General features: G+C 43.4%; 4 protein-coding genes across 8 annotated transcripts; 2 read left to right on the forward strand and 2 right to left on the reverse strand.

The window, feature by feature from the left end:
• The first annotated feature begins 55,753 nt into the window (after window positions 1-55,753).
• Window positions 55,754-62,690, forward strand: POP5 (POP5 homolog, ribonuclease P/MRP subunit). 2 transcript variants are annotated; one of them, XM_058158035.1, is made up of 6 exons: window positions 55,763-55,905; window positions 57,470-57,612; window positions 57,754-57,896; window positions 58,316-58,465; window positions 59,878-59,961; window positions 61,808-62,690. In XM_058158035.1, the coding sequence occupies exons 2-6, from the start codon at window positions 57,527-57,529 to the stop codon at window positions 61,906-61,908; spliced, it is 564 nt and encodes a 187-aa protein (XP_058014018.1). In that variant the 5' UTR covers window positions 55,763-55,905; window positions 57,470-57,526; the 3' UTR covers window positions 61,909-62,690. The 2 variants fall into 2 exon arrangements, with proteins under 2 accessions (XP_058014019.1, XP_058014018.1); XM_058158036.1 differs by lacking the exon at window positions 57,470-57,612 and having other exon boundaries at window positions 55,754-55,905.
• Window positions 62,691-64,058: 1,368 nt separating this feature from the next.
• RNF10 (ring finger protein 10) lies at window positions 64,059-89,736 on the reverse strand. 4 transcript variants are annotated; one of them, XM_058158028.1, is made up of 17 exons: window positions 89,604-89,736; window positions 83,694-83,899; window positions 81,396-81,595; window positions 80,673-80,763; window positions 77,542-77,726; window positions 77,302-77,438; window positions 75,284-75,444; window positions 72,150-72,269; window positions 71,029-71,281; window positions 70,748-70,881; window positions 70,420-70,537; window positions 69,536-69,637; window positions 68,711-68,848; window positions 68,051-68,148; window positions 67,743-67,803; window positions 67,120-67,281; window positions 64,059-65,639 (listed from the first exon to the last, which is right to left on the reverse strand). In XM_058158028.1, the coding sequence occupies exons 1-17, from the start codon at window positions 89,725-89,727 to the stop codon at window positions 65,566-65,568; spliced, it is 2,364 nt and encodes a 787-aa protein (XP_058014011.1). In that variant the 5' UTR covers window positions 89,728-89,736; the 3' UTR covers window positions 64,059-65,565. The 4 variants fall into 4 exon arrangements, with proteins under 4 accessions (XP_058014011.1, XP_058014010.1, XP_058014009.1 ...); XM_058158027.1 differs by having other exon boundaries at window positions 67,120-67,305; XM_058158026.1 differs by having other exon boundaries at window positions 67,120-67,314.
• A 9,721-nt stretch (window positions 89,737-99,457) lies between these two features.
• On the forward strand, window positions 99,458-108,884 carry COQ5 (coenzyme Q5, methyltransferase). The gene is made up of 7 exons (XM_058158384.1): window positions 99,458-99,652; window positions 103,538-103,687; window positions 104,094-104,318; window positions 105,966-106,072; window positions 106,522-106,610; window positions 108,264-108,375; window positions 108,475-108,884. The coding sequence occupies exons 1-7, from the start codon at window positions 99,502-99,504 to the stop codon at window positions 108,574-108,576; spliced, it is 936 nt and encodes a 311-aa protein (XP_058014367.1). The 5' UTR covers window positions 99,458-99,501; the 3' UTR covers window positions 108,577-108,884.
• Window positions 108,885-109,961: 1,077 nt separating this feature from the next.
• DYNLL1 (dynein light chain LC8-type 1) lies at window positions 109,962-116,158 on the reverse strand. The gene is made up of 3 exons (XM_058158385.1): window positions 116,026-116,158; window positions 113,204-113,341; window positions 109,962-111,846 (listed from the first exon to the last, which is right to left on the reverse strand). The coding sequence occupies exons 2-3, from the start codon at window positions 113,333-113,335 to the stop codon at window positions 111,709-111,711; spliced, it is 270 nt and encodes an 89-aa protein (XP_058014368.1). The 5' UTR covers window positions 113,336-113,341; window positions 116,026-116,158; the 3' UTR covers window positions 109,962-111,708.
• Window positions 116,159-121,267: the final 5,109 nt, after the last annotated feature.

Genomic DNA, 121,267 nt, shown 5'->3' on the forward strand with positions numbered 1-121,267 from the left:
TAAGATATGCAAGAAAACCTTCTGATCTACAAATGAAAGTGGCTGGCAGATGGTGGAGTTTTTGATTTTTTAGAAAAAGTACTCTTTTTAAACAACTTTTGGATGGTTTTGAACTTTTTTTATCCTGGATTCTTGAGAGACTGCTCTGGTGCCCTTTCTTCCTCCCTCTTATCTGTATTTTTTTTTTAAATGAAGGTACCTGGCTAGAATCTTGCAGGGCAAATATTATCCAAAGGACCTACTGCCCTTGCAATTTTCATCCTCCACCCCAATAAATAAATAAATAAATAAATAAATAAATAAATAAATAAATAAATAAATCAGTTCAACGAGTTGTGGAAGATCTGCCAAAATAAAAATAAGCTGTTTCAATAAATCCTCTTGATAATTTGTAGTTGATTCTTTTATCAGATTGAGTCTTACATTGATTTGAATTGAATCTTAGAATTTCTTAGTTTCTTCAAATCTTCTAACTCAGCCCCAAATTGAATTGTGGCTGATGCACACCTGACTCAGAAGTGGTTGAAGATATCTGCTCTCATGACGGTTTGCCACCATGAGAGCAGAATTCCCTTAAATCTGAAAAAAAGGGAAATGCCTCATAATGAAAACCAAATAGCTACCAGTCCCTGAAACTGTCAATCACTACAAATATCATGTTCTGCTGAAGTAAAAGAAAAAGATAAAAATAGTTTTTCTCCTCTGTCTGTTACTTTGTGTGGGTTGGGAAAAGAGTTGATCTGTACCCGAGAAGATTTTATATTCTCAATTTTTCACATGTCCTCTTTGACCAATCCATATGTTGCTTTATAACTTGAATCTCTCCATGAAATCTTGAGGACGTGGAAGTAAAAGTTAAGCAGAAGTCACCCCTGTCACTCAGTAGTATTACTAAGCAATCCTTTGTGTCCAAATGAGTAGTGTGTGTGTGTGTGTGTAAGCTTCAACGGGTGTAATCACCTAGGAAAACAAAGACATAATGGGTCCAATCTGGGTCTGTCACTGGGACCAGAGGTTTTATCTTCTGAGCTTTCGGATTCATGCTGGAACTTCAGGGAATTTCTCCTTAGCAGAATGTGTGCTGTTCTATGTGTGGTATTTATAGTGCCTGTTCTTTGTGGCTTTTTAGATGTTGATTGGGGTGTGTTGGTGGCTGGCTGTCATTTGCCCAGCCTTCGCCTTCTAAGTACTTGATTGGCTGGTGGTAAATTAGCACTCCTATTGATTTGCAAGGCACCTGTTTCCCAGGCTTCAATCACTTCCCTGGCTATTTTTGTGCCTGCTCGTTCAACAATCTTCGTAGCTGCAAAATTGAATGTGCACAGATACCTTGTGACAAATAATTGTGGGTACCCATTCTGCTTGAATTATTACCAGCTCTCCAGCTCTTTGGCTTGTTGGGTACTACAGTGGGTTCTCACCCTGCCATATAGTGTTCTGATGCAACTCTTTTTGGGTGACAGTGGATGGTTGCGGTTGAAATTCAGAATCTGTGGAATGTTGGTGGCCTTGCAATAAACTGTGGTTTCTAGGCCTTCCATCCTTTTGTCTGTTGACAAGTACATCTCAAAATGCTAATTGCCTCGCTGTTTCTTCCTCCACTGTGAACTGCATGTCGGGGAAGATGGAGCTCAGCATGGTATGAAAGTCTTTAAGTGCATTTCTCTTGATGATGACAAATGTGTCACCCATGAAGTGGCACCAGAACTTAGGTGTGTACTTCTGTAGTTCTGAAAGCTCAGAAGACAAAACCTCTGGTCCCGGTGACCGACCCAGATTGGATCCTGCAACATCATCCTGGGGGCTTTTATATCCGCCTTCATTCATGAAAGACATGAAGGAAGTTCTAAAGCTTTTCCCATTTAGCCTCTGGAATTGACTCTCCCTTGAATTATGTTGACTCTCACCATGGATAGTGGCATATAAATCTATTAAATAAATGTCGAGCTCAGTTGCTGAAGTTTAAAAAGACCCTTCAAAGACTTCTTTTTGTAGGAGCTCTATGAAGCCAGAATGTTCTTTGTTATTGCGCTAGAACAGCATCATGTCACCGTTGTGCTGTTACTATAACTATGTTTTATGCTGATAAAGTATTTTCCTACTTTGCCTGTATTATGCTTGTTATGTATTTAAACTTTAGGAGGGAAGTTTGGGCGGGAACAAGCACGTTGCTGATTGGCTGATGCCTCAGCCAAAATAGTATTTAAAGAGGGGTTTTTGCTGTTGGTCTTTTGCTGGGTCACAATAAACTAATGAGCTGTTGTCACTTGTGTGGTCTCCTGCCTCGTCTTTGCCCAAACTTAACATTGGCGACGAGGGTGGGATACTGAGGCAGCGAGACCAGGAAAAGAGCTGAAGGAGTACGGATTCGCAAAACCCAGCCAGTATCAGAAGCGGTTACATAGCCATGTCCAGCTATACACCACCAGCGCCATTTAACCCTGCCAAGGAGAAATGGGGGTCGTACATGGCTCGTTTCGAGTGTTTCCTCGAAGCAAATGAACTACAGGGAGTCTCGGACAATCGGAAGCGTGCTTACTTCCTGAGTCACTGCGGACCAGAGGTTTTCAATACCGCCGAGTCGCTGTCGGAACCAACGCCGGTACAGTCGGTACCATGGCAAACGCTGCAGACAACACTGAAGGCACACTACGCTCCGGTGCCGTCGAAGTTTGTTCAGCGTTTCGAGCTAAGACAGCGAGTTCAGCGAGAGGGCGAATCGATAAGCGTGTACATGGCCGCATTAAGGAAAGCCGCAAACCACTGTGAGTACCGGGATTTGGATGACTCCCTACTGGAACAACTCATTTGCAGGGTCCAGGACATTCGTTTACAGAGGAGGTTGCTGTCCAAAAGCAACCTAACTCTGGCCCTGGCCCTGGACGAGGCAAGGGCACACGAGATGTCCACCAAAGCGGCGGAAACCCTACAGAAACCGAACACATCGAACACCGGCACGAAAGCAACGCCAGTCCACAGCGAAGTCGTCGAGGCCGAATCCGAGGAAGGGGAAGAAGAAGAGGTCTTCCATACCGGGCGGGCAGAGAGAGGCGACCGGGACGAGTGCGTGAGCTGCGGAGGCCAACACCAACGACAAAATTGCAGATTCAAGGACGCAATTTGCCGGCGGTGCGAAAAGAAAGGGCACATCGCACAGGCCTGTCGAGCCCCTCAACCGTCCCGCCTAAAATTCAAACCGGCCAATCAGCAGAGCGCTGGACCGACGAAACGGCCAGGGATTGGCTCTTCCAAAAGAGGCGCGAAATTGAACCAAACAACTGTACGAGTGGGTCACGCATCAACGCGAATCGAAAAGAAGATATTCACACAAACGCACATCGAAGGAGTGCCGTGTAAAATGGAGGTGGACACCGGATCGTCGATCACGATCATGTCCTGGGACACCGTCGCGAGGAACCTGCCAGAGGTCACCCAAAAGCTGAGAGTGCAAGACTACCAGGGAAACCGGATCCCTGTTCGAGGAGTCACGTCCGTCAAAGTGAGATACGGAAATTTTAAGAAAACTCTACCGATCACCATCGTAGATGGAAACCTTCCAAGCTTGCTAGGCCTGGACTGGTTCAGAGCCCTGGGGATGGAAGTGACCGGGGTTCACAGAAACGGAGTCAACCTAAAGGATGAACTGCTGAAAGAGTTCGAGGACGTCTTCCAGGACTGCCTGGGCAAGTACGTGGGGACCCCTATTTCGTTTAACTTAGACCCCCAGGTGGCTCCCATTAGGTTAAAGGCTAGGAGGGTCCCCTTTGCCCTTAAGCCCAAGATTGACCGGGAGTTAGGCAAACTAGTATACCAGGGAATACTAGTCCCTGTCGACCATGCCAAATGGGAGACACCAATTGTAACTCCAGTCAAGCCGGACAGATCAGTCCGGATTTGCGCTGACTACAAGGCAACGCTTAACAAAGCATTGCAAAAGAGCGCATACCCCGTTCCCGTAGTGCAACATCTGTTACACTCATTGGGACAAGGGCAGGTCTTCACCAAACTCGATTTGGCCCAAGCCTACCAACAATTGCCCGTAGATAATGACACAGCCGAGGCGCAAACGATTGTAATGCATCGAGGCACATTCAAATGCACTCGACTCCAGTTTGGAGTCAGCGTAGCCCCAGGGTTGTTCCAAAATCTAATGGAACGTCTGTTACAAGGGATACTGGGGGTCGTGCCATATTTTGACGACGTATTAGTTTCAGCAGAGAACCTAGATGAGTTAGGGGCCAAACTACGGAAAGTTTTGGGCATTTTCAGGTCTGCTGGACTTAAGGTCAAGCTCAACAAATGCCAGATAGGAGTTGAATCCGTAGAATTCTTGGGTTACCAAATAGACAGAGAAGGAATCCACCCCACGGAGAGCAAAGTGCGAGCCATCAGGAAGGCTCCAGCTCCCAAAAATAAGGCTGAGTTACAGGCATTTTTGGGGCTTGTGAATTTCTACGCGGTCTTCTTGCGAAATAAGGCAACAGTAGCAGAGCCGCTGCACAAGCTATTAGCAAAAAAGACTGTTTGGTCGTGGGGCAAGACTGAGGCTAAGGCATTCGAGGGTGTTAAGAACCTATTGTCCAGTGATAGCCTGCTAATCCAATACAATGGGACATTGCCACTAGTGCTAGTCTGCGATGCGTCACCCTACGGGGTAGGGGCTGTCCTCAGCCATAGGTTACCGAACGGCTCGGAAGCCCCCATCGCATATTTTTCCCGTACAGCAGAAAGAAACTACAGCCAGCTAGATAGAGAGGCCCTGGCCATAGTTTCGGGAGTTAAAAATTTTTACGAATACCTATTTGGGCGACAATTCGAAATAGTAACAGACCACAGACCACTATTGGGACTTCTGGCGGGGGACCGCCCAACTCCGGTTGCATTATCACCCAGAATGACCCGTTGGACTATCTTCCTGGCAGCGTACTCGTACAAATTGTCCCATCGTCCAGGAAAGAACTTAGGACACGCAGACGCTTTGAGTAGATGCCCCTTACCAGAGACAATCGAAGACCCGACCCCAGGGACACCCATCCTACTAATTGACTCTCTAGACTCCGGCCCGGTCACTTCTAAGGAAGTGACTAGGGCATCATACAGAGACGTTATTATAAGGACTGTAATCGGTTGGGTACAAAGGGGATGGCCCAATACACCGGGAGATCGCTTCAAGGACTTTACAAAAAAACGATCGGAGCTGTCGGTTCAAGGGGGTTGTCTGTTATGGGGGGATAGAGTGGTTTTCCAGAGAAACTGCGAGAAAATGTGTTGGAACTGTTACATGAGGGGCACCCGGGAATTGTCAGGATGAAAAGCCTGGCGAGGAGTTATGTGTGGTGGCCACAAATGGATAAAGATATTAGCGATAGGGTAGGAAAATGCCAGGCCTGCCAAGAGTCAAGGCCACTACCCCCAACAGCCCCCATAAGAGAGTGGGAGAAACCCCAGGGTCCTTGATCCAGGATCCACATAGATTTTGCTGGGCCATTCCATGGGCAAACCTTTTTAATCGTGGTAGACGCGTTTTCAAAGTGGTTAGAAATTCTGCTCATGAAATCCACAACAGCCAAAGCTGTAATTACAACGTTGCGGCACCTTTTCGTAACACACGGGTTGCCGGACACCCTGGTGTCCGACAACGGCCCGCAATTCACGGCTACCCAATTCGAAGGGTACTTAGCAGAAGAGGGCATCCGACATGTCCTCTCGGCGCCTTTCCACCCAGCGACGAACGGACTTGCAGAACGATTCGTTCGGAGTGCCAAGGAAGCGCTATCTAGAATCACCCCCGGTGATTGGCAAGCCAAAATCGATACCTTTCTAGCGGTACAACACAGGACCCCCTGTGTAGCCACAGGGCGCAGCCCATCCGAACTATTAATGGGTCGGAAACTAAGGTGTCCCTTAGATCGATTAAACCCAACATATTCCCCTGACAGGTACCAAGGCATCCACGAAAAAACCAGGGAAATGACAAGGGGTGATTTAGTGTGGGCACATAACTATAGTGAAGGCCCAGCATGGCTTAAAGGAACAATCACTGGAGTAACTGGCCCAAAATCATATATAGTGGACCTGGGGGATGGCAGAGTATGGAGGCGCCACATAGATCAACTATGTAGAAGGGTACAAAACAAACCAGAAACCGCGCAAACAGACCCTGACTACCCAATATTTGAACCAACAGCTAACTTAAACCCGCGGCGATCGGAGGACTTATCTGAGCTCGCAGAAGTCCAGCGACGCCAACCGGTTCCTCCTGAAGACTGCAGGGACGACTCTGCAAATAATCCAGGGCCGGAGGGCCCAGAGGAGGAGCTGGGAGGAACAAAAAGTCCCTCCGACCAGCTCGACTCACTCCCAGAGAATGAATTGCGCAGGTCAGAAAGAGTTAGGAGATGCCCTGTCTACCTGCGTGACTATGTGGAAAAATAACATGCAAATCCCATGCAAAGAAGTGGCTCAATGTGTTCTGGGAGGGGAAGAGTGTTATGTATTTAAACTTTAGGAGGGAAGTTTGGGCGGGAACAAGCACGTTGCTGATTGGCTGATGCCTCAGCCAAAATAGTATTTAAAGAGGGGTTTTTGCTGTTGGTCTTTTGCTGGGTCACAATAAACTAAAGAGCTGTTGTCACTTGTGTGGTCTCCTGCCTCGTCATTGCCCAAACTTAACAATGCTATTAATTACAAGCACACGTGAAATGATACTACTATTACTGCAATCACAGCAAAGCTCTCAGGAATCATCATCATCAGCAGCAGCAGCAGCCACAATCTCTCCTTCTCAGAGAGAGACGGCGGCAGGGAACGATCTTGGGAGACAGGGGGAAGAGCCACAGGCAGGACAATGGTCAGATAAGAGGCAGCTGAGCCCACAGAAGGAACCAGGGTGTGGCTCAGAAGGGATAGTTTCTGGGGCTGAAAAGGCGACGAGGGAAAGATGCACTTTTTATTTATTTTATTTTATTTATTTATTTATTTTGTCATAACAATATACATAAGCATCACACAAAAAAAGATTATATAGTATATAAACATACATATGAAGAAATATGAGGAGGTATAAGCATAGATATATATATAAGGAAAAAAAGAAGAAAAACAATAGGACAGGAACGGTAGGCACACTGGTGCTCTTATGCACGCCCCTTATGGTCCTCTTAGGAATGGGGTGAGGTCAATAGTAGAAAGTTTTTGGTTAAAGCTTTGGGGATTTTGGGAAGAGACCACAGAGTCAGGTAAAGTGTTCCAAGCACTGATGATTCTGTTACAGAAGTCATATTTTCTGCAATCTAGATTAAAGCGATTAACATTAAGTTTAAATCTATTGGTTGCTCTTGTATTACCTGCTTGTATAGTAGGTGAAGATCACATCAAATACCTGTACAATTAGCATAGGGACCCCCCAAGGCTGTGTGCTCTCCCCACTTCTCTCTGTATACCAATGACTGCATCTCCAATGATCCATCTGTTAAGCTATTGAAGTTTGCAGATGACACAACAGTGATTGGTCTCATTCGAGACAATGACGAATCCGCATATAGACGAGAGGTCGAACGACTAGCCTTGTGGTGCAACCAAAACAATCTGGAACTGAACACACTCAAAACCGTAGAAATGGTGGTAGACTTTAGGAGAAACCCTTCCATACTTCCACCTCTCACAATACTTGACAACACAGTATCAACAGTAGAAACCTTCAAATTTCTAGGTTCTATCATATCGCAAGATCTAAAATGGACAGCTAACATCAAAAACATCATTAAAAAAGGACAACAAAGAATGTTCTTTCTGCGCCAACTCAGTAAGCTCAAACTGCCCAAGGAGCTGCTGATTCAGTTCTACAGAGGAATTATTGAGTCTGTCATTTGCACCTCTATAACTTTCTGGTTCGGTTCTGCTATCCAACAAGAAATTACAGACTTCAGAGGATAATTAGAACTGCAGAAAAAATAATTGCTACCAACCTGCCTTCCATTGAGGACCTGTATACTGCACGAATCAAGAAGAGGGCCGTGAAAATATTTACAGACCTCTCGCATCCTGGACATAAACTGTTTCAACTACTACCCTCAAAACGACGCTATAGAGCACTGCACACCAGAACAACTAGACACAAGAACAGTTTTTTCCCGAAGGCCATCACTCTGCTAAACAAATAATTCCATCAACACTGTCAAACTATTTACTGAATCTGCACTACTATTAATCTTCTCATAGTTCCCATCACCAATCTCTTTCCACTTATGACTGTATGACTATAACTTGTTGCTGGCAATCCTTATGATTTATATTGATATATTGACCATCAATTGTGTTGTAAATGTTGTACCTTGATGAACGTATCTTTTCTTTTATGTACACTGAGAGCATATGCACCAAGACAAATTCCTTGTGTGTCCAATCACACTTGGCCAATAAAAATTCTATTCTATTCTATTCTATTCTATTCTATTCTATTCTATTCTATTCTATTCTATTCTATTCTATTCTATTCTATTATTGCAATTAAAGCTGAAGTAGTCTTTAACAGGAAGGACGTTACAATAGATGATTCTATGAGTTAAACTTAGGTCTTGTCGAAGGCGACGGAGTTCTAAGTTTTCTAAGCCTAGGATTTCAAGTCTGGTGGGATAAGGAAATCCTGCTTTCTAGTGAATCTAAATCACGCAGCACAGCTGTTCCCCCCTCGCTGTTTCCAAGACTCCTTTGGTACGCAGTGCACATGTGCATGTGCACAGCGTGCATTTGATGTGCAGTGTGTATGTGCACATGTACAGTGTGCGCTTGGCATACACTGCACATGCACGCAGGCAGTGAGGGCTTGGCGCGCACCACGCATACACGGGCAGCAAACCAGTGGCAAACCAGGGAGGATTTCACCACTGCAACAAACTTATTTTTGTAATTTTTATTTCTTTGTGGTAAATATAAATTTAGCACAAAAATAGTTTGCCTGTGAAGGCTATCTAGGTAGACCAGGTTGCTCTGACAAAAAAAAAACACTTTCAAATTTGCAAGGTTTTTCTAACACAATTTTTACACTAAAGATAGAGCTACTCTTTCCTGACTGGACTAAAAGGCTGACAGGTATTTTCCCAGGAATAATTTGACAAAAGCGTCAAGATAGTGATGGAATTTCCACTTATTTTTTGGTTCATTGTTCCTTGCCATCATGCCGGTTTGGATCCTCTGCTTCTCCCCCTTGACCCTTCCTCGCTTGTCTGTTCTCCCCGTCAGTAAAAACAGAAACTCCAAGATAAAGCTGTGTCAATCAAGGTTTGGGATGAGATCTGGGGAGAAAGCGAGGAAGTGTGGCTGCCAGATGATCCAGGGGTCACAAGGGATAACTGGAGTCAAAAGGTCACTGGGAGATTTCCCCCAACTTGGAGGAAGGACATCGCTGTTTATGGAAGTGCTGCTTGGAACTTCCGTTTCTAATTCCGCTTCTAATTATTCCTGGGAAAAGTATTCTTTCTTCAGCTCTCAGCTATGAGCTCATGAGAGAGCCTGGTGGATACCAGGTCTTGTTTTTAAACCCTGAAATAGGGTTATGTTATTAGCAAGGAAGGAAGGAGTGATGTGGTGGCCTAGAGGTGGAGCTCTCCCCTCACAATCAGGAGGCTGTGGGTTCGATCCTAGGTAGAGGCAGATATTTCTGTCTCTGGGCACAATGAGAATATATCTGCTGAACAAAACTCTGCATTGGTGACAGGAAGGGCATCCGGCCATCAAAAAAACCACTCTGCTAGCTCCATTCAGTTGCCCAGACTCCACCCCACAAGGGATTATGGGGTCGTTAAAAGAAGATGATGATTAGCAAGGAAGCAAGAAGCTGGCTGGAATGAGATGTCACAGCTTTGCTGGTTGGGGAATTCTGGGAGCTGAAGTCCACCCATCTTAAAGCTGCTGCGGTTGAAAAACAGTATTCCCTAGATGAATGCAGACGGTCTGGCTTCTGTCATTTTGCAGCAAGGACATTTCCGTTTTGGATTTCCCTCTTCTCCTGGATTTGGAGTTAGTGGATTGAGGAGGCAGGAGGCAGGAATTGGGGCTCCTAGCTTATAGTACTAGCACTTAGACTTCTATGCCGCTTCACAGTGCTCTACAGCCCTCTCTGAGCGCTTTACAGAGTCAGCCTCTTGCCCCCCCAAACAATCTGGGTCCTCATTTTACCCACCTTGGAAGGATGGCAGGCCGAGTCAACCTTGAGCCTGGTGAGATTTGAACTGCCAAATTGCAGTCAGCTGGCAGTCAGCAGAAGTAGCCTGCAGTACTGCACTCTAACCACTGCGCCACCACGGCTCATAGGTGTGTGAACTTGGACCAGTGCCCACAGCAAACTACCATGATGCCCAAATGTCATCTGGCATATCCTGCATACCAATCCAGGGACATCCTGACATGTACAGCAGGTAGGTAAGACACAGCATTTGTGGGAGGTTGTTGTGCTCCTTTCACAACCCAGCCCACCCCGCGGACACCCATGTCCCATTCTCAAGTGAGCTGGAGCCGGAGCTTCCCCGTCTCTCCAAACCCGCATGAGCTGCTGGACCCGAGTGACGGCATTAATGGCTGTTTGCAGTAATTCAGTCACTTTTCTGAATTGCTGTACTTTTCCTGCCAGTGTTTTGGCATCTCAGCGCCTCGCTCCGCCTGTGCCAGCGTATGAGTGAAAGCAAACAGCAGGGAAATGCCAGTTGCTGTGGCTGTGAACACTTGGAGGAAAATCCCCCTGGTAGGCAAGGCATAACACAGGCTCTCTTTGGCTGTACACAGTCTTGGCTTGTCCTGTAGGACGAGCAGGAATTTGCCTAATGTTTACCTAGTGCTATAACCCCCCTCCAGCTTGGGGGCCTGGTGGTTTATTAGCCTATAAAAAAAGTAATTAGAGGCTTTTGGAAGTTATGAATTAATTTTAGCCACTGTTATTAATTGTACCTTTGCCTGCTAGAAGTAACATTTCTGTTTGCAAGAGCTAGAGGGGTCAATCGAAGCAGTCCATAGGCTGACTACCAAGTCTCCTCTGTAGGCTCTCTGTTGCTTTGCTGGGAGCTTCTGCATGGGAGACAAATTCCTTGGCCAATAAAGCTGTTCTGTTCTGGATGAGACTGGATGAGCCGGGGAGAGGAGTCAAGCGGGGAAGTAGTCTGGAATAGTTACCTAGGCACAAAAGGGCCAGGTCTGACCCTGCTTGAATGCCATTGAACTGGGTACAAACTGCCACTCTGGGAAGATTGCTGTGAAGTTGGCATTGAGCAACAAAATAGTTAATTTGAACTCTTCATGTGTAGGTCTGGTTGCTTATGCCTGACAGTTTGGAAACTTATATTCTTTCTCAAATAACTGAAGCTTTACTCTACAGGGGGTTTTCAAGAATGCTTTGTCCCCATGCTCCCCAGCCATCCATCAGGTTGTTTGGGGGTGATGGGCATTCTAGTGTACCTCTCTCTCTCTCTGTGTGTGTGTCTGTTTGTTCTTTTTTTGTCTGAATGGACTAAGTCTATCTTTGGCTCTGTTACCTGAGTCTCACAGGCTCATTCAGTGAGGATGACCTTTAGACTCACCTTTTATTGTTTCCTCCTGCCCTGTCCTCTTGGCCAACATCCAATCTGATTTTCACTTGGCGATGCTAGAATATTCTTTAATAAGGAGCAAAGAAAGAGCGGAGAGAAAGCGGTGCAGCTTATGCCGTGTCCTCATTGCTTATTAATGCTCTTGGAAAAGACTTTGCATTATGGGAATTATGCACAGAGAGGCTCAGTGGCACTTATCTCAATTTGTATGCAAGGAACTTTGATGCAGAAGGATTTGTGTGTCCTGCCAGACACAGGAGTTGCTACCAAGCGACAAGACAGCTCTGCACCCTTGAAACACCCCGGACAAATGTCCAGGGTTTTTTTTTGGGGGGGAGGGTGGATGTAATTAGTCACGAGAGTCTTTTGGAGAACAAAAAGTGCATGGCAAAATTGCTTCAGCCACTTAGGAAATGTGATAATCCTGCCCAAATCAAAAACCACAAAAGAATTTGATTGTCATTAAGAAGAGACATTATGAGTCACAGGAAAATAAAAACAAGTTGTATCCAACTGAACAGAGGATTCCACTGGAGTGTTAGTCCAATAAAACAGGGAGACGTTTGTGTCCAGATTAACAACATTTAGACCTACCGTACTATAACAGAAAAGAATAACAGAATAACAGAATAGCAGAGTTAGAAGGGTTCTTGGAGGTCTTCTAGTCCAACCTCCTGCTCAAGCAGGAGACCCTATATCATTTCAGACAAGTGACTGTCCAGTTTCTTCTTAAAAACGTCCAGTGATGGTTTCTCCATTATTTTGGATAGAGGGGAGATGTCACTGCTTCTTCTTATATCACCTAGTCCTGCTTTGTTTAAGCCCATTTGATTAATTCACAAAGGCCTGAGTTTGAAAAGGTGCTTCAGATTTGGGGAGAGTCCAGTGGTGGGATTCAGCCAGTTCGCACCACTTCGGGAGAACCGGTTGTTAACTTTCTGAGCAGTTTGGCAAACTGGTCATTGGAAGAAATCATTAGGGCAGAGAACCGGTTGTTAAATTACTTGAACCCCACCACTGGGAGAGTCCCCTTACCCTACCTGTTGGCAGCTTCTTAAACTGCCCCCCCCCACATATATTCAGATTGACAGATTGACAGAGTTGGAAGGGATCTTATAGGTCATCTAGTCCAACCCCTCCCCCACCGCTCAAGCAGGAGACCCTACACCATTTCTGACAGATGAAGGTCTCTTCTTCAAAGCCTCCAGTGATGAAGCTCCCACAACTTCTGAAGGCAACTTCTGCTCCATCAGTTGATTGTTCTCACTATCAGAAAATTCCTCCTTATTTCCAGGCTGAATCTCTCCTGGGTCAATTTCCATCCATTATTCCTTGTCTGGCCTTGCACCGTAGCAACAGGCTCAGGCGAACTGCCCCTTCACTGCCTCCTCTATGTGTTTTTAGGATCACACACAATCACCACCTATGCAAGACAAAAATATGTGGTTCTTCTGCTGACAGACACAGCCCAGCCCAAATGTGAAGTGCCCAAACACCATGATTGCAAAGAATTTTGGCAGCATTATCTCAAAATGGGCAACCATATGCAAGATTGAATAAGAGGGCAAAGTGATACAGATCAAAGCAGAAAAAAATTCAATGCACTTCTAGGTTGCATTAACAAGATCACATGAAGTGTTAGTACCATTTTATAATGGTAAGACATATGGAATACTGTATGCAGTTTTGATCACCATGATACAAAAATGATGTTGAGACCTTAGAAAGAGTGCAGAGAAGAGCAATGAAGATAATAAGGGGTCTGGGGGCTAAAACATATGAAGAATGGTTGCAGGAATTGGGTATGTCTAGTCCAATGAAAAGGAGCACTGGGGTGACTTGATAGCAGTATTTCAATATCTAAGGGGCTCCCACAAAGAGGAGGGGGGGTCAACCTATTCTGCAAAGCACCTGAAAGCAAAACAAGAAGCAATGGATGGAAACTAATCAAGGAAAGCTCCCACCTAGAATTAAGGAGAACTTTCCTGAGAGTGAGAAATCTCAATCTTATACTTTTCGGAGTATAAGACCCACTTTCCCCCCACCCCTAAAAGAGGATGGAAATGTTGGTGAGTCTTATACACTGAATGCAACCATTTTTGGCCTCCTGAAACCCTGCCCCATACACCCCATTTTTGCCAAAAAGAGACCCATTTTCCCCAAAAATTCTCTCGCCTACCCTGTTCAACATCTATATGAAGCCGCTGGGTGAGGTCATCAGTGGTTTCGGGGTGAGTTATCATCTGTACACTGATGATACTCAGCTGTACTTCTCCACCCCGGACCACCCCAACGAAGCTGTTGAAGTGCTATCCCGGTGCCTGGAAGCCGTATGGGTCTGGATGGGGAGAAACAGACTCAAGCTCAATCCCTCCAAGACGGAGTGGCTGTGGATGCCGGCACCCCGGTACAGTCAGCTGCTCCCGCAGCTGACTGTTGTGGGAGAGTTAGTGGCCCCAAAGGAGGTGGTTCGCAACTTGGGCGTCCTCCTGGATGGTCGGCTGTCCTTTGATGAACATCTGGCGGCTGTCACCAGGAGGGCCTTTTACCAAGTCCGCTTGGTCCGCCAGTTGCGTCCCTTTCTTGACCGGGATGCCTTATGCAGTCACTCACGCTCTGGTTATGTCTCGGCTGGATTATTGCAATGCTCTCTACATGGGGCTGCCCTTGAGGTGCACCCGGAGGCTGCAGTTAGTCCAGAATGCAGCTGCGCGAGTGGTAATGGGAGCTGCTCGTGGCTCCCATGTAACACCACTGCTCCGTAGTCTGCACTGGCTTCCTGTAGTCTTTCGGGTGCGCTTCAAGATCCTGGTTACCACCTTTAAAGCGCTCCATGGCTTAGGACCCAGGTACTTACGAGACCACCTGCTGTTACCTTATGCCTCCCATCGACCCGTACGCTCCCACAGAGAGGGCCTTCTCAGGGTGCCGTCCGCCAAACAATGTCGGCTGGCGGCCCCCAGGAGTAGGGCCTTCTCTGTGGGAGCACCGGCGCTCTGGGACGAACTCCCCCCTGGCTTACGTCAAGTGCCTGATCTTCGGACCTTTCGTCGTGAGCTAAAAACATATTTATTCATTCAAGCAGGACTGGCATAAATAGTGGATTTTAAATTGGGGTTTTAGTAATATTTTAAAATTTTAAATCTTTTAATTACCGGCCATTTAGTAATAGTTTATTTTAATCTCTTTTAATTGTATATACTCTGTATTTTATTTCGGCTGTACACCGCCCTGAGTCCTTCGGGAGAAGGTCGGTATAAAAATTTAATAAAATAAATAAATAAATAAATAAATAAATAAATAAATAAATAAATAAAAATGGGGCCAGCAGAGGGTTTGGGAGGCCTGCAGAGTGCTTCTGAGGGCTGGGGAGGGCATTAGGGGCGTGCATAAGTGCACCTGCGTGCCTACCGTCCCTGTCCTAATATTCCTTTTTACTTACTCTTTTCATGTATCCAAATTATATTTATACTTTTACCTGCTATCTTATATATGATTGACAAAATAAATAATTTAAATAAATAAGTAAATAAAAATGCGATGCACGGAGCGTTTGGGAGGCCAAAAACGGGCCCATTTTTCACAAAAATGGTCCAATTTTTGCAAAAAATCTTGTTTTTGCAAAAACAAAAACAGGATGCGCAGAAGGTTTAGAAGGCCTGCAGAGTGCTCCTGGGGGCTGGGAAGGGCAAAAACTTTTTTTTCTTGTTTACTTCTTCGAAATCTTGGTGCATCTTAAATTCCGGTGCATTTTATAGTCTGAAAAATATGGTAATCAATGGAACAGTTTGCCTCAGTAAGTTGTGGGGCTCCATCCCTGGAGGTTTTTAAGAAGAGATTGGACAACAATTTGTCTGAAATGGTATAGGGTTCCCTGCTTCAGTAACAGGTGGACTAGAAGACCTCCTATGTCTCTTCCAATTTTGTACCGTGGTGACCAAAACTGGAACCAGAATTCCAAGTGTGGCCTTACCAAGGCCTTATAAAGTGGTATTAACACTACAAGGAGGGGTGAAATGTAAAATTCATTACTACCAGTTATGTGGGCGTGGCTTGGGGGGGTAATGTGACTGGGTGGGTATGACCAACTTTTTTTTTTAAACTTTTAAAAGCATTTTTTCTACAACCTCTTCGGCCAAAGAGGTTGTAAAAAAAATGCTTTTAAAAGCCTGTGATGATCAGGCAATTCAGCTGGGATCACCAGAGGAAAAAGTGCTTTTAAAGGGTTCTGACGATCCCAGCTGCCTGATCGCCAGAACCTTTTAAAAGCATTTTTTCTACAACTTCTACAACATTTTTCGGAAGAAAAAATGCTTTTAAAAGTAAACAAAAAACAAAAAACACAACCTGTCGTGTCCCACTCCTCTGCTGACGGCCGGGTCAGGGAAATCCGAATCAGGCTTGCCTCTGCAGCTCTGCCCAAAGTCCTAGCAAAGTCCTCAGAGCAGGCAGGAGACCAGTAAGTGACTTCAGCAAGATAAGTTCGACTTTGCCTGACTCAGAGACTGCCAGAAAGCAGATCCTTTATATAGGCCATGGGGTGTGGCTCCATGACTCAGCACTCATTAAGGCCTGCCCCTCCCTTCCTTCTGTTGCCTCCGCCTATCCAATCTTCTGATGCGAGGGTCACTCCAATCAGCTGTTGGTAATAAACCCTCCTCAGGCTCACATGCTGTGGAGGAGGGGGAGGGGTCTAGCTGCTCCGTTTGCCTGGGCATGGAGTCAGGGCTGGGGCCGGGAGGTGCTCCTTCTTCTGCAGTTTGTCTGGGCATGGAGCCAGGACTGGGGCCGGGAGGCATACATTCCTCCGTGTTCGGGAGCAGATAAGAAGGCCCCGGCTGCTCTGAGGGCGGGCAAGACACAACACTACCTCTGAGTATGGCTCAGCTGGGCTGGGGGGCGGGTGGCAGGGATTTTTGCTACCGGTTCTCTGAACCACCCACCGCCATCGCTACCGGATCGGGCAATCTGGTCTGAACCGGGAGCATTTCACCCCTGACTTCAAGTGATCTTGATTCTCTCTCTCTGTTAATGCAACCTGGGATTGTGTTGGCTTTTTGGGCAGCTGCAACACCCGGCTGGCTCCAATTTAAGTGATTGTCCACTAGGACTCTAAGGTCCCTCTCTCAGTTACTACTGTTGAGCCAGGTACCACCTATTCTATACCTGCGCATTTGGCTTTTCTTGCCTTAACCTTTTCTTGTCTCATCTCAAAATAGAAGAACGAGACTTCCTCATAGAGAAAAGGGGAAGGAACAAGCGTGAAGTGTGAAGAGAGATCGGAAGAGCCTGATAGAAGTGGGATGTTGGAGTGGAGAATGGTGATGTGGAGACATGTTTTCCCTTCTCTTTTAATCCTTCAAAAGGTACAAACATCCCATTTGTCCCAAAGGTGCTTCCCCCCCACCCAAAGGCATCTGGACTTTCTTCTTGTTGTTTTTCTTTAAAAATGTTTCACACCTCATCCGAAAAAGAGGAAGCAGCTTCTTGGATGAGAAGCAAAATCCAGGACACACATGACCTGGATGATGGAGAATCTCCACAGACAAACACTCTGCTTGTGTAAAGAGTTGTAAACTATAATTCCTCAAAGAACTCTTGGGCAGAGTGTGGTGATGATGGACTTGGCTTAAAAGGCCAGACCCCACCATAATGGAAAAGAACTGTGGGATTCCTGACTCCATGGAAATCCTTCTTCAGAAGCAATGTGCCACTGAAGGCCAGTTGGGGTAAGGCAGCAAGAGGGGCTGGGGGGGGGCATTTATGGGAAAAAGGAGGCTGGCTTAGATGCACCCTTCACCTGCTACTTTCTCTCGGAGTTTTATTTTGCCCCAAATTTCCTGGTTTGCCTAGCAACCCAGAGGAAGCAGATGGCTGGTTCCGTCAGAATTACTGCAAAGTAAGGAGCTGTCAGGATTCTGAGCCAGGCCAAACCGGGGGCTGCTGGCTGAAATCTCCTCTTATAGAGGGACCTGTTGTCCCAGCAAAGGACAGCATGTGACTGATGTCTTCAGGGCCGAAATCTTTCAGAAGCTTTCACTCCCTGTCAAGTGTTGTCATGTTATTCTTCAAGAGCCCGTGGCTATTTCAGTAGTCTAATGCACTTAAGAGAGCGGGTTTGGTGCAGTGGTTAAAGGCCTCTGACTATTAGAAGCTGGGAGATGGGGAGCGCCAGTCCCGCTGGAGGCACGAGGCCAGCCGGGTGACTTGGGGCCAAGTCCTTCTCTCGCAGGCCCAAGGAAGAGGCCAGGGCAGCCCTCTCCCAAAAAAGGCCTCCTAGAAAACTACGAATCAAGACTGACTCAAAGACACCTCATAGCATCCCCACATCTGGCTGATGAGAAACAAAATCTGAAGGAGCCTTTTCAGAAGCTGAGATTTAGTGGGGTGTCGATGCCAAAGACGGCAGATCGAGAGATTCCCCGGAAAAGAAAGGATCTCCCTTTCCTGGATGGGATGAATCAGAGGGCAGAGAAAGAGAGCCATCTGTCTGAGACACTTTGATTGGGAGCTCTCCTCTCTGCATGGACAGCCTATCATAAATAAGCAACTTACTGAAGATGTATCAAGAAAACTGTTTTACAATCTGTCTGATATTAGCATATATTATATAGATACAAAATGGAAATATGCCACCTGGAGTTGCAGTTTTTATGTGCAGCCACATAAATCCATTAATAATATGGAGGGTTTTTAAGGAGATATTGGATAACCCTTTGTCTGAAGTGGCGTAGGGTTTCCTTCCTAAGCAGGGGGTTGGACTAGAAGACCTTCAAGGTCCCTTCCAACTCTGTTATTCTGCTCTGCTCTGCTCTAATGAAATAATGTTAAAAATGAAAGAAATGAGATGGAACATGCATTCAAGAGGCAGAGAAGCAACCCAGCCAATATCACCATGGTTGTCTCACCGCCCAGCCAGCCGGCAGCACCAGGAAAACCTTGGGATATACGAAAAGGGGAAGTAGAACTGAGCCTAGAAGGGGAATCCTCCAGGCAACTGCTGATCTGTAAACTAGTACCAGGAAATTGGGAAAAAAAACACCCACATCCCAGGCATGGTCAAAAAAGTCAAAATGGCACCCAGGATGGTGCTGTCAAAGATCTGTCTTTGCAACACACATTGAAAATGGCAGAGCATTAGTCACACAGGGGCACCTGCCATCTTGATTTTTTTGAGACATCCCTGCCGGCATCAAACCGATTCCATATTTCACCAACAGAAGCAATATGAACAATGAAGTCAAGCTCAAAAGTATTAAAAACATAAGAGTGCTACTAATTCCACTCTATAAAGCCTTAGTAAGGCCACACCTAGAATACTCCATCCAGTTTTGGTCACCACACTATAAAAAAGATGTTGAGACTCTAGAAAAAGTGCAGAGAAGAACGATCAAGATGATGAGGGTACTGGAGGCAAAAACATACAATGAACAGTTGCAGGAACTGGTGAAGAGAGGACCAGGGGAGACAGGATAGCAGCCTTCCAATATTTGAGGGGCTGCCACAGAGAGGAGGAAGGGGGTCAACCTGTTTTCCAAGGCACCCGAAGGCCAGACAAGGAATAATGGATGGAAACTGAACAAGGAGAGATTCAACCTGGAAATAAGGAGGAATTTTCTGACAGTGAGAACAATCAACCAGTGGAACAGAAGTTGCCTTCAGTGGTTGTGGGAGCTTCATCACTTGAGGCTTTCAAAAAGAAACTGGACTGCCATTTGTCAGAAATGGTGTAGAGTCTCCTGCTTGGGCAGGGGGTTGGACTAGATGACCTACAAGGTCCCTTCCAACTCAGTTAATCTGTTAAAAAAGAGTCATCTGTCATGGTTCCAACTAATGAACCCCAGGAAATCAGAACTCTGAGGCTAAGATCTTCCCCAAAGACTTCTTTATTGGATACATCATATAGAATAGAATAGAATAGCATAGCATAGCATAGCATAGCATAGCATAGCATAGCATAGCATAGCATAGCATAGCATAGCATAGCATAGCATAGAATAGATTAGAATAGAATAGAATAGAATAAAATTTATTGGCCAAGTGTGATTGGACACACAAGGAATTTGTCTTTGGTGCATACACTCTCAGTGTACATAAAAGAAAAGAAAAGATACCTTCATCAAGGTACAACATTTACCACACAAATGATGGTCATAGGGTACAAATTTAACACTTAATGATACAACACTTAATGATAATCATAGCGTACAAATAAGCAATCAGGAACTATCAATAACAATATAAATCATAAGGATTACCAACAACAAAGTTACAGTCATACAGTCATAAGTGGGAGGAGATGGGTGATAGGAACGATGAGAAGATTAATAGTGCAGATTTAGTAAATAGTTTGACAGTGTTGAGGGAATTATTTGTTTAGCAGTGTGATGGCACAATATCGGCACAATCAAATGCAAAACCAACTCTAAATGTTTCCCATGGTTTCAGTATAATTAAAATAGGCAATAATTCCCTCCCCAAAAGTTGGCCAATTGGGTTAATTGGTCGGCTCTCCAGGCACTCCTCCCCATCTCTATCTGCCACCTGTAGAGATGACCTTGGTTCCCACAAGAAAGTTGTGTGTTTTGTCTAGCAACACATTTCATCCTTCTTCCCCCTCCCCCCTCTCTGTGGCAACTGAGGAATAGAAAAATGGCTTCTGCCAGGTTCGATTTGAAGTTGACATCACCTGTAAGTGAACTTAGATGTTTTAGATGTTTTAGGTTTTATATGTTGTTTGGTTTTAATTATAGTGGGTTTTATTCTTTCAGTGATATTTTAACTTGGGCCAAATTGAATCAGTTTTTTAAGTCGTATTTTATTCTGTATTTATTCTGTTTGCTATTTTTACCTGGCTGTAAGTCCTGAGTCCTTCGGGAGAAGAGCGGTATAAAAATTTGATTAATAAATAAATAAATAAACTTAGTAGAATAGGGAGGAAGAAAATGGGGGTGATACTCTCTCAAAGGCCATCCATGATTTCAGTTCAGTCAGCCATGAAGGCTAAGCACGAGAAAAGACAACAGGACAGAGGCAAGACAAACCTGTAGCCCCACCAGTTCCCACCTCAGAGGGCTCTGGAGGACTGCACAAATTCAGGTCTCTAACGTTTGTGCCTTTTCCCAAGACAAAATGGTGGCTGTGTGTGTGTGTGTGTGTGTGTGTGATCCAAGCTCTCCCATTTTTCATGTGCAACCTGGATCTTCAATTGCACTATTATAGCTACCTGACATTTTTGACCACACCCTGACAATATCAAGGTTCCAGAAATACCTCTTCTGCGTAAAAGAAACTCAGAGACATTTCTTTTCCAGAGTTCTTTACTAGCATGAGGAGACTGGCACACGATGAGTGCAATTCCAAAACTGAAGTTCCGGATTCTTTTCCCAGTTATACAAACCCCAAGAGTCCCACCCCCCTGACCCCTTTGATGGTCACATGGTCCCACGTTCTTCCAGTTCATTCGAATATCTTCTTGCCACTCTTCCTGCAGACGTTAACACCATCCGACCTTGACCGCTTGAAGAATGTTACCATACCCCTCAACCCCCCCTCCTCCCCTCAGGGGAAAAATGTGGCAGCGTCTGGAACCCTAAAGTCTAATATGGTTTCCAGGCCTGACAGGCGTCCCCCCTTGGAAAAGAAGCTATATCCTAGGAAAGAAAACAAAGAGTCGATAAAGAAGAGTGTCAGTGGTCCACAATTCCCTTCTACCCCCCCCTCCCCTCTCCAAGAGGTTTCTTAGGTTTGTCAGGGAAAGTGTCGTGAAATTGTTTAATTAAATTGTCAGCATTTACTTTCCAACTTTTGACCCAAGTAGATTCCGATAATGGGTATCCCTTCCAGTGGATTAAGTATTGTAATTGACCTCTGTAGAGTCTAGAGTCAAGAATTTTCTTGATTTCATAGTGGGTTTCACCTTGGATTATCAAGGGGGGTGGGGGAGCGGTAGGGTGAGGTCTCAGATCAGACTGTCTAGCAGGTTTTAATAAGCTGGTATGGAATACCGGGTGTATTTTCCCCAACATGCGAGGGAGTTTGAGTTGGACGGTAACGGGATTAATAATTTTTACAATGGGGAAAGGACCCAAAAATTTTGGACCGAATTTTCTGCTGGGTATCCTTAATCTTAGATACTTAATAGACAAAAAGACTTTATCTCCAATGCGAAAAGGGGGTTGAAGGGAACGGTGTTTGTCAGCTTGGGTTTTGTAATTCCGAGCTGTCACAGCTAAGGCCTTTTTTGTGTTTTCCCAACCTTTCTTCAACGAATTCATCCAGTCTGTTAGGGAAACCGAAGTGGGGGGTATTGGGTCTAAGGGTCCGAAAGTCCATATAATTTTCTTGAATCCATCCTCCCATTTGATTGTGGGTTCCCATTTGTCCAACCAAGCTAAACCCAGGATGATGGATTCTGACATTTTGGGAATTACTATGAATCTTATAAGTTCATGATGGGCACCAATTTCTAAGCGAACCAGTTGTGTGATTTGGGTTGCTGGAACGCCACCAATCAAGGTTCCATCTACTTGGTGGAATTTAATTGGGTGTTTCAAGGGAAATGTTTTTATACGGAGTTGGGCGACTGTGGAGGTTGAAATTAGGCATCTGGTGCATCCTGTGTCCACAATAGCGTCTAAAACTTTTTTGGCCCCTCCCTCTGGAATTATTAAGTTTACTTTGATGGCAAAAGGAGGAATAGGTGCACTCACCATTGGGTCATTTTCTGCTTGGTTTGAGTCGTTGGGAGGCGAATCAGATGACGGAAGGTCAGGAGGGAGGTCTATGGCTTGTCTCGCAAAGCAACTGGTATTAGGATTCTTTCGAGGGGGGTTGCGTGGTCGGGTAGCAGTTGGTGGCCGATACTGTGGGAGGGGCGTTGGGGCTAGGCAAACTGACGCCCGATGTCCTAGTTTTCCACAACGGTAGCATTTGATTATTGTTGAAGGTTGAAAGGTGGAGGGTGTGGTTGGTCTTGAGAGAGAGGATCTTGTAGGTGGTCGTTGTGGAGTTGTAGTTGGTGATTGGCTTTGGAGGGGGTTGAATTCTCTGTCCAGAGCGATGGACACGTTGTACCAGGCATTAAGTTGTTCTGGGATTCCTCTGGTGGAGCAGGCCTTTCTGATGTTTTGATCAATAGCGTCTTTGAAGTAGTGGAGAATAATTTGTTCTGGCCAATGTCTAAGATTGCCAGCAACTCTTCTGAAATCCCATACAAATTGTTTTAGCGGCTTGTTACCTTGTTTCATTGTTTTTAAGGAGGTTTCACATTCTGCAATTAGGTCATCATCTTGAAACCGGTTTTGACAGTGCCATAAATCTGTGAACATTGTTTAGTTCTGGTGCATGTTCATTGTATAGCTGAGCTATCCACTATGAGGCTAGCCCTACATTCATACCATCCGAGATGGCGTTGATTAGGCTTCTTTCTGATGGGTATTGATGTCTATATTGTTCAACGTAAGCCTCAATTCTGCTGAGAAAGTAAGCCAGGTGGTGTGGATTCCCATCAAAGGTTGGTTTGAAAGGGGGAGGGGTTGGGGGAGGGGGTGCAGGGGGGTTTAGCTGGCCTGCTTGCGGCTGAAGAGGGATTTGCGAGGGCGGGGCCGTTGCTGTTGTGGCTGGTTGTTGAGCTGTAAAGGGGGGTGGAATTCCCCCTGGCTGCTGAGAAGGAAGTCCTTGAAATGCTTCAGCTGATGAAACAAACATCGGCGTGGGGCCCACAGGAAAGAAAGGTGCTGAACTGGCTGGTTGCCATTGGTATTGGATCCACCTTTGTCCAGGATAAAACGCCCAGCCAGGAGGAATAGAAGCTGCTGGAGGCAGCGTGGGCCTCTGTTGGCGGGAAAGGTCGATTGGAGGGGGGAGTTGCGATTCCCCCCAAGCTCCTGGTGCTGCCTGAACTCCCTGCCGTCCGAAAGAGGGAAGGGAGGTCTTTCTGCGTTCATCGGAACGGCTTCGAGCTTCAGTAATTTCTCTCTCTCTGGTGGGAGGGAAGGTGAATTTAGGCTGAGCTAAAGGCTCTCGAGGTAGGTGGGCTGAGCTTATGCGGGGCCTCACTTCCAGACGCTCAAAAGTTTCAGGGAGGTCTAATAGGGACTGGGATTTCAGGGGGTTTCTCAGGTCCCAATCCAGTGACTCTCCCGATTCTCCAGGTTTTACTGTCCTCCAGTGAGGTTGAGAAGAGGGAGGGGGTTCTCCATTCCGCCCCGGGGAAATGTTTTCTCCCGACTGGCAGCTTACCCATGAATCAGAGTCCTTGGGCCGTGCTCCAAGCTGACAAGCAGGCTCTACCACTTTGGGGCTTTGAGTCCTCTCCTCCGATGGGAAATAGGTGACTTCAACTAAATCGTCAGATTCATGTTTCGGTGCTCCTTCTACGCTTTCAACTTGCTGCTCTTCCATCTTCACTGAGTCTTTGCACCGCTGTGGAGGTTGCGGAGACTGGGGCCCAGCACCCCTCTAACGGGCCCCCTCTGAGAGGAGGAGAGGGTACCGTTAGCAAAAGAAAGTTAAGAGTTTTGGAATAATGTCAAGATTCCAGAAATACCTCTTCTGCGTAAAAGAAACTCAGAGACATTTCTTTTCCAGAGTTCTTTACTAGCATGAGGAGACTGGCACACGATGAGTGCAATTCCAAAACTGAAGTTCCGGATTCTTTTCCCAGTTATACAAACCCCAAGAGTCCCACCCCCCCTGACCCCTTTGATGGTCACATGGTCCCACGTTCTTCCAGTTCATTCGAATATCTTATTGCCACTCTTCCTGCAGACGTTAACACCATCCGACCTTGACCGCTTGAAGAATGTTACCATACCCCTCAACCCCCCCCCCCTCCTCCCCTCAGGGGAAAAATGTGGCAGCGTCTGGAACCCTAAAGTCTAATATGATTTCCAGGCCTGACAGACACTGTTTTTCAGGGACTTTCTGTTGCGGGTGGTGTGTAAGAGCTATTTTTTTTTTAATTCAAAAAGTTTTACAGAAAATTCCCCTTTCCCTCCCTCCTCCCTCCTCCACAATCCCCTCCCCCGACTTCCCGGAACGAGCACAAGGTATAGTTAAAAATAAAACAAACATATGCTAAAAAATTTTCGTCCCAACTTAATTATACCCTTACAATCATCAATTCCTAACTTCCCCCGAAATCAATCAAAAATAATACATCATAATCATTCAAAGGCAGTCTGATAACTCTTAGTCTGATATCTACATTGAATATAGTCAATCCATTTTTTTCCATTCCTTTAAGTATCTTTCTTGCGTATTGTCTTTCAAAAAGGCTGATATCTTCGCCATATCAGCCAAATTGGCAACTTTCAATATCCATTCTTCTATTGTAGGTACTTCTTTTTTCTTCCAGTACTGTCCTATTAGTAATCTTGCTGCTGTTATTAGATTTAAAATCAATTTAGTCTCAATTACTGTACAGTCTGTAATAATTCCCAACAGAAAAAATTGCGGCAGGAACTTTATCTTCTTTTTCAAAACATTTTGTAAAATCCATCAAATTTTTATCCAAAAGGCCTTTATATCCTTACAAGTCCACCAAATAAGAAAATATGTAGCATCATCACAATTGCATCTCCAACATTTTGCTTGCATATCTGGATACATACACGATAATTTCTTAGGATCTAAATGCCATCTATAAAACATTTTATAAAAATTTTCCCTCAAATTCTGTGCCTGCGTGAATTTAACATTTCTAACCCAAATTTTTTCCCAAATTTCCAATAATATTGGCTCCTGAAAATTTTGTGCCCACTTTATCATACAGTCCTTTACCAGGTCCCTTTCAGAATCTATTTCAAGTAACACATTATACAATCTCTTTATATGCTCCTGAGACTGATTTCTAATTTGCTTTATCAAATTTCCCTCGTTCTGCTCTATACCAATTTTCTGATCTTCCTTCCATCTAGCACGTAGTTGCTCATATTGAAACCAAGTATAATTTTTCCCTTCTTCTTTTAGTACGTGCAAAGATTTTAATTGCAAATTACCTCTTTCAGTATACAAAAGATCTTTATATGCAATCATTTCCTGATTCTGTTCTATATTTATATTCTCTATTGTATGTCTAGGACTTGCCCACATAGGAACCTTATAATTTAGTTTATAAGAGTATTTTTTCCAAACACGTAGAAGAGCAGTTCTTAACACCTGATTTTTAAAGGCCTTATCCATTTTTTTGTCATAAATTATATATGCATGCCATCCATATAGCAAGTCATAACCTTCTATATTCAAAATTCTTTCCTCCGTTAAATTAAACCAATCACTTATTGCAGAGAGACCAGCTGCTTCATAGTATAATTTAAAATTGGGCATTTTTAAACCTCCCCTTTCCCGGGAATCTTGAATTATTTTCATTTTAACCCTAGCTTTTTTACCTTCCCATATAAATTTGTTAATTCCCTTCTGCCATTCCTCAAGATTCTTATCTTTCTTAATTATTGGTATCATTTGAAAGAGGAATAAAAATCTAGGTAAAACATTCATTTTAATAGCAGCTATTCTCCCCAGCAAAGATAATTGCAATTTTTTCCAAACAATTTTATTTATTTATTTATTTATTTATTTCGATTTTTATACCGCCCTTCTCCCGGAGGACTCAGGGCGGTGTACAGCCAAGTAAAAATTCAATATATAAACATTAAAAAGAAGTTAAAAAGAAATATTATAATGTGGCCAAAATTTTAAAACCATATAAAATCTTAAAACATAAATACCCCAATAAAATTTCAATCCAGTCCCGCTTGAATAAATAGGTGCATTTTCAGCTCACGCCGAAAGGTCCGAAGATCAGGCAATTGACGTAAACCGGGGGGAAGTTCATTCCAGAGCGTAGGAGCTCCAACAGAGAAGGCCCTTCCCCTGGGGGCCGCCAGCCGACATTGCTTGGCGGACGGCACCCTGAGAAGGCCCTCTCTGTGTGTCTGGTCGATGGGAGGCACAAGGTAACAGCAGGCGGTCCCGTAAGTACCGGGTCCTAAGCCATGGAGCGCTTTAAAGGTGGTAACCAAAATCTTGAAGCGCACCGAAGACCACAGGAAGCCAGTGCAAGCTGCGAGGATTGGTGTTACATGGGAGCAACGAGTTGCCCCTACTATTACCCGCGCAGCTGCATTCTGGACTAGCTGCAGCCTCCGGGTGCACTTCAAGGGCAGCCCCATGTAGAGAGCATTGCAATAGTCCAAGCTGGACTATCAACTCCTTCTGAACTCTTTGCCATAAAATCTCATAGTTATTCTTATACAATTTCACATTTGACGATGTAATATAGACCCCTAAGTATTTAACCTTCTTTACAATTTCAAATCCTGTTATTTCCTCTAGTTTTTCTTTCTGTTGTCTGGCCATATTTTTTATTATCACTTTTGTCTTTTTCTGATTTACCTTAAACCCTGAAACCTTCCCATATTGATCAATTATTTCCAACAAAGATTTACTAGAATTTATAGGGTTTGTTAAAGTAATCACCAGGTCATCTGCAAAAGCTCTCAGCTTATATTCATGTTGTCTAACTTTAATTCCCTCTATCTCCTTTACTTCTCGTATTTTATCCAATAATGGTTCTAGAGTTAAAATAAACAATAATGGTGATAAAGGACATCCCTGTCTTGTTCCTTTCGCAATCTTAAAAGGTTCTGTTAAGCTACCATTAATTATAATCTGTGCTGTTTGCTCTCCATAAATTGCCCTAATTATTCTTGTAAAACCATCTCCAAATTGCATCTTTTCTATTAATTTAAATAAAAAATCCCAATGCAATCGATCAAAAGCCTTCTCTGCATCAAGAAAAATAAATGCTGCTGGAATAAAATTTTTCTTTTCTAAGTACTCCAGTAAATTAACAATCTGCCTAACATTATTCCTCATCTGTCTCCTTTTATAAATCCAGATTGATCATTATGAATTCTTCGCTGCAAAATCAACATTAATCTATTAGCTATTATTTTAACAAAAATCTTATAATCATTATTTAAAAGTGATATTGTTTCTCTTTTGGTATCAATGAAATAAAAGAGGTTCTCCATGAGAGGGGAATTCCCCCTCCTAATTGTATCTGATTAAATAATTCCTTAAGTGGACCTAACATCTCATCCTGTAAATTCCTATAATAACTAACTGTAAGCCCATCCATACCAGGAGTTTTCCCCATTTTTAATTGTTTAATTACCAAAATAATTTCTTCAGAGGTTATAGGCCGATTCAGTTCATCCTTTTGTTCTAAAGTTAAATTTTTAACCTTATATTCCTTCAAATAATTATCAATATCCCTGTTCAATATATTATCTTTAAGATATAAATTTGTATAATATTCTAAAAAAGCTTTTTTAATTTTATCCTGTTGATATCTCTCTTTGCCTTTATATTCTATTTTTTCTATGGTACATTGTTTTTGTCTTTTCCTTAAGGTATAAGCTAACCACCTACCAGGTCTATTTGCATTACAAAAAGTATTATGTTTGGCATATTGTATATTTGTTGCCACCTGATCAGCCATTATCATATTAAATTGACTCTGTAATAACTTTATTGCATCTTTAAGTTTTTGATCATGCGGGTTATGTATTAATAATTGTTTCTTATAAATTTCCTCTTCTAGATACCTACGCTGTCTTTGTTGCTTATTTCTCTGTCTGTTATTAATATATATTAATACACCTCTCATAAAAGCTTTACTGGCTTCCCAAACCATTTCTATCGATGTTTCGTTATTCAAATTATAATCAAAAAATTCTTTCATCTGCTTTTTACATTGATTTACATTATCCTGATATCTAAACAAATTTTCATTTAATCTCTAAGTTCTTCTACCTTCTTTTCCATATTGCAATTCCATCCAAACAGGACTATGATCAGACAAACATCTCGGAAATGTTTGGGGCCGCGGTGTGGCTCAGGCTGTAAGATAGCCTGTTATTAAACACAGCTGCCTGCAATTACTGCAGGCTCGACTCCCACCAGGCCCAAGGTTGACTCAGCCTTCCATCCTTTATAAGGTAGGTAAAATGAGGACCCAGATTGTTGGGGGAGCAATAAGTTGACTTTGTATATAAATATACAAATAGGATGAGACTATTGCCTTACACAATGTAAGCCACCATGAGTCTTCGGAGAAGGGCGGGATATAAATGTAAATAATAATAATAAATAATAAAAAATATCTTAGTTTTCTCCACCCTAAAAAGCAAATCATTAGAAATTAAAATAAAATCAATACGTAAGAAGGATTGATGCCTATCAGAGAAAAAAGTATAGTCTCTTTCCTCCAAATTCCGCAGTCTCCATACATCTCTCAACTCAAAATCATCTAACATGTCAAAAAAGGATTTAGGCAGCTTTGCATGTGCAGGTATCTTCTTAGAAAAAATTCTCTTGTCCTTTCGTGTATCTATTACTACATTCCAATCTCCCAATATAATACACAATTTATAATCCCTTAGAATCAATTTATCATACAACATTCTATAAAAATTTTCTTGTTGCTGATTGGGTGCATATATACCAAACAAAAGGGTCTTTTTTGTTTCTATTGTAAGTTCAATAGCAATATATCTTCCGTGAATATCTGCCTCTATTAACTTGGCTGGTATATCTTTTCTCAAATAAACCACTATGCCATGTTTTTTGTCCAAAGCTGAGGCAACAAAATGTTTACCTAACTTTGAGTTTATTAAGTACTTTTGATCTGATGTGAGTTTAATATGCATTTCTTGTAAACAAATCACATCATTTCTAAATTGTTTCAAATAATGAAATATTTTTCTTCTCTTCTGAGCTGAATTCAAACCATTGACATTCCAGGTCAAGATTTTATTTGCCATTACTGGCCTGCTGAAGCTTTTGAGCAATCAGCTGAAGATCATCCTCCCGTATCTTCGGCCGTGCTCCTCCCACCGCTTCTGTAGGAGAATCCTGAACTTTACTTTGAGTTTGTTGCTCCTTTTCTTTATGCTTAAGGGCTCCCCTCGTCAGTCTTTGTTCTTGTGGTTGTTCCTCAGATGGTAACATCACTGGGATCACCTCAGCTTCCACACCCATTTGAGTCTCTTGAATTCTTTTTTCTATTATTTCTATTTCAAGTTTCAGCACGGTAGAAAGAAAATCTTTGGCCTTAAGCACTGTATCAATATGATATCTCCTTCCTTGATAATACACTGTCAAACCAACTGGAACCTCCCATCTAAATTGAATCTGGTATTTCTTAAGTTCTTGTGTAAAAAATGTAAAGTCCTTTCTATCCCTTAACATCTTGGGAGGAATCTCTTTCAAAACCTTCAGCTCCTGTTCTCCTATTTTCAAATTTTTCTGAAATGCAACTTGCAAAATTTGATTTCTCACTGTTCTTTTCAAAAAATAAACCACAATGTCTCTAGGAAATTTCTTCTGCCTAGCAATCCAGGAATTAACTCTATAAATTTTGTCAATTTGATAAGCAACCTCTTGTGGATCAAGTTCAATAAGTTCAGCCAGAGCTTCTGATAAAAATTTTTTTAGATCTTCCCCTTTCTCCTCATGCAAGCCCCTAATTCTCAGAGCTCCTTCCATCATTTTATACTGCATCACCACCACTTAATCTTCATTTTTGTCCAATTTAATTTGCATTCCTCCCATTCTATTTTCTATTTGCTGATTTGACTGAGCAATTTCTTGCACCTTCTCCTCCACCACCTCCAGTCTTTTTGCCAAACCTTGGAAAGCCATCAAAATATCTTCTCTTATTTTTTTATTATTCTCTTTTATTTCTTCTCTTATTTTCTCATTATTATCCATCATCTCCTTAAACCTTTCTTCAAACACTTTCCCTTGCTCTTTAATCAAATCTTCTAACACTGGTTCAGAACCCCTTCTACCTCCAGTCTTAGGTGGTTTAGTAGCCATTTCAGTTTTTAAAATTCACAAAATATAAGTCTAGAAACTGCTCTTTTCCCCTTTAAGTATAGGAGAGCTCACTTCATTAGAATCCACACATAACGTTTCTTAGCTTCTTAGTTACACAGCCTGTTTACAATCCATTCTTCACTTTCACTTCCTTTCAGGCGCCATCTTAAACAGTCAGTTAAAACAAAGAAAAAAAGTTTCTCTTTTTAAAAGGGTAGAAGTCAGGAAATCAAAAATACTTGCAATCCAGTAGTTGTTCACTCGTGCTTATTCCGTCTGCTTATAGAAATCCACAAAGATAAGACAATTAGCAGAGATGGACACTTTCTTCTTTTCCTGCTTTTGCAGGAGTGCACTGAAAGTCGGAGCTTGGCAGGGTTATTTATGGGACTCGACCCTCAGGGCTCTGCTTAATAAGCCCCTGAGGAGTCTACCACTCCTCCGCAGCTCTTATCTCTCCCTTTCATCCATGTTTGAGTGGCTGCCAAAATGAAGAGGGGGGGCGTCACCCTATTCTCCAAAGCACCTGAAGGCAGGACCTGAAGCAATGGATGGAAACTAATTAAGGAGAGAAGCAATTTTCCTAATGGTGAAAATAATCAACCAGGCTTGCCTTCAGAAGTTGTGAGTGACCCATCACTGGAGGCTTTCAAAAAGAGACTTGACAGCCATTTGTCTGAAATGGTATATAGAGTGTCCTGCTTGTGCAGGGGGTTGGACTAGATGACCTCTGGGGTCACTTCCAACTCTGTTTTCCTATTTCTATGTTCCCCCTAAGGCTGCACGTGCCCTGCTGAATGTCCACCTGTGAAAGAGGGATAATCTAAGGCAGTGTTTTCCACCTCAGCAACTGTCAGATATGTGGACTTCTACTCCCAGAATTCCCCAGCTGCCTTCCTCTCTCTCTTTACTGTAAAATTATATATACTATCTTGAGTTCTGAAAGTACATCCCTCCCCCCCTCACCTTTACGGCCCAAGAAACAAGGGAGGGTATCTTGTGTGATGTTTGCCCCACCCTCATTCCTTCTGAGAGCTGAGCTGCCTCTTATCTGGCCAGTGTCTGGTCTGCAGCTCTTCCTCCTGTTTCCCAAAGTCACCCGCACAGATCATTATGTCAGCTTTGTGACCTTAAGTCCTGAAGATTGGATCCCTGCAGACCCAGCTGGAGAAATGCTTGAGGGGAAGAGCTTTCTGGGCCTGAAGCCCTTTTCCTATGAGGTTGGGAGACAACCTTCAGATTCCTAAAAACCTTAATTAACTGCCTGATTGACTGGCATTGTCTCTCCAATATATTTCATCCATTGGCAATTTTAAAGGTTTTTAATGGCACTAATTACCATTTTCCATGCTTATGAAAGATACATTGTCTGCACAAATGGCCTGTTGTGGCTGCCATCTTGACTGTTTTTGTCCATCCTCGCAGACACCCCTGGACATTAACAGATTAATAGAGTTTGAAGGGACCTTGTAGGTCATCTAGTCCAATCCCGCACCCAAGCAGGAGACCCTACAACATTTCTGACAGATGGCAGTCCAATCTCCTCTTGAAAGCTTCCAGTGATGAAGCTCCCACAACTTCTGAAGGCAACTTCTGTTCCATTGGTTGATTGTTCTCACTGTCAGAAAATTTCTCCTTATTTCTAGGTTGAATCTCTCCTTGGTCACTTTCCATCCATTATACCTTGTCTGGTCTTTGGGTTCTATGGAGAATAGCTTGACCCCCAACTCCTCTCTGTAGCAGCCCCTCAAATACTGGAAGACTGCTATCATGTCTCCCCTGGTCCTTCTCTTCCCTAGACTAGGACATCTTGATTGGATATTATGCCTTAACTATTAATACTACTAATAATTGGAAAGCATGGGCTACCTTTAAACATTTTCTCTATGATGACGTTGTTTAGCCCAGAATCAGGGCAGATGTCAGAAAAATGCCTCCCAGGGTATTGTCTGAGCATAGCACCAACAAAAGCTGAAATTCCCAAATGACTTTCGCAGAAGATTCACTAAAAATCTCTGCACTAAAAATTATTTCACGGCAGCTGGGACGGCTTGCAGAATTGACCCTTATAAATGGGGATGGCAAAGGCTCTTTCAAAAGAAAACTCCCAAGAATGGTGGTTGGGCATAAACAGAGGAGTCCCTCCCCCTCAGATGGTCCTGAATTATTTTGGTTTAATGAGCAAATGGTTTTGGAAAGACATTAGCTGCTTGTGTAACTCTTGGCAAAACGCTGCTCCTCAGCTGTGTGTTCCAGAGGGAGCTTTGGAGGGGGTTCAGCTTGTACAAGTTGCCTTCTCCGTGCTCTGAGCTCCAGGCCATTGTGCCAAAAATGCTCATTTCTGTTTCAGTGACTTTGTAAAATGAAGGAAAGGGAGGTCGGGGTGGGGGGGTGAGCCGAGAACAGAAAGCCCCAGGCAGGAGCAGCCAAAGATTCAAATGGCTGTTTTAATTTTAGCCAGATTGTTTTGTACATTCAGCGGAGGAGGTTATTTTAGGATGAAAATATGCTTTTCATAGGCAAGTGCAACAGAAGGATGCTTGGCTGCCTTGTCATATCACCAGCTTTATGTAAGCCTGAATGCTGCCCTTCTAACAGGCCCCACCTGAGTGTTCAGGTGGGGAGAAAGCGAGTTAGCTGCCTCTTCTGCCAGCTGGATGCCACCATCTCCAGTACCCTGTCCTACAGGCCTTGGGGGCAGGGGTGACCTCTGGGCTGTGGTCAGAAAAGAACGTGGTGGCCATTTCTTATGTGCTTTTCACGCTGGATGAAATCCAGGATATGCCTGGAGTGGCAATTCCTCTAACAAAATGTGTGAATGGAAAATATATTCTAGGATTTCTCGAAAGCAAAAGTAATATTTTCTATTGATACTCACCAGCATTCTAGAGCATGGCTGGCTGGGGAATTCTGGGAGTTGAAGTCCAGACATGTCTGAAAGTTGCCAAGTCTGGGAATCCCTACTCTAGGAAGGGAGACCAAACGCTGAATTAAAAGGAAGATGTCCAATTTCCACCCCAGGCCCCACCCCCTTCATATTCATTTTTATAGTTAAAATGGATCTCAAGATTGTCATTATTAATTGTGCACCCTGGTTAAAGGGATGTGGTGGCTCAGTGGCTAAGATACTGAGCTTGTCAATCGAAAGGTCGGCAGTTCAGCGGTTCGAATCCCTATCGGCGCTTAACGTGGTGAGTTCCCATTACTTGTCCCAGCTTCTGCCAACTTAGCAGTTTGAAAGCACATAAAAAATGCAGGTAGAATAATAGGAACCACCTTTGGTGGGAAGGTAACAGCGTTCCGTGCGCCTTTGGCGTTGAGTCATGCCGGCCACATGACCACGGAGACCTCTTCTGACAGCGCTGGCTCTTTGGCTTTGAAACGGAGATAAGCACCGCCCCTTAGAGTTGGGAACGACTAGCATATATGTGGGAAGGGGAACCTTTATCTTTACCTTACCCTGGTTAACCTGAGAGCAGACTTTGTCTTCCCAAAGCAATGGGGATATTTGCTGGATATTTTGCAATGTGGGCTATAGACTGACTAAAAAAAAATGCCATTTAAAAAAAACAAAAACCTGAAAGCTGGGAAGTTGTGAGAGGCAGCCAAGGTCTCCCAGCATTTCAGCCCACTGGTTATAATTGAGGCTGCGCAACAGTGAGCAAAATCCGAAGGGACGGGTAGCTTCAAAGGAATTGTGTTGATCACTGAATGTACAATCAGACAGCAAACAGTTCTGCTTGTGTGAAGCTGTGCATGCTTTGAAAATGAGTTTGAAAAGATGCTTCAGTGCACATCCAAATACAACTGGTTGCAGGGGGAGGGCGAAATATTTCTGCGAAGTTACGGATGCTGTGCTTATATTCTGGCTTGTGATAAAGGAGAACTTTTGTAGCTCAGGGTTGAACTGAGGGGTCGTTGGTTGTTTTCTTATAGGTGTTTCCTTAGCCAGAGTAGGTAACATTATCAGTGCTAGAGTAGCACTGATGATATTACCTAGTTTGGGTAATGAAATTTCTGCAAGAAAACAACCAAGCTCAGACAGCATCAAGGACCCTTCATTCTGGCTTGTTCCAAAGCACCTCCTGCAAAGAGAAATCTGAAGAATAGTTCAAGACAGGGGTCTCCAACCTTGGTCCCTTTAAGACTTGTGGACTTCAACTTGAAATCCTGGGTTTAGAAAATTTAGAACTCCGCATGACCTGAGTTTAACTCATAGAATCATCAGTTACAATGTCCTTCCTGTCGAAGACTACTTCAGCTTCAATCGCAACAATACACGAGCACACAATAGATTTAAACTTAATGTGAACCACTCCAATCTTGATTGTAGAAAATATGACTGCAGTAACAGAGTTGTTAATGCCTGGAATGCACTACCTGACTCTGTGGTCTCTTCCCAAAACCCCCAAAGCTTTAACCAAAGACTATCTACTATTGACCTCTCCCCATTCCTAAGAGGTCTGTAAGGGGCGTGCATAAGAGCACAGGTGTGCCGACCGTTCCTGTCCTAATGTTCCCTTTGATTGTATCCAGTTCGTATGGTTATTTCATGCTTATGCTTATATATATGCTTATATAGCGTATAATTATTTTATGCTTATGTTTATATATACTGTTGTGACAAATAAATAAATAAAAAATAAAAAAAATAATTCCCAGAGTTCCTCAGCCAGTTTTGCTGTCTGAGGGACTCTGGGAGTTGAAGTCTTAGGGCCAGGGTACTTACGGGACTGCCTGCTGTTACCCTATGCCTCCCACCGACCCGTATGCTCACACAGAGAGGGACTTCTCAGGGTGCCGTCTGCCAAGCAATGTCGGCTGGCGGTCCCCAGGGGAAGGTCCTTCTCTGTGGGGGCGCCTACCCTCTGGAACGAACTTCCCCCTGGACTGCGTCAACTGCCTGACCTTCAGACCTTTCGCCGTGAGCTGAAGACGTATTTGTTTATTTGCGCAGGATTGGCCTAGGAATTTTAAATTTTTACATAGTTTTAATTTTAATATTTATATTTGATAAATTTTATGGGGTTTGATGGTATAAATGTTTTAAATTTGGCCAAACATATAATAAGTTTTTTAACTATTGTTTTATCTGTACATTGTCATTGTTTTATTGTGGCTGTGAACCGCCCTGAGTCCTTTGGGAGAAGGGCGGTATAAAAATCTAATAAATACTAAATACTAAGTCCACAAGTCTTAAAGGGACCAAGGTTGGAGACCCCTGGTTCAAGAGAAGGCCAAATTAACTGTGCGAGAGTTTATGGGCTGGGCTGGGAGGGGAGTAATAAAGGAATGGCAGGGATCCAGGGCAGGGCAACCTCTGGTGGTTCTGCCCAGTAAGATTATTTGTAAGTGCTGTGCCTGTAGATTTGTCATCCCTGGCATTTTCCAAGCTGGGCAAGAAGGAGAAGAATCTCACCAAACCCCTCTAAGCAAATAAGTCTGGGCTGACTAGGCATAAGGCCATTTCCAGGTGCTAATTTTGGTTTGTTTATCATTGGGCTTTCAATATTTTTCCTTGTTTGTTTATATCTCCGACTGGAGCCTTTCACCCTCTTGTTTAGGTTTTTTTCTTTCAACAGTGAACATGTGTATCCTGATGGTTACAGGATTGGAACTCGTAAAAAAATTTAAAGGTTAAGTGAGCAGCCCAGACAAACAGCTCTTCAAGGAAGTCACTATGATGAAAGGCAAATGCTGTTTATTGGGGTCGGTGATGCATTCATTCATTCATTCATTCATTCATTCATTCATTCATTCATTCATTCATTCATTCATTTATTTATATAGTATATAAACATATATATGAGTAAATATTAGGAGGTATAAGCATATATATATAGGAAGAAGAAAAGAAAAACAATAGGACAGGAACGGTAGGCACGTTTGTGCGCTTATGCACGCCCCTTATGGTCCTCTTAGGAATGGGGTGAGGTCAATAGTAGAAAGTTTTTGGTTAAAGTTTTTAGGATTATGGGAAGAGACCACAGAGTCAGGTAAAGTATTCCAAGCATTGATGATTCTGTTACAGAAGTCATATTTTCTGCAATCTAGATTAAAGCAGTTATTTTCTGCAATCTAGATTAAAGCGGTTAACATCAAGTTTAAATCTGTTGGTTGCTCTTGTATTATTGCAATTAAAGCTTCCTTTAACAGGAAGGACATTACAATAGATGATTCTATGAGTTAAACTTAGGTCTTGTCGAAGGTGACTGAGTTCCAAGTTTTCTAAGCCTAGGATTTCATGTCTGGTGGGATAAGGTATTTTGTTGTTTTCAGAGGAATGGAGAACTCTTCTTGTAAAATATTTCTGGACCCGTTCAATTGTATTGATGTCAGAGATATGGTGAGGGTTCCAAACAGGCAAACTGTATTCTAGAATTGGTCTAGCAAATGTTTTATATGCTCTGGTTAGTAGTGTAGTGTTTTTTGAAAAGAAGCTACGCAAGATTAGGTTTACAACTCTTAGAGCCTTTTTTGCTATGTAGTTTTTTGAGATCTCTTCCCATAATCCCAAAAGCTTTAACCAAAAACTTTCTACTATTGACCTCACCCCATTCTTTAAATCGTTCTCCCGGTGCCATTGGCCATCCCCTCTGCACCCAGCCGATTACAGTCCGGACAATAATATCTTTGTATGATGCCCTAGTCACCTCTGTTGACCGGGTCAGAGTCCAAAGAGTCAATTAACAAGACAGGTGTCCCTGGGGTCAGGTCTTCAACAGTCTCTGGCAATGGGCATCTATTTAAAGTGTCCGCATGTCCCAAGTCCTTGCCCGGTCGGTGAGACAGTTGGTTACGAGTATGCCGCCAGGAAAATAGTCCAATGGGTCAGCCCTGGGTGATAATGCAACCGGTGTTGGACGGTCCCCCGCCAAGAGTCCCAATAAAGGTCTCTGGTCTGTGACTATTTCAAATCGCTGCCCAAACAGATACTCGTGGAATTTTTTAACCCCAGAGACTATGGCAAGCGCTTCCCGGTCTAGTTGGCTATAGTTCCTTTCTGTTGCAGACATCGTGCAGGAAAAGTATGTGATAGGGGCTTCCGAACTGTTCGGTAACTTGTGGCTGAGGACAGCTCCTACCCCGTAGGGTGATGCATCAAAAACCAATACTAATGGCAATGTCCCATTATACTGAATTAAAAGGCTATCGCTGGACAAAAGTCTCTTAACGCCTTCAAATGCCTTAGCCTCAACCCTGCCCCAAGTCCATACAGAGTTTTTCGCTAGCAGCTTATGTAGTGGTTCGGCTACCGTTGCCTTATTTTTTAAAAATACCGCATAGAAGTTTACAAGCCCCAAAAATCTTGTAATTCTGCTTTGTTTTTTTGGGGTGGAGCCTTCCTAATGGCTCGCACCTTGCTCTCCGTGGGATGGATGCCTTCCTTATCTATCCGATAACCCAAAAATTCTACTGATTCAACTCCGATATGGCATTTGTTAAGTTTAACCTTAAGCCCCGCAGTCCTGAAAATTTCCAAAACCTTCCGCAATTTGACCCTTAATTCTCCCAAATCTGTGGCTGATATTAACACATCGTCAAAATATGGGACTACTCCCAGTAGACCCTGTAGGAGCCGTTCCATGAGGTTTTGGAATAACCCAGGGGCTACACTAACTCCGAACTGAAGTCGAGTGCATTTAAAAGCGCCCCTGTGTGTGACAATTGTCTGTGCTTCGGCCGTTTCGTTGTCAACTGGTAACTGTTGGTAGGCCTGTGCTAGGTCGAGTTTGGCAAAAACCTGTCCCTGCCCTAACGAGTGCAACAAATGTTGTACGATGGGGACAGGGTACACACTATTTTGCAATGCTTTGTTAAGCGTTGCCTTATAGTCAGCACAAATACGGACAGATCCGTCCGGTTTGACTGGGGTCACTATTGGCGTCTCCCATTTTGCATGGTCGACTGGGACTAGGATTCCCTGGTTTACTACTTTGTCTAATTCCCTATCTATTTTGGGGTGAGCGCAAACGGAACCCTTCTTGCTTTTAGCCTAATCGGAGCTATCTGGGGGTCCCCATGTACTTGCCCAGGCTGTCTTGAAAAATGTCCTCGAATTCCCGCAACAATTCGTCCTTCAGGTTGTCGCCGACGCCGTGAACCCCAGTGATGCCCATTCCCAAGGCTCGGAACCAGTCGAGACCCAGCAAGCTGGGCAGGTTTCCATCGACGATGGTGATTGGCAGGGTTTTATTGAATTGTCCGTATCTCACTCTGACCGACGTGACTCCTCGAACAGGGATTCAGTTTCCCTGGTAGTCTTGCGCTCTCAGCTTTTGGGGTTGCAGCTGGCGTTTCGCGACTTCTGGCAGGTCCCTTACGATTGTGTCCCAAGACATAATCGTGATTGATGAGCCGGTATCCATCTCCATTTTATACTGCACTCCTTTGATGTAGGTGAATATTTTCTTTTCCAGTCGTGTCAATGCGTGACCCACTCGCACAGTGGTGTGATTCGACTTCGCGCCTTTTTTGAATTGGCCAATCCCTGGCCGCCTCGCGGGACCGGCACCTTGCTGATTGGCCGGTTTGAATTTTTGGCAGGAAGGTTGGGAGGCTCGGCACGCCTGAGCTATGTGTCCTTTCTTTTCACACCGCCGACAAATTGCGTCCTTGAACCTGCAATTCTGTCGTTGGTGTTGGCCTCCACAACTCACACACTCGTCACGGTCGCCTCTTTCCTGATTCCCTGTGTGGAAAACCTCTTCCTCTTCGTCCTCTTCCCACTCTGCCTGGATTTCCTCGCTGTGAATCGGCGTCGCTTTCGCTGAGGAATTAGGCGTGTTCGGCTTCTGTAAGGTTTCCGCCGCTTTGGTGGACATCTCGTGCGCCCTGGCCTCATCTAGGGCTATCGCTAGGGTTAGGTTGCTTTTCGAAAGCAGCCGCCTCTGTAGTCGGATGTCCCTGACCCCACAAATGAGTTGTTCTAATAGAGTGTCCTCCAAGTCTCTGTACTCACAGTGGGTCGCGGCTTTCCTTAATGCGGCCATGTACACGCTGATCGTCTCGCCCTCTCGCTGGACTCTTTGCCTTAGTTCGAAACATTGCACGAACTTCGATGGCACCGGCGCGTAGTGTGCTCGTAGCGTTGTCTTGAGCACTGGCCACGGTACCGACTGAACCGGCGTTGGTTCCGACAGCGATTCGGCGGTATCGAAGACTTCTGGTCCGCAGTGGCTCAGGAAGTAAGCACGCTTTTGATTATCCGACACTCCCTGCAGTTCGTTGGCTTCAAGGAAGCACTCGAAGCGAGCCATGTATGACCCCCATTTTTCTTTGGCTGGGTCGAATGGCGCTGGCGGCGTATAGCTAGACATCACTATGTATCCGTCCTTGATAACTGGCTGGGTTTGAAACTAAGTTGCTCCTTCAGTTCTTTTCCTAGTCTCACTGCCTTCAATATCCCATCCTCGTCGCCAATGTTAAGTTTGGGCAATGAAGAGGCAGGAGACGATGCAAGTGACAACAGCTCTTTAGTTTATTGTGAAACCCAGCAAAAGACAACAGGCAAACACCTCTCTTTATATAGTATTTGGCTGAGGCACCAGCCAATCAGCAACATGTATTTTCCCGCCCAAATTTCCCTCCAAAATTTCAAATACATTACAGTTCCTTTTTGGGGTTGCTAATTAATGCCACTGATGGCTCATCGGGTTTCCTGCCCCACCTTCAGTGAGACATCAGCTCCTTGCCAGGCCTTCTTCCTCTCTGTTATCTGAAAGGTTAAGTGATGTTAAGTATTCGGGGGAAGCCAAAAAGCCAGTCCTCTTTTCTTGGGTTCTCAGTGGGTAGTGACTGATGAGGATGTGCAAAAATCAGACAGCAACTTAATGGGAGGGAAGGAATCAGAGAGTTTGGCTGCCTGAAGGGCAGTAGTGGGACACACATTGGCTGACAGGAAGTCATAGAACATAGACTAATAGAGTTGGAAGGGACCTTGGAGGTCTTCTAGTCCAACCCCCTGCTCAAACAGGAGACCCTGGCCTATACCATTTCAGACAAGTGGCTTCTCCAGTCTTTTCTTAAAAGCCTCCAGTGATAGAGCACCCATGATTTCTGGAGTCAAGCTGTTCCACTGGTTAGTTGTCCTCACTGTTAGGAAATTTCTCCTTAATTCCAGGTTGCTTCTCTCCTGGATTGGTTTCCATCCGTTGCTTCTTGTTCTGCCTTCAGGCGCCTTGGAGAATAGCAGAGAATAAGAATAAGCCCTTCAAATACTGGAAGACTGCTATGGTATCTCCCCTAGTCCTTCTTTTCATTAGACTAGACCAGTGATGGCTAACCTTTTTGCCGTCACGTGCAGGGGCAGCGCAGGGGGGATCCACACCCATAAGTCAATGCATCCCACCCCCTGCACCTGTATGTGTGACCCCCCCCTGCAGTCCCCCCGCTTTTGGCATGCGATGACCCGGTGGGCCCAGTAGGCCCATTTTTCGGCCTCCCCAGACTCCAGAGTCTTTCTTGGAGTCTAGGGAGGGCGACCTTCCTGGCCCCCCCCAGAAACGGCCTGTTTCCCAACTTCCGATGGGACTGGAAGGCCCATTTTTCACCCTCCCTAGGCTCCAGAGCCTTTCTAGGAACCTGGGAAGGGCAAAAACGGCCTTCACCACCTCCCCGGAAGCCCTCCGGGGGCTGGAAACAGACCGTTTCCTGACTTCTGGTGGGACCAGAAGGCCCAAAAATCAGCTGGCCGGCACACATATGCACGCTGGAGCTGAGCTAGGGCAACACTCGCGTGCCCACAGATATGGCTCCGTGCGCCACCTGTGGCACAAATGCCATAGGTTCGCCATCACAGGACTAGACATACTCAATTCCTGCAACTGTTCTTCATATATTTTAGCCTCTAATATATTTATTTTAGCCTCTAACTTCCTAATCTTTCTTTTTTCTGTTCCCTGCACTCTTTCCAGAGTGTGCTATGTCCACAGTATTTTGCTGATCTGCTAATTGAGTTATTTTGTTAAAGAATAAAATAAGATACATAAAAATCTTATTAAATAAAATAGGATAAAATGTCCATCTGGGATGTATTTTTCTCATAATAAAATATTTTATTCAATATTTTAATACTTCACCCAATATTTTAAAATAGAAGCTAACCAGGGGGTGTTCTGTCTTGTTCGGCTAATCATAATTTTACAGGATTTTCATCAGAGCTGTTTTTCTCTTTTTTTACAGGATTGTATCAAAATTGTGGGATCATACAATATTCGCAACAACACATTATCCAAGATCACAAGAACACACTCCAAGAATTGTGCAAACTTGATTCAGACAAACATGACTCCACATGGCCCTATGAGAGCCTGACTACAGGCAATAGAATACCTGTTCTTGCACAGGAACAGGAAGCTCAAGTGCAAAGCCCAAGAGAAGGTATAAAAGCCACTCCATGTGTTCAGCTGCCCAGGACCTCAGACCCATGTGGTCGTGTTCATCAATAAACCATCTTTCCAATCAGCCTCCATGTTTCCAATGTTTTTCTCCCTGCTTGGAACTGAACCAGATGGGTATTTCTTCCAACCCTAGCAATCTCCATTCCAGCAGTGCAGACTACTATATACGGAGCTCTGAGTTGAACTGTTGTGTTCTCAATGATATTTCCTGGCCTGGTGACCTAATGTCTGCAAGAAAAAACTGAAGTCAGAGAAGACCAAAAGCCAGAGTCCCCATTCTTTGGGAGTTGCAAGAGGGCAGGAGGGGAGAGCAATCTCTTCTGGAAGAGCTCTGTCTTTTGCAATGCCCCTCGCCTCACGTCAGATGGAAGATTTGTGCCTTCCCTCTTAAAATCAAATTTCCTCCTGTAGAATTAACTCATCTGGTCGTATTTCCTGTCTAGTCTATCTTTATTTTTTGTGCATTAAGTCGCAGCTTGTCACCTGTGAGCTGAATAGCATTTGCAATAATAATAATGATGATAATAATATAATCACAACAACAACAACAATAGTGTGTGTGTATAATATCATAACTATCAATGCAGGCATGATTACTAGATCCAAACAGCAAAAATCTGGATGATCATTAGGGAGCAGCAATGAGCTAGATCTTGCTGTGTCCTTTGCTGCCCTCTGGTGGTCTACCCAGTCAGCGCCCACTGAGTTCTTAGCCACACTGGCCCTTTCACCCAAGCCCCTTTATGGGCATGCATCAGTTTGTCTGACTACTTTAAGGAGTGAAAGCCTGGCTGAGTCTTCTCTGCCTACAGGCTCAGAGTAGATGAGACTGTTTTCTGCCCAGCATTCTTGCACAAAAGAGAACAGATCTTGGCCTCTTTCTGCAGGAGATGCTTTCAGATAGTGGTCTCCCTGCTCTCTTCTCAAAGCTCTTAAGTAATCCCTCTCTGCTAAGATTTAGATTAGATTAGATTAGATCAGATCAGATCAGATCAGATTAGATTAGATGATTAGATTAACAGAGTTTGTAGGGACCTTGTAAGTCTTCTAGTCTAAGCCCCCGCCCAAACAGGAGACCCTACACCATTTCTGACAGATGGCCATCCAGTCTCTTCTTGAAAGCCTCCAGTGATGAAGCTCCCACAACTTCTGAAGGCAACTTCTGTTCCATGGGTTGATTGTTCTCACTGTCAGAAAATTTCTCCTCATTTCCAGGTTGAATCTCTCCTTGGTCAGTTTCCATCCATTCTTCCTTGTCTGGCCTTCAGGCACTTTGGAAAACAGATTGACCCCCTTCCTCCTCTCTGTGGCAGCCCCTCAAATATTAGAAGATGCTATCCTGTCTCCTCTGGTTCTTCTCTTCACTAGACTAGCCATGCCCAGTTCCTGCAACCATTCATCGTATGTTTTAGCCTCCAGTCCCCTCATCATCCTGGTTGCTCTTCTCTGTACTCTTTCTAGAGTCTCAATATCTTTTTTATAGTGTGACCAAAACTGGATGTAAGACTCTAGGTGTGGTCTTACTAAAGTTTAATATTGTAGCCTGGATCCTTCTTTAAATGCAGCACTGTACCAAGAATTGAACAGCACATGGAAAGTGGGTGTAGACCAATGGACTGCAAGTAGAACCATTAGCTTCTTATGATTTGGAAACTAAATAATTATGGATGTGAGTCTGGGGTGAAATGCTACCGGTTTGCTACGGTTCGGGCGAACTGGTAGTAAAAAAACCCTACCAGTTCGGTTGAACCAGCAGTTTTAAAAGCTACTAATTCCTCTGAACCGGTATTTCCGATGAGCAGCTATGCACCAGGGTTTAGCTTTGTTAGAAAGCAGGAAATCCTGCTTTCTAGCAAAGCTAAATCGTGCGCCACAGCTGATCCCCCCACTCTCACTTCTACTTACCTTCCCAGGCCTCCTTTTGGTGTGCACTGTGCATGCACACACAACACACATTTGGTGTGCATGCGCAGCCAGCAAAACGGTAGCAAACTGGTTTGGATTTCACCCAGTGGTGGGATTCAAATAATTTAACAACTGGTTCTCTGCCCTAATGACCAGCAGGATAGGCGTGGCTTGGTGGTCATGTGACTGTGTGGGCATGGCCAACTCAACGTCACTCACGTTGATGGGCATTTCACCTTAGCTGTTACATTGTAATAAGGGTTAACCAGAGAGGCAGTTTCTGTAAGCAGGGCAATAAAGATTAGGCTAGAACCAACACCAGAATGTTGCCTTCCTGCAACACCAGATTAGCCCTGTAAAGTGGAAAAAAACAAAAGGAGATTTCTTCCAACAACCGGTTCTCCAAAGTGCTTAGATAGTTAACAACCGGTTCTCCCGGATAGGTGTGAACCGGCTGAATCCCACCACTGATTTCACCACTGATGTGGTTGAAATTTTCTGTTGTTTCACACGCACAACTCACTGTTGGTTCGTGTACATAAAGTTGCAATCTACTATTCCAAAATCTTTTTCACAAAAACAATTGTCAAGCCTGGAATTGTACCTGAATATCTGATTGGTTTCTCCTTAATTCAAAACTATTATTTTCAACCCTTCCAAAAATCTATGAAAACTGGTTTGAATTTTTATTTCTGTCTTTTCACTATCTGTTCCATGCACTTTTTTTCATGATATGCAAATCAGTTTAAGTATTCTTTCCACCCAAGCCATGAATAAAGATGCTCAAAGTAGAGCTAAAACTACATTTAATACCTCCTCCAGTTTGAGTACCCTTTGCAAACCCTGCTATGTATTCCCATAAGAATTTGAGTTATGGCACAACAGCGCCCTCTAGAGTATAAAGTGAACCCCATGCTGAGTGGACTGAATAGCAGTTGCAATAGCAATAGTTTCACAGTGCTTTACAGCAGGGCTCTCTAACCTTGGCAATTTTAAGCCTGGTGGACTTCAACTCCCAGAATTCCCCAGCCAGCAAAGGTGCTGAGGTTGGAGACCCCTGCTTTATAGCCCTCTCTAAGCGGTTCACAGGGTCAGCATATGGCCCCCAACAATCTAGGTCCTCATTTTACTGACCTCGGAAGGATGGAATACACTACATGGAATTCAGCTTTTCTCTCCCGCGCCCCATCTTCTCCAGCAATAATGCAAGTGGAGAAAGTAGACTGTGCCTTCATCCATCTCTCATCATTAGCCACTAGATTTCTGATCTCTAAATTTCTGATTTCTGGGTAGGCATCAAACATGGAGCAGTTTGCTTCACTGGACAAAGAAAAAAAGCTGTTTTTATCCTCTGTATCAGGGGTGAAATCTAGCAGGTTCTGACAGGTTCTGGAGAACTGGTAGTGGAAATTTTGAGTAGTTTGGAGAATCGGCAAATGCCACCTCTGGCTGGCCCCAGAGTGGAGGTGGGTGGGAATGGAGATTTTGAAATATCCTTCCCCTGCCATGCCCACCAAGCCATGCCCGCAGAACTGGTAATAAAAAAAATTGAATTCCACCATAGAATAGAATAGAATAGAATAGAATAGAATAGAATAGAATAGAATAGAATATATTGGCCAAGTGTGATTGGACACACAAGGAATTTGTCTTGGTGCATGTGCTCTCAGTGTACATAAAAGAAAAGATACGTTCATCAAGGTACAGCATTTACAACACAAATGATGATCAGTATATCAATATAAATCATAAGGATTGCCAGCAACAAGTTATAGTCATACAGTCATAAGTGGAAAGAGATGGGTGATGGGAATTCTAGAATTCCACCACTGCTCTGTATTCTGTAAAGTTGTGGGGAAGGGAGGGAGGAAACAGGAAGGGATGGAGGAAAGGGAAAGGAAGGAGGAAGGAAGGAAGGGGAGGGGGAAGAAAGGAAGGGGAATAGGAAGGGAAGGAGGAAGGGAGGGAGAGTCTAACTGAATCCTCCCATGTTCATGTTATAAAAGATTTTTCTCTGCCTTTAGCTCTTGGACAAAAGAGTTTTTATTCCTCCAATGAGAGGTTCCTCCCAAGATCAAAAACCCCTCTTCAATCTAAGTCTTCTCTCCACTTCATTAATTATCATAAAAAAGCTCCCTCTACCATATTTATTATATCATTAAGATCTCCTTTAGTTTGAACAAAGTTTGTGGCTCTAGAATGCTAGAGGAGGTGGTAGAAATCTTTTACTTAGAGCCGTGACGGCGAACCTATGGAAGGCGTGCCACAGGTGGCACCCAGAGCCATGTCAGTGTGCATGTGAGCTCAGCTCTGGCGCGCATGTTTGCGCCAGCCACCTGATTTTCAGGCCTTCTGGTCCAGTAGGGAAACAGGCTGTTTCTGGCGTCTGGAGGGCCTGGAGGTGGGGGGTGGGGAAGGCCCTTTTTTCACTTTCCCCAGGCTCCTAGAAAGGCTCTGGAGCCTGGGGAGGGTGAAAAAGGGCCCACCGTGCCATTGCATGCCAAAAGTGGGGGTTGCGGGAGGTCACGTGCCCAGGTGGGGAGCCGCATAGAATTATGCACACACGTGACCCCCCTCCCCCCGCAATCCCCCCCCCCCACTTTTGGCACATGATGCAAAAAGGTTAACCATCACTGACTTCCAGTATTCCTAGAGATTTTGAAGCCCTGTTTTCCCCACTGAGCTCCAGGGACTCAGGTCCTCTCTCGCCTGTATTTATTTACTTATTTATAGAATAGAAATCTTTATTGGCCAAGCGTGATTGGACACACGAGGAATTTGTCTCTGGTGCATAAGTTCTCAGTGTACATACAAACAAAAGTGATACAAACAAGCTATTAAATTTACATCTTGTCCATCTCACTATCAAGTGACTCAGCTGGGCAGCTTACAATATTTTGTACTTGTCCCTGATCCAGCTGTTGGTGATACAGTAGTGGCCAAAATTGTGGAAACCTTTTGGGAAAAGTGTATTTTCTAAAACTAGCTAATAACACTACTTTTTTTTTGGAGTAGTACCATAAAATTATAGATCAATGGAAAGATAACTTAATCAAGAATGTAATGCAATAACTTTTATGAAGGATTTGCTATTAGAATAGCAGTTACAGTATAAAGAAGAAACACATAGAAAAAACGAAATATACAAAAATGGTCACCCTTTCAGTTAATACTTAGTTGGGTAACCTTTAGCATGAATGATGGCCTTACAATGTCTTCCCTGGAGTGAACCAAGTCTTTGAGTTCTGCAGCTGTTCTAATGTGAAACCAAGATTGAAGGATGGCTTCTATTAACTGGGTTTTATTGCTGGGTCGCTTCTGACTAACAAGGTTCTTTAGCTGGCTCCATAGATTTTCATTTGGGTGAAGGTCTGGGCTATTCCCAGGCTATTCCAGCAATGGAATATGATTAACTTGAAATTCCAAAAAAAAGTGTTATTAGCCATCCAAGCTCAAAAATACACTTTTCCCAAAAGGTTTCCACAATTTTGGCCACTACTGTATGTGCTCAATATACTCTTATGCTAGAGACCATGGGCAGTAAAAGACTTCAGGCAGTCCTGGATTTGCAACAGTTCATTGAATAGAATAGAATAGAATAGAATTTTATTGGCCAAGTGTGATTGGACACACAAGGAATTTGTCTTGGTGCATTTGCTCTCAGTGTACATAAAAGAAAAGATACGTTCATCAAGGTACAACATTTACAACACAATTGATGGTCAATATAAATCATAAGGATTGCCAGCAACAAGTTATAGTCATACAGTCATAAGTGGAAAGAGTGAAAAATGATCATTCAGAGTTACAATGGCACTGAAAAATGTGACTTGTGACCATTTTTCACACTTCTGATCATTACCAGCATCTCCACAATCACAGGAGCAAAATTCAGACACTTGGCAACTGACTCGTAGTTATGACGGCTGCAGTGTCCCGGGGTTGTGTGATCCCCTTTTGTGACCTTCTGACAAGTAAAGTCAATGGGGGGAGTCAGATTCACTTAACAACTGTGGCAAAAGAGGTCATAAAATGGGGCAAAATTCACTTAACTGTCTCACTTAGTAACAGAAATTTTGGACTCAATTGGGGACTTAAGTTGAGGACTACCTGTATCAGGTTCCTTTTTTCTAGATGGAAGAAATTAAGGAGGGTGATATTGGTGGCGATAAGTTTGTGGAATTTCCATATGGGTGGCAGGTACCCCAAGTGAATGCAGTTTTTCCCGCTTAAAAACAAAGGAAAATGGTTTGTCTCGTACTCTCTTTCTTCCGCCCTCCATGTCGCCCCTAATCAGACTCCTGAGCCAAAAATAGAAGCCCTTTGCTACTCCCTGGACCTGGCTCAGTGCACCCTTCCTATCCGATTACCCGACCAAGCGCACTCAAGCAGACAGGGTACCAAAGCCTCAGCTGCATCGTTGTCAGATGGAAAAACACAACCTGTGTTCAGGGTTTCGTAAGGCACAAGAAAGCATTGCGTATCTGGAGAAGTGTCCCTGCAGTGGGAAGCCCATTGGGAGCCTGAGCTGGAAGGCTAACCGTTCTCTGGGTGGGAAGGTCCAGAAAGCAAACCTGATTAAACACACATTAGCCATAAAGCTTAGAGCCAGGAAGGGGAAAGAGGGTTGAAGCAGGAGTGCTGTGCTGAGACTCCAGGAGACTCAGAGGCTTACAAACCTGTTCACAGCTTGAACTGAATGTTTTGTTTGGCAAATGCGATTGGACACACAAGGAATTTGTCTCTGATACAGAAGCTCTCAGCAAAGCAACAGAATAATAATACCAATAAGAGGGAGAAAAGAATAAAAGGATAAACTAATACTACAGTCACATTGAGTCAATAGACATTAGCAGCACTGTGAGAATTAAGTGTTCAGCAGAGTGATGGCACGAGAGAAAAAACTGTTCCTGGGTCTAATTGTTTCGGCATACAATGCCCTATAGCAGTGATGGCTAACCTGCCATCTCCAAGCAGGGAGAGTGCGGGGGGGTCGCGTGCATGTGCCCACACCCATAATTCAATGCCCCCCCTGCACCCTGCACCCCCATGCACGCACACACAACCCCCCCACATGCGCACATGGCTCCCCCAGAGCCTCCATGCGAGCCCTGTACTTACCTGGCATCCAAACTGGGCTGCCTGGAGACTCCTGTGAGGGGAGGGGTGGCGTGGGTGGGGCCAGCCGAAAATCAGCTGGAGCTGAGCTAGGGCAACGGCTCGTGTGCCCGCAGATATGGCTCTAAGTGCCACCTGTGGCACATGTGCCATAGGTTCGCAATCACGGCCCTATAGTGCTGTACGGAGGGAATGAGTTGAAACGGTTTACGTCCAGGATGTGAGGGGGCTGCAGATAATCTTCTCAGCCCTCCTTCTGACCCACACAAGATACAGGTCTTCTATGGAAGGCAGGCTGGTTGCAATTGTTCTTTCTGCAATCTTAACTATCCGTTGGGGTCTGTACCTGCCCTTGTTTGATTGCTGTGCCAATCCAGACAGTTATAGAAGTAGAAATGACAGACTTAATAATTCCTTGGTAAAACTGGATCAGCAGCTCCTGGGACAGTCTGAGCTTCCTAAATTGATGCAGGAAAAACATTTTTTATTCTAATGTGAAGCATCCATTTCAAGTCCTGGGGGATTAAAGAATGCAAAAACTTGAAGGACTCTATGGCTGATACTGCCAAAAATAGTAAGAGGGGTAAAATAGAAGGGCTCTTCCTAAAACCCATTCTCATGGCTACAATTTTAAACATGTTAAGCTCCAGATTGTTATAATCAAAAAAAGGTCAAGGTTTGACCACAATGGCAAAATTGAACCTCTGCCCATTTTTATTTGCCATCTTGACTTTTTGACCATGTACTATTGAGATGCCTAAAGGTTTACCTGGCACTGTGGCACATAAGACCCTTTCAGGCCCCCAAAGCAGGGATGTGATTAGTTTATGAATTTAACGTTGGATATATTAACCTACATGTTAAATACATAAAAGAGAACATACAATATATACATTGGAATGACTTGGGCTGCACCATGTTCTGGCATGGGAAGGTCCCTCATACAGGACCTAGCTGGGCAGTGAGGTCAAGTGGGCAAGGCTGCATCTGACATACAAGGGGCGTATGGACACGTAGGATTCTCCTTTGTTGTTGTTTTTTTTGGTTTACATTTATACCCCGCCCTTCCCCGAAGACTCAGGGCGGCTTACAGTGTATAAGGCAATAGTCTCATTCTATTTGTATATTTTTTTTACAAAGTCAACTTATTGCCCCCCCAACAATCTGGGTCCTCATTTTACCTACCTTATAAAGGATGGAAGGCTGAGTCAACCTTGGGCCGGGCTTGAACCTGCAGTAATTGCAGGCTCTGTATTCTAATAACAGGCTTCTTTACCAGCCTGAGCTATCCCGGCCCTTTTTGAAGGGCAGAGCTCTTTTGCCCAGTGCACTTACCTGTTTCCTTATACAGAATTACAGGAAATTGCTATCAATTCTTGGCAATCAGACTAGCAAATTGGGCAATGCAGTTGGAGGACACTCATAACCATAAAAAGTTTTTTTTGGGATTACATGGAAGCAGGTATGTAAATTTCCTGAAACACATATGCAGAAGCCACAATTTGAGCCAAGTTTCTTAGAAAAGGAAGTGGCATTTCAAGGAGATTGAAAATAAAAGGGCAGTCATGTTTTTCTATAAATATTCACACATTTTTATGAATACCCCAATCTACTTTTTTTTTTTTTGCATAATCAATACTTATTGTACTGCCCATCACTTACCAAAATCTTCAAGCATGACAGTAGTTAGCTTTGTTCACATTTAAGGGACTGTGCAAGAGATAAAACTTAATCCTACCTCCTTCCCACCTGAGCTCTGCATTACTGCCTGACCTTATCAAATTTGGTCTCCTCTGTTCGCTGGATGTGTGGATGCCTTCTAGCAAGGCATCAATATGAAAGGGGCTGATCTCTGTTTCTCTCCAACAAGGTTGGACAGTCTTTGAAGGGGCAGGATGGTCCAACATCCCAGAAATGTTCTAGTTGTTTAACATTTCCAATATTTGAATAAGCCCACTTCATAAGGTGAGGCTTGTGTGCAAGTGGCAGCATAACATCCTTTGCACGCAGGAGGTTTTCCTACAAGTGGCGGCAGGCCAAGATTTGAAGTGTAAATGAGTTTTCCAGACAGTAGAAAATGGAAAGGGAAAATGGAAAGCCACAGGATGTCACATTCATTCTATTCCTTTAATTTCTCCAATTTCAACCAGGTGGAGGGTGGATCTTACAGCAGTGGGGACTGTCAGTGCACCCAACCAGAATCGCATTAGAAATTTTATCTTGTGTCAGAAAAAAAGAACAGTTGAATAAATTATGGCTATATACACTCAGTGGCCAAAGAATCCTTGTGCTTGTTTCTTTAATCTTTTGGCATTATGAATTGAAAACTGCAAAATAATGCAGTTAATTAGAAAAAAACATTAATTGAATTGATTGAGATGCAATTCTACAGAAAGATCAATCGGAGAACCTTATTATCTGTCTATCTTACTCTGCTTGTCCAGTACAGTGGTTTACAAGAACATAATGTCTCCTTCAGATTGAGCTTGACTTCATTTAAATTATATCTGGGAGTATATAAGTATCTTTGAAAACAAATCCCTGAAAAGAAAAGCGCATATAGTCAAGGCTATGGTGTTCCCAGTTGCAATGTATGGCTGTGAAGGTTGGACCATAAGAAAGGCTGAGCGCCAAAGAATTGGGGCCTTTGAACTCTGGTGCTGGAGAAGACTCCTGCGAGTCCCTTGGACTGCAAAGCGATCAGACTGGTCAGTCCTAGAGGAGATCAACCCTGACTGCTCTTTAGAAGGCCAGATCCTGAAGAGGAAACTCAAATACTTTGGCCACCTAATGAGAAAGAAGGACTCACTGGAGAAGAGCTTAATGCTGGGAAAGATTGAGGGCAAAAGAAGAAGGGGACGACAGAGAACGAGGTGGCTGGATGGAGTCACTGAAGCAGTCGGCGTGCAATTAAATGGACTCCAGAGGATGGGAGAGGACAGGAAGGCCTGGAGGAATATTGTCCATAGGGTCGCGATGGGTCGGACACGACTTTGCAACTAACAACACATAAGTATTTTTATAATAAGATACTTATATATATATATATATATATATATATATATATATATATATATATATATATATATATATATATATATATATATATATATATATTTGTTTTCTGAGGTTTTCGCGGGTGTTTGTATGTAGATCTTTGGTTATTCGGGTTTCTCCGCGTAAAATTGGAAGTGTCTTGGCGGCGTTTGACGAAGTCTCATTCGTCATCTTCAGGCTTCAACCGTGCTTCTGACAATGTGATCGCAGCTGTTTCTTCCTTTTAAAGGAAGAAACAGCTGCGATCACACATTGCTCCCAGAAGCACGGTTGAAGCCTGAAGATGACGAATGAGACTATTAAACGTCGCCAAGACACTTCCAATTTTACACGGGAGAAAACCAACAACTAAAGATATATATATATATATATATATATAAATATATATATATATATATATATATATATATATATATATATATATATATATATATATATATACTCTAGATGGCTATTTAATTTTGAGGCATAATTGCCTCAAAATCACATGCACACTGCTGAAACATTAAAGGCACAAATTAGTGTATACAATTTAATGACATATTTACATACATTTTGTTGTTTAATACTAAAAGCAAATTTGGAAGGGTAGGAAAGAATTCACTGCTTTTTCTTCTTTTTTCCACTAAAAAAAAGGACATGATGATGCTTGTATTTCCAACTGCTTTTTTCATACTTTAGCAGTGTCAACTTTCTCCTCAAAGTCCCTCAATAGCAATGCATCAACAAGCAAATCACACATGATGGAGCCTGTGACCATCTGCTTTGCCTTGGTCAGTGTCTTTCTTTTGGGTTGCTTGACCTTCCACTGCCATCAACTCAGCATTTTAGCTTTGATCCTTTGTCTTCACAAAATCCAGCATTTCTTTTAAATACAACAGGCTTGAATTGCCCTGATTTTTCTCCAGAACTTTGAAGAGGGCAGTACAAGAAGTACAAGAAGCAGATGATACAACAGTGATTGGTTTCATTCGAGACAATGACGAATCCGTATATAGACGAGAGGTCGAACGACTAGCCTTGTGGTGCAACCAAAACAATCTGGAACTGAACACACTCAAAACCGTAGAAATGGTGGTAGACTTTAGGAGAAACCCTTCCATATTTCCACCTCTCACAATACTAGACAACACAGTATCAACAGTAGAAACCTTTAAATTTCTAGGTTGTATCATATCGCAAGATCTAAAATGGACAGCTAACATCAAAAACATCATCAAAAAAGGACAACAAAGAATGTTCTTTCTGCGCCAACTCAGTAAGCTCAAACTGCCCAAGGAACTGCTGATTCAGTTCTACAGAGGAATTATTGAGTCTGTCATCTGCACCTCTATAACTGTCTGGTTCGGTTCTGCAACCCAACAAGACAGAAACAGACTTCAGAGGATAATTAGAACTGCAGAAAAAAGAATTGCTACCAACCTGCCTTCCATTGAGGACCTGTATACTGCACGAATCAAGAAGAGGGCCGTGAAAATATTTACCGATCCCTCACATCCAGGACATAAACTGTTTCAACTCCTACCCTCAAAACGACGCTATAGAGCACTGCACACCAGAACAACTAGACACAAGAACAGTTTTTTCCTCAAGGCCATCACACTGCTAAACAAATAATTCCCTCAACACTGTCAAACTATTTACTGAATCTGCACTACTATTAATCTTCTCATAGTTCCCATCACCAATCTCTTTCCACTTATGACTGTATGACTATAACTTGTTTCTTGCAATCCTTATGATTTATATTGATATATTGACCATCATTTGTGTTGTAAATGTTGTACCTTGATGAAGGTATCTTTTCTTTTATGTACACTGAGAGCATATGCACCAAGACAAATTCCTTGTGTGTCCAGTCACACTTGGCCAATAAAAATTCTGTTCTATTCTATTCTATTCTAATGGCTGGAAACTCATTAAAGAGATCCAACCTGAAAATAAGATAAGCTTTAGTAAGCTTTACGGCCGTGGTGTGGCTCAGGCTGTAAGAAGCCTGTTATTAAACACAGCTGCCTGCAATTACTGCAGGTTCAAGTCCACCAGGCCCAAGGTTGACTCAGCCTTCCATCCTTTATAAGGTAGGTAAAATGAGGACCCAGATTGTTGGGGGGGCAATAAGTTGACTTTGTATATAAATATACAAATAGGATGAGACTATTGCTTTACACAATGTAAGCCGCCCTGAGTCTTCGGAGAAGGGTGGGATATAAATGTAAAATAAAATTTTAAAAAATGATAGGTTTTTTTTTTTACATTTATATCCCGCCCTTCTCCGAAGACTCAGGGCGGCTTACATTGTGTAAGGCAATAGTCTCATCCTATTTGTATATTTATATACAAAGTCAACTTATTGCCCCCCCAACAATCTGGGTCCTCATTTTACCTACCTTATAAAGGATGGAAGGCTGAGTCAACCTTGGGCCTGGTGGGACTCGAGCCTGCAGTAACTGCAAGCAGCTGTGTTTAATAACAGGCTGTCTCACAGCCTGAGCCACACCGCGGCCCTGTATACATTTTCCTGTATACAGTACACAATGGTACACATTAAAATGAAATTCCAATGTACTGTACGAGGAACAACTGATTACAGCTTCCTAAGTTGTAGGTGCTCCATCACTGGAGGTTTTTAAGAAGAGACTGGACAGCCATTTGTCCAGAATGGCATATGGGGTTGGACTAGAAGACCTCCAAGGTCCCTTCCAGCCCAATTCATCATTGAGCACTTGTCTTTTCATAGCATCCTTCTTCCAACTGTAATGTCAACTCTCTTCTCTCTCTAGTGACACATGTCCTTTCAAGAACACCCAGATTGTTCCTCATCGCCTCCTTCTGCCCTGTTTTTCAACTTCATTCAGCCTGGGCTTTCCTGGTGGTCTCCCATCCAAGACGGATCCAGTCTTAAATGTTATTTAGTGCTGCCATTCCACTGAGGGGGTTAAGCTAAGGCAACCCCATATCGAAACACATCTACAAGGCAGGATGTGCCTTGGTTGCACAGCCTTCTTGGTGGGGATGATGGGTATTGTTATTCCAGCCATCCCCAGAACAGGGGTCTCCAACCTTGGTCCCTTTAAGACTTGTGGACTTCAACTCCCAGAGTCCCTCAGCCAGCAAAGCTGGCTAAGGAACTCTGGGAGTTGAAGTCCACAAGTCTTAAAGGGACCAAGGTTGGAGACCCCTGCCCCAGAAGGCCCTTCGTGTCCCTGGAATTGTTCACTGGCGGGGTGTGTGTTGAGGTAACAATTGGCGACATCCCATTCTCTTATTTGCATTGATTTACAAAAGCCAGACGTTGCCTCGGAAACCTCGACCCTCAACGAAGGGGGGAAAAAAAAATCCTACAAAGGGCGGGAAAAAAAGCGCCTTTTATAGGCTCCGTTTTTATCCTCTCCCCGCCTTCCCTCCCAGGTAACCAATAAGAGAAGCGCTACGTTAGAGACAGGCTAAATAAACCGTTTGTGGGAGGGGAAAAAGGACGGGAGGACGCATGACAGCCGCTGATTGGTCCACTGGAGGGAAAAAAACCCGAAAAGAACTTTCCAAAGGCGAACGAGATAGAGAAGGCGAGGGTGGAAAAAACATCTGCATGTGACGTCAGAGGCAGGCCAATGGGAAGGCGAGTCTTCTCTGACGTATCGGTCTTACCACCGCCTTCTCGGATGATAGCATACCTCAGAGAGACGAAAAGGAGAAGAGTCGTCCTCCGCCCCGGAAGTTTTCGCTCGGCTTCTCTGTAACCCAGATGAAAGCAAACGGATATAAATGCCCGTAGACACCACTGTCAGCTTAAAAATCAGTGGGAGTGGGGGGGGGGAAATCAAGATTTCTCCAGTGACTTCCAGCAAGAGCGGCTCTCTGTGGGCGACGGCGTTTCCGCGATAGAGACGCCGCGGGCTAGAGCGTACCGACGCTTCTTTCGGACTGACTCGCATTATGGTGCGGTTTAAAAACCGGTGAGGCTTCGGCGGGTGGACGGCAGGCAGGCAGGGGTGGAGGGCTGGGCTGGGCCGCTTGCCACGGGAGCTCGAGGAGCGCGGCGGCGGTAGTGGCGCCGCTTGGAGCCCGAGACACGCCTTCCGACGACGCGTGGTGCGGATGAATAGAATGAATGAGCTGGAAGGCACCCTGGAGGTCCTCTAGTCCATCCCGCTGCTCGAGCAGGAGGCCCTCTGCCTATATACTGTAGGAATTTAGCACCCACCCCCCTCCTAGTAGAATGGAATATTTTAGAAAATATTTAAAAAGGCAGAATATATTTCCCTGGATGAGAAATGGAGAAACATGTTTTAAAGACAAAGCAGCTCCCTGCAACTTCCTGCCACCCCCCACCTTTGTCAATGGGCAATTAAGGCTTCAGCCAAGCTCACTCAATCCCCCCATCATTTGCAACACAATAGAACAAACTCACCACATGGCAAGGCTCAGGCAAGCTTGAGGGACAACCTACAATGCTAGCTAAGACCCCCACCCCCTGGGAGTCTGACAGCCAATCAGGGTACTCTTCCTGTGCCCCAGAAAGTTCAAAGCTCAGAAAAAGCATAAAGCCAGGGAGTGCACAGGATCTCAGCCCTTTTCTGTTCAGGATCTCAAGCCATGTGATCCTGACCACCATTAAACCATCTTTCCAAGCAGTCTCCATGTTTCCAGTGTCTTTGTCCCCACTTGGAACTGAACCCAGATGGATATTTCTTCCAACAATACCATTTCAGGCAAATGGTTGTCCAATCTCTTCTTAAAAACCTCCAGGGATGGAGCGCCCACCATTTCTGGAGGCCAGCTGCTCCCTGTTAGGAAGTTTCTCCTTGTTCTCCCGCTTTCTTGCTTAGGACTCGGTTAATCTGTAGAAAATATGACGTCAGCAACAGAGTGGTCAATGCCTGGAATGCACTACCAGACTCTGTGGTTTCATCCCAAAACCCCCAAAAGTTTAACCTTAGACTGGCTACTCTTGACCTCACCCCATTCCTAAGAGGTCTGTAAGGGGCGTGCATAAGAATGTTCCCTTTAATGGTATTCATTTTATGTTTTCAATTTATGCTTATATATATTTTCTAATATATATAATATTAGAAAATATTCTAATACTAAATTAATCAATCTGGACGTAAGTGCCCGAAGCCGAAGGACGGAGGGGCGGGCGGCTCGTGTGAACTGGGGCAGTCCGAGTTGAGGCTTCGCAGGGAGTTTCAGGCAGGGGAATTAGGACGTTGTGGAAAAGTCTGGGAGATGGGGGCGGGTGGGGGGAGAGAAGCGGAGGATCGGGCTGCTTTGTTTAACCCAGGAATGTGGGGGGGGGGGAGAGACTTTGGCCCCTTTATGACTTCTGGGCTTCAACTCTCAGAATTCCTGATCTCAGGAATTCTGGAAATCCACGCATCATAAAAGGGCCAACTATTAAACCCAGATTGGTTCTTGCACTAAATTACTGTTGCAGCTCAGAGATCCCTTTGATGGAAATTAATACAGAAATATTTCAAATAATAAATAATACTGCTTGCCCTGGCTGACTGGCAACAGATCTTCAAGGTTCTGAATCGGTCCTTGCCTGGCTCTACCTGACAAGGGCAGGAATTGATGCCACTGTCTGCGGCTGTCACCTCAGCTGTTAAAACATCTGTTTACATGTGCCTATCAAATTCTGGAAAGAACAGAGCGCATAGGTAAGCCTAGGCAATCCTGTTCTTTGTCTGATCTGGAAGTTATGAATGTGTTCTGCTGCCCAGCGGTGTAAAGCAGGTGGTGCACTATGGGTAGCTTTAAGAGTCCGTCCTTTGATCTTCTGCTCTGCTTTGCTTTCCCAGGTATTTCCTGTGTGAGATCATCTCCGAAGACCCTCGCTGTCGGCAGTTCATTGAGGAGCGCATAGTGCACAATGCGGTGAAGAATGCAGTTGCAAGAATACATGGAGACTTTGGAGTCGCCTGTTGCTCTATTGCTTTTTCAGGTCAGTTTTCCAGGGTTTTGCTAGTGCACAGTGCAGGTAGTCCTTGACTAATGGCCATGATGAAGCCTGTACATTACAGTCATAAGTCGTGATAGTCGTAAAATAAGTCACCATGTCACCGACCTAATTTTATGATGTTTGCAATGGTTAAGCAAATCATCACGGTTGCTAAGTGAATCCATGGTCATTGAGAGAATCCATCGTTTGCTGTGGGTCATTTTTGCTGAAGTTTTCAGCAATGCTGGCTGGGGAATTCTAGTTGAACTCCACAAATTGTCAAGTTTGAAAACCCTTGCTATAAACAAAAGGAAGCCACAAATTTTTTTCCTGAAAGGAGGGAAACTTCTGCATGCTGCTCATCCCATCACTTTTATTCCCATCACTTTCCCCTTACGAGATTCTCTGGTTTCTTTCTTCAGTAAAATACCTGAATGCTTACACGGGAGTGGTTCTCTTCTGCTGCCGGAAAGATTTTTATCAGCTTCTGTGGTCATCCCTTCCTTTTATTACCCACTTAGAAAATAGGAGCCAACACTGCCCCTGCTCTTTTAACACACTTCATGTTGGAGGTAAGCTTTCTCTTGTAAGAGTCTGTATTTTAACAGGGCATTTTAAAAAAATCTTCCCTTGTGCAATTGCTTAAGGGAAAGAATCTGATTTATTGGTACCATGTTCATTGGTAACCAATTTCGTTGTATATATGATGTGCAATGACAATAAAGGCTATACTATCTTTACCAGAAATGGAATCTTTCAAAGTTTGGGTATTTTTAAATAAAAATCTATACAATTTACAGTAATAGCAGAAATAAATACAGTGTAACAATATCAAAAACAGAAGGTTGAAATGAAAAATGAAAGTCAGGTTGATATAATTGTTAAGGACACAGCAGTAGAAATTGGGAGGAAGTGAATTTTAGTTCTGCTTTAGGCACAAAGCCACATGGGTGACTTTGGACCACACACACATACACACACCAGGAAGAGGACAAAGCAAACCAATAAAACTGCAAGCAGCCTCTGGGAATCAAACATGATTGAACAGGAGGGAAAAAAATTCAAAAGGACACAAGTAATGGGGAAAAGTTAAGTTTCCCAACATTACCTCCTTATATGTAGCCATCAGGGATGGGCATCAATAATACCTTTTTTTGTGAGGCAAAAAGATTCTATGATCTGGAATATTAACACAATATCAAGATATTTTTCATTGGCACCAATTGTGTAGTTGGGGTCCATCCAGAAATCATGGTAGAAGCAGTTCAGAAAATTTATTTTCTCTTGCACCAGTATTGAGTAACAATGACGTGTACATGGCTTAGGCAACAAGCTAGTCAGTCAATTTCTTTCACAACTGGTGAATTAACACTTGGTTGATCTGAAAATAGAAGGATCCTGTTTTTGAGAGAAAGCACTAGTTTAAAAAAAAGTTATGCGTACATGTTATTTCTTGGTGCAAATATAATGCACTTTAAATTGTAAAGTGCAAATATAATGCACTTTAAATATTATAAACTGATTTCTGGATTTCATAAATAGTAAATACAGTATTTAAGTCACCAAATGGCAGTGCTCAGAGATGGAGAGCAGTAGTGTTTTACTGTCCTCTAGTGCAGGGGTCTCCAACCTTGGTCCTTTTAAGACTAGTGGACTTCAACTCCCAGAGTCCCTTTGCTGGCTGAGGGACTCTGGGAGTTGAAGTCCACAAGTCTTAAAGGGACCAAGGTTGGAGACCCATGCTCTAGTGGTTGTGTGGATTTTTACAGCACAGATATTGCAGCTACTCTTGAAGGAAGTGCGCACAAATTGTAAAGGTTACATAAAGAGCTTTAATATAGTATTCATTTCTTGCTTATCTGTTAAAAATGGAGGAGAATGTCTCATTGTCGTTTACTCTGTTAAAAATCCTTTACTCTGAATATTTAGACTGCAAGTATTTCCTTGCCTGCAGAGTCCTAATGTCTTCCTTCTCTGCTCCTAGCAACAATACGGTCCAGTCAGAAATTCCTCATTCAGTACAACAGGGATCAGCTGCTGCTGCTGTTACGGAACTGTACCAATGAAGGTAATTAATCATAACCTGGCATGTTGGCATACCTCTGAGCAAAGTGCAGCCTCTAACTTAGAACAGAATGGCAGTTGGACGGGACCTTGGAAGTCTTCTAATCCAACCAACTACTTGAGCAGGAGACCTTGTTCCCGTGATTTATTTATTTATTTTATTTATTTATTTAATCAAATTTTTATACCGCCCTATCTCCCGAAGGACTCAGGGCGGTTTACAGCCCGATAAAAATACGAATATAATACAAGATAAAACATTAAATTAAAAAACTTATTTAAATAGGCCAAAATTTAAAATTACAATTAAAATGGTAAAAACCCCATTAAAATTAAAATTAAAATTAAAATTCTAGTCCAGTGATGGGAAACCTACGGCAAGTGTGCTGAAAGTGGCACTCAGAGCCATCTCTCTGGGCACGCCAGCTGTCGCCCATTGCTCTCCCGGGTTCTGGCACGCACATGTGTGCCGGCCAGCTGCTCTTTGTGTGCACATGCGCCCCAGAAACCAGAAGACCAAGTGACCAGGCACTGCTCTTCCATTTCTGGCACTCCTGCGCATGCGCGCTCCCGTTTCAGCACTCAGTACCGAAAAGGTTTCCCAACACTGACCTATCCCATTTCAGACAAATGGTTGTCCAACCTCTTCTTAAAGAGCATCCCCGATTTCTGGAGGCAAGCCCTTTCACTGATTATATCAGAATTGTAGGGCTCAAAGGGACTTAGGAGGTCTTCTAGTCCAGCCCCCTCCTCAAGCAGATCCTATACCAATTGGACAAATGGCTGTCCAATCTCTTCTCGAAAACCTGCAGTGATGGGAGTGCCCACAACTTAACCTTCCTTTTTAAAAATCTGAATCCCAAATAAAATAAAAGTGAGGAACGAGGCAGTGACCTGCCTTAGCTTGATAAGTCAGTTCTTTATAGCTGCATTATCTGTGGGGTTGCTTTTTCCAAAAAAAAAAAATAATAATAAAATGAACTGCAGCCGCCAGGAATTATGCAGATTCCTGTAATAGGAAGACAAGCCCTTGTAGATCTCCTAGTGTTTCTCAACCTTGGCAACCTGAGGATATGCAGACTTCAATTCCCAGAATTTTCCTGCCAGTTTGGCTGGCGGAGGAATTCTGGGAGTTGAAGTCAGCACATCCTCAAGTTGCCAAGTTTAATAAACACTCCTAGTCTGAGATCAGAATGCCTTATAAAAAGATTGAATCTAACATTACTGGTTATTAATGATCTAATTACTAAGCACTGGGGCTCCATTGGCCTTCTTCCTCTCCCCATTTTTTCTGGCTACGTTGTCCAAGCAGGAAAGTTTATTAATTTTTTTTTCTTTAAAATTCCCCATATTTTACATAAAAATTGAGTATCACTATCATGCAGTGGCAGTACTGAAAACCTATATGGAATGCCAGCTTCCTGGAAATCTGAACCTGTTTCTTTTAATTTCTAATTCCTAATACTCAGTTAAATCTGGATTGTGTATGAAATAGCCAAAGCCACGCAAATGCAAAACATCTGGTTTGTTGTCCCAGATGCTTGACCAACAGGATTAGACAATCAAGGAAGGCAACCACCGGACGGGGAAATCTGGGTGCTGCTGTCCAAGTTGGGGGAAGGAATGCTATAGGAGTATTCAACTTTTTTAAGACTTCAACTTCTATACTTCCTCAACCAGCAGAATTTTTGAGTGGTTGGCGGAGGAATTCCAGGAATTGAAGTTGCTCAGGATTGAGAAATGCTACTGGAGACATTCCATTGTCATTATGTCAACTAAATGAGGGCCAGCGGAAGATGGTGACATGTCAATGAGGGTGTCTTGCAAATTCCTTTCCCCCGTTTTACCAGCCAATAGAGAAGCCATCCGGAAGTCGGTCCAGAGCTGTGTGCTTGTGGGAGTGGAGCAGTTCCAGAGTGAAGAGAGTGATGAGAACCTGGAGATGGACTGAACTACATCACCCCTGAAGTGCTTAGGCAAGGGGTGCCTCTCAAGGGCAAGGATCAGTACCTTTTCTCCATTATACATATTTACAGAGTTTTACACATCTTTTATAAAAGTAGCTGAAGCTATGTGTGTATTGTACCAATCTCTCTCCCCACCCCCAATCTCTCTGCTCGTTTGCTCAAGGGCAGAGGAGGGGAGGGAAGCCTTTGACCCATAGGAAAACCACAAGGGCTGGACACTGGGTGGAATTTATGGTGTGGCGTAATGGTGCCATCCTTCGGTCTCCTCAGTGCAAGCACATAGAAGAGCTACTGTACTTTCAGAGGAGTGAACCGGAGGCTGTTTTCTAAGAATGGATTTAGCATATTTGCTGGAAAATGTTAAGACCATGAATGTACGCAGACAGGCCATGGTGGGGTCACTGGTGGATTTGCAGAGTGCAGTTAGCAAGTGCTGCAAAGATAGCAGTCCGGGCAGCAAATGGTCATGGTTGGCAGCACCCAACAGCCCACAGAGCAAGCAAAATGGTACCCCTCCTTCTCTGATAGGAGCAGCAAAACGCTACCCGAGTGAAATTCCCATCAACAAGCAATAGCAAACCCAGAAGCAGCTTGTTTGGGATGGAACTAGCAACAGTTAACAAGGTCTGTACATTCTTGTACATTTTCTCTTTTTTTTTGTATCATTCTGATAATTTTATACTGTAGTTGGGTTATTTTGAGGGCATATTATGAACGAACACTGTAATTCTTTGTATAATACAGTTCTAAGGGGCTAAACAATGAAATAAAAGAACCTAAAAATGTATGAGTATTATTTTCAAGGGGATTTTTTGATGGAGTGAGCCATCCAGACTCTGAGGATTAGATGGCATTCAAATGTGATCCATCCATCCATCCAGGGGGTAAACAATTCCTTTCTTCAATTTATTTACTCTGTATTTGAGTAATACATGACTCATACTTGAATCCGTGTTTCAAATTCTACCTTTAATTGTACTGTTCTAGGTTTCAAAGGAAACTTTCCAGAATAACTTAACCATCCCGAGTGCAGTACAAAAATCCTCTGCTGTTGTAAAAGGGCGTAACTGCAGGAAATTTAAAATATGAAATATGCTTCTGCAAATAAGCTCTGCTTTCCAAGAGAAGTAAAATTCAGGGACAGATGCAATAGCCCTGGGAAAGGAGATCAAGGCCTGCTCTGAGGTTCCTGAGCTCTGGACATGTAACAATATGTTGGGGTCCCAGGTAGATGATGATCACCAGAAAAATATACTTGCCATTAAGGACAGTGGAACCTGTTCCCCAGAAAGGTGGTGGGTTTCCCATCGTTAGGTGTGTTCAAGGGAGGCTGTTATAATTTGGATCCCTGTCCTGAGCAAGGGAGTGACTCCAACATCCCTCCAATTCCAGGGTTCTATGATACGGAAGTGAGACATACTGCTACCACATCATGTAATACAATTCCATGCAGGCCTGGTCAGCTCAGCTATAAAGGCTGAACTGAAGACCTGTAGAATTTTTGATAGTTATCAACTCCACTGCAATGTCCTTTGAGTTGCTACAGATTCACTTAGTACTGAAAAGCAACTATTACAGTTTTTGTAAATCAATGTAGCTTGTTTTGGGCATGGCGTGTTATAGAAAAATATTGTGGACAATTAACCAGTGGAACAGCTTGCCGTCAGAAGTTGAGGATGCTTCATCATTGGAGGTTTTTAAGAAGAGACTGGACAGTCACTTGTCTGAAATGGTCTACGGCAGGGGTGTCCAAACTTGGTCCCTTTAAGACTTGTGGACTTCAACTCCCAGAGTCCCTCAGCCAGCAAAGCTGGCTGAGGAACTCTGGGAGTTGAAGTCCACAAGTCTTAAAGGGACCAAGTTTGGACACCCCTGGTCTACGGTCTCCTGTTTGATAATGGTTCATACTTATGATGTCCTAGAAAAAGTGACTTATGATCCGTCCTTAAAGTTACAACCATATGACCCCATAGTCATGGTCACAATCTGGGTGCTTGACAGCCAACTCACAATGATTGCAGAGTCTTGCAGTCATATGATCATGACCTGAGAGCTTCCCAGTCGGCTTCTGACGAGCAAAATTAGTTGGGGAAGCCAGATTTACTTAAATGCATGATTCACTTAACGATGTGACTTGCTTAATAATTGCGGTCATTATTTATTAAACTTCTAAGCTGCTCATCTCGTCCAGAGGTGACTCTAGACAAGATTTTACAATCAATAAAAACAAGATAAAACATTAAAACAATATTAACATTAAAACTGATTTAAAAATTGACAAAGATAGGAAGGAAGGGAGCAAGATACACATTGAGGGGAGTTGGGTTTTAGCTTAATAACCAGGGTAAAATTGCCTATAAAATTGGATCCAGTCACCTGATTATTCACTTAACAACATACTGCTTAGTGACTGAAATTGTGGTCAAGTCAAGGAGTTTCTACAAGACCACCGCACGCTGAGGGAATATTCTCCTCAGGGAGGAACGTATACAGTCTTTCAGGGATGACTTAAGAAAGGCTATTTCATGCATCTCCTAAAATGAAGCGATCGTACAGATCATTGGTTTGTTAATTTTAAGTGACTGCGTGAGGTGTTATTTCTGGTTTGGTTTGCAACGGAGTAACAAAGCCACAGCTTCCTGTTCTGGAAGATCAGCTACATGTTTTTGATACGGGTAAATGGCCTGTTCATAATGAAGCAAGCTGATTCCAAAGGAGAGTGACTCCATCAAAAATAGAATTGGGGGGAGGAAAAAACCCTGCGGAAATACCAGTTGTTGTGCATATGGTTTATTGCAACTATTTACCTTTGCTGGTATATTACACCAAACTTCATTGTAGTCAATGGAAATGACACTTTAGTACTAATTAATTTCAGATCAAGCCAAAAAGCAGAATGAGAGTTTTTCTTAAACATAAGAAACGAAAGTGGGAAAAGAACACACATCCTCCTACCCAATGGGAATCTGGGCACCCAATGAATGCCAGGCTCCTCTGGGCTGCCCCTTCTGTGCAAAGGGAAATGCTGCTCCCCATTCCTCCCTTCACCCCAAAAGCAGCCACTGCACACGGACTGACCATGATAGGTTTATTCCAACAGAAACTCTGCAAACACTGGGTGTCGCAGAAAGCACCAGGAGGGAGGGACTGAGTTACATGCACCACGACTTACTGCTCATCCAAGCACCAATTAAGTGGGCACAGCCATCGGTAAGTGTCTCTTAACGGCTGGTCTCTTCCCTCTATGTCCAAAGGGTGAGCAACAGCCCCCTGGTTGCGCTTAGCTCACTGCAGCCCCATGCTGATCGCCTTCAACCTGTCCCCCAAATGGCAAAAGCAGCTGTGCACCCTCCACCCAGATGTTGTTCTTCTACAGCCCAATGGCAAGCCAGGTAAACGAGAGTCAACCGGGTGAAACACACATCCTTTTGGCCAAGGGTGTGTATGTGTGTTGCAATACTTCGGTTTGGTATCAGCAAGCAAACAAACAACATATGCCCATTTTTAATCATCCCTAGCCCTCCCCGCTTCCCGGAAACAGATTGTGTTCGAACTAAAATAATTTATAGCAGCAAAAACACAAAAGCAAACCCAGCAAATCGAAAGGAGGAGGAGGAGCCGCCATCTGGCCCTTGAGGAAATCACTTGGTGTGAACCACTGATGTACTGAAGAGCAGCTTCTGCTTCTGCTTCTTTTTCTTGCCTCGTTTCTCCTCTGCAAAAGAAAAACACCCATCAGGGCCTTTCGAGGCCTGCTAAACTATTGGCCAAGAGATGGTAGCCCCGACTGAGGAGGGATCTCCCCTCAAGCCTGGCTGCTCTTCTGACCGGTTCCCCTCCTGCCCCCAGCCAACATTCCTAGGCAAACAAGTTCTGTGATGGCTGCCTATTGCAGCTAACATAAAGGTCTCAATTCTATTTTGCTAAAATGTACAGCCGGCCTGCGATAAGTACCTCTAGGACAGGGCTGTCAAACTCAAGGCCCAGGGGCCGAATCTGGCCCGCAGGGTTCTTAGATCTGTCCCGTGAGGCCGGCAAAGGACCAGCCTGCGGTGCCTCTGCTAGCCAAAACGGGGCACGAGGGAGCTGCACGCAGCCCCAATGTGCTCCATTTTCTGCCTGGACGGCCTCCTGCAACACTCTGGCAGCCAAAACATTTTGGCTGGCAGAAGAGTATCAAAACTAAAAACAAAAGGAGAAATGTTTCTCTTTTTGTATTTGAGCATGCAAGAAGAGGCAGGAAAGGAGAAAGGGAAAGACAAAGAAGAAGAAAAGATGGGAAGAGAGCAGAGCAAGGAAGGAAAAACAAGGAAAGAGGGAAAGGAGAAAGGAGAATGAAGTGGGAAGGAAAAAGAAAAAAAGGAAGGAAGGAAGGAAGGATTATAATGAGAGTGAGGGAGGGTCTCAAGAAGTCCTGCCTTAGCCCTTGGTCACCACAGGTGTCCCCGACATGAGTGACATTGAGCTGGCCATGCCTAACCCAGCTCTCCCCAACCCTGATGTGGCCCTAAATGAAATCGAGTTTGACACTCCTGGTCTAGGATCTGCTCGTCAGCAGACATGTAGATTTGGCTAAATATTATTTCCTGGCACAATTATTTTATTATTTATTAAACTTCTTATGCAGCCCAAGGCAACGTACAACTTATGATCTCAACGAGACTAGAGCAAGGGGGCCTTGTCACACCAACCTAAAAAGTCTGTGACTTGTACACTGTACAGGCAATCCTCGACTTACAACAGTTCATTTAGTGATCGTTCAAAGTTACAACAGCACTCAAAAAATGACATGACTATTTTTCACACGACCATTTCAGCATCCCTAGGGTCATGTGATCAAAATTCAGACATTTGGCAACTGATTCATATTTATGACGGTTGCAGTGATCCCGTTTTGCGACCTTCTGACAAGCAAAGTTAATGGGAAAGCCAGATTCACTTAACAACTGCAGTGATTCACTTAACAATTGTGGCAAGAAAAGTCGTAAAATGGAACAAAATTCACTTAACAAATGTCTCACTCAGCAACAGACATTCTGGACTCAGTTGTGGTCGTAAGTCGAGGACTACATGTATCCAGCTGGAGAAACTCAAGACAGGCATGACCACGGTGGGACAAGGGTCCTGGGATGACGAGAGGGACAGAGGGACCAGCTGCCCAGAATTAAGGGCAAATGCCCTTTTCTCTGACTTACCTAAGAGGTGGTCAGAAGTGGACGGTTTGTCCAGTTTGAGGAAGGCTGCCTCGATAGCTTTGCTGAATGAGTTCTGGAAACTGGGCACGGGCACACGGTCCGAGTTGTCGCTCTCCGCATCGCTGTCTCCTGGAGCCGGAGGTGCCACAGTGGGGGTCTCTTCTGAAAAATGCTGCTTTGAGATTCCTGGAAAGGCCAAACAGGTCTCACCAGTGAATCATGACCACAGAGGTCAGGAAAAGACCGAGCTCTTTGGCCTTCCAGGTTGCTCAGATGTTAATAAAATGTACAACTCTTTTGAATATTTCAGTAGTGTTTTATAGCTTGCCTTGATTCATTTTACTTTTAATCTTAATGACAGAGGCTCTTTTTTTTTTTTTTTTGCATTTCACCACTATTGTTGGCTATTTCAAATGTGATGCACAAGAAAGGTTGGATTATCAACCGAGACCGTTGCTGCACAATTATTTAGAAAGTACTACTTTAGAAAACTGCTGAATGTAAACAGCAGCTCCCTCAGCTAGTTAGGTGATGAAATGCCTGCAGGCAAACCAGCCAACAACCTCAGAGAAAGCACCAAGGACTCACAGAAAGGCCTAGCCCAATAGAATAATCCTGTTTACCTTTCTTTTTTGGCTGAGAACTATTCCATACTTCTGGTTTGGCTTTCCCAGCCCTCAGCATCTGAAAAGACAGAAGATGGACTCAGAAACCCAAGTATTCACCTCACATGCTGATTTTTACTGATTTGGGAATCAAGCTGGATCATCTGATTACCAAGTGATTACAAATAAAGCTGCTTGAGATAAATAAGAAAGGGAACCACAATTTCTACAATTCAAGAGTTACTCAGTCATGTAGGCCGAGTTCAGCCTCAACTTCTGCTCTCCATAAAATGAGAAGATAAGGTCTTGCAAGCAGCCACACACACCTGGGCAAATGAGGGGAAGGCAGAGTCCTCCTCCAGACTTCCAATAAGGAATGGGGGACTGCCAAGGCTGGAAGATGACAGGGGAGTCAGCAAGGACTCTGGAAGAAACAAAAAGGACAAAATGATAAATAGAAGAATGAAGATTTGTTACGAAAGAGGCAGGGAATATAAATTACACACTTTTGCTACTATGCCCCCCAAATTCCAACTTTTATTACTACGTTAACCTTCCTGGTTTTTCATTACATCCCATTATTCAGGGGTCTCCAACCTTGGCAACTTTAAGCCTGGCGGACTTCAACTTCGCCAGGCTTAAAGTTGCCCAGATTGGAGACCCTTGCTGTAATTGATTTCCAGTCCTCTTAGAGCTCCAGCTTGCAAATTTCTGCTGCTTTGCCTTTGAAAGCATCTGGCAGGCCTGCAGCTGCATTAGGGTCCCCTTGGTTATTATGCAAATGTTAAGTGTCACCACCGACTGGTGGAGGAAACAGAATTACATAAGCCTTTACAGAGCCATGGCAAAGTTTAAGAGTTCAACTCCCAGCATTGTTGGCTGGGGAATTCTGGAAGTTGAAGTCTGCCCATCCTTAAAGTTGCCAAGGTCAATAAATGCCCCTTTAGAAGATGCTGTCGATGGCTGAAATTGCTTTGGCTGCTTACCTGACTGAGAAGTGGGACTTCCTCCAACACAAGGTGGTAGCAGGTGGCTCTGGTTCTCAGGGCCAACAGGTTCTCCTGAGCAAGCGCTGAAGGCCGGAAACTGCTGCAGGTTCTCTAACGCAATCCGGACCTCTGGATCTAGACGTAAAAGCAGAAGTTCCACTTCCATAACAAACTCTAAATAGTTTTCTATTCAGGTACACTGGTCAACTGAAGCTAGGCCCTTTCCTTTTCTTCCCAGGAGCAATGACTTCAACAGCACTGCGGCTTCACTGCTTGAAACAGGTGTGTTCCATTTCTGCATTTGGCAAGCAAATTTTGCCAGAGTATGGCGTCAATGATCCCTTAATACGGGCTTTGCTTCCACTCTAGGCCAAACTAGGCCTAGACTTGTGCCTTTTCCCCTTCCATTCAACTGTGTCTGATTATGATTTATATTGATTGATATTGATATATTGACCATCAATTGTGTTGTAAATGTTGTACCTTGATGAACGTATCTTTTCTTTTATGTACACTGAGAGCATATGCACCAAAACAAATTCCTTGTGTGTCCAATCACACTTGGCCAATAAAATTCTATTCTATTCTATTCTCGGAGGCTGCCTGGACAAGTCCCTGCATTTTCCTTGGCAAGATTTTTCAGAAGTGGCTTGCCATTGCCGCTTTCCTAGGGTGGAGAGAATGTGCTAGACGCTTTGCTTGTGCCCAAGGCAGGATTAGAACAGGACGTAGCTGGATGCCTTCACCACTATGCCAAACTGACTCCTGCATACTGGGTGATAAATGACACACAGATGAGCTGTGCCCAGGAGTGCCACTCACATTTGCCCTGCTTCTTGTTTTCCTCCATCTCAATTCTGCGTTCCCGGCGCCGTTCATCACGTGCTTTCTTCTGTCTGAGCCGCTTTCGCTTCTCAATGTCATCTAAGTTGAAAGAGAGCCTGGGTGAGATGGGCTATTGTCTGCTGTGCCAGCCTTTCGGGGAACTGGGTGGCAGTTCCTCTCCCCCATCCCTCAGAAGCCCAGCCTAATACTTGGACTTCAGCTTTCACCAAACTACCCTGGATCCAATCTCTCATTTCCAAATTCAACACTTCCATTAACTGCCTTTCCTTTTTTCAACCCAAATTTGGCCAATTAATATATTCGTTTTAAATGTTTTTAATTTGTTATTTATATTATGTGTATTTTTGTGTTTTTAATATGGCTGTAAACTGCCCTGAGTCCTTCGGGAGAAGGGCGGTATAGAAATTGGATTATAAATAAAATAAATAAATCTCAATGACTAGATTTTTCTAAACAGAACAATTGTTTTTCTTCACTAGTTTAATTTAAAAATGAGAGGATACTTTGTCTAAGCTGTTTTTTAGGGGGTCTTTCTTGTAGGTAATGTAAGTTGGAACTTGAAAGTAAAGCTGTTGACTAAAGTTGCTGACCCCGTCCCTGAGGATTTCATGGCCATGTCCATCAAGCTTTCTTAGGGAACAAGAGGAAAGCACCTGGGCCTTTTCTCTCCTGCCCCAGAACAGCCTCCAGCTACAGCATTCTTAGTGGTCTTCCAACTAAAAACTAAACGTGGCTCAACGGTGAGTTCCGGCAATATTTGTCGGGCACTGCCACCTGCTAAATAGAGGATTAACTTTTTCTTGAAATCCTTTTTTATAACAGAAAGCAGAACTCCCATAGATTCATTTTTCTGACCTCACCTGAAAACATCTGCAGTGTTTCCTTTGAAATGACAGGTGGCTTCAAAGCTAATTCGCAGATACTGAACTCACAGGTGAGGGGCAAATGGCAGAGGTAACGATGACGCTGACGCACATCCTGCAGGCGGGAGTTGTGGTTCAGGGAAGAGAAATGTACCCCAAACTCTTCTCTCCCCAACTCCCCCACTTCCTATTTTGTCAGCCGACAAAACAGGCGACCCTAAGAGATTTCCAAAAAGAGTTTGAGCAAGGACTGGATTGAACCATCTCCTAGCAAACGAGCTTTAATGCTCACCCAAGAGGCCATGTACGGCCATCTCCTCCTTACCTCTGTCATGGAGTGGCCAGATATCTCCACCACAGTAGCCGTGATCCTCTCTGGACTCTTCTCAAGGCTCCCATATTCATGCACGAGGCAACGGACGTTCACTGGGTGCAGATACAGACACTGCCCGTCTTCAGCTGCAGCATCAGACAAGAAGTTGCAGGACAGTTATGTAAAGTTAGGAACTTAAAATAGCCCCTCAGGGTGAGATAGCATTAAGCAGATCGATAGTAGGTAATTCTTGACTTATGACCATAACTGGGACCACAATTTTCTTTGCTGACCTTGGTAGAAGTAATAGGAAGGAGAACTCTGTGTGTGTCTGCTGGCAAATGGAGCCTTGAGTTTTCCTGAGGCAGATGCATTCAAATTGGCTTTCCCTCCTTCACTTGTGCTTGCCGGATCCATGTTCCTCTCCACGCCATTATCCGCTGCTGCCTCTGCCCTTTCCAAAGCAGGGGGATCTCCACTCGCAGGATCCACAGGAGGAGATCCCAGCAATTCATCATTGAAAGCAGAAAGATATTCCAGAATGCACTGTAGCAATAAAAAGCAGTTATCACCCACTGGCCTTTTTCCACTTAATTTCTTCTTTCTTTCCCTCTGTAGGCTCAAGAGAGGCCAGCACAAAGAGAAGGAAGGGAAACAATGGCCGGGAAGAGAAAACTGGAGAATCACACTCCAGAACAACAGCCAAATTTGCCTTTATTTTAAAACTAGGTAGAAACTGCTTGCAAGATGGGCAGCCTCGGGAGACAAAGTGTTCTCAGGGAATCTGTGGGCGGACAAAGGGCCTGGGTGTCTCACTTCCTGGCACTCTCACACTGCTCTCACCGCCACAGCACTCAGGCCACCCACAAAGAAGCCGAGAAGAAGATACCGAAGATGCTTCCTGGGGCATCCCCTTGCTGCTCAGGGGTTGCTCAGTGCTAATCAAAATAGCAGGAGACCTTCAGGCAGAAAGGATCATCCACCCATGTTTTAAAAACCCACTTCCTTATGAGCAAGGAACTCTCCAATATCTGGCCACGAAACGGAAGAAACAGATTATTTACAGGAAAGGATCTAATTTGGTGATCACGAACTTGGCTCCCATCTCAACACAGAACTGCAGCTGCCAGAATTTCCCTCCATTGGCCAGGCTCATTGTGTCTCGGTTGCTCTTTTCTTGACCTGCTCTAGGTGTGAATTTCTTCACTATGAATACTTCCGTGCCGATTCTCAGTAATCTTTCAAAATGCAGCATCCAGAAGTGGGTGGAAGCAACTCCAAGGGTTGTTACCCTCACGTGCAAGGCCAGAGAAAGCTGGTCTGGTCCCAATTCATTCTAGGAAGCCCTCTTCCTGTTCCCCAGCCTCCTTCTGAAGGCGAATGAAGTGCGATTTAAGACCACGCAAGTACTCACCTTTTCCTCCTGTGATACTGCCACAGTTTCTTTCTCAGGAGCTTCTGTCATGACTAATTTTTCCACAGCTGCAGTGACATCAGGAACATCACCGTCAGACATCAAGTGGCCTTCACGATCCTAGAAGGAAAACCAGTTATGTGACTTTAGAACCATATAATGTAAACCTAATCTGTCTATTTTTTCTATTACTGAGTGAGGAATGTGGTCATGCAATGTGCAAATTCTTAGAAGAGTAAAAATCTTCTGGTAACCTTCTGATTCTCATTTATCCAGGTCATGGCTGTTCCAAAGGTGCTTTTTCAAGAGGCAACTGGACTTTCTGGTTTTTTCTTTGAAGATGTTTCGCTTCTCATCCAAGAAGCTTCTTCAGCTCTGACTGGATGGTGGGGAATGGAAGGATTTATACTCCTTGCAGACAGCTGGTCATTTGCATTCTTCTTAGTGGGTCGTTGAGGCCACTTGGAGGTTTGTCTGTCCTCAGGGTCACCGTAGTAGTGCAAATGGGTGTGGAACCTTCTTTGCTGCAGGTGTCGTGTCCCACTCCTCCGCTGACGGCCGGGTCAGGGAAATCCGAATCAGGCTTGCCTCTGCAGCTCTGTCAAAGTCCTAGCAAAGTCTTCAGGGCAGGCAGGAGACCAGAAAGTGACTTCAGCAAGATATGTTTAGACTTTGCCTGACTCAGAGACTGCCAGAAAGCAGATCCTTTATATAGGCCATGGGGTGTGGCTCCATGACTCAGCACTTATCCACGCCTGCCCCTCCCTTCCTTCTGACGACGCTGCCTATCAATCCTTCTGAAGCGAGGGTCACTCCAATCGGCAGCTGTTGGTAATAGACCTTCCTCCGGCTCACATGCTGTGGAGGAGGGGGAGGGGTCTAGTTGCTCCGTTTGCCTGGGCATGGAGCCAGAGCTGGGGGCTGGAGATACTTGCTTTTCTTCAGCCTGTCTGGGCATGGAGCCAGGGCTGGGGCCGGGAGGCATGCTAGGACATTCTTTAGCGTTCGGAAGCAGATAAGCAGACCCCGGCTGTGGTGGTGAGATCAGACGAGACACAACAGCAGGATGTTTTCTGCCCTGAGTCCCTTTCCTGTTGAAGACAGGCACAGGGTGTCTTCTGTGGGTCTGTGTTGTCTGCATCTCAAACTGAAGCGCAAATGGTTCCTGTAGTCTGCAATTTTTTCTGGAAATCCATTCATATTCCTGCACCATTTGAAGGGTGTTCATCACAAAGTGCACAGTTAAAAGTCTATGGAGATTCTCAGTCATCCAGGTATAAATCCTTCCATTCCACACCATCCAGTCAGAGCTGAAGAAGCTTCTTGGATGAGAAGCGAAACGTCTTCAAAGAAAAAACAAGAAAGTCCAGTTGCCTCCTGAAAAGCACCTTTGGGACTATCAGTAAAGTATTAATAATTTATTCTTGCCAACACGCTAAAATCTTTATATTTTACAGAATGCTTTCTATTCTATGGACCCCTATCCTGTCATGTAGTTTGAATAAACAAACATGAACTATTACAAGGATTTCTAACTTGCAGTGATTAGCTATTTGGTTAGAGACATTTTTTGTCCTCCTCCAGTCTTCCATTTTCTGAGACTTCTCAGAGATGATAAATTGAAATGTGGAGACACCATCAATACCTACCTTCTGTTCCCTAAGGCACAACTGATCTAACCTTAGAAGTTTGAGCACACTGGTATTTCCTGAACGTGACTCTATCAAACTTGGTTTTCATTTTTTAGTAGTTCTTCAGAGTTATTCTATGAACTGCATAACCTCTTTTTGGTTCATTCTTAGTTCAGCTTTCCTGATATCAAAACTTGTTTGCTCTTCCCTAGTGATCTTCCAGCTTTTTGAGTTTCAGTAACTTTTGCGCACCTACAACAGTATGACATACTATATGCTAAATAAATAACCTAAAACAGTTGCTCCTGCCATCTTCCTTTTTTTCTTTCCAGAAATGACTCATAACTCTCCTTTCCGTGTTTTTTTTTCATGAACTTCTTTTTGTTTTCAGTAGTTTTACTCATTAGCTTTTATGAAGGAATCCAACTTAGCTTTGCTTTATATGTTAACTCAAATCTGGATTCCTATTCTCCATCAAATAAATCCAGGATTTCATGGCACTTCTCTTAACGTTGCTGCTCCTTCCACTTTCTGGATTAACTTTTCTATTTCACTTAGCTGGTCCTCTACCCACTGAAGGTGAAAGTTGCCAGAGAGGAATTTCTTGGCAGACTCACTCCTGGCAGCTGTTTCCTAATAAGTTAACTGTAACTAAAGTCCCTCATGGGCCTCTTTGAAAGCTCTGCAAAGGCCTTCAGGAACGCTTCATCCACAAGCAGCTTCGGTGGGTGGGTGATAATACAGATAGTCCTTGACTTATGACCACAATTGAGCCCAAAATGTATGTTGCTAAGTGAGACAGTTAAGTGAGTTTTGCCCCATTTTACAGCTTTTCTTGCCTCGGTTGTTAAGGGAATCACTGCACTTGATAAGTTAGTATCAGTCTGGATGTTGAGTGGCTCTGGCTTCCCCATTGGCTTTGCTTGTCAGAAGGTTGCAAAAGTTTATCCTGTGACCTTGGGACACAGCAACGGTCATGAATACGAGTCAGTTGCCAAGCATCTGAAATTTTGATCACATGACCATGGGGATGCTGGAAAGGTCGTAACTGTGAAAAATGGTCATAAGTCACTTTTTTCCATGCCGTTGTAACTTTGAACATTCACTAAATGAACTGTTATAAGACGAGGACTATTGGTACACACTATCAGTGATGGTGTTTTTATTCATCTTTATTTGTTCCTTCTTTCTAATAATTAAAAATCATATAGGGTCATTTCTAATTTTTATTTTTAGAACCATCATATTGTAGGGCAGATTGGAGTAACCCAGTAAATATCATGACCAAGCAAGGAACCAAAGGTGGGTTTATCTCAGGTCATTCCAATCCTTGTAAAATAAAACACAGGGTGTAAACTGGAAATATACAGGCTACTCCAAAAAAACAAAACAAAACAAAAACAACAACAAGGGATCTGTACAAGAAAGTGTTCCAAGCCAGTACATCACCCTGATTTCCATCCCTCGCCACACATGATCTCCAAAGTTTAAAGGGTTCTCCACCTTCAGTTCCTGCAGGGCTGCTTCAATGAAACATGCTTCAGGTGTATGTTTTTCCTCCTCGTACTGATGCAGAAGGGCCATCTTTTCCTCCAGGATTACTTGCTGGAGGACCTGAGCCTCAGAGGCCAGAAGCAGCTTTGAATACTGGCTGTGTGGCTTATCTGGATGAAGAAACAGTTGTACATTGCAACAAACATTACCTCATCTCATTTGGATCTATTGGACATCAACACCCCATAATGCACTCTTAAATCAGTTTCTTTAAGGAGTTTCATTAACACTTTGTCTTCAAAGACAAAATAATTAAGGTTTATAATATAATTAAGGTTTATAGTATATAAGGTTTATAAGGGGCCTCTGGTGGCTCAACAGACTAATGCAGTCTGTTATTAACAGCAGCTGCTTGCAATTATTGCAGGTTCAAGTCCCACCAGGCCCAAGGTTGACTCAGCCTTCCATCCTTTATAAGGTAGGTAAAATGAGGACCCAGATTGTTGGGGGCAATAAGTTGACTTTGTATATAATATACAAATGGATGAAGACTATTGCTTGACATAGTGTAAGCCGCCCTTCGGAGAAGGGCGGGATATAAATGCAAAAAATGAATAAATAAATAAAGAAGAGAATCTGCATGATTAGAAATAACTTCTAGTTGCTTCAGGCTATCTAATGAGAGACCATGTGATGCCTTTAGAGAGCAGCGATTGATTTTCAGTAATGTACAAGCTGACCTAATGTAGAGCAACAGTTCTTAATGGAAATAGAACTGTCCCTTTCAATAAGATTCACAGGAGATACAGTAACTCTGGAAGCAATTGGGCTTCATTCTGCACACAGCTCGGGTTTGCAGAACTCAAAGCAATCTCAATTCACAAGACACTTCAATCCTCAACATAGAACAGAACACAGAATAGAATAATAGAGTTGGAAGGGACCTCAGAGGTCCAACCCCCTTCTTGAGCAGAAGGTCAAAATACCATTTTAGACAAAAAAAAATTTTTAATTTACATTTATATCCCGCCCTTCTCCGAAGACTCAGGGCGGCTTACATTGTGTAAAGCAATAGTCTCATCCTATTTGTATATTTATATACAAAGTCAACTTATTGCCCCCCCAACAATCTGGGTCTTCATTTTACCTACCTTATAAAGGATGGAAGGCTGAGTCAACCTTGGGCCTGGTGGGACTCGAGCCTGCAGTAATTGCAGGCAGCTGTTTAATAACAGGCTATCTTACAGCCTGAGCCACACCGCGGCCCAAATGGTTGTCTAGTCTCTTTTTGAAAGCCTCCAGCACTGACCGTTAGGAAATTTCTCCTTAGTTCTAGATTGTTTCTCTCCTTGATTAGTTTCCAACCATTTTTTTCTTGCCTTAGCTTTTGGTGCTTTGGAAAATAGTTTGACCCCCACATCTTTGTAGGAGCTCCTCAAATATTGGAATACTGCTATCATGTCACCCCTAGTCCTTCTTGTCATTAGACTTGAGTGTGGGAATTGACTACACTCAATTCCTGTAACCATTGTTCCTATGTTTTAGCCTCCTAATCAGAATAGAGCTGGAAGAGACCTTGGAGGTCCTCTAGTCCCCTTGCTCAAGCATGAGACCCTATACCAGGGGTGTCAAACTCAAGGCCCGTGGGCTGGATCTGGCCCGCAGGGCGCTTAAATCCAGCCCACAGGGTCGGCCTGGAAATATCAAAGGACCGGCCCACGGTCCCTCTGGAGGCTAAAGCGGGCCACGTGTCGCCCCCCCCACTCGTTTTGTCTGGCAGGGTGCTGCAGGAGGCATCTGTCCCCCCCCCACTGCTGCCGCAGCCCCCCGTCAGCCCATGGAGGAGAACTACAATGCTGAACTGGTCCCCAAAGAAATCCAGTTTGACACCCCTGCCCTATATCATTCAATCAGAATGCTCCAGCAGGAGACCCTATACCATTCCAGACAAGTGGCTGTCCAGTTTTTTCTTAAAACCTTCCAGTGATGGAACAACCACAACTTCTGGAGGCAAGTTATACTCTTACCCCCCAGGTGAATCGGTTGCTCCACATGGGCGAGTGCTGCCTTTGGCAGTGCCATCAAGGCTCCTTTCTTCCGCTGCATGAGCTGCATTGTAATTGTATCACCAATTGCATACTGACGCGTTTCTAGAGCCACAACACTGCAAACAAAACAAAACAAAACAAAACAAACAGGACAAGTGGTCAATGACAACTGACTTGGTACAGGAGGAAAAGGGCACCTCCCTCAGGGACTCTCTGTACCTTTTGAGGTCCTTCTTGTGAATAGAGCCGTAGCAGATGGGGCACTTACTCCAGGTCTTCTCACTCAGGGAGAGATAGTGCAGAATGCAGGCCCAGCAGAAGATGTGCCCGCAGTGAGTGATCTTGGCAGCAGTGGGTGGGTATAAGCAGATTGGGCAGGAGGGCACTTCATGGCTGTAAATCCGCTGGAAATGTGCAACAGAATCCCATTGGTAAAACTGAACTCTCAAAAGGTGTTCTTCTTTAAAGAGCAGAATATATTAAAACACGATGTGGGGAGCTGACTATTCCAAAGCCCAGCCAGGAACACAATAAAGCAGGTGGCCGCCTGATTTATAGTTATTTTAAAAACATGCTTCTCTCAATGAAATTGAATTTGACATCCCTGCCTTAACTAGTCATCATATGGTTTAGCTTCCAGTGCACTAATCACCTTTGCTACTCTTTTCTGCACTCTTTCTAGGGTCTCAGCATCTTTTATGTATTGTGATGACCAGAATTGGATGTAGTATTCCAAGTGTGGCCTCACCTAGTGCAGTACAGAATGGCACTATCATTTCTTATGAGCTTGACACTGTCCCTCTGTTAATGCAGCCCAGGACTGCATTGGCTTTTTTGGCAGCTGCAGCAGCACATGGCTGGTGGTCCACTAGGACACCCATATCTCTCTCACAGTTACTACTGTTCAGTCAGGGGCTGCCTGTTCTTATACCTGTGCATTTGGTTTTTCCTGCCTAAGTGCAGGACTTAAACTTTTCTCACCACTGAACTGTATCTTGTTGGATAGGACTCAATGCTCAAGTCTGTCAAGATACTTTTGAATATTGAGTCTAATCTTTCAAAGCGTTGGCAATTCCCCTTAGATTGATGTGGTCTGCAAATTTGAGTGATAAGGGCCCCCAGCAGTGAAATTATATTTTAGCCCTATCATTTCATAAATAATTCAATTACTCCCGTTTAACTTCAATCACAACTTTTTCTAAACTCGGGATGAATAAGTGTGGATTGAGAGTCTGCATGGAGCCAAACTCATAACAATTCATTCTTCCAAGAGAAACTGAACAGGTCAGCCAGGGTCCGCTGGGCTTTGTCCTCAACTGCCATTTCAATCAATATTTAGTTGGCAGAGATTTACCAGATTTTTCGGAGTATAAGACGCACCTTTTTCCCCCAAAAAAGAGAGTGAAAATCTGGGTGCGTCTTATACTTCGAACGGCAAACGGAGATTTCAGAGGCTGAAAAAAGCCTCTGAAAGAAGCTTCAGAAAAAAAGCCTCTGAAAGGTTTTTATCTATAATAATATGGCAAGCAGCAAAAGAAGAATCAGTAAAGGCTCTAGCCAAACTATGCTAACAAATCTGGAGAATGACACAATAACCAATATATCGGAAGAGGTTAATCTATATACCCAGTGATTCCCAAACTGTGAGCCGCGGCTCCCCAGGGAGCCGCGCTATCGTCATGGGGGCGCCGCGGAATATCTGCGCCCACTGGGTCCGGCGCTGATGCGCCATTTCTGGGGCGTCTGGTGCGCATGCGCAGTTGCAGGTCGGATTTCCGGGGAGCCGCGGGCGCGTCTGGTGCGCATGCGCAGTTGCAGGTCGGATTTCCGGGGGAGCCGCGGGCGAAAAAGATTGGGAACCTCTGCTATATACCAATACCAAAGAAAGGAGATTGAACAGAGTACAGATAGTCCTTCAGAATAAAAGCCTCTGAAAGAAGCTTCAGGAAAAAAGCCTCCAAACAGAGCTTCAAAAAAAGCCTTCTTTTCTGAAGCCTGTTTCAGAGGCTTTCAGAGGCAGAAAAAAAAGCAAGGCACAGAGCTCACAACCAAGGAAGCTGTTGCTAAAATTCACCTCTGGGAACAGCTGATTGGTGGTATTCCAGGAGGCCAATCCACCCGCCAATCAGCTTTTTTCTTATTTTCCTCCCCAAAAACTAAGGTGCATCTTATACTCCGAAAAATACGGTATTTGGTAGGCACAAGCCACCCAGATAGGTTAGGAAACACTACAGACCTCAGAAACGGCTGACTGAATTGATTCTACTGTAGAGGTGTCCTTATAGGCACAGAAAGCTTACCACTGGCTTTAAAATGCTTAACTGCTTCCAGGACAGAATTACTACCGTTACAGCTGGAAAGTTTGATTATAGCTGCAATGGTCTTTTGTTCTCCAACTGAGATGTCCTAATTTTTCTGTTTGCAAATGATAAAAAGCTAGAATTAAATGCCTAGGTCAGGGGTGTCAAACTCAATTTCACTGAGGGCCACATCAGGGTTGTGTTTGACCTGAGGGGGGTGGATGGGGGTGGCCAGGGTAGGCATGGCCCATTTTTGCCAACGATCAGGGGCTGCAGTGTCAGGGGCACCTGTGGTGTGGCTTCCGGGAGGGAGCTCCATTTTTGCTGGCAGAGGCACCGCAGGCCAATCCTTTGTTATTTCCAGGGCAGCCCTGCAGGCCAGATCTAAGCGCCCTGAGGGCCAGAATTAGCCCACCAGCCTTGAGTTTCACACTACTGGCCTAGGTATTTAAAAGGTTTGACCTGCTTAATTTGGTTACCACCAATTGTCCACTTATATTGTGATGCTTTGTGAGTCACCTGGAGTTTGGAATGGCTGATTTCCAGCCTTTTGTCTTGACAGCCTGACCCTATTGCATGTAGTCTTTGTCAGTGTTCTCTGGGACACCCATGACTGCATTATCAACATGCAGAAAGATGGAAGTTGGCTTGTGAGTCCAGGGCAGAAATCATGTTTAGCAGGCGCCTGTATCAATAACATAAATGTTCAACTAACGAAAGGGTCAGAATGCAATTTGACTCCTTTAAAGCTGGAAATAAAGTTTGTCAGTTTGACATTGGGCAAGCCTTTGAGATATATGTGTGTATCTATATATATATACACACTCACACATGTATATAGGATGTTTTAATATGGCATCGTTACCAGCTAGAAAAACGAGGTGGCTAATTTCCTCTCTGGCTTCCTTTGGGGAACTGTAGTTCTGAATTCACAAGTTACCATATGGGCTGTGTAGAGGACTTCCTTTTCTATCCTGAATCTCACCATACCCAATTCCTAGGCTGACCACAGTACTTGTGGTTTGAGAGAGGGGGGGGGGGAATACTAACCACTTGTTGCACAAAATCCCAGTTGACCAACGTATCTGGATCAGTGAAGTGAACCGTATAGTCCTGATCATCACGCACCACAAACTGGCAGCTGCAAAGAATATGAGGGATTTAAAATTAAAAACTCATAATAATAACCACCTGAAACTGATTGTATAGAAATGATCCAGGACGACAGATATTCAGGTTAAGTAACTGCTGAAAATTATCTACAACAATCTTAAAACAACACAATTATCTTTTCCATTAGTCTAACTGCAACCCAAGGACATACAGTGCTCTCAGAAACCTAATATATCAAGGAGAGAAAATTGGAAAGTATCTGCTTTTTAACCTAACAAGGAATGCTCTCAATTAATCAGAACTGCGTTCACTATTTATTTCTACAAATAAAATAATGCAAGTTAGACCTTGGCATTAACAATTTCATAAAGCTATGTTGTAATGGACAAAACTGGTTTCAAATTCACATCACTAATACTTTTCTTTTGTTCTGAATGAATTCAAACGAAAGCAGCAATTTAAATGCATTTCAAATACAACAGGGCAATAAGAGTCACATTACCAAAACAGCTTCAAATGAAAAATATAAACCCAAAGGAAATGTTTACATGGAGAAAAAAAATTACAAAACAGCAGCTGAAAGCAACAGGTAGGAACAGCACAGGAACCTGATTGAATTCTCCCTTAGATATTTATGATCAGGACAGAGCTCACACTCACTTAGCCTGAAGGAAAAGCTCCTTGTTGAAAGGTTTGTTTTCCCATCTGTTTCTTTTCCCCCAAGTGCCATGGCTGCTCCCATCAAAATGGCTTGTGTGGCCACGAGGTTCAAATGTAAAATTCAGCAAATGGTTCAGATTAATCTTCTTGGGGCCAGAGAATTGGGCAGGGCTGAACTCTGCCCGCTGAGTTTCTGCTACCTGAGAAAACAGACAATTTAGTTTTCAGGAGTTGCAATAAAAAACAAAGACCATTATTTTTACCAGGAAGATGAACATTAGCCCAGAACTTTGGAACAATCTCTTGGAGGAGGGGAAAAGCAAACTACAGCTTTGTTTTTGCCAAAAATATCACATAACTTTCCCATGTAGGAACAGAGTTCAAGCCAAAGAAAGCTTTATTCTCCTTATAAGCCAAGAGCTTATTTTTCTGTCGCCCTTTGCATCAGATAGTGTACGATTCACAGGCAGAAGGACACTGGACTTTCCTCTGACATTATTTTCATATTATCAAAATATGATAATATGAGATATTATCAAAAATCTTTTAAATATATTTTGCTTTCAAAGGTCATGATCTGGAAAACTGCTTGCACATCCCTTAAAGGATAGGTTACGAAGGATTTGCCATTTACTGTAATTTTTTAAAATATACAAATGGAAGCAACATCAACAGTCAACACTCCAGTTTTGATTCTTTCAACAATTAAACATTTGAGGTAACACTTCAATCAGATGCATTTTTTGGTAATGAGCCTCCATCATCCTTGAATATGAACTCACCTAGACATAAGGTAAAGTCTTAAACATCTATAGTTTATATACCTGGGAAATGTTGAACATTTATCTTTCTTGAATTCCATAGGCTGGATAGGGACAGCCGAAAGGCCAGATGTGTCCCGCAAATGCCCAGGCCTGCCATGTTTAATTGCCACATTTGACAGAACTAAGAAAAAAATGTACATGCTAATGCCAACATTCCTTTCTGTACACATTTGGAAGCAAAGAATCCATAGTAAACTCTTCGCATTTTTGCAGAAGTAATTTGGCCATTATTTTTTCACGATAGGGCATTATTGTTTGATTTTTTTCCCACAAGCATGAAGGTAAGAATATTCAGTTCAATTGTGTTTAAATTTTACCGACAAAGAAATAAAGGGAGACTAGGATAGCTGTTTCAAACTGTTTAGCTCTCATCAGCTAGCCATACTCTTCTGGGATTTGAACCCGGGCCACTTGTATATTAGGCAGATGTATTAACCTCTAGGACAGTGGTTCCCAACCAGTGTGCCGCGGCACTAAGGGGTGCCGTGAGATCTTTTGAGGGTGCCGGGAACTTTTGAGCTACGGAGATTTTAAATATCTATTTCCTTATAAGGGTGCCGGGAACTTTTGAAAGGCTTTCCAAGGGTGCCTCAAACAAGAAAAGGTTGTGCCTCAAACAAGAAAAGGTTGGGAACCACTGCTCTAGGACATGGGCTCCCCCCCTTGCTTTCTTAGCTGTACCAGGGGGGAGATTAAGTGTTTTTCTGGTGAGACAGGTCTATCAGGGCAACCTAGTCTACCAAATTATGGGATGGAGCATACTGCTTCCACTTTTTTCTTTCAGCCCCAATCCAGGAGCCTTGCAGGCAGTCACTTCCGCAACAAACTATTTGTTGTTTGATACAGTTGCTTCCGTGACAAAAAGTCATTGTGGAAGCGACTGCCTGCGAAGGCTCCCGGATTGGGGCTGAAAGGCAAAAGCAGAAGCCGTCTGCTCAGTCCCATATCTGGGTGGACCAGGTTGCCCTGTTAAAAAACACTGAATCTCTCCCCTGGGATAGCAGACAAAACAAGGAGAGTCTGTGGCTTAGAGGTTAATACATCTACCTAATATGCAAGTAGCCCAGGTTCGAATCCCAGAAGGGTGTGGCTAGCTAATGAGCGCTAAAAAGCTTGAAATAGATCTATACTAGTCTCTCTTCACTTCTTTTGACAGTAAATATAAATAGTTTGTTGCAAAAGCGACTGCCTGCGAAGGCTCCTGGATTGGGGCTGAAAGGCAAAAGCGGAAGCAGTCTACTCCGTTCCATAATTGGGTAGACCAGGTTGCCCTGATAGACCGGTCTCACAGGAAAAACACTTATTCAGTTCAATTAGATTATTTTTCATCTGCATTTCACATTTTTAATGAGAGAAGAAAAATAGAAGTTTCTATTGTGTCAGAAAAGTCAAAACATTTCCTTAACTAAAGCATATAAATGTCCCAGTTTTCTAGCTAAACTAAACTAAAGCATATAAATGCCCCAGATCTCACCTCATCTCGTCTTCCGCCATTAGAAGAAAGGCTAAAAGATTTGCTGCCGCTGTTCTGCTCCCCCCTCTGAGGGGGCATCTTGTTAAAAGCTTTGCTTTTCTGTGAAAAGGAGCGACGGGACTGGCTGGGGAAAGTCTCATTTTTGGGATATGAAGTTTCTCTCTTACGATTATAACGCTGTCTGGATCCACTTGCATTTTTCCCTTCTAAAATAAACAATAAAGGAAAATAATGTTCAGCATTCCGTCAAAAGCAATTCCCAGCAGAGCAGGTAACTTATATCAGGCCAAAGTGACAGCCAGACTGGTAACATAAGCAAAAGCCTATCTAGAAACCTAGCGCATAGCACTTTCAATTGAGCCCAAAAGTTATGTTGCTAAGTGAAACAGTTAAGTAAATTTTGCCTCATTTTGTGAACTTTCTTGCCACAGATGCTAAAGTGCTTAAGATAGTAACATGGTCATTAAGTGAACTTAACTTCCCCATGGACTTTGCTAGTTAGAAGGTTGCAAATGGGGATCCCAAGATCCTGGAACACTGCAACTGTCATAAATATGAACTAATTGCCAAACACCCAAATTTTGATCACATGATCCTGGGGATGCTGCAGTGGTCATAAGTGTGAAAAACGGTCATGTTGCTTTTTTCAGTTATGCTGTAACTTTTAACAGTCACTAAATGAACTGTTGTAAGTTGAGTATGTAAGTTGAGTACCTGTATTACCAACCTTAAATTCCCTAAGATATAAAATTTAAAACTTTGTAATATAAATTCCCTCAGTTGGAAACAGATTTCCTACATGTGTGAAAAAGTTATATATACAAATGACAGATACTATCACAAAAGAGAGCAGGCATTTGTCCTTTCCTACTTATAAACTTTAAGAACATCCAAGGAGCTTCTTTCTCCCTTTAAAACAGCTAATGATGGACTGGAAATTATCAGAACTTAGGAAACACTGTACTATACTGAATTTTTGTAACTTTACTCTTCTATAGAAAGGCCTCTTTTCTAAAATATTTGTCATATATAATTTTAATAATTGTCCTTGAATCATTTGGTAACTGCTAGGCAATTCTGTAGCTGCAGGATTGCTACCCCAAGCTTTATAGAATGTGATGGTAGTGTCAGCACACTCAGCTATTTGCACCATTGCCCCGTTCAGATTAGGACTTAATCAATGTCTGCACACACGGCTGAAGTAAGCTAAAAGCAGCACTTTCTAAACGTGAACCTTTTATCTACAGAGAGCCTCCAGTTGCTACAACAAAAAATTAGTGGAAAATAGTTGGTCAAAATGAATGTCGCTTTCTGTAGTGATGGAAAGCTTGTGGACTCTACAGAACCATTCTGCTTTGTTGTGACCTGGAACATCATCTAGGAGCTGTTAGTAAAGATATTCTATAAGCCAGTCTGGTGCAGTGGGTAAAGCAAAAAGCAAGAAACCGGGAGGTCATGAGTCAAACAGTGACTTACAGGCATACAAAAAACGGAAGCTGCTACATAAAACAGTATATTCTTTGATATCTTCTTGGCGGTAGCCTTTTCCTTTCCGAGTGATCTTTTGTCCAGATACAATTGACCCCAATCCTGCAGGCTTTTAGAAGTTTTCCCAGGCATTTGGATCAGGATGAATTACAGTCCATTTAGTCCTAGCTGCCCAATTAGTAGTTAATTTGCAGCAATACCCAACACTGCAGAAGATAGACTGAAGATCCAGGAGGATTTCTAAAGAGTTGAACACTGGGCCCTATCTAACAAAATGAAGTTTAATGGAGAGAAAAGTAAGGTTTTGCACTTAAGCAAGAAAAATCAAATGACCAGGTACAGATTAGGTGAAACCTGCCTCAATAACTGTGAAAGGGATCTTGGAGTCCAAGTAGACAATCACTTAAAAATGAGCCAGCAGTGTGTGGCAGCAACCAAAAAAGCCAACACAGTCCTAGACTGCATTACTAGAATAGAATAGAATAGAATAGAATAGAATAGAATAGAATAGAATAGAATAGAATAGAATAGAATAGAATTTATTGGCCAAGTGTGATTGGACATACAAGGAATTTGTTTTGGTGCATATGCTCTCAGTGTACGTAAAAGAAAAAAGAAAAAAATACATCAATGGTATAACATTTATAACACAAATGATGGTCATAGGTTGCAATTTAACCCTTAATGATAGCAACAAAAAGTTACAGTCATACAGTCATAAGTGGAAAGATAATAAAGGGATAATAAAGATAATAGAGGGATAGAATCAAAATTACCAGAACTATTAGTACCGCTTTATAAAGCCTTAGTAAGACCACACTTAGAATACAGCATCCAGTTTTGGTCACCATATTATATTAAAAATGTAGAGACTCTGGAAAGAGTGCAAAAAAGAGCAACAAAGATGATTAAGGGGCTGGAAGCAAAAGCATTTGAAGAATGGTCACAGGAATTGGGTTTGTCTAATCTAGTGAAAAGAAGGAATAGGGATGACATGATAGCAGTGTTCCAATATTTGAGGGGCTGCCACAAAGAAGCCTGTGTGTGTGTGTGTCAAATTATTTTCCAAAGCACCAGAAGGGAGACAAGAATCAATGGTTGGAAAGTAATCAAGGAGAGAAGCAACTTAGGAGAAATTTCCTAACAGTGAGGACAATTAACCAGTGGGACATAAGTTGCCGTCAGAAATGGTGGGGGCTCCATCACTGGAGGCTTTCTTACACCAGGCAGTTGAGTCAGATGTTTAAATCAATGCGATGATACTGGGGTGTGAGTTTAAGTGGCATTCTTCATTTAAAAAACCAAACCCAACCATAACTGGTTACCAGCACTTGAGTCTGCCTTCATGAATCTGCTCTGTGGAAATGAATACCACTCCAGTCAAAAGAACTATCTGACTGACTCAGAAAAAAAGACTTCAAGAGGCTAGAAGAACTCATATAATCATTGTCAAAGACTTTTGACCTCCATCTCAAGCAGACAGGATACAAATGAAAATGCAAGATTACTTGTCCAGTAACAAATCACCAAATATGATGAAGCAGTTTCAAAGAATAATGGCAAAGAAACTGCAGGTATTTTTGTGTTGCCTGATGTCAACGTGTCTACCATAAGGAAAATACTGAATTAAAAGCAAGATGTACAGGAGAATACTAAGAAATTACCACACTTTACAAAATACACTCTGCTATCCATCAGAACTGAAGTAGCTTCTTGGATGAGAAGTAACTTTTTCAAAGGGGAAAAAAAAACAAGGAAATTCAGTTGCTTCTTGGAAGAAGCACCTTTAGACTGCCCATCTCAGTTTTGCCTAAGACCACCTGGATGATATAGAAGGCAACTGGAACAATGTTCGAAGGACAAATGAGATTAATATGGTTCTTTCGGATAATAATGAGTAACCTTAGGCTTGGAGAACACAAAACAGCGTTCCATCACATTTCAGACGTGAAGCTTGTCAGCAGAAATATTTGGAGCTAGATCAGGGGCGTCACACTCTATTTTATTGAGGGCCATATCAGGGTTATGTTTGACTTGGGGGGGGTGAGGTGGCCAGGGTGGGCGTGGCCCACTCAACAACATTCGTGTTGGGGGCGCCTCTGGTGGCCTGTGTGTTCTACCAGCAAGAAAAGCTCAGTTTTCACTGGCAGATGCACCGTGGGGTGGTCCTTCTCTGTTTCCAGAGCGGCCCTGTGGGCCAGATCTAAGCACCCTGCAGGCCAGCACCCCTGATCTACATAGCTCGACCATTGATGGAACAATGGATTCTCTGCTGCACAGGCAAATGCCAGGTGAATATGGGACAGGCTGCCCAATGATCAGCAGGTACATAAAGGAAAGCATTTGGTTCAAGTCACTGGTGCTGAAAGAGGCACCACTATTGCCACATCTAAAACTTCACACACTTTTTCCAGTGAGGTCACTGAAATGTTGGCTCAGTGAGTTACAAAAGCCATGACACAGCCAAATTCTGTGTGTTGTTTGTTTTTTAGCCAGAATCTCTATCTATTAAAATGACATGGATGAGACTCAGATTACATGATCTGTGGTCACAATACTGGACATTTCTCAAGGGCTCACAAAATTTCTTTTACCACTGAATCCAGGGCAAAATATTCCTGCCCACAAAGAAAGCAGGAGTTAAGGAATGAGCTCTACATTAACTATGAGATTTGTTTAATAAAGGGGTACCCCTGAATTTAGTTAAACTGATGACTTCATGAAGATGTTGGCTTCCACTGCTTCCTTCCAGAAACTTTTTTGAATCTCCTCTAGATTACACTGACTGACATTTCCTATGGTCTCCAAAAATTAACCAGGACCAACCACTCTTAAGCCACGGTGGCACAGTGGTTAGAGTGCAGTACTGCAGGCTACTTCTGCTGACTACCTGCAATTTGGCAGATTGAATCTCCCCAGGCTCAAGGTTGACTCAGCCTTCCATCCTTCTGAGGCGGGTAAAATGAGGACCCAGATGGTTGGGGGCAAGATGCTGACTCTGTAAACCGTTTAGAGAGGGCTGTAAAGCACGGTGAAGCAGAATATAAGCCTTAAGTGCTATTGCTATAACAAAAATGAGGGTGCTGCTGTCTAGATTCAGTTTCAAACATAGCATCCTTGCTATTTATAGGAGGGATGACCAAAATCTTTTGATATGGGAATAAAATATTCCAGAATGTTTTATTCCCTCCAGAATATGCCAAACCTCTCCTTAGACCATGTCATTTCTAGAAATAAATAGAACATAGTATTCCAGATGAGATCTCTAGTTTGAAACCCCTGACAACTGATACTAACAAACTACTTCCATACCACTCCCAAAGGTGTGTAGGCAGACATGGAGTCACGCCCAACTCATGGGTGTCTCTGGTTTTCTAGCTCTGCAAAACAATGATGCCTCCAGGGCAAAGGAGTGTTTCTTTTAATCTAAGGCAATTGGCAGTTTGTCACAGAACAACAACTGCATCAAGAATAATGGAGACAAGGATGCCTCACTAATCATCATTGACACTGCCACCGAAAGTTATTGGAGTGAAGACTTACTGATACGGTCTGTCCCATTAGTTTCATCTCATTTATAGGCTGTGAATGTTTAGATGAAATATTGGGCTTTTTAATTGCAATACCCAAGCATTCCGAATAAAGAAAAACAAATACAATGAAGCCTGGAAATCCAGCCAGCAGAGTCCTTACTTTATCGGACAAATAAATGACAAATTCCATGGACGTATTTGCTTAGGCTTTTCAACATGCTGTATGTTATCTCCACTTTATATATTTGCTAACAGCTGGTTACAAAAGTCGTTCCTAAGCAGGCTTTCCCCTATGGAAAGAAGCTCCCATCCTCCCAAATAAAATAAAATAATAATAAAAAAAATCCTGCCGAAATCTAGATTCAGAAAAACCAGCGCCTTGCTGCGCTCTTTAAAAACAACACGGCTAAGATCCAACCCGGGGGCTGGCAGCAACCTGGCTTGAAAGTGCTTCACCTTCTCTTTAAAAGAACAAGGGTCACCCCCATCGGCAGGTTGTATATGTTGGTGTGCAAAATTCGTGCGACCACGTTCGTGCAGCGACCGGGGTCGGCTCTGCAGGTTGCAATAACCCAGGAAGCGGCTGAGGCTGCTTGGACTTCGCTCTAGCGCAGGGGTCTCCAAGCATGGCCGCTTTAAGACTTGTGGACTTCGACTCCCAGAATTCCTCAGCCAGCTTTGCTTTGCTTTGCTGGCTGAGGGATTCTGGGAGTCGAAGTCCACAAGTCTTAAAGCGGCCACGCTTGGAGACCCCTGCGAGTCTAGCGCAGCTTCTCAACCTCCTCCAACGTCCAGATTTCCCCACCCGGCCGAGGAATTCTGGGAGCTGAAGCCCGCCCCCTCTTCAATCTGCCGAGGCGCATGGGTCGGGGGGTCCCTCTGGCCTTACCCCCTTTGGGCTTGGACTCCCCCCCGGCCGGGCCGGCGGAGTTAGAGCGGGGCGGCTGCCCTTTGCCTCCCGTCGCGGAGGAGGATCCGGGGCCGGGGCCACCGCAGGGGCTGTTCTTGTCCATGGCGCTGGCAGGCGGGCGCGGGGGCGCCGCTATGGAGCGGGCGGGAGGGCGGCTGGCGGCTGGGGCCGAGGCCCAGGCTCATGGCCCGGCGGCGGGGTCGGCGCAGCGCAGTCGTCTCGGCCACCCTCATGGCGACATGTTCCTCACGGCTTCGCCCGGGCGAGGGAAGGAACGGGCCGGTGCGCGGCCACCGCAATGCTCCGGTGCCGAGTCGGAGAGAGACAGAGAGAGGCCGCCTGGCGCGGCCGGGCCTGCGCCCCGCGGACGGAGGAGCGGCCTCGGGAGAGCGCGGGGGCCCGCGAGGCCTCCGCAAGCCAGGCCCGGCCTTGCGCCGGCGCCTCGTGAGTGGCGAGAAGGGGAGTTCGCGGCCAAGGGGAGCCGCCCGGTCCGCCTCAGCGCCGCCGCCGCCGCTGCCTGTAATGGCGACGTCGCCCACCGCCGTGACGGGAAGGCCCGGATGGAGCCTTTCTCTAGGGGGCGGGGCGGGACGCGCCGCGAAGCATGCTGGTCGCGGTGGTTCCTCCCTCAGCGGTCGGAGGGGGCCACACGCCGGCCTCCTTTCCAGAGAAAACTACGCCTCCCGACAGGCACCGGTTGAGACTCGCCCAGCGGCCTCGTAGGCTTAGAGGCGCTTTTGGGATTTGTTTGGCAGGCCGAGCTTTGGGGCCATTTTTTGCGGGTGGCAGAAATACGTGGCTGTTTCCTCGGTTCCTATGCCCGGGGAGGCTGAAGACTGGATGGCCGCGCTCCTGGGCTCTCTAACTTTTCTAATGCATAAGTGCACTAACGCAGGGGTCTCCAACCTTGGCAACTTTAAGCCTGGAGGACTTCAACTCCCAGAATTCCCCAGCCAGCTTTGCTGGCTGGGGGATTCTGGGAGTTGAAGTCCTCCAGGCTTAAAGTTGCCAAGGTTGGAGACCCCTGCACTAACATGCCTATCGTCCCTGTCATCTTTATCCTCTTATTCTTTTTCTCATTTATGTTTGACAAATTCCAATAAATAAATAAAGTCCCCTGGCTCCCAGTAAGACTTCCGGAGAAACTCTGCATTTTTTTACCGTGAAACTCTCACGTGGCTGGATTAGCAGGGAGGATAACCGTATTCCACATTCCTGCCTTATTCATGACCTAAATTCTGATTTCATTGCTGAAGTGATTAATGGTGGCTGAACCGGCCAGGGCACATAACTTTGTGAGCAATATGGCTCCAGGTCTCCGTGCAAAATGGTTATTTCTGTAAAAGGAAAGAATTAGAAAAGCTGGGTTGTTCTCTTCAGCCTCCTGCTTGGAGCAGAGTTTGCAAAATAAAACATTTCAGGCAGGCTCTGAAGATTTCTAATGAAGGGCAATGTTCCCCCTCATGGGGCAAGCTATTCCATTGGTTGACAGCACTTTGTCTGAAGAAGTTCCTCCTAATAGCTTCCTGCTTCCCTGCATTCATCGGATTGCTTTTGGTATTTATTAATTAATTAATTAATTAATTAAATTTCTAGACCGCCCTTCTCCCGAAGGACTCAGGGCGGTGTACAGCCTTATTAAAATACATAGATAGACAATAAATTTAAAATAATTTTAAAATGAAATATTTAACCGGCCAATTTAACTAAAAATAACAAAACCAATTAAAATCAGTACAAAATTTAAAATTTAAAATTTAAAAAACTAAAAAATCTAATCCAGTCCTGCGCACCTGAATAAGTGTGTTTTAAGTTCACGACGGAAGGTTCTAAGGTCTGAGAGTTGGCGAAGTCCTGGGGGGAGCTCGTTCCAGAGGGCGGGAGCCCCCGCAGAGAAGGCCCTTCCCCTGGGTGTCGCCAGACGACACTGCCTAGCTGACGGCACCCTGAGGAGTCCCTCTCTGTGAGAGCGCACGGGTCGGTGAGAGGTATTCGGTAGCAGAAGGCGGTCCCGTAAATAGCCCGGCCCTATGCCATGGAGCGCTTTAAAGGTGATCACCAACACCTTGAAGCGCACCCGGAAGGCCACAGGTAGCCAGTGCAGTCTGCGCAGGATAGGTGTCACCCGGGAGCCACGAGGGGCTCCTTCTATCACCCGCGCAGCCGCATTCTGGACTAACTGCAGTCTCCGGATGCCCTTCAAGGGGAGCCCCATGTAGAGAGCATTGCAGTAATCTAGGCGAGACGTCACGAGGGCGTGAGTGACCGTGCATAGGGCATCCCGGTCTAGAAAGGGGCGCAACTGGCGCACCAGGCGAACCTGGTAAAAAGCTCTCCTGGAGACGGCCGCCAAATGATCTTCAAAGGACAGCCGTTCATCCAGGAGGACGCCCAAGTTGCGCACCCTCTCCATCGGGGCCAATGACTGCCCCAACAGTGAGCGCCGGCTGCAGCTGACTGTACCGGGATGCCGGCATCCACAGCCACTCTGTCTTGGAGGGATTGAGCTTGAGCCTGTTTCTCCCCATCCAGACCCGTACGGCTTCCAGACACCGGGACAGCACTTCGATAGCTTCATTGGGGTGGCCCGGTGTGGAAAAGTACAGCTGGGTGTCATCAGCGTACAGCTGGTACCTCACACCGAAGCCACTGATGATCTCACCCAGCGGCTTCATATAGATGTTGAACAAGAGGGGCGAGAGAATCGACCCCTGCAGCACCCCACAAGTGAGGTGCCTCGGAGCCGACCTCTGCCCCCCCCGTCAACACCGTCTGCGACCGATCGGAGAGATAGGAGGAGAACCACCGATAAACGGTGCCTCCCACTCCCAATCCCTCCAACCGGCGCAGCAGGATACCATGGTCGATGGTATCAAAAGCCGCTGAGAGGTCTAATAGGACCAGGGCAGAGGAACAACCCCTATCCCTGGCCCTCCAGAGATCATCCACCAACGCGACCAAAGCCGTCTCAGTGCTGTAACCGGGCCGGAAACCGGACTGGAACGGGTCTAGATAGACAGTTTCATCCAGGTGTAAGGGAAACTGATATGCCACCATACTCTCTACAACCTTCGCCTGGTACCACCCTCTGGGGCAGTATTTTTCAACCATAGCAATTTTAAGATGAGTTGGCTTCAACTTCCAAGGCAAATACCAGAATTTCATGGCTGGCCGGGAAATTCTGGGAGTTGAAGTCCACTCATCTTAAACAGCAACACCAATAGCACTTAGATCTACATATTTACAGCAATCTCCTAAGTTTAGAGTAAGCCTCTTGCCCCCAACAATCTGGGTCCTCATTTTACTGATCTCAGAAGGATGGGAGGCTGAGTCATCCTTGAGCTAGTGAGAATCGAACTCCTGGCACTGGGCAGAGTTAGCTCGCAATACTGAAAAACACTAGGTAATAGAGAACTTACCATTCCCTGCCCTATCTGACAATCCCTGAAGACCACTACAATATTGTACCGGTATCTCCCTAGGTATCAACAGTATGGTAGACCCAATTATGCATCTTTATTCCTGGATGAACAAGGATGCATTTTGAAGTAGTGAAAATAGCTAGAAAAGCAGAAAATCCTGTTATCTGATGCATATGCTGCCTTTTATTCAGAGCTCATGGTAATATATTATGGAATTGAGAATATTTAGGAGAATAGAATAGGATGGAATGGAATGGGGATGGAATGGAATTGAATTCTTTATTGGCCAAGTGTGATTGGACACACAAGGAATTTGTTTTTGGTGTGTAAGCTCTCATTGTACATAAAAGTCATAAGTGATAAATCATGATCACTATCATAAAAATACATCATAAATCATGATACAACACTTAGTGATAGTCATAGAACACTACATAAGCAATCAACATAAATTGTATTAGAAACAAAATAATATAAATCGTACAAGCAACAAAGTTATAGTCATAAGTAGAGAAGGAGATTGGTAATAGGAAAGATGAGAATAATATTAATACAATCTTACTAAATAGTATACTTCAAGTCTTGCATGGGTGATGTTATCTCTTCAAGGTAACATCAAGTTTATCTTTCCAGATAAAAAGCACAATCAGAGCATCAGTGCTATTTTTATTGTAAGGTTACCCCAAACAGAATCTTACAAGACTGGAAGATTTTCTCCTCTCCTTTCTTTTTCAGTTCCAGAAAACTAGGGAGGGTGTCTTCTAAAGCATTTCTTATGCTTTTCTTCCACTTGCAGGCTGAACTGCCATCTAGGCTGCAGGTCTTCCTCCTGCCTGCCAGGTCATCATTCCTACAGATCATTCCACTTACCCAGCATTCCTTCCTTCCTTCCTTCAATTTTTCCCTACAATAACTTTCTGTACAAATGGAACTGAGAGGATAAGCTCCCAAATACACAGGTGTCAATGGCTGCAGGTTGTTGGAAGAAAAATCCGGTCTGGTTCCAAGGCAGGAGAAAGACGCTGGAAATAAAATGGAAGCTGAATGGCTGCACGGAAAGGTTTATTTGGTTTCCAGAAACTTCAGTGACAACAACAATATTTCTGGAGTGGTTGACCCCTTGGTTTAGGAATGAATGGATGGGTTTTTATAAGGTTCTGAGATGCTGCAGGGGATTGTGCAATACAGTGAGCCTTGTGCCTTTTGCTATTCTAATGGTGGTGGGTTAATTCTATTATGTCCTAAAAGTCATATCCTGTCCTTAGAATTTGGGTGTGGGATGTAAATTCTTAATCCAGAATTTGGGTGAAGAATGTAAATTCTTAATCCCATCATGAAGGTGTTTAGTTTATGAATAGATTGACCCAGTTTTTCTTAATAGGTACAAAATATCCATCTCTATAGACTGGAGGCTTCTGGTCCAGGCTATTAAGAAAGACTGGGGCTGCTTTCTGCCTTTAAGAACATGTTTCTCCATTTCTCCTTTGGAGAAATATCCTACCTTGCCTCTCTTTAATATTGAGAATAAAGAATATTTTAATTGGGGGGGGGGCTTCCTACAAGGTAGACTTCAACCAAGGTTTTCTTCTGCCAGCCAAATCCCTTAATCATTAGACCATGCTGACCCAGCAACCTCCTGATAATAAGTGCAACTACTGCAAGGTATATGCTGAAGCAGACTTCACTTCCTGTATCTTCAAGTCCAGGCCTGCAAAGAGCATATTGCAGAAGTCAAGACCCAGAGATGACAGGCATGAATTATTGCTACTGACTCTGGAATGTCCATGACCGGTGCACCAGTGGATGTTGGGCAAAAGACAGACTTCACCTTCAACTGTAGTTTAAGCAGGAGCTGAAATTCAGAACCCCCAAATCACATATCAGCTTATTTAGGGGATGGACCCTTGTCTAGAACAATCACTAGGGCCAGTGTTCTTGAACTCCCTGATGTTTAAGGACAAAAAGCACCCATTTTGTTTGGGTTTACTCTAAAACCGCTTCTACTAAATCAGCCCTTCAGACATTGGTTCAACACTTGCATAGCAGCTTTAGTATACCAGGAACAGTATTTTATTATGGGCCCAGATCAGAATGCAGATAAAACAATACGGTACCTCACCCCAAACTAATAGATGCCTTCACCCAGAGGTTTCATATGGATGTTGCATCCATGGGCTCAATCATTCCTGCCTTATGACTATTTTTTGGAACTTCTCTGTCAGGGAAGAGCAGAACCATTTTTTTTCTTTCTGACAGACTAGTGATTTCAGAAATTAGTATTATACTCTATAACTCTGCAACACTATTAAATCTGAAGGAGGAAAAAGACAGGCATGAGCCTGTCCATTAGGACAGTTGCTGTTAATAATCTCCTGATCCATAAACAGGTTGTTGTCTGAAGACCAGGCAGTGGTGAAGTTCTTGGGCATCTGCATTCTTCACAGAACAAAGTCCACCTGGTCCAGCTTCCTGCTTTCCAACAGCTTTGTTTCAACTGGTTCCCCTGGATAGGCTCATTTCCTTAACCCAAATGTCCAGATTGTTGCAATACAATAGAAGCATAAAGTAACCGCAGGAATTGAGGTCACACAAATTGCGATGGGTTCAACTGGTTTTGCCTAACTGGTTATTCAACACTTGGCTACCAGCTCCATCATTAGTAGCCCTGTTTGGAAAGAGCACATTGCCACCTGATGTTAAACCAGTGGGAGTGTTTGTGTCTCACCCTAGGGTAAACCAGTGCTTCTCAAACATGGTAGTTTTAAGATGTGAAGACTTAAACTTCCAGAATTCTCCAGCCAGCCACTTAGGGAATTCTGGGAGTTGAATTCCCCATATAGCAAACTTGTTAAAGTTTGAGAAACAATGTGCAAGACCAGGGGTAGTCAACCTTTTTATACCTACCGCCCACTTTTGTATCTTTGTTAGTAGTAAAATTTTCTAACCGCCCACCGGTTCCACAGTAATGCACCGTGTATCGTCATCTGCGCATGACTCTCGCGCATTGTGGATTGGATTGGGGGGGGCACCGGCTACCAGCTCTGCTTGTCTGTTACAGCTGGGTGGTGTGGGGGGAGATGCGCGAGCTATTCTGGGACGAGGCTCCTTTGTTTGCGGTCGCACTATAGCGCCATTTAGTTTCACTTACGTAATGTGAACTAAACTTATGTGCAGGCGATACAAATAGTATCAGAAATTTAAATTGTCTTTTACTTTGATCCTTCATCTCCCCCCCTTCCCCCTTCCCCTCCCTCCCCCCTCCCTCCCCCCCCAGACTTCCCAGAACAAAGTACAGGGTATAAAATTAACAATCATAAATTAAAATACAATATAAATCATAATCCATAGTCACTCCTCTCTCTAAAACCTTAACTCCCCTTCCAGAAACAAAAAAGTACATTCTTCTTCCAGTCCATTATATATCAGTCCATTCCACTCCTAAGATCTTCAGAATCTTCCAATTAAATTGGTATTTCCAGTTCATCAATAAAATACATAGTTTTTAATATCCAGTCTTCATCAGTCAACACCAAATATATATCAGTCCATTCCACTCCTAAAGTCTTCAGAATCTTCCAATTAAATTCAATAAAATATATAGTTTTTAATATCCAATCTTCATCATCAAGACCAAGACGATGTTTCATCTTCCAGTATTCATTAGAAATTCTTTTATAATATACCTTTCTTCCTTAAACAGTCTCCCAAATATAATTCATATTTCCAGCTTAAATTCTTAAATTTAATTCTTAAATTTTTATCCAATCTCCAAAAATTAACAATATTCTATCTTCTCATATCTTTAATATCACTTACATAAATCAAATACCATTGCTAATATTAATATTTCTTCAATTTACCTTACATATGTCAAATAACATTAAAATTATACCTGTAACTTATATCCAAAATATCTCAATTATAACAATTAAATTCTGTTTGACCAAATACCAACGTTACATCCATAAACAGTCTCTCAAATATAATATTTAATCCAAATTCATAAATTTTTCTATCTGTCCTCCAAAATTAAACGATATTCCATCTTCCCATTCCTTTATACCTCACATATATCAAATAGTAACTAACACCTATAACTTATACCCAAAATAGATCAGTTATAAAAATTAAACCATATATATATATATATATATATATATATATATATATATATATATATATATATATATATATATATATATATTTGTTTTCTGAGGTTTTCACGGGTGTTTGTATATAGGTCTTTGGTTGTTCGGGTTTTCTCCCGTGTAAAATTGGAAGTGTCTTGGCGACGTTTCGACGAAGTCTCATTCGTCATCTTCAGGCTTCAGCTTCGTGCTTCTGGGAGCAATGTGTGATCGCAGCTGTTTCTTCCTTTTAACTGCTGGTGAGCGGTTAAAGGAAGAAACAGCTGCGATCACACATTGCTCCCAGAAGCACGAAGCTGAAGCCTGAAGATGACGAATGAGACTTCAAACGTCGCCAAGACACTTCTCACATGGGCAAACCAAAGACATATATATATATATATATATATACAGGTCTTTGGTTGTTCGGGTTTTCTCCGTGTAAAATTGGAAGTGTCTTGGCGGCGTTTGACGAAGTCTCATTCGTCATCTTCAGGCTTCAGCCGTGCTTCTGGGAGCAAGAAGCACGAAGCTGAAGCCTGAAGATGACGAATGAGACTTCGTCAAACGCCGCCAAGACACTCCAATTACGGAGAAAGAATCAACAAGATCTATAACACCGTGAAACCTCAAAATAAATAAATATATATATATATATATATATATATATATATATATATATATATATATATATATATTTATTTGTTTTCTGAGGTTTTCACGGGTGTTTGTATATAGGTCTTTGGTTGTTCGGGTTTTTTATATATATATAAAAAATACCATCAAAATCACATCTTAAGCATTCTCCTTCCCCTTGTCTTCTATCTTACACATTTTCCACCATCTGCTCACCAATCAGCTTAACATCTAACAATAAAGAATTTCCAATCTTTAATATATTGGTGTAAAAATCTCGTTTAAAAACTTATTAAGAAAAGATAAGCCTCCAAAAGTTCCTGTAAAAATTTTTTCCATATTTGAACTGAAGAAATTTCCAAGATTTTAGTAGTAGTTAGTTCTGTTTGCTTAAGAGCCATTTTTAAACTGTATAATCTACCAAAAAGAGGAAAAAAATCAATAAACTTTTCTTCTTAAACAAGGAATGATTGAAGATAAGTAATTAAGAAATAGAAATAATTTGAAATGAAATCGGGGTGCTCAGCTGCCATTTTAGAAGGGAATGGAAAGGGAGAGATGAGTAGAGAGAGTAAAGGAAGAAAGTAGGCAGGAAAGAGAGAGGTAGAAGAGGGGGAAAGGAGAGGAAGAAGAATGGGGAAAGAGAGAGGGTTAGAAAAGGGTGGAAGAGAAGAGTGGGGAAGGAGGAGAGGATGTAGAAAAGCGAAGGAGAGGAAGGACGAAGAAAGTAGAAGAAAGTAGAGAAGGGAGGAGGAAAGGTTTGTTAAGGAAGGAAGTGGTAGCTGGGCAGGTCCGAATAAGTAACAAATGAAAGTTAATGACTAATGTTGAATAAGAGACTGTACATTGAATAGGTTGTTGAAAAATGAAAGTAAAACTTTTTTTTTTTAAAAAAAGAAATTTAAATGGTCACGGGGAATTTTATGAAAATTTAATGAAAATGTTTTTAAATAATGCTATGAATTTTTTTTAAAAAGTCAATTAAATTTAAAAAAAGGAAAGTGCTTCAGTATGGGACAAAACCCCTACCGCCCACCATGAAAGCTGGAATGCCCACTAGTGGGCGGTAGGGACCAGGTTGACCACCACTGTGATAGACCATGGTTTAAATAATATCGAACTGTAAAAAATCAGACAACTATTGAATGGCCGCAAAAGTAAAAATCAGGAATGTCACCTAGCTGTCATCCGGAGGTTTGCAACCCAAATTAGCGTTGCTGACTAACAGCAATTAGCGCTTAGATTTATATACTGCTTTTACAGCCCTTTCTAAGCGGTTTACAGAGTCAGCAAATTGCCCCCCCCAACAATCCGGGTCCTCATTTTACCGACCTCGGAAGGACGGAAGGCTGAGTCAACCGTAAGCCAGGAGCCTCAAAAGCGTCTTCCCCCGTCCTCCTCGCAGAAGGAACTCCGACTACCATTCACACGACCTCGGAGTGTGTCGGGTGTCAAACTGGGGGAAGGCGTGGCCTTTCCAGTGCGCACACGTGACCGCGAGCGCCCCGCCCCTTCTCGCGCGGCAGCCTGACCGCAGCCACCGGCAGGCGGGGGATAAACAACTGAGCCCCGCGCGCGTGCGCATGCTCCGTCCTCCGCCGCCTTTGGCCCTAAAAGGGACGGGTGGGCGGAAAAGAGAGAGAGAGAGAGAGAGAGAGAGATCCTGCGCGTGACGTCACGTTGCTGGGCAAGATGGCGGCCTCCGTGCTAGCTGTCGCGGGCCGCGGCTGGGTGGGTTGCGGGCCTCGGGGTCTTTGGTGGGGCCTTTCGCGGGGTCTGTGCAGCGGCAGAACTACGCATTTCGGGTTCCAGGAGGTGTCGGAGGAGGAGAAAGGAGAGAAAGGTGAGGGGCTGGGCCCGGGAACCCTTGAACCGCCCGACCTCCTGGATCAGGGGTCTCCAACCTTGGTCCCTTTAAGACTTGTGGACTTCAACTCCCAGAATTCCTCAGCCAGCTTTGCTGGGAGCTTTGCTGGGAGCTTTGCTGGGAATTCTGGGAGTTGAAGTCCACAAGTCTTAAAGGGACCAAGGTTGGAGACCCCTGTCCTAGATGGCTCATAGAATGTCTCTCTTTCTCTCTCTCTCTGCAAGTAGAAAGGTAGAAGCGCAGACTGTCAGCCCCGGGTGGCCTCTTGAGCTCAGGGCGTGGGGGGTTTATCAGGAAGGCTGGGCGGAGGCAGGCAAGAATGAGAGGGGATTAGTGCTGGCAAGTGGATAATGCCGCTTTATACCACACTGGTAAAGGCCACACTTGGACTGTCTAGTTCTGCTCGCCACGATGCAAAGAAGACTCGGGAAAGAGTGCAGAGAAGAGCGATAAAGAGGATTAGGGAGCTGGAGGTTAACCTTATGAAGAACAGTTGCAGTGAAAAGTTGTATGTCTAGTGAAAAGATCTGGAGAAGACATGATAGCAGCGTTTCCGTATTTGAGGGGCTGCCCCAAAGAGGAAGGGGTCAGCGTTATTTTGCAAAGCACCCGAAGGCAGGACAAGAAGCAATGGATGGAAACTGATCAAGGAGAAAAACAACCTGGAACTAAGGAGAAACTTCCTGCCAGTGAAGACAATTAAGCAGTGGAACAGAAGTTGCCTTCAGAAGTTGTGGGTTCTTCATCACTGGAGGTTTTTAAGGAGAGACTAGAATAGTATATAGGGTCTCCTGCCATGGGCAGCGGGTTGGACTGGAAGACCTCCAAATTTCCATCCAGCTATATGAAACCACATTTCTATATATCCATTCAGACCCTTGAAAAGGATAGAATGAAATCTACAGAAATTCTACAGAGGAATTATTGAGTCTGTCATTTGCACCTCCATAACTGTCTGGTTCGGTTCTGCAACCCAACAAGAAAAACACAGACTTCAGAGGATAATTAGAACTGCAGAAAAAATAATTGCTACCAACTTGCCTTCCATTGAGGACCTGTATACTGCACGAATCAAGAAGAGGGCCGTGAAAATATTTGCAGACCCCTCGCATCCTGGACATAAACTGTTTCAACTCCTACCCTCAAAACGACGCTATAGAGCACTGCACACCAGAACAACTAGACACAAGAACAGTTTTTTCCCGAAGGCCATCACTCTGCTAAACAAATAATTCCCTCAACACTGTCAGACTATTTACTGAATCTGCACTACTATTAATCGTTTCATAGTTCCCATCACCAATCTCTTTCCACTTATGACTGTATGACTATAACTTGTTGCTGGCAATCCTTATGATTTATATTGATATATTGATCATCAATTGTGTTGTAAATGTTGTACCTTGATGAACGTATCTTTTCTTTTATGTACACTGAGAGCATATGCACCAAGACAAATTCCTTGTGTGTCCAATCACACTTGGCCAATACAATTCTATTCTATTCTATTCTAGTCTGGTGAGCTATGCCAAATACCTGCTTTCTTAATGTTAAATCCAAATCTACTTCTCTTTTTAAAGGTTTTCTTCTGAGAGGTCATATGCAGGCCTTTAAAAAGATAGCCCCCTAAAGGCTTTCATTCTTAGCATGATCCTTAGGAATTACAGGTAGCTCTCAACTTACGACCACAATTGGGACCAGAGTTTCCATTGTTAAACAAGGCAGTTAAGTGAATTGCACCTGAATAATGACCTTTTTTCCATTCACTGTTATTAAGTGACTCAATGTGGTCGTTGACTTTTCTTGTCTGTAATTGTCTGGGCAGATTGCAAAAGGTGATCACTTGACTCCTAAATGCCGAACTGTCATAATGCCAAGCATCCGAATTTTGGTCACAAAAGTGTCAGAGGCAAGGGCTTCTCATGTCACTTTTTTCAGAGCTGTTATAAATGTTTGTACACCTGTGGAATAAAAATTAGATTTATAATATTGTGGCATAGATCTCTGTTGAATCCCTCTTCTGTCTCGTGTAATGCATTGTTCCATAGGATCTGTATTATTATTATTAGTAGTAGTAGTAATAGTAGTAGAATTGTTATTATTGTTATCTGCATATTGCGTTACTGTCTGGTTTGGAAGCATTAGGCGGTGCAGAGTAGTGAGGATGGCAGAAAAGATTATTGGTAGTTCATTCCTTTCTATCCAGGACATAGCATACAAGCAATGTTTAACCAGGGTCTGCAGGATTCTCAGGGATGCTACACATCCTCTTCAGGACCTTTTTTCCTTCTTACCTTCCGGGAGAAGGCTTTGTAGTATCCGAAGCAGAACATCTAGATTCAGTCATAGTTTTGTTCCATATAGCATTAACCTTGAGAACGCTCAAGTTTCCTCTTTCCGCTGTGTATTCCAAATTGACAGTGATTAATGTGTATGTGTGTACAGCAGCTGTGCATCTATGTTATATATAGTATGGGTATATATTTTCTTTTGACAGCAGGCAACAGAATTTCATTTTTAATGTGGGCCTGTATGCTGACAGTAAAAAACGACAATAAAGGTTATCTTCTTAATGAAGTTATAAGCCCGTAAGTCTTTATGATAGAAAGTGCTTACTTCAGAACTGCTGTGTCTGCTCTTGGGAATAGCGCTCCCCCAGGGAGCCCTGTGACCCCTGTTTTGCCTGCCTTCAAGAGACTCTTGAAGACCTGGCTGCCTATCAAGAGATCCAGAGAAGTAGTGGATTCCCCACTTTTGGATGTGCTGAAGTGGAGGCTAGGCAACCACCTGTCAGCAATGCTTTAATCCCTGCTTTGAGCAGCAGAGAAGACCTCACAGCCAAAATATTTCCAGTTCCATGATTCTGTGAAACAGATTGAAGAGTTGTCTAAATATTATTTATATCATATTGCAGTTTTATATCTTAAGCAAATGATTAGCACCCGTTAACTGGCAATTATCTCTGATCTGCCTTTTCTCCCTTTCACTGTAAACAATAGTTCTCTTGCCAAACCATAGTTTTGCATAAAAAAGGAGCAATTTGGAAGTGGGGTCATTTCAAAACATGCATGCCCAGCAAAGGTTTCTGTTTCCTGAAGTTATGTGCACCTTCGAAGTTTCCTCTATAAAGGGGGAAATCATCTCGAGGAAAGAGGTGGATCAAATTTCAGGCCTGGAGAGCATGGATCAGGATCTCAAACGGGGTATTTGAGACATGAAGACCAGTAGAAAGATTTGGAGACATAATTTGTCTTTGCGTGGCATTGGCCAGAGCTGTCTTCATAGAAGCTGCTTGTCCTATTTGCTCCAACAGAGTCCAGATCCCATCAATTAAATTTGCCTGCCTTCAGGTGATCTTTAAAAACCTATTTCTACAAGCCTAGGGAGAAGAAGCACCTTTTTGTGAACATAGGCTGTCCTTTATTTTCCCCAGTGTACCAATCATTTTATACTGTCTTGTACTGTCTTGTGTTTATTATTGTGTTTTAATCTTGTGGAGCTATCTACAGTTATTTGGAGTTGGATGGTTTAGAAACTTGACAAATAAAATCTATGGGACAGATACATGCTTGGTTAATCTTATAGTATGTTATTTAAATATATAGATATTCCTGGAAATTGGATTTCTGTCAGAATGATATAGATCAGCAATTCCCAATTTTTCCAGCTTTGCGGACCAGTGGTGGGTGTGGGGTGGGGGAGGGAAAGAAGGATGGTTCCCCACAAGCAGAGGGGGCCCACATTTACCCACTGCTTGCATGGCCTGGTTCTGAATAGCCATGGCCTAGTACTGGGCGGTGGCTCGTGGGTTGGGGACCCCTGGTGTAGATAACAGAATTGATCTTATTTTGAAAATTTCAGTTTACCAGGTGTTTGAAAATGTGGCAAAGAAGTATGATATCATGAATGATTCGATGAGTCTGGGAATCCATCGTGTTTGGAAGGATGCTCTACTGCGTCACATGAACCCTTATCCAGGAGCCCAATTAATTGACGTTGCTGGTGGGACGGGTAAGTGCCATAGAATCCTAGAACTGGAAAGGGACCTCAAGAGGTCTTCTAGTCCAACCCCCCCTGCCCAAGGCAGGAGTCCTTGTTCCATCCCGGACAAAAGATTGTCCAGTCTTTCACAATGTTCACCAGCTCCATCCAGATCTAGTTTAGTTTGAGAATGTGTAGCCTTCAAATGAACTTCAGTGGTTAATTACAAGAACAATAAATGTAGAGAGAGAGTGTGTGTGTGTGTGTGTGTGTGTGCACGCGCGCATGAACTGTACTTCTCAATCAGCAATCCCAAGCTATTGGAAGGAGTGGTTTGAATGATTCGTGCGCAATACCTCCATTCTTACCTTCACATTACTTAATTTCCGGAAAAGGAAATCTCACGTTTTGAATCTTCTTTTCAAAACAAATTCAGGTGACATCGCCTTTCGATTTATCAATTATGTTCGTTCCCAGCGGGAGTATCAGATCCAGCAGAAGCTAAGATCCCATCAGAATTTATCCTGGCAGGAGATTACTCAGCTTTACCAGGAAGAGGAGAATGGATCGCTAGGGGGATCCCACGTAGTGATCTGTGACATTAACAAAGAGATGGTGAAGGTTGGGAAGCAGAAATCTCAGCAGCTTGGCTACTCGGAAGGTAATAAGTTATTATTTCAACCGGGGGATTTAAATCAAGACTGGGGTGTTTGTGAAGCAAGGAATCCTGGCCCTCTTCCCTCTGAAGTACAACAGGGAAGTGTCAGGCCTCCAAACCAAAAATGACACGTGACAATTCTCCCAGCTAGGTTCTTTATTGCTTTACACCTGTAGACCATGTTTTGCCTGACGGGGGACTCTACTGGGGACTCAACTATTAGGGAGGGGCTGTCTTTCTCTCTTTCTCTCACACCTGATATCCAGGCTGAGTTGCCTCTTACTCTTCTGGAACGCACCCGGTGGTGGGCTGCAACCGGTTTAACAACCCGCTCCGGGAGCATGCGCTTTGCCTTTCTCCTTTTGACTCTGAAACTTTTCCGTTCATTCAAACAAGGAAAAGGATGAAGGAGCTCAAGGCTCTAACTTCTAAGAGCTTCTCTTTGGGAAGCCTTTGTCATGATCCAGCTGGGCAAAAGAATGAAAGCACTTTGGGGTGAAGCTTAAAAGAAAATATATGGCCACCAGAACGATATTTGGATTGTCTGACCGGGAACGTCGTTGGGAACTACGATCTGACCTCAAGCTTCCACTTACTCATATATGGCAGATAGTTTGTACATTTTGCTGGCAGATTTTTCAATACATGCTGTTACTCTGTGCCATACATGTGGATATATGCATAATTTTGTAGTTATTTTGTCATGGTTATGTAGTGGAGGTGGAGTTGGAGACCCTTTGAGAGCTGTATACAACAAAATTTCATTTTAATATATGCCGATTAGTGTACATTCAAAATGACAGTAAAGTTATTTATTGACTTTTAGATTTAGACAATAAAGTCTATTCTGCTTGAGCATAAATGGCATGTATAACAACAAATCTTTCTACAATAATCATTGACAAGCAGAGCTGATGTATAACCCAGCCAGAATGCAATGTTATGTCGTGGTTTCTGGGTAAAATACCCTATAACTGTGATGGCAAATCTATGGCGTGTGTGCCGGAAGTGGCATGCAGAGCCATCTCTCCGGGGATGCCAGCCATCCCCTGTTGCTCTTCCAGGTTCCGGCCGGCCAGCTGGTCTTCACATGCACATGCATGGCAGAAACCAGAAGACCAGGTGACTGGTGTGCATGCACACGTCAAAAACCGGAAGCTCAGCTTCCCGGCATGCCAGAGAACTGCTCTTCCAGATTCTGGCATTCCCGCATGTGCGCACCGGGGAGCTGCTCTTCTGGTTTCCAGTGCTCCCCTGCACATGCGCGCATGCTCCCATTTCGGCACTCAGTGCCCAAAAGGTTCGCCAACGCTGCCCTATAAGGTTAGTGATAGGATAACATAAATTAAGCATAGGTAGGGGTCCAGCCCATTTTTTCAGTAATTAGAATGAGAAATGTGTCCCCTCTCCTCTGTTTCAGCTAGGTAATTCAGAAATAAAAAGTCATGCTATAGAAGTGGAGAAAAATTATAGTTTGTCTAACACTGAGCTTGGGTGTTTGGGAGATAAAATGGGGACACACACACACACACACACCCCGCACCGAAGCTATTTTTTATTCTAACAAGCAAGGTTGATTTTTTAATGAAAGATGTCTTTGGAAGGTTCTTTGAATGGGCACCGACCGATTCCATTTCTCATTCTTTGAAGGATTGTCCTGGGTGGTGGGGGATGCTCAAGATCTGCCCTTCGATGACGACAAGTTTGATTTTTACACAATTGCTTTTGGTATCCGAAATGTCACTCATATGGAGCAGGTGAGTGTGTGTGGTCCTTTGGGTCTATTCGGGGGAGGGCTGCTAGATTTATATTTGCCTTTTCTCCTGTCACTCAAGGCGGTGTTCCACTCCTGCACCTCCTAGTCCCACCTCATGTAACAATAACCTGGTCAGGTAGCTGGAAACTAAGATTGGTCCGAAGTCACCCAGTGAGCTGCACCTGAATCATCTTCTCCCTAACAGTTACACCGCTTAAACCTTTTATATCATCTTCATTGCTCCAACCTGGCAGTCTTTCAGTGACGAATCTTGGAAAAAAGGTTTCAAAAATTTCAAGCAATTAATAGGCTACTGTTTAATCTAGATAAATCTTTAATCTCTTCCTCCTCCCCAAAAGTCATGAGCTCAGAATACAGCTATGTAAAGGATCGGAATATGCCTTCTTATGGTGGGTTTTCTTTTCTTTTTTGTTTCCTGTGTGCTTCCAGGCGCTTCAGGAGGCTTATCGAGTCCTGAAACCAGGAGGGCGTTTTCTCTGCCTTGAATTCAGTCACGTCAACAATTCCCTTCTTTCCAGGTTGAAATGAAGGATCTTCTTTTCATTTTTTATTCCCCCTTAAGCAAATAAGTACTGTGACAGTGTGAGATATTTCCTGTTCATTGAATTTAGTACAGCATGGCTTGTCATCAGACAACTGGTCAGTCTGTGGCTTGAGTGGGGCTCAGCACACAGTTATGACGTCAGTGTCCCATGGCTATGACATTGCCTTTTGCCCTCTTTTTCGCTGGCCTCCTACATGCATAGTCAGTGTGGAAGCCAGCCCATCACTTATGGCAACCACGTGACATCCTTGCTTAATGGCAACTGGAAGTGCTGGATTTTCTGTTGCTAAGCAGTGTGGTCACGTGATATTGCATTTTCGGACTACGTCCCTTAGTGATGGAAATTCCTTTCCCAATTGTCCTTAAGTGAGGACTACCTGTACACATTTCATTCAGGATAGTCTTTTTCAGTTGGTGACATCTTCCTTCCTTCTTCCCGCCAGGTCTGGTTTAGGAAAACAGTAAAAAGCAGAAATAGAGTGTTTTCTTAGCCAGGGTGAGTAATTTAATAGTTTGATCTGAAAAACTAGGAAAGTGTCTTCAGTCAAATGCAATGCCCTGGACTAGATGTAATATTCTATGTAGTGAAAAGGGAAGAATGAATGACACCTTATATAGAATTTGATAATGCAAATTCACGAATGACTAGGAGAAAAAGGTGGACAGACTGATTGGTTATCATCTTTGCAGACGATATGCAGGTAGTCCTTGGTTAATGACCATTTGTTTGGTGGCTGTTTGAAGTTAGTGGCACTGTAACTGAATGAATGCTATTTATGCCTAGGCCTTAATGTTATGGCTGTGGCAACACCTCCATGGCATGTACAGGTAGCCCTCGATGTATGATTGTAATGGAGCTTGCCTGTGACAGTTGTAAAGCATGTCATCACATGACCAACTACAACTATGACCATTTTTACTGGCCGTTAAGTGAATCCATAGTTAAGCAAACATTGCACTCATTAAGCAAACCCATTGTTTGTCATGTGGCATTTTTGCTAACAGAAATTGTGGTTTTCAGCCAAATTGCCATAAATTATGGTAATAGGACTGCAGGATGCAGCAAATGGCTGCAAATGTGGGCCAGTTGTTGGGCACTCAAAATGCAATCATGTGACCATGGATGGTGGCCATTGCAACTTCAGAACCAGGTTGTAAATAACTTTTGGGAGTCCATCATAACTTCAAACAATCATAAGAGCCACAGTGGTTAGAGTGCAGTACTGCAGGCTATTTCTGCTGGCTGCCAGCAGTTTGGCAGTTCGATTCTCACAAGCTCAAGGTTGACTCAGCCTTCCATCCTACCGAGGTGGGTAAAATGAGGGCCCGGATTGTTGGGGGCAAGAGACTGACTCTATAAACCGCTTAGAGGGCTGTAAAGCACTGTGAAGTGGTATATAAGTCTGATTGCTATTAAGTGAGCACTGGTAAGTCGAGGACTTACTTTATGAAGTAGCTAGAAAAGAGCAGGTCCCTCTCCCCAAGAAAATTCAAAGGGAAACAAAAACCTGTCGGGGCCCTGTTCAGAGTTTACTTTCAACATGTGAAAATTTGTCCCTGAAGTCAAACTGCTTGTGGAAAGTTTGGTCTACTCCAGTATGTTAATTTTTTAAAATTTTGTTTTCAGTCTGTATGATCTCTATAGCTTCCAAGTTATCCCTGTGCTGGGAGAAATTATTGCTGGTGATTGGAAATCCTACCAGTATCTTGTAGAAAGCATAAGGCGCTTTCCAACACAGGTAAAACAAGACCTCCAGGTTAATCTAAAAACTAAAATTTCAGTTTTATACACAGAAGTTTTAGCGCTAAATGCTACATTTATCATTGTTTTGTTTTAGGAGCAGTTCAAGGAACTTATTGAAGAAGCAGGCTTTCTGAAGGTGGACTATCAAAACCTGACATCAGGTATGGTGGCCATTCATTCTGGCTTCAAGCTGTGATTACCTTTCTTTGTACTGAAGGAAAAGCACTTACATTAAGTTTCAAGTCGGGACAAAAGAAAGCAACTGTTTTCCAGCTATGCTTATTTAAAACTGCTGATTTTACTGGACACTATATAGTTCATTTGAAACCTCAACATTAAAGTACTGTACACCCTTTGGAAATATTTTAATCGTGTCACCCAACTGAGGTGTGGCCGAAGAAATGGAAGAAGTGAATGGAAGCCACGTTTACTGTTCTAAAGGTCCAGACTTTTATCGAGATGTAGGATTACTTTATATATTAAAATTACTATTTAAATTTTCAATTGTTTCTTTGTTTTCTTGAAATGCAGGTTGTTTTACATGATGAGGCATATTCAAGAAAAAAAAATCTTAATTCATTCTGGTGGTAGCAGCTGTCTGCAAATTTCTGGGAAGTTTGCAAACCTCTGAATAGTCTCTCGTCACCTACACAATTTACAACATGTTCTAAGCTAGTGATTTATCCAGATATGGTGCAGTGTGTAAATCCATCTGCTTTCCCTCAAGCTTAAAGACTAACTTATATCAGGGATGTCAAACTCGTGTTGTCATGCCATAGTCACGTGACATATCACGACTTCCCCTTTGCTAAACTGGGCGCGGCCAATCCACAGGCTGCGAGTTTGACAGCCCTGGCTTAGCTCAATAGGATATGTACCATTAAACTCTAAAGCAGTGATGGTGAAACTTTTCAGCACCAAATGCCAAAAAGGGAGTGCGCATGCATCTGGGCTGCAACCCGGAAGAGGAGCCGCCCAGGGCAGGAAAGGGCGTCGCTGCACGTGCCAGGCGACATAGCTCTGCATGCCACTTCGACCATGTGCCCAAAAATGGACTTCCGGTTTCAGCTACTGAACTTCGGGTTTCAGTCAGCTACTCTTCTGGGTTTCTAGCGTGCATGTTTACGCGACAATCAGCTGGCCGCTGCGCATGCTCACGCAGGAAAACGCAAGACCAGCTCTTCTAGTTTCCCGCACTGCCACATGCAAAAAGACCAGCTGATCACCAGGAAGAGGAAAAGCTGTCATAGGTTCCCCATCACAGCTCTTAAGATTTATGACTTAATTGCATGATACCAAACCAAGATTAACTTTAACACGCAGAATCTCTCCATGTTGAGACAATACATTCCATGAGCACATCCATGCAGCTTCGTTGCAACTATGCAGATTTGCCATTGCTGCTTTCTTGGTTATTTCTTCTGGTCTACAACCCTGGAATTCTATCATCCAAGCCCAGACCAACTGTGATCTTGCTTAGCTTCTGGCTAGCAACCTGAGAGCTGCCACTCTGAGGTCACACATACACATTTGGTGATAATGATTTACAAAAGAAAATTACTGAGGTTGTATGAAGCCCAGAACATACCACACAATTGTTTAATATGTTATACAAATTAGGCCCCATCTCTACAGAGCATTAAATACATCATAGTATACATAAATGCAACACAAGCTTGCTCAGGTAGAATGCTATGCTTGGTAGTCAAAACGCCCAAAGGCTATGCATTCCTTAGCTTCAGCTATTTTTATTGATAGCCATGAGATTCTTGCCTGTCCTCTATTGAGCCCCTTGCTGTACTGTATTGGAACTGGCTGGCCAACATTTGAATATTTTAAAGTAGATATACATTGTATTCTTAGAATAGCTTGTGCTGTGTTGGATACTACCATGCACCAAATTCTTATCTTATAAACTCTGCCACATTAGTTTAAGAGTGTCAAAACAGTTTACAGGAGTAACCTGCTTCCAAGCACAATATACCTATGGAAAAAGGAATAAACCAGCAAATCTTTAGGACAAGAAAGCTGAAACTTTTTAAAATAACTTGGATAATAAATGTCTAGATAATCTAGAAGTTGCCATTGGTAACATGTTTTTACATTTAAAAGGCACAAAACATTTCCATGCTTAATTTCACTACTGCTATTAGTGTTATCCCCTCTTTGATAGTTAAGGAAGTCCCATGTACTATTTGAACTGTATCTTAACAAATGCACATTCTTATTATTTCCATGGGATGCTTCCCTCATACACATTGCTTTAAACTTTCAAGGTTAAAGGAGACACTTGATACTCAATTAAACATGCTATTTGTCCTAACTTTATTGATCCTGCAACACGTCAATCAATCTATTAAGTACATGTATAAGCAGGACAATCAGATCTCTTATCAAGTGAAGTGCAGTTACACATTTTTCCAAATATGGGATGCTCTAGTCCTTAAAATGAACTGAAACATTCACTCGTTTCCCATGAGATAATTTGCTAGACTTTCTTCCAATCTCAGGTCTTTATCAAGTATTGTGTTAATATACAGTATGATTGTACTGAGCTATCTAGCATATAAGGTTAATAATCCTTAAAGTTGAAGCTTGTATAATAGAGGCAACAAACTCTGTACAGTTTTTCTGACATATACAGAGATGTCAAATGGTAATTAATTTTAATCCTCTAATTCATTAAGCATCTATAAATTCCATAGAGGATTTCAAGTATTTTGTTTAAATCATTCCATTACAGGATATTATTCTCTTGCACAGATGTGCTTCAAAAGGAAGTTGAATTAGAAGGAATTCTAATTTTGTGTCTAAGGTGCTCTTTTAATAGCTGTGCTTAAAAAGCATCGGAAGCCAATAAAGTTAAACACAAGAAACCTAGATACATTAGCTGGTACGGAAAGGCATTTTCAAATTTTAACTCAAATATAATAACCTAGGCTGATTCTATGAAACCTTGGAGTTAAGTTTGGAAAACGCTAGCTAAACAATTTTCAGCTTCAGTGTAATATAGAACCCCAGTAGTCCTATGGAAGAGCTACCCCAAATATAGAAATATTAGAGTAAGTTAAAGGATGAATACCCAACAGTTTTATTAGAAAACTTGGCTAGTTTGTTTTAGAAAAAAAATACATACAAGCTTATTTTTTTGCTATTTTTTATGGCCACAACAAAAACACAAATTGGTACATAGGAGTACCTGTCATTAAAACAAAAGGCTTGAAGATCAAGGTATGTTCCCTGGGGAAGGCTGAAGACTTCAGTCTATTTGGAATTAGCGTGCAGTCCTGTAACCGAATGCATATTTGGGTGAAAAATTCCCATACTTCTAACCAGATTTGAAAAGGAGAATAGCAACTTGACCCAGGTAGAAGTAGATGAAGTGTTTGGTCTCATGAGTCACGTAGCTGCCAAAATTTCTTCCCACAATGCAGTGCCAAGTAGGATTGTATTTCTTGTCAAACTCCTGGAAGAGAATCCCTTAAAATCTTAGCATCATAGATATTAATATTTTCATTCAATCTATTATACTGAAAAGCATGTCTTATTCCAAGTTACTGAAGCAAGTTTTAGTTTTAAGGCCTAGCATATCCTAAGTTTTTCACCAATTCTCTTTTTGGTGTGTAGACAAAAGGTGACAACCCCAAGCCCTTAAAAATTTGAGTTGATAATAAAATGCAAGAACTCATACGATTACGTTAGCCAATTCTGCAGTTCGTAGGGAAACTTTAGGCATATATGCATTATTTTTTCCCAGAGATTAAATCAGTATGTGCTACTGATAACAATACTGTCAGCTAGATGTGAAAGTATTAAGAGATGCAAAGTCTTATATTTCTGGGACATTCTGGTATCTTGCATGCCTCTGGGCCACACTGATCCAGGAGCAAACTACATGGAAGTGGCCCATGTAGTTCCCTATGAGGATACATGCCAGGAATCAGTTCTGGAACAGCATAGTTCAGAAGAGCAACTGAATATTCTTGAGTCAAAAATGTTGTAGTCCCACATGGCAGGATTTGTATATACCAAAAAAGCATAGTACATAGAGTAATAATAGTAAGAGTAGGGCTCAACATTCATTACTGAAAGATATGACTAATGCACTGAAAAAAATGAACTAGCATCATTAAACTGGTTTTTATCAGTACCCCACATACCTTTTCACTCAGTTATCTTTTACGTAAACCTAATATCTCATATTAATCTATGCACCCTGGATATTACATTGAACTGCTGCACTTGTTAAGGCATTAAGTTTAAATATTTTATCACTTGGCACTTTTCTATACTGAATCTTGACTCTCACTAGTCAGCCAAATGCAGAAGATTGTAGCTGTGGTTCAATTAAGATTATACAAAACCCACAGATTTAAGAACTGTATATTCTGAAAAACTCCAGAAACTTCCATCCTCCCTCTAGTTTATGCTAAACATCCTCAGGACCTTGTCATTCAACAATTTGACACTTTCTGGAGGTAAATTCCCCAAACTTGAAGTATACTGGAAGCAACAGTCTGGCCTTCCTTGAAACAGGCTAAGGATAAGAATGCAGCAAATAATTTCTGATGTAGAGAATTTTACTTCCAGAAGCCTTCAAACTCACCCTGCAAATTTTGTTACCATGGTCCCATCTGTGAACAAATGGTCCCATCTGTGAACAAATTTTCTTTCTATGCACATAAATAATACCTTTTTTGCCAGTTAGGACTTGGTATTACTTTAATATTAATTTATAAATTAAGTTTAGATTATATTGTTGGTAGTTTCTTTTCTAAATTAAAATTCTAAGCTAGTAATATGAGATGATGGTTCAGCACTACCTTCTTTATATGGGCAGCAATATCTTTCTCAATGTTATATTTTTCCAAGGCCTGTGTAGCACACTCCACAGAGTCCTGCTGCATCTCCTCAGACATATCTGCATTTTTGATCACAGCCTTTCGATCACTCATGATTACCTACAAAGAATGAGAAATCATTATTTAATTCATCCGTTCTGCAAACAAGGTATTCAAAAGATTAATTTTTAGAAGCAAGAACAGGGTCTTTTTAAAACACAAAGATTTAGCCCAGAGAGAAAAACAAATCTATTCATATTTAGCTATACAGGCAGTTATCATTTAATGATGCACTAAGTGATGTGGTCATAAAGTATGACATCACATGACTGCCAATTTATTACAGCAGTTACAACAGTCCCCAGTTGCTTTCAATAGGGGAATCCAGCATAGTTGCAGTGTCCCATGATCATATGATTATCACTTGCGACCTCCTGCTGACTTCCCATTGTATTTGCTCACCAGAAGCCAGTAGTGGAGGTTGCAAATGGTGATCATGTGAGCACTGGGCACTGCAACAATAACTGCTAGCTTATTGCCAAGCACCCAAATAGAGATCATGTGACAACACTGCAACGGCCACAATTACTAGGAACAGTCATAAAACGCCTTGTTCAGTTCTGTCAAACTTTTTAACAGTTGTTGTAATAGTGATTGTTCAACAAGGACTATCTATTTGTTTGAAATATGCAAACATTCTGGAAGAAGGCAGACTGTGTATGTGCTCATGAAATCAGAGACGTTGAGACTTTTCCTCTCTAGCATAGTTACAACCTATACACTACTAAAATAAGCAACACGGGGATCTTTATGTTGCATGTATTGCCTTGTAATAAAGCAGATACCTAACTGCTCCTGGGCATCTCTTTTTACTCCACCCATTTGCAGGTGCGCAATTACGCTCTTTGCACAAAAAGGCTGGTAGTTTATGCTCACGACATACCAATTTTGCCAAATTCTCTATGTTATTTCCATAGTCCACTTGGGTATATCCCAAATGTTAACCCCTTCATACCAAATCCATCTAGGAATGTGTTTCCTAACCCAATGGACCTCACCATTCAACCACTATTACTCCCCACAAAAAGTATCTTAATTTTCAATGTCACAGACCACCGCCCACCACCACTCCTTGTGAAGATCCCCTCAAATTCAACTATTCTTTCCTTCTGTAGATAATCAACCTCCACCATTTCCATCTTCCCTGAAGGAAGTGGGGAGAAACCTTGCTATTTTTAGTACTAGCTGTAGACTGTCTCAGTAGGATTTCCTCTTTAAGCAACTAACTGGCTCTCAACCCTGAACTATGTCCATTTGTTCACAGTGCTTATACTAGACTTTAAACAAGAATGTTACTATTGAAAAGCTGTAGCCGGTAGGTTCTTTAAGCACTGGAGGATGTAAATATTATTTCTATTTAGACACTATTAACCGTTCGGTTCAGGAACCCAATTTATATAAAGCAATATACCTATATTTTATTAAGAGCAAAATGATAAAACCTCAGATTAAAACCTCAGGGAGCGCTTTAAAGTGGCCCATCAAAAGCCAGCAATTAGGTGGGGAGGGAGAAAAGAGAGAGTAGGAGGTAGGAAAGAGGAGAAGAGGAAGGAAGAAGGGTAGAAGAGGGAGAAGGAGTGGAGGGTGGAGGGAGGAGAGGAGGTAGATAAGAGGAGAGGAAGGTTTGGAAAGAAGGTAGAAGAAGGTAGAAGAGGGAAGAGAGTTAAAAAGGGGGGTGGTGACTGGGCAAGCCCGACTAATTGTATATAATTGTACATTGGATGAATTATTTGATATGATTGTAAAAATAAAACTTTTTTATTAAAAAAAAAAAAAGCCAGCAATTAGGCAGACCACGAGCTATCCTGCGGATCACCCTTCCAAAATCCCTACCAGGTTCCCCCCCACCCCACCCCTCTGCGCCATTTATCCTCCTTCCCCCGTTTCTCTCCAAGGTCCTTGTGGCGCCGGCACGATCGCTCCTTGCCTCCGAATTAAGCCATTTTCCCTTCTCCCCCCCCCATCCGAAAGCCCCCCTCGCAGTTCCTACACGGTGTCCCCACGCAGGGCAGCCGCAGATGCCTTGCAATCTCAGAAGGGGGAAGACACCTGGCCATATATATATATATAATAGAATATATATATATATATATATATATATATATATATATATATATATATATATATATATATATATATATATATATATATATATATATATATATATATATATATATATATATATATATATATAAAGAATATATATATATATATATATAAAGAATATATATATATATAAATATATATATATTCTTCCCCCTTATATATAAAACGTGGCTCTCGACCGGTGCGTCTCCTGGCACAGATGCGGACGGGGGGGGTTTCCAAGCCCTCCGCAAGGCAGGCCCGGAGGCCGATTTGGAGGCGCTGGAGGCGGCCAAGGCGCCGGGCGATGCTGCCCGAAGTCTCCTGGATTCCGGCGGAGGCGAGGCGAGGCTGCGCGGCGTCCCCCCCTCGGCCAGGCTCTCCCGCTCCCTCCCAGCCGGCGAGAACGCCTCCCACGTGGGTCGAAACGGATTCCCGAGGCTGAGAGAAGCGAGCCCGGCGTGGTGGGACTACAACTCCCATAGTCCACCAGCGGGCCCACCAACGGCTGGGGATGTTTAGTTACTCTCGTCGTCCGCCACCGCCGGCGGGGCAGCTCCGGGTTGAGGAGGAGGCGGCGGCGGCGCCCGGGGAGCTTCCAAGAACCGCCGGCCCGGCCCAGCCCGATGGGCGATGTAGTCCCGAGGCGCGGCCCTCACCGTGTGGTGGTGCGGCCGCTGCTGCCGGGCTGCTTCCGAGGAGAGCGGGAAGGGACGTTGGTGGAGCCGGTGAGCAAGTTGGCACCTCGGCGCTCCTCCGGGTCCCCCGTCGCGGTAAACGCACTGAGGTAAAAAGGCCGCCCGCGCGCGCGCGCTCGTTCGCTCAGCAGCCCTGCCCGCCTCGCCCGCGACAAGCCTCGAATGCCGCCCCGGCCGGTGGCTTCGCCCCTCCCCTCCGGCTCCGCCGCCGCCGCCACGCCCAACGCGCCGAGCTCCGTCCCGCAGGCAACGGTCATTGGCGGCAACAATACGCCTCGCCGCCCATTGGCTGCGGCGCCCCCGCCTCCCTCCGGGTTTTATTGTCGCATTTTATTGCGGCCCGGCATGCACCGCGCCGGGCGTCCGTTGTCGGGGCGACGGGCCAGGCGGTTTCACCAGCCTGTCCGGGCACGTGGAGGGCGGCAGGAAAGGGAACCGGTCGAACGAAACCTGATGGAACCCTAACCAAACCCATATTTTAAAAAGAAATTCAGTCCCAAAGTTCCTTAGAGCAGAGGTCTCCAACCTTGGCAACTTTCAGCCAGGCGGACTTCAACTCCCAGAATTCCCCAGCCAGCTTTGCTGGCTGGGGGATTCTGGGAGTTGAAGTCCGCCTGGCTGAAAGTTGCCAAGGTTGGAGACCTCTGCCTCAGAGCATATGCAGTGATTCTTCTCCTCAGAAAGGTGTTTGTGGAGGGTGGGGGGAGTTTCCTTCCAATGAATTTCACCTGGTCTTTCTCCAGGTCACTATTTCTCAACCTCAGCAAGTTAAAGATGCATGGACTTCGACTCCCAGAATTCCCTGGGATTTTAGGCCTTATTACATTTTAAATTAAAGTGATATTAGCAGCTGTTGTTTTTTTTTTAACTTAAGGAAACCAGCCAGAACCATTTTTTAAAAACATTATTATTTCTTTTTGTCACAACAGTATGCACAAACAATTGCCATAGATAAAACATATTTTGAAGAAAATATATACATATATGTAAAAAAAAAAATGCATTAACTATATCAATTTGATATGATGAAGAGAACAATAGGACAGGAACGGTAGGCATTTTTGTGCTCTTATGCACGCCCCTTATATTTTTGGATGAAAAATGAAAAAGGAAATGAAAAAAAAAAGGAAAAAAAAAAGATGAAAAATCCGGTCCAAGCCAGGAAAAAGGTGCTGGAAATAAAATGGAGGCTGATTGGAAAGAAGGACTCTGTTTATTGATGAGCAGAACCAGCCACTGCATGCAGTTCTGGGTCAGCTGACATATATTGGTTGGATGAATGGATGGATCTTTATAGGCTTATAGGATCTTTATATAGGAACCTATAAAGTTTGAAGTTCGAACTGTTCTTGGGATTGTGCAATGAAGGGGCTTTTGTGTCTTTTGCTATTTCAATGGTGGTGGGTTAATCCTATTATGCCCTAAAAGGTCACATCCTGTCCTTAGAATTTGGGTGGATGGGGATGCAAATTCTTAATCCCATCCACTGGAGCTGAAGGTGTTTTCTTTGTGAATAGATTGTCCCAATTTTTGCAACATGTTGGCTAAAGATCCAAGCTTTTTTCTCCGGGCCAGTGCAGGAGTTCCTTTTCATGCATGGAAATGAGCTGCCTGCCCTCCCTTGGCAGGCTGCTCTTTAGCTCCATCTGCTTAACAACCCACACAACTGCTTAACAACCACAACTGGGAGAGCTGGGACTGCAATCACTATGTGGTCACATGGACATCTTACTTAATGACTGCAATAACCTATGACCAAAATTTCAGACTCATTTATGGTTGTAAATTGAAGACTAACTTTTCACTAACTTTTTGAGCCAAGAAATAAGCAATGCAAAGAAATTAAGAATTCTCTCTCTGAACTTGGATGGGTAGCACATTCCCCTTCAATATTGGCACACAAGCTGGGAATCTTCCTAGTCACAGCTTTGGCTTCAATTGCAGGTGCCAGCTGTGGTCTGGAAAGCCTTTTTGCATAATCCATCTGGTTGCCTATTGTACCCTTTCCTAGATCCAGCCCCTCATGCACTAGTCACCTCATAGCTTAACGACTGCAACACATCCTAAGTGGACTATTTATGAACACCTTAGCTTGAATTCCAGAATGCTATAATGTGAACAGTAATAAACATACATCGAAGAATGGATATTGAAAGTTATTAATTTGGCTGAGATGGCTAAAATCTCAGCGTTTTTAAAAGACAATACGCAGGAAAGATATTTAATTGAATGGAAAAAATGGATTGATTATTTACAAAACAGATATCAGATTAAGAAATATCAGATTGCCTTTGAATAATTAGAAAGTTATTTTATGTAATGGGGAGGGGGTTGGGAGACGAAAAGCTTTGGATGTGGTTGTTTGGATTGGAAGGGAAAATTTTATTCTATGTTTGGTTTATGTATAACTTTACCTTGTGATTGACCTGGGAAGCGGGGGAGGAGGGGTGTTTTGTTTTGTTTTGTTTTTGGGAGGAGGGGAAAAAAGGGGGAAAAATGTTTTTGTTTTTTTATAAAACTCTTTCAATAAAAAAAAAAATAAACATACATCAGTACATTCATGCTGTGTGCTTTCCAAAGGTTTGCTTCCAGATGTGGTTGAGTGCTAATTGTGAGATCCTTGGTGCTCTCTGAGCTTGGTTTGGTTGCAGATGTTTGGTTGCTGATCATCAGTATATGATCGTGTGTTGGTTTGCTCTCTGTTTATACACAATAGATTGGGACTGGGTTGCTTGAGCGATCATTTCTCCATGGTTTTTTCTGCTCATTCTATCCAATCCAGCAGGATGGGCATGCTTCAGGTCCCATTGATTTAAGAATGCTGATTGGCAGGTCTTTTCATGCCTTTTCTGTCATAGAACCTGCCCTAAGGAACATTCTCCCTCCAGAGATTAGAATGACCCTGACCCTTTCATAAGACCAAAAGACCTGGTTCTGGCCCCTGACTTTGTGAAGGGACCTCTCTCCTGGCTACATTAACACTGCTGCTTGTGAGATTTTCTTCAGCTGCTAAACATTTTTGTATTTATGACTTACTGTTTTTATTTTTGATCAATTATAGAATAACAGTGTGAAGGGGACCTTCTAGTCCAAATCTCTGCTCAAGCAGGAGATGCTACCATTTCAAACAAATGGCTATCTAATCCCTTCTTAAAAACCTCCAGTGATGGAATACCCACAACTTCTGGAAGCAAGTCATTCCATTGATTAATTGTTCTCACTGATAGGAAATTTCTCCTTAATTCTAGGTTGGATCTCTCAGGATCTGTTGTTTCTTGTCTTGCCCTCAAGTGCTTTGGAGAATAGGTTGACCCCCCTCCTCTCTGACAGCCCCTATTAGAAGACTGCTACCATGTCCTTCTCTTAGTTAGACTATGCATACCTAATTCCCACATCATTCATTGTACAGTTTAGTCTTCAGTCCCCTAATGATCTTTGTTGCACTTCTCTGCATTTTTTCCTAGTCCCAACATCTTTTCTGCATTGTGTTGACCAAAACTGGATGCAGTATTTCAAGGTATATCACAGTATTTTAAGGGGCGTGTATAAGTGCACAAAAGTGCCTACCGTTCCTGTCCTATTGTTTCCTTTCATTGTATGTGCTTGTATAAATGTTGTGACAAAATAAAATTTAAAAAAAAGTATGGTATTACAAGTGGAGTATAAAGTGATACTAACAGTTCATGTGATCTTGATACTATCCTTCTGTTGATGTAGCCCACATTTGTCAAACTTGATCATGTCACGTGATGTCATGTGACATATCACATTTTTGCCCCTGCACATGATGCATCTGGCCTATGGGTCACCAGTTTGACACCCCTGATGTAGCCTAAGACTGCATTGGCTTTTTTAAGGCAGCTGCAGCACATTGCTGGCTCATATTTAAGTGATTGTCCATTAGGGCTTCTAGATTTCTAGATTTTTTGTTGTTGTTAGTTGCGAAGTCGTGTCCGACCCATCGCGACCCCATGGACAACATTCCTCCAGGCCTTCCTGTCCTCTACCATCCTCTGGAGTCCATGTAAACTCATGCCTACTGCTTCAGTGACTCCATCCAGCCACCTCGTTCTCTGTCGTCCCCTTCTTCTTTTGCCTTTCTAGATTTAGGTTTATCTAAATCTAGGGTCTAGATTTTATTTAACATATTTGCCAACCAGAGTTACTTGTTGAGAAGGGCAGCTACATAAATTGATTAAATAAAACAAATGTTTCCAGATTAACGGTTTATTTACAAAGCTATGAACAATGAACTGGGTAACTATCCTTTATGGCTATACCAAATCCAAATAAACTACATGAGTTGTGTGGTCTCGTCAGTCATAATGCGATTTCTAGATTTTGATTTAGAATGCAGTTATAAAGATAACAGTTCTGACTGGTTAGCTATAATTTGTAGCTAACAAATAGTATAAAATATATAGCTCCAGGCCAAAAAACCTATTCTTGGTGTTGTGTGAGCCTATAAATCATAATGTGGTTTCTAGATTTTGATTTAGAATGCAGGGGCTGTGTGTTATGAGTCAGAATAGTTTAGAATTCAAAGTATGTTTTACCCATCCACACGGCTCTTCCAACTGGGGCCAGGCCTTCATTCATTTTTGGAACACAGCTGTCAGAATGTTATACAGTCAAGCCCTCGAGCTGCTAATGAAAGTTATAAGTTTTTAATTTATGGCCATACAAATACAGCCACTAATTAACACACCTCTGGTTTTGTTAAACCACCACCAATGCTTCTTTACAGATTGCATCGGATGAAATATATACAGGCAATTCGAGCTCAAGACACATTTATTCATCTGTGCAGGACTGGCTTAGATTTTAAATTTATTGGGGTTTTAAATTGGTTTTAATATTTATATTTTTAATAATTAGGCATTAGAATAAGTTTTTTAATGATTATCTTAATTTTGTATATAAATGTTTCATGTGCCTGTGAACCGCCCTGAGTCCTTTGGGAGATAGGGCGGTATATAAATATGAATAATAAATAAATAAATAAATAAATTCCAGAGCTACCAAACAGGGTACTTTTACTCCGCATCGTGTGAAGTGAACCTTAAGTTTGGTGTGTTGCCTGAACACCCTTAAACCGATATTTGGCCATAGAAATTAATTTTTATTTTTTTAAATTTATTTATTTTGTCACAACATTATATATAAAAACATATAATGAAAGAAAAACAATAGAGGACAGGAA

This window comes from Ahaetulla prasina, chromosome 15, assembly GCF_028640845.1.
Source record: "Ahaetulla prasina isolate Xishuangbanna chromosome 15, ASM2864084v1, whole genome shotgun sequence".
Lineage (NCBI taxonomy): Eukaryota > Metazoa > Chordata > Lepidosauria > Squamata > Colubridae > Ahaetulla > Ahaetulla prasina.

What these genes read in the sequence shown, in the direction of transcription:
- POP5 (XM_058158035.1), top strand. Translation starts at nt 57,527, where the DNA reads ATGCCACTGTCTGCGGCTGTCACCTCAGCTGTTAAAACATCTGTTTAC. An exon ending in TTGCTCTATTGCTTTTTCAG is followed by an intron (nt 57,897 to 58,315) that starts GTCAGTTTTCCA and finishes TTCTTTCTTCAG; the next exon opens with TAAAATACCTGAATGCTTAC. An exon ending in TAACACACTTCATGTTGGAG is followed by an intron (nt 58,466 to 59,877) that starts GTAAGCTTTCTC and finishes CTCTGCTCCTAG; the next exon opens with CAACAATACGGTCCAGTCAG.
- DYNLL1 (XM_058158385.1), bottom strand. Translation starts at nt 113,335, where the DNA reads ATGAGTGATCGAAAGGCTGTGATCAAAAATGCAGATATGTCTGAGGAG. An exon ending in TTGCTGCCCATATAAAGAAG is followed by an intron (nt 111,847 to 113,203) that starts GTAGTGCTGAAC and finishes ATTCTCTTCCAG; the next exon opens with GAGTTTGACAAGAAATACAA.
- COQ5 (XM_058158384.1), top strand. Translation starts at nt 99,502, where the DNA reads ATGGCGGCCTCCGTGCTAGCTGTCGCGGGCCGCGGCTGGGTGGGTTGC. An exon ending in TGACGTTGCTGGTGGGACGG is followed by an intron (nt 103,688 to 104,093) that starts GTAAGTGCCATA and finishes AAACAAATTCAG; the next exon opens with GTGACATCGCCTTTCGATTT. An exon ending in ATGTCACTCATATGGAGCAG is followed by an intron (nt 106,073 to 106,521) that starts GTGAGTGTGTGT and finishes GTGTGCTTCCAG; the next exon opens with GCGCTTCAGGAGGCTTATCG.
- RNF10 (XM_058158026.1), bottom strand. Translation starts at nt 89,727, where the DNA reads ATGGACAAGAACAGCCCCTGCGGTGGCCCCGGCCCCGGATCCTCCTCC. An exon ending in CAGTATCACAGGAGGAAAAG is followed by an intron (nt 71,282 to 72,149) that starts GTGAGTACTTGC and finishes TTATTGCTACAG; the next exon opens with TGCATTCTGGAATATCTTTC. An exon ending in AAGTCCCACTTCTCAGTCAG is followed by an intron (nt 68,149 to 68,710) that starts GTAAGCAGCCAA and finishes TGTTTCTTCCAG; the next exon opens with AGTCCTTGCTGACTCCCCTG.